General features: G+C 40.3%; 1 protein-coding gene across 1 annotated transcript; it reads left to right on the top strand.

The window, feature by feature from the left end:
* Window positions 1–43,869: 43,869 nt before the first annotated feature.
* Window positions 43,870–105,865, top strand: LOC126469825 (UPF0669 protein C6orf120 homolog). Its single transcript, XM_050097113.1, has 7 exons — window positions 43,870–44,051; window positions 53,150–53,263; window positions 74,811–75,001; window positions 75,135–75,251; window positions 85,965–86,142; window positions 102,217–102,309; window positions 102,405–105,865. Exons 2-6 carry the CDS (start codon window positions 53,231–53,233, stop codon window positions 102,292–102,294), a joined length of 597 nt encoding a protein of 198 aa, XP_049953070.1. The 5' UTR covers window positions 43,870–44,051; window positions 53,150–53,230; the 3' UTR covers window positions 102,295–102,309; window positions 102,405–105,865.
* Window positions 105,866–144,179: the final 38,314 nt, after the last annotated feature.

Raw genomic sequence — 144,179 nt, 5'->3', positions numbered from 1 at the left:
GCCTCATATGGTATGGCAAACTAGTATTCCAGCGAGAGGACACAAGGTGCACACTGTGCTGCAGTCTAACATCAGCCAATCGCCTGATGACGATAAAAGGGTCATTTGTGATGACAGGTTTGAAACTCTCCCACACTCACACTATTCACTTGTAGTGAGAGGATGGGTGGGGGACTACGACTGAGTGAGAGAGAGAGAATGAGTGAGTGAGAGAGAGAGAGAGAGAGAGAGAGAGAGAGAGAGAGAGATTGTAAAGTTGCACAAACAAATATATATCATCTAAATATTTATTTATTCATACACAGCGTATGTGTACTGTATACACGCGTCACTATATCTAGTCACCATGTGCGTCACGTAAACAGAATAGTTTTTGGCTTTCAACTGCCACTAGCTGTCTAAGACCAATTAGTTTTTTGGTGTATATAGCTCACAGTCCATCAGAATTATTGTTCAATCTATTGGGTCTCTGGAATTTAGTTGTAGTAAAAAAAATCTCTGCATTACTTTTTAGCGCAATTTATAAAAAAAATGTAAAATATTGTCATCCAGGGCTACTGGAAAATTGTAAAAATATTCTCAAACAGCGTTACTGTTGAGAGATTCTTTTTTTTCTATTATTAGTAATAGCGTGTAGATTCAGAGTCTAATTGTATCTCAAGCACAGATCTGTACCTCAAGAAATGAATTGTATCTCAAGAACTGAACTGTATCTCAAAAATCAAATTTGACGTGTGTAAATTGAATACATGAAGAAATTCGTTACCATATATCTTTGTTGTTACTTCACAAATTCCTACCCTCACAAATGTATGTAAAGGACGTGCAGGAAGCAAATGACATTAGTTTTTCTGAAGATGGAAAAAAATGGAAATGAGCGTTTGGCGTCATTGGCCGGGAAGCCCCTTAGGGACAGGTCTGGCCACCTTGGTGCAGGTCTTGTTAGATTCGACGCCACATTGGGCGACCTGCGCTCGGGATGGGGATGAAATGATGATGAAGACAGCACAACACCCAGTCGCTCAGCGGAGAAAATTCCCAACCCAGCTGGGAATCGAACCTGGGTCCGTAGGACGGCAATCTGTCATGCTGGCCACTCAGCTATCGGGGTGGACGTTTCTGAAGATGAGTGCTATGAAGAAGTTGAAGTTTAAGACGGAAGACAACAAAATACATAGAATTGTTGCATGGGATTACACCTATCGTGCAGCACGAATTGGCTTATGGGAGGAGGAGACGCATGACCATGTCTACTTCCAAAGACATATAGCAAACATGTCTAAAATTATATCTCCAGTGCTTGAAGAAAACCACAGACATAGTATCTGGCCAAATCTATATATTTTCAAAGGGGAGGAATAGGGTGAAATCAGTAAAAGGAAACATACACATATTGTGAGGTAAAAACAATGATTTTTTTCTCATCGAGCTTAAAAGTAATTTTACATTTTCATAAGCAGACAAAACAACACTATTTTCACACATCTTCTTCTGGGGTAGAACTCCAGGTCGTGAATAATGGAAAACTTGAACATCCATGAGATCTTCTTCTCCTCCTTTATGTAGATGATAGTATCCGTGTGGTCGAATAATCGAAGTGACGTTACCATATCTTTATAGGGTATGCCAGGATCACCCAGGAATTTTCATGGTCGAAACGTGTTAATCACTTTGCACTCCAACATGTTTTAGCACGCTTCAGATCCATGAAAAACTTTAGTGATGCAGTGTCTGCCGATAATGTCTCTATTTATCCAGAGAATTCCTTGTTCTCTATGAACGCAACGTCTTTAAGTATAAACTATTTATGCTCATCAGCATAGAAACCATGAGCGGCTCCTATGATGTTCACACCTTGAGATGCCATTGCGGAATGCTCTGAATATGGCAAAGCACCTGTTCATTTACACAGCTCGTTGCAAAATACCAATGAGAAGGTAGTAGTTAATCACACAGTCACTAGAGCATATGTTGCAATGTGTTTCAGGAGATTTGTTGAAGATTCAAACTCAATTCGTACATCTATAGGTCCAGAATTAATTATCTCGTTCTGTTTCGAGCAGTCTATTACGATGATTGGTAACAGCTCTTTGAATTCTGTGCTCTCAATAGACATCTATCCTCTTCATAGTATGAAGCACGGAACCTTACATACATGTCATACGCTAGACTGTACAGATTTTCATCCTACTGCAGGTGTATTTATTTATTTATTTACACGTCAAGTTCCGTAGGACCAAATTGAGGAGCAAATCTCCAAGGTCATGGAACGTGTCAGTAAATGAACTTACAACATAAAAGTAATAACAGATAAAAATAAATGTTCATGAACCTGCAAGAAAATCAGTCCATAAATTTAAGCAAACGCTATCAGCTATACAATGAGAATCAGTTTAATTTTTCAAGGAACTCCTCGACAGAATAGAAGGAGTGACCCATGAGGAAACTCTTCAGTTTCGATTTCAAAGCGCGTGGATTACTGCTAAGATTTTTGAATTCGAGTCGCAGCTTATTGAAAATGGATGCAGCAGTATACTGCACACCTTTTTGCACAAGAGTTAAGGAAGTCCGATCCAAATGGAGGTTTGATTTCTGCCGAGTATTAACCGAGTGAAAGCTGCTTATTGTTGGAAATAAACTAATATTGGTAACAAGAAACGACAATAAGGAATATACATATTGAGAGGCAAATGTAAAAATACCCAGACTCGTGAACAGAGGTCGACAAGAGGTTCGTGAACTCACACCACTTATTGCCCGAACCGCCCGTTTCTGAGCCAAAAATATCCTTCTAGAATGGGAAGAGTTACCCCAAAACGTAATACCATACGGCATAAGTGAATGAAAATAAGCAAAGTAGACTAATTTACGTGTCGAAGCATCACTCACTTTCGATACCGTTCGAATAGTGAAAATGGCAGTATTAAGTCTTTGAACAAGATCCTGAACGTGGGCTTTCCACGACAGCTTACTATCTATCTGAACACCTAGGAATTTGAACTGTTCAATTTCACTAATCATACGCCCATTCTGTGAGATTAAAACATCAGGTTTTGTTGAATTGTGTGTTAAAAACTGTAAAAACTGAGTCTTACTGTGATTTAACGTTAGTTTATTTTCTACAAGCCATGAACTGAAGTCATGTACTGCACTACTTGAAACCGAGTCAACGTTGCACACAACATCCTTTACTACCAAGCTAGTGTCATCAGCAAACAGAAATATTTTAGAGTTACCCATAATATTAGAGGGCATATCATTTATATAAATAAGGAACAGGAGCGGCCCCAACAGTGATCCCTGGGGCACCCCCCACTTGACAGTACCCCACTCAGATCCCACATCACAGCCGTTATCAACATTGTGAATAATGACCTTTTGCTGCCTGTTGCTAAAGTAAGAGGTGAACCAATTGTGAGCTACTCCCCTTATTCCGTAATGGTCCAACTTCTGGAGCAATATTGTGAGATCAACACAGTCAAATGCCTTTGTTAAATCAAAAAGTACGCCAAGCGTTCGAAACTTTTTGTTTAGCCCATCCAGTACCTCACAGAGAAAAGAGAATATAGCATTTTCAGTTGTCAAACGACTTCTAAAGCCGAACTGTACATTTGATAGCAAATCGTGTGATGTAAAATGATCAATTAACCTTACATACACAGCCTTTTCGATAACTTTTGCAAACACTGATGGCGTAGAAATAGGTCTAAAATTATCTACATCATCCCTTTCTCCCTTCTTATAAAGCGGCGTTACTACTGAGTACTTTAATCGCTCAGGAAACTGACCATTCCTAAAGGAAAAATTACAAATATGGCTAAATACAGGGCTAACATGTGCAACACAGTACTTTAATATTCTACTAGACACTCCATCATAACCACGAGAGTCCTTAGTCTTCAGTGATTTAATTATTGACTCAATCTCCCTCTTGGCTGTATCACAGAGGATTATTTCAGACGTCAATCTCAGAAAGGCATTTGCTAAGAAATTTATATGATTTCCTGTAGAAACTAAATTTTTATTTAATTCACCAGCAATGCTCAGAAAATGGTTGTTAAATACTGTACATATATCTGATTTATCAGTAACAGAAATATTATTACTGCAAACTGACTTTATATCATCAACCTTGTGCTGCTGACCAGACACTTCCTTCCCAACTGACCATATGGCTTTAATTTTATCCTGTGAATTAGCTATTCTATTTGCGTACCACATACTTTTTGCCTAGCTAATAACATTTTTAAGCACCTTACAACACTGTTTATAATGGGCTACTGTAGCTTGATTGTAACTACTTCTAACATTTTGATACAATTCCCGCTTTGTTCTACATGATATCCTTATCCCAGTAGTCAGCCAACCGGGCTGTCCATTACTGCTAGTACCCCGTTTAGAATGTTCAAATGGAAAGCAACTCTCAAAGAGCATGAGAAATGTGTTATGGAAAGCATTGTATTTATCATCTATATTATTGGCACTATAAACATCTTGCCACTCTTGTTCCTTGACAAGTTTTGAAAAACGCTCTATTGCTGTTGGATTAACTTTCCTACGTAGTTTGTAATTAAATACGACATTGGTTTGAGTACAAAAACCTTTTAGTGTTAAAATTTGTGCATCATGTTCTGAAAGGCCATTCACCCTTTTACTAACAGAATGCCCACCTAGAAATGAAGAATGAATAAAAATATTGTCTATGACTGTGCTACTGTTCCCCTGCACCCTAGTTGGAAAAAACACAGTTTGCATACGATCATATGACTTTAGGAGATCTACCAACATTCTTTTTCTTACACAGTCGTGTACAAAATTAATATTGAAGTCACCACATATAACTACATTCTGGTACTTCCTAGAAAGTGAATCAAGAACCCTCTCTAGCTTAAGCAAAAATGCTCTGAAGTCGGAGTTAGGGGACCTATAAACAACAGCAATTAGAAGTTTAGTTTCACTAAATTCAACTAATGCTGCACAACTTTCAAATATCTGTTCAGTGCAGTGTCGTGATACGTCTATGGACTCAAATGAAATACTGTTTTTTACGTACAGAGCCACTCCTCCACCTCGCAAGGAACTCCTTGAGAAACAGCCAGCTAATCTGTAGCCTGGTAAAGCAAGCCTCTGAATTATCAAATTATTTAAGTGGTGCTCTGATATACCAATAATTTCAGAGTTAACATCTATTAGCAGTTCACTAACTTTATCTCTAATACCTCTTATATTTTGATGAAATATGCTAATTCCTTCTCTACTTGGAAGCATTACATCCTCTCGAGGCGAGCCCTTAGTTAGAGGCACTTCCTTTAAGCAGGTACACCTGACTTCAGTCTAAAAAAGGTGCAGCTCTAACACCAACAACTACAGGAATTTTTCGATGAGTGATACCACTACCACCACCACCACCCACTACACTGTCACCTATAAGCTTAGCCAGCCTCCCCTTCCCGTACCTATTGAGGTGCAGGCCATGCCTAGTGAAACCCCATCTACTGATAGACCCAACTGGCACCACGGAGATGTGATCCATGCACCCCGCCATCAGTGCCCTCCCCAGCCCCACATTAACGCGCCTAACAGCCGCATTAAGATGAGGCCGATCATGACGCTGAAACAGTTGCACGAAATGCACATTAGTGCCACCAGTTGGAGTAGCTATCTTAACCAAGTCACCACTGACATCATATTCCCCATCCCTGTCGAGACTGTTCCCTGCTCCACCCAATATCACTACCTGATCCTCTTTCGCAAAATTCTTACATAACTCCCCTATGCTTTCAGTCACCTGAGCCAACCCTGCACTAGGCTTCACAATGCGGGTGACCTGGTACTCACTCCCCAACACTTCCTGCAACTGTTGGCCCACACCTCTACCGTGGGAACTACCTTGCAGCAGAACCTTCTTTCTGCTAGACTTTGCAACTAACCTAGGCCTCCTAATTGCTGAGGACTGCTGCAAGTTACCTACATCTACGGCTACACGAGGCTCCTCTCCACTCAACTCTGACAGTAGGTCGTATCTATTGCATGTATGCAAAGTAAAACTGTCTGAATACCTCCTCTTCCTAGCTACCTTCTTGCCAACTGACAGTTCCCATTTCCCACCACCCTTCACCCTCCTCAACCTACCAAGTTCCTCCTTTGCGCATTGCAACTGCACCTGAAGGGCACAGATCTTACGCTCCTGCTCCTCTGTTAACTTGTTTCTACTACAGATTCTATATTCCCAGGAGAGGATCTCCCTAAAATGACCACTGGCTTCCCCACTGCATTCCCCCCAATGAAAATACTTTGAATAAATCCCACACCGTAATCCACTACTCACAAACCTACGACAGAGCCCACACTTTTCACTCATGGTAAAATTTTACAGTTACTGAAAAAAACTATACGTCTACGTTACCAAAGTTCAGTTACACCAGTAGAACTATTTAAGAACTAACAATAATGGCCTCGAAATTCTCTGCCTACTAAGAAAGCAGCTACTTTTATTAATACTGCTACAACACAGCCGATACCAATACCAGCAAAACTTCACAAAATTATTAGCTAAAACCAAAAAATTAAAACGACCACTGTAACACTAACCGAAGTTAAAACACTAAATGAAAATTTTACTGAAATATTTCACTAGAAAGAATAATAAACGTCAATTGAAAACTAAAGCACGAAATTTACTAAACGACTTCAACACAGTGAAAACTCTATAAAACACAGCGAGTGAACGATCACAAAAGTTTATTAAGTCGTTATTTCGCCACAAACGGCACGCAACACCACTGAAATCTATTAAATTTAATAACTGTATTACAGAGCACGAATAAGTTTGTCAGCACTTAGCTTATAACCGCTACCTTCCTGCCAACTGCCAGTTCCCATTCCCCACCACCCTTCACCCTCCTCAACCTATCTAGTTCCTCCTTTGCGCATTGTAGAATTCAGAGTTCAGGTACACTCTGGCATTAGTTAACTTGCAATTATCAAATTTCGTGGAAAAATTTGCTATATTCCCTCTTCTATTGGTGTGAAATGCAAGTATGATTGACCTGGGGGTGTCCAGTTGAGCAGAGGTTTTAACAAACTCGTCTGTCTGTTTGTATTCGGTAGCACTGGGTACTCGAAAACCTCTCATGAATGGAACAAAAAAAAAAAATGGCTCTGAGCACTATGGGACTTAACTTCTGTGGTCATCAGTCCCCTAGAACTGAGAACTACTTAAACCTAACTAACCTAAGGACATCACACACATCCATGCCCGAGGCAGGATTCGAACCTGCGACCGTAGCAGTCGCGCGGTTCTGGACTGAGCGCCTTAACCGCGAGACCACCGCGGCCGGCATGAATGGAACGATAACGGTCGAAATACATCAGCATTCAGAACTTTTTAAGGCTTCAAATGCTGTTGATCCGATAATGTGATGTGGGACATTTTCCACATCATTTTATTATTCTCCTTTTGAGCTCCTTGAATGTATGAGTTGTAGTCGGTTGCATTCCGCAAAGTATCCCATAAACAATTTGAAAGGTATACACGCAGTAAACCACTTGTACTCTTCCACTGTTCTATCTACTGGGTCATCTATGAACCATCCAGCATTTTCTAAATCGTTCAAATCCGAGGGAGAAGCAGAGACATATGTTTTAAAAGTTGATGTTACGCTTACATTATGTGTACATTCAACCTCGACCCTGTTAAGTTAATATCGTACCTCATAAAACAGGAACGTTAAATCATTATGTGTAAGTTTTTATGCCACTATAGCAGTACCATGCCTTTTTGTAAATGATCCATCAAGATATATGAAGCTCTTGCATGGGAGAGTTAAAGCGTCTTGGTGTTGGATGACAATTATAATTTCATCATTCTTCTTAAATGTGGTTGATGCATAAGGTTTATGTGGGAAATATTCCTGGCATATAATACACTAGTTATATTCCACCAGGCTAGTTATAGTGAACGACATCATTGCGTGGCTTCAGACCCACTGATTTAAGAAACTTCTAGTTTGCACTTGTTATCAGCTTCCTCTTCTGCTGTAAAGTGCCACACTACACATTGTGCACTATGGTTTTATACCTCACACTCATCCTATCTTTTTGACAATACGGGGATACTGCGATCTCTGACTGGGTGAAAGCTCACTGCTGCCGCTTCCAGGCCAGCAAGTTAAACGCTCTCGACTCTGCCTTCATCAGGTCCTGGCTGGCTGAAGGCCGCCGCCGCTTCTGGATCTCTGCACGTTCAAAGTCGCTGCTGGTTCTGCTTTAGATGTAGCCATACAATGATTTCCTCTCCGAGAAAATCGACAAGTTGATTATCCTGATCGACAATACGCAGCTCCAGATAGTATAAAGCCTGAACTGTTACTGGGAGATAAATAGCGTTGGTAGGGGTCTCAATGACCTTATACCCTGTTCCCACTGATGGGAAGAATCTGTAAATTATATGAATCAATCTGTTGCTGGGATTAGAATTTGTTGCAATATTACAGTCGACACGGATTGTACTGACAGGGAGCACATCCATTGACTGGTTGGACCTGTACAATTTATTAAGATCCTTCTTCAAAACCTGTCGTTTTGTGAAACAGAGTAGCCTTCCTATTGATCCTTTCTGGTTAAGGTCAATCGTTGAACTGGTTGTCTTTACTTTAGGTTTAAGTGTAAGCCCTTCTCCAGACTGTTTTAAAAATTCGTTTAAATCGTCAATATGTATGCACCAGGTATTATTTCCACAATTTCTGTTCCACCATTAATTTCCAGATGAAGCTTCTGTGATACTCTGAATGCTGTTGTAAGTCTCCAGACTAATCAGCGCAATACTTCATTCACCGTTGCTTAAATCAATTGGTGGGAAGTAATTCAAGTAATTCACACTTGACACTGACGGTCGTTCTTATAAAGTCAGAGTATACGGCATTGCATCTGAGCCTCTACTGATGGGCAGATGCTTAATGCATCCCCTTATATATACAGGGTGAGTCACCCAACATTACCGCTGGATATATTTCGTAAACCACATCAAATACTGACGAATCAGTTCCACAGACCGAACGTGAGGAGAGGGGCTAGTGTAATTGGTTAATACAAACCATAAAAAAATGCACGGAAGTATGTCTTTTTAACACAAACCTACGTTTTTTTAAATGGAACCCCGTTAGTTTTTTTAGCACATCTGAACATATAAGCAAATACATAATCAGTGCCGTTTGCTGCATTGTAAAATGTTAATTACATCCGGAGATATTGTAACCTAAAGTACCACTCCTCCGCTGTTCGATCGTGTGTATCGGAGAGCACCGAATTACGTAGGGATCCAAAGGGAACGGTGATGGACCTTAGGTACAGAAGAGACTGGAACAGCACATTACGTCCACATGCTAACACCTTTTTGTTGGTTTTTTTCACTGACGCACATGTACATTACCATGAGGGGTGAGGTACACGTACACACGTGGTTTCCGTTTTCAATTACGGAGTGGAATAGAGTGTGTCCCGACATGTCAGGCCAATAGATGTCCAATGTGGCGGCCATCATTTGCTGCACACAATTGCAATCTCTGGCGTAATGAATGTCGTACACGCCGCACTACATCTGGTGTAATGTCGCCGCAGGCTGCCACAATACGTTGTTTCATATCCTCTGGGGTTGTAGGCACATCACGGTACACATGCTCCTTTAACGTACCCCACAGAAAGAAGCTCAGAGGTGTAAGATCAGGAGAACGGGCTGGCCAATTTATGCGTCCTCCATGTCCTACGAAACGCCCGTCGAACATCCTGCCAAGGGTCAGCCTAGTGTTAATTGTGAAATGTGCAGGTGCACCATCATGCTGATACCACATACGTCGACGCGTTTCCAGTGGGACATTTTCGAGCAACGTTGGCAGATCATTCTGCAGAAACGCGATGTATGTTGCAGCTGTTTGGGCCCCTGCAATGAAATGAGGACCAATGAGGTGGTCGCCAATGATTCCGCACCATACATTTACAGTCCACGGTCGCTGTCGCTCTACCTGTCTGAGCCAGCGAGGGTTGTCCACGGACCAGTAATGCATGTTCCCTAGATTCACTGCCCCGTGGTTTGTGAAACCCGCTTCATCGGTAAACAGGTAGAGCTGCAACGCATTCTCTGTTAATGTCCATTGACAGAATTGCAGTCGATGATTAAAGTCATCACCATGTAGTTGCTGATGTAGCGACACATGAAACGGGTGAAAGCGGTGACGATGCAGTATGCGCATGACACTACTTTGACTCAGTCCACCGGCCCGTGTACTCATGTGTGGGTTCATGGCAACAGCAGCTAACACACCAACTGCACCCGCTTCTCCTGTGACGGGCCTGTTACGGACCCGTTTGCGTGCTACGACCATATCTGTTGCATACAGTTGGCGGTAGATGTTTTGCAATGTGCGGCACGTTGGATGCTCTCTGTCCGGGTACCGTTCTGCATACACCTTGCAGGCTTCAGCTGCATTTCGTCGACACTCGCCATTGATGAGTATCATCTCCTCCTTTTCAGAGTCCGCATACACCATGGCCACAGTTCCTACAACACTACACTATCCCAGACGTCTGGTAACACGGTGTACTACAGTTGGTCTGCGTGCGGAGACGAATGCAGAATAACAATAGCAGCAAGCGCTACATGCGGTCACTGCGACAGCTAGACCAAACCACAACAGTGCACTACGGCCACACTCGTAAACACGGTCGTCATCGTAAACATGTCCCTGCAGATGCTGCTCGCCGATCGTGGCCCGTGTTTGTTACAACACGCAACTGAACGTCGGAGGTTTCAAGCGTCAACTTTAGGTTACAATATCTCCGGATGTAATTAACATTTTACAATGCAACAAACGGCACTGATTACGTATTTGTTTATATGTTCAGATGTGCTAACAAAACTAACGTGGTTCCATTTTTAAAAAACGTAGGTTTTTGTTAAAAAACATAATTCCGTGCATTTTTGTATGGTTCATATTAACCAATTACACTAGCCCCTCTCCTCACGTTCGGTCTGTAGAATCGGTTCGCCAGTATTTGATGTGGTTTACGAAATATATCCAGAGGTAAAGTTAGGTGACTCACCCTGTAAATGCTTCTCTGTAAATGTTAGGAGGAACATTATGCACACATGCTCGCATAAGTACGTATTAAAGTCTTGGTAGCGATGAAAATTGCAGAATACACGTCTTGTGTCTATGAAGTATCTTCATAACTCTTCTGGCGGCTGCAACTCCCCAAATGAGTCCAAATAGTAGATGTTATTTGTATTTTTCTTAATATACGCCACCCCGTGGGTTGCTGGTCCCCAGGCATCATCTAAATTCACAATTACACATTCTACAGATTTCCACGCAGTCTTCAGTAATGTATCCCACATAAATACACCACAGAATCTTGGAATGCTGAATTTTTTCCTGACAAACTTTAGCAGGCCTGTATTTGTAAGCGGTCTACCTGGTAAGATATCTAACAGGCTTGTTTTTTAATTTATGAAGAGACCTAGTCCATTCTTGTATGGCTTCAGGTACAGTCCTTTTCTGATGGCTGCTGCTTCCATCATGTGGTTATGTCTTCTTGCCTCCTCTAGTTGCTCCTGGGAGGTCTGTGCGTTCTTCACTGTTCTGGCGATAGCTTCAGCATCACCAGCCAGTGAACCCGTCGCTGAGAGACTTTCGAGGGCAGGAATGAGGTATGGGATAGTTCCACCTGATGCCTTAGGTATCGGCAGAACTCTGGGTGCTTTGACCAGTCCTTTATGCATCAGGGCAGTCTTAGGTGCATACATTGCTGTTAGGACACAGTTTTTAAACACCCCTGCCCTGGCTTCTTCTTCATCGTTAAGACAACTTCTTCTTAAGTGCATGATATGCAGCGTTCATAACTTGCTTGAAATTCACATCCAAGCCCAACTTAATTTTCCCACACATGATTTTATCAACTAAAAATGCTACAATGCGCTGTCCTATACCAATATCCTTTCCTGCATGTATTGCATTGGCTTCGTTAGCCAAAATTCGATTTGCAGCGTGACGTCCTGGGTGATCTTTATGTTTTTCATATACAGTGCCGTGTTCTAACCCGCCTCATCAAGGAGTTTAATCCCCTTATCACCACGGGCCAAAAATTTTTGAAGCTTTGTACCAGGTCCACAAAACTACCACCTCCTATAATGCATCTCTTATCACGCATGTTATGCTACTGTGCTGGTTGTATATTGTGCACCCCAAAATACCGCAAATAGTCAGTGTCAATCCAGCTGTTTTGCATTGCAGGGAAACCAAGCCATTTAACTAGTGCTCTGTTCCCTCGACATCTTATGACAGGCTGTACGAGAAACACTTGTGATTGTGAGCTCTTCTGAATTTCCTCAGTGTAAAAGCAACCTGAAAAAAACTGTTAGCAGGGCAAGTTTGGTACTTTTATGGCTTTAAGCTGGCATCACTGGGATGAGCCGTGATCAGCTGATGTATCAACATTGTTTTGTTTATAAGGTTGTATGAATCGTGCAAATTTTTACAAGTGGGTAGAGCAGTTCAAAAATTGTCATGACTCAGTGACTGATGAACACCATTCTGGTCGATCAGTTGCAGTTTCAACTCCCTCACTTGAAAGTCGGATTGATGACATTATTCGTGCCGACCGCCGTGTGACTGTGGAAATGATAGTTGATGAGGTTCAAGTTAGTACTGATACAGTTTGTAACATTATCTGTAACAAGCTGAAGTACTGTAAAACATGTGCAAGATGTGTCCCAAAGGAGTTGACGCAGCTACACAAGGAAACAAGGTTGAGAGTGTGCACAGAGCTAAAGGAACGTTATGACAGAGAAGGTGAGCACTTCCTCAACAAAATTTTAACTTGTGATGAAACTTGGGTTCACTATTATGAACCAGAATCAAAAAGACAAAGCATAAAGTGAAAGCACACAAACTCACCTGTCAAGAAAAAATTTGTTTGGTGCACTGAAGGAGGCATTACGTGGGAAGAGGTTCCAGGACAATGAGGACATGAAAAAGTTTGTGGGAAATTGGTTCGAACATGAAGATAAAGAGTTCTTTCCAGCTGGAATAAAAAAGGTTGTATCCCATTGGAACAAGTGCATGAATGTTCAGGTGGATTATGTTGAAAAGTAGAAACAGTATTGTTTTGTAAAAATAAACGCTTTTTTCTACAGACCAATTTGTCTCTTTAATTATTGAATGACCCTCATATTTACTAAGTAATAGCTGCTACACTGTAAATGAATACTTAAAATAATTATAGATTGTAACTCAATGTTCATAAACATTGTACATACTATGAAACAATTTTATGATATGATCAGAAAAGTAGAAATAAGTATAGGAGCTATAAAAACTGTAATAGGAATATTTATTTTAATAAGAAATATTGTACAAACATTTGACAGCATCTGCAGAGTGTATATTGTTCTGCGGATGAATAAATCACTCAATCAAACTGAATGATCACGACAGACAGCTCTTTTCGTCTTTTATACAGTGTGTAATGTCAAAATGGTGTCACATTTGCATGAAATCTTATGAACTGTAAATTACCCTTCATCCCTCTCTTATTCCACCATCACCATTGGCCATTTATTTAAACAATCCATGTTCCATTCGTTATGAATGTCTCCTTAGATATTATGAACATTTGCATTTTAAATGAGACATTGCAATGTCATCAAAACATATTCTACCCGTTCTGTAATGGTGCTTTATCAGTTCGTTCAGATTGGCTATGTTGTACGTTTTTACAGCATATATTTTGGAGCATTATGATTTGATTTTGGAATTACTGGGTTGAGAATGACTGTTTCACATTGTTGGCTGGTAATATATTAGGATGTGATTAGCTGTTTCATTCCAGTGACACATAAAATACTGAAATGTACTTGGAGGAGAGAGCTTAGCCTAGCACCATCTTTTTGGTTCCACCCGTCACAGTCAGAGTCTCCTCCTGACACAGTACGAGGAATGGCCAACATGCACATTTTCCCGAATCGGTATTGCGTTCTTAGTCACATATACACTCTGTAATGCACTGTCATGGTAGAGGGTACATCGTACCAGTATCATCGATTTTATGTCCTATTCCATTTGCATATTGAGCCAAGTAATAATGATTGACTACAGTATAAGACAAAAAAGTTGAAGCACCCAGAAAACACAAATCAGATGTCCATGTAACATCATACATGTGCACATCATTGGCAAATATGTAAATAATTAGAATTACAATTAGCTGTGATGCGTAGAATGGCCACAGCAGTGCATTAGTGTTCTTCATGTTTTCTATAGTTACCAGGCTAAGAAAGCATATGAAGTGCGTGAAGAATGCCAGATGAAAACTCGCTTTGAGGTACAAGGAGATGCCGTTTACTCATGTGCAAAGCATTATGAGCACCTAACAGAGTTTGAAATGAGCCTCATAGTGGGTCTCTGTTTGGCTGGCTGGAATAATGCATTATCCAGATTTATCGGGCAATCAGATGGACAGTGGCCCAGTGCTGGACTACATGAGAACAGACATACTCTTTGTCAAGGTTCTGGTCGACCACATCTGACCACTTCAAGAGAGGATCACCATATTACACACCAAACACACTATAACCTCTCCACATCTGCCCGTGCCACCTGAGAACAATGGACTCCCTGCGATATTCTGTATCATTCTCTGCCATTGGTGAGTGACTAGCGTCACCCAGTCTAGGAAATTACCTTCCCATACGTAGGCTGCCATTAACATCACAACAAAAATGCCTGCTGTTGGAGTGGTACCATCACCAGGAAGCATGGACTGCTGACTGCATTGTGTTCAGCAATGGTTTACTATTCTGCACTACCCTGGAAACCGTTATTAGTAAGAATGGCGGCGACCTGAGGAGAGGACCAATTCTTCCAATGTTTAGCAGAGGCACAGTGATGTTCCTCCTGGCATCATGGTATGGGGAACCGAGAGGTATGACTTAAATAGTCATGGCACAATAGTAAGCCATGGGCATCCTACACCCTCATGTGTTAGATCTCATGCGGCAGTATCAAGGTGCCTTTTGTTGCCTGAGAGGTCAACTTTGTCCCAGTGCCAGTATCCACAAACCAGTTACACTGTGTGTGTGTGTATGTGTAGTTTTAAGAGAGGAAAGGGGTACATCGAAAACATTTAAGTACACAGCCATATCATAGCGAGAAGTCGCATACATCGAATATGCAAATAACTAACAGATTCTCCAAATATGCCCGACAAGGTTTCGAGGGAACTATGTCATCTTTCTTCAGGGGAATCCCTTTAAGTTCCCTGAACATTTCAGTTACTCTTTTGTACGGGCTACATCAACGTGTTATGTTTCTAACAGGCCATCTCTGAATTCATTTGGTGTCTGTTGTCATGGCCACTTGATACAGACTTCAAACACTGGAACAATATTCTAGAACTGGTCGCAGTAGCATTTTGCATCCGATTTCCTTTACAGATGGATTACATTTTCCCAACAACCTTCTTCTGCTCGCATTTCTTAATATTGATTTTACATAATCACCCTGTTTCACGTACATAGCTTCTTAGTATTACCCTTAAATACCTATACAATGTGGCATGATTTACAGAGGATGTTCCACAATTCCTATTACAGAATCCTAGGGGTTGTAGAGGGGACTTAGTTGATAAAGTGTTGATAAGGAACCCATGTCTACAAATGTACCATTTGGATAAAAAATAATTTTGAAGATCAGCTCGCTTTCAAATCTCCTGCTTCATGGTGTCCACACAAACTGAGAAGAGGCACTTCGAAAGTCTTTCTTGTAATTATGGCAACTCATACCATTTTCCTATAACTACAAAACAGCTGCGAGAAGCTGGTATGTTCTCATTTATTGGGGGGGGGGGGGGGGGGGGGGATGACTGTGGTGCTCCACGAACGTACCGCACTCTCAATTTTCGTGAGGACTACCTTCGCCATGTAAAAGAGAACCTGATAATGAGTGCTCAAAACATTGCCCATGGAACGAGTTTTGTTGAGCACATGGATCAGAGTTCATTGTCTCTGCTGTGTGCATACCATGAACTGGGAGATTTAAAAGTAATCTGAAATTCAAACTTACTTTACATTCAAATGGTATAAGAGCTTTATCTACTCAGTTCTCTCTACAACCCATAAAACCATGTAATAGGAATTGTGAAACACCCTGCATCTTAATCAATAAACTTTTAACTATATATTGTTGATGTATTTCTCTTTCTTGTTGCCATTATTAGTGTTAAAGATTTGGGTCGTGTGATATCAAATACACTGCTGGCCACCGTAAATGCAACACCAAGAAAGACAGGAGGTAGCACAGCAAAATTTATTTTGTAGATAACATGTTGACCAAGTATCAAATGATTATGTTTACAGACGTCTGTGACATGTGGTTCCTGCCAGAATCAGTAGCCAGAGTAGCCGCCATTGTTGGAGATCACCGCTGCCACACGTCTCGGCATTGAGTCAAAGAGACGTTGGATGTGTTCCTGGGGTACAGCAGCCCAAGCAGCTTCCACACGTTGTCAAAGATCATCTGGTGTGGCAGCTGGGGATGTAACCTGGGTCACTCGTTGAGCAACCATGGACCACATGTTTTCTATCGGCGAAAGATCCAGAGAGCGAGCCGGCCAGGGAAGCAATTCAATGTGGTTATTGACGAAGAACCTTTGGACAATGCGTGCCACGTGTGGTCACGCATTATCCTGTTGAAATATGGCTGTGGCCGAGCCCTGAAGGTAAGGAAGGACAACTGGCTCCAGCACCTCGGATATGCAGCACCGGCTATTTAAAGTACCGGCAATGCGTACTAGAGGCGTGCGAGAGTAATATCCAATACCGCCCCATAGCGTAATACCCGGTGCAAGACCAGTGTGGCGGTGCATAACGCAGCTGTCCAGCATCCTCTCTCCACGGTGTCTCCACACTCGAATCCGACCACCGTGGTGCTGCAGGCAGAAGCGTGCCTCATCAGTACAGACAACGTCATTCCATTCTGCCGTCCACATCCATCTGTCATCACACCATTGGCGACAGAGACGTCTGTGGTTCTGCGTCAATGGTAGACGAAGCAATGGACGTCTTGCGGACAGACCACTCTGCTGTAAACGGCGTCGAATGGTACGCGCAGACACTGGATGATGCGTTACAGACACAATGTGCTGTGCTATGGTTCGGGATGTCACTGAGCGATCCGTCACTGCCATGCGCACAATTTGCCTATCAGCACGTGCAGTGGTGCACCGAGGTGAATGCGATCGACCACGTCGGTCCGTCGTACCCTCCTGCATCCAACGGTCATATATCCGCATTACAGTTGTTTGGTTTCGTCCAACACGACTAGCGATTTCTCTGTATGATAATCCACAATCTTGGTAAGCCACTATCCTTCCTCTGTTGAACTCGCATACTTGATCAAACGATGTTCGCTGTTGTCTACGAGGCATAACTGATCGTCTTGTGAAACAACCACAAGGTAAACACACGTGCCGAACGTACACTCGTCGAAATCGCCAAGCATTAAATGGCGCTATGAGGTGGCGCCACAGGCGCGCATGATGTGCGTCTGCGCTGAAATTCTAATCAGTTGCATATCTCATTGCTGCAAACCCATGGTGTAAATTTCACTTGATTCGGATGCTTCCTTAAGGGTGTTGCATTTACGGTGGCCAGCAGTGTATATCAATGATTGGGATTTGTGTTTCTCAACAATTTGTTTTAAGAGATCTTGCCAGTGCTGTTATTAGTATATCTACATTTACGCTTTGTGAGGAATTGCATAGTGCACGGTAGTGTAGGGTACTTTGCTCTAACATCAGTATCTTTTCTGTCCTATTCCGTGTGACTGAGGTTCTCTAAACTTTCCTGATAGGGTTTCATGAGCACAACATCCTCTTTCCTCCAAAGGTTCTCATTTAAGTTTCCTGAGCACCTCTGTTAAACTTCTGTATAGGCTATAGAGACCTGTTACATTTCCTTCAAAGTTTATGGTGAGGTCTACTTTAAAAGGATTGCAAATAGTTGCGTAGTTGTGTAGTGCTCTGGCATCTAATATCTGGTCTCCATGAAAGATTCCCTGCATTTTCCTAGTATCATTCTAGCAAATGTAGTCTTGCATACACATCTCCTGTTACTGATTTCTTATATTCGTTGCAGTTCATGTGAAGACCTCGGCTGTAAACGGTAGTAAGGGACAGTCGATGAGGAACAGAGTAAACATGGTATGTGATGTTCTTTATTCATATTAGTTGATAGTTCGACGATAAACTGAGAAATGGCGGCAGTTCTACCTCTAATTTCAGATTCTCACTAATCGCTGCTTAGCCATGATATGTGCATGTAAGCAGTGGTAAGTGTCAAAAACATGGCTGTTAGTACTGGTAACGTGTGTGGTGTTCATGTCAGGAAAATGCGTAGGGTCGATTTGTACAAATCTGAGGATGATGTGGATAATAACAACACAGATTAATATCCTGAATATGTTCTTGAATGCAAATGCAAATGGTTCAAATGGCTCTGAGCACTATGAGACTTAACTTATGAGGTCATCAGTCCCCTAGAACTTAGAACTACTTAAACCTAACTAACCTAAGGACAGCACACACACACCCATGCCTGAGGCAGGATTCGAACCTGCGACCGTAGTGGTCACGCAGTTCCAGACTGTAGCCCCTATAACCGCACGGCCACCCCAGCCAGCATGCAAATGCATTTCAGAAGTTGTTGTTAATCATGTAAATGTGAATAATTATTTAAGCAAGTAAACAATATTAAGTTGTGTTTCTTACCATTGTTTACATGAATTTACGTGGTAGTTTTATGACAGAAATGTCAAGCTTTATCCTTAACGTTATTCACAGATTCTAGTTAGGTGACAAAAAAATTAATTTCATATCCTGCTGACTTATAGATTACTTTTTGAGATTGTTATACTTTACTTTTGCAAAAACTGCTAATGCAAGTCTTGTCCTCATAAACTGAAACAATTTGGACCTTTTAAATTTGTACATTTGAGCTGTTTCATGGCGATGTTTTGCTAACTTTCCCAGGAAGTGAACACTGGTAAGTCGAAGCTAACCCATGTTCAATGTGCTCAGTTCACAAGTAAACGTTAGGTATCCACTGACACATTTATAATTATATGTTTTTGGAAAGTACTTCCAATTTTAAAAATATGTCATTACTCTAGAAATGTTTGAAAACAAAGACTTGTCTGAATTAAAATACACAATGAATGTGTGTCAAAAACACTACTTTTCTTTAGTAATCACTCTGTTCAAGATGGTCATATAGTTCCTACTGTGAATTACAATCCAAAGTAGATCTCAGAGTAGCAAGATCTTGTACACAGTACATGCAAAATATACTAACCGGAAACCTCAGTTAATAAATAAATCATATTTACAGACACAAATTACTGTCTTATCTAATTACATAAGACTTTCATGAGTAATTGTTACGTGTGCAAGAGTCACCTAGGGTAAACAAATTTAAATGACAGTAATCTGCAAAAAAGTTAGAATGTGATGCCAAATTACTATTCATGTTTTCATGTAAACAGTAATCTGCAATCTTCAGTCCAAAACAAACTATTCACAAAATATTCACAAACAAACTATTCAAAAATATCAGCTCACAGTATCCATGTGAAAATAATATGGTATAAGGTTTCTCCACATTCTGGCAATTGTACTGAAATCCATTCTCCATTAACTAATTTTCCTTTACAGTTACCATTTGTTATAACTGGGATTTGTTTCTACATAACTTTAACTTGATAATCAAATACAGGCAGCAACCACAACTTTTGGTTACCTACTTCATAGTTGATCACAATTACTCCATTATACTACATACACTGAGGTTACAAAAGTCATGGAGTACCTCCTAATATCATGTCAGATCTCCTTTCGCCCAGCGTAGTGCAGCAACTCGACATGGCATGGACTCAACTAGTCGTTGGAAGTCTCCTGCAGAAATATGGAGCCATGCTACCTCTATAGTCAGCGCTAATTGCGAAAGTGTTGCCACTGCAGGATTTAGTGCATGAACTGACTTATCGATTATGTCCCATAAATGTTCGATAGGATTCATGTCAGGCAATATAGGTGACCAGATAAACCGGTTGTGTTGTCTAGAATGTTCTTCAAACCAGCCGCGAAAATTGTGGCCTGGTGAGATGGCGCATTGTCCTCCAGAAAAATTCCATTGTTGTTTGGGAACTTCAGGTCTATAAATAGCTGCAAATGGTCTCCAACTAGCCGGAAATAACCAGGACCCCGACAGTTCCACGAAAACACAGTCCACACCTTTATGGAGCCACCGCCAGCTTCCACAGTGCCTTGTTGACAACTTGGGTCAATGGCTTCATGGGATCTGCACCACACTCGAACGGTACCATCAGCTCTTACCAACTGAACTCGGCACTCAGGTGACCAGGTCTTGATTTTCCAGTCGTCCAGGGTCCAACTGATATGGTCAATAGCCCACGAGAGGCATTGCAAACGATGTCGAACAGCTAGCAAAGTCACTCATGTCAGTCGTCTGCTGCTGTAGCTCATTGACGCCAAATTTTGCCGCACTGTCCTAACGGATACGTTCGTTGTACGCCTCACGTTGTTTTCTGCAGTTATTTCACACAGTGTTGCTTCTCTGTTGGCGTTGACAACTCTACGCAAACGCCCCTGCTCTCGGACGTTTAGTGAAGGCCAATGGCCACTGTGTTGTCTAAGGTGAGAGGTAATGCCTGAAATCTGGTATTCTCGGCACACTCTTGACCATGTGGATATCAGAATATTGAATTCCCTAACGGTTTGCGAAATGAAATGCCCCATGTATCTAGCTAAAACTACCATTCTGGCTTCAAAGTCTGTTAATTCCCGTCGTGAGGCCATAATCACGTTGGAAACCTTTTCACACGAATCAGTAGAACACAAATGACAGTCCCACCAATGCACTGCCCTATTATACTTTGTGTACGCTATACTAACGCCATATTTATATGTGCATGTCGCTATCCCATTACTTTTGTCATCTGTGTGTTTACTGTTATTTTACAAATTTTAAATTATGTATTTCAGCCGTGTCTCATTACAGAAGTTTCAGATCCATAGCTATCACATTACATTTCTTCTTGTAGTGACCATACCTTCAGTTACTCACATAGATTATTTATAAAATATGGCGTTTCAGTCTTCGATCGCTATTCTTTATTTGCAATTACCGGTTCCGGGCTAGCTGCCCATCTTCAGATCATATATTGTAGTTACAGAGTAAATTGTCCGTACAGAACACTCGGTTCGCTGCTATGACAGCGAACCAAGTGTTCTGTACGGACAAGTTACTCTGTAACTACAATATATGATCTGAAGATGGGCAGCTAGCCCGGAACCGGTAATTGCAAATAAAGAATAGCGATCGAAGGCTGAAACGCCATATTTTATTTACTGTACGATCGTGGAATTCCCATTGAGACAATCATGTCTAGTTTTGATAGATTATTTATACCTGTCTGTGTACATATATGTCACATACTCAATTAACACAACCTATTACATTTCTTGACTACATATCCCTCTCCCTGACAATCATCACCATATATCTCACAATAATTCAACACTTCTCATAATATCTTATAGTCTTCCTCAGTACAATCTTATCATAATCATTATCACAATAATTCATGAAGAATGCGTTTTCCTTATTTCCTGACAGTAAGCCTCAATACTTCAACTAGCAATTACCTAACAACACCATGAACACAGTACATCAATACGCACAGAAACATTGGCTTGCTGTTGATAAAATGTTCTAACACTTTTTCAACATTACATTTATCTGTATTAAGACAACAGTATACATTGTCTAGTCTTCCTCATATTTTCAGTTGGATATTTGCCAGACATGTCATCCATCATACATGTCTGTTATATGGTCAGTTGCCAAGTTATTTGTTCTGGCACTCCTGCAACCACTGTCAATACTTTGTGAACATTTCTGAATTCTCACAGTCTAGTACATGTACAGTTATGAGATTCTAGTCATTTTGGTGCTGTCATGTCCTTAATCTATAGGATAAATTTCATTGTAATCACGTATCTCTTCCTTGGTGTTGCAATACTCACAAACAGTAGTGTATTTATAATATGCTAACAGTTACGATAGTTCTTTACATTGTTTCACATATTTTTGAGAATTAATTCTAATAACTATTAGTGATTTTAAAAATTTTGTGTAACAACATGTATTTCAAATTTCTCCCTAGTTTCAATGAGATCTGAATACTTTACTTTTATTATAAATTGACATTTCTTCACTCCATAATTTTGATATTTTATATAATTAATGTTCCATAAGAACAGGGTGCCAACATTTGTCCATATTTGTGTGGCATTTGCTTAAATGCTCATAGGTATTAATACATTTGCTTTTTACCAAAACAACTGTTCTTCGTTAAAACAAAATAAAATTGTATTTTCTAACTGTGGCTAAGAGATTATTAGTATAGCATTTTTGGCTACATATAATATGAAAAATATATTTCAGATCTCAACCTAGACTAGTCCACACTAATTGTATAGTAATTACGATTGTTGCACATAATATTGTTCCTTTGTTTCACCAACTAACTCAGAAGTAACAACAAAATTACATATGCACAGAATGGCTATGTCACTAGTAAAATGAGACTGAGTACACTATTAATGTCCAACATATGAGTTAAATCTCACATTGTACGCTGCAGTCGTGGGATACCTCTTACTATGGCGCCGGACCTCCTTTTGCACAATATAGTGCAGCAGCTCGACATGGAATGAACTCAAAAAGTCGTTGGAAGATTCCTTCAGTAACACTGAGCCATGTTGCCCCAATAGCTGTCCATAACTGCGAAAGTGCTGCCGGTGTAGGATTTTGTGCATGACTTGGCCTCTCGATTATATCCCATAAATTTACAATGGGATTCATGTTAGGCGATCTGGGTGGCGAAATCATTTGCTCAAACTGTCCAGAATGTTCTTCAGATCAGCTGTAGCCAGTGACATGTCGCATTATCATCCATAAAACAAACCATCGTTGTTTCGGAACGTGAAGTCATGAGTGGCTGCAAATGATCTTCAAGTAGTTGAACATAACAAGGACCCAGCTCATTCCATTCAAACACAGTCCACACCACTGCAGAGCCACCGCCAGCTTGCACAGTGCCTTGTTGACAATCTGGATTCATGGCTACCTTCAGCTCTTGCCAACTGAAATCGGGACTCATCTGACTAGGCCATGGCTTTCCATTCGTCTAGGGTCCAACTGATATGGTGACAAGGCCAGGACAGGTGCTGCAAGCGATGTGGTGTTGTTAGGAAAGGAACTTTCGACTGTCGTCTACCCGCACAGCCCACTGACACCAAATCTGACTGCACTGTCATAACGGATATGTTCGTCGTACATAGCCACTCTGATTTCTGCGATTATTTCATACAGTGTTGCTTTTCTGTTAGCACTGACAACTCTACGCAAATGCCACTGCTCTCGTTTGTTAAGTGAAGGTCGTTAGCCACTGCATTGTCCATGGTGAGATGTAATGCCTGAAATTTGATATTCTCAGCACACTCTTGATCTTGTGGACGTCAGAATTTTGAAATTTCTGATAGTTTCCGCAATGGAATGTCCCCAGCATCTGGCTCCAACTGCAATTCCGCTTTCAAAGTCTGTTAATTCCAATTGTGCTGTCATAATCACGTCGGAAACCTTTTCACATGAATAATCTGAGTGCAAATGATAGCTCTGCAAATGCACTGCCCTTTAACACCTTATGTACATAATACTACCACCATCTGTATGTGTGTGTCTCTATCCCATAACTTTTATGTACATTTCCAGTTACACTACTGGCCATTAAAATTGCTACACCACGAAGATGACGTGCTACAGACGCGAAATTTAACTAACAGGAAGAAGATGCTGTGATATGCAAATGATTAGCTTTTCAGAGCATTCACAAAAGGTTGGCGCTTGTGGCGACACCTACAACGTGCTCACATGAGGAAAGTTTCCAACCGATTTCTCATACACAAACAGCAGTTGACCGGCGTTGCCTCGTGAAACGTTGTTGCGATGCCTCGTGTAAGGAGGAGAAATGCGTACCATCACGTTTCCGACTTTGGTAAAGGTCGGATTGTAGCCTATGACGATTGCGATTTATCGTATCGCGACATTACTGGTCGCGTTGGTCGAGATCCAATGACTGTTAGAATATGGAGTCGGTGGGTTCAGGAGGGTAACACGGAGCGCCGTGCTGGATCCCAACGGCCTCGCATCACTAGCAGTCAGGATGACAGGCATCTTATCCGCATGGCTGTAACGGATCGTGCAGCCACGTCTCGCTCCCTGAGTCAACAGATGGGGACGTTTGCAGGACAACAACCATCTACACGAACAGTTCGATGACGTTTTTCAGCAGCATGGACTATCAGCTCGGAGACCATGACTGCAGTTACCCTTGACGCAGCATCACAGACAGGAGCGCCTGGGATGTTGTACTCTATGACGAACCTGGGCGCACGGATGGTAAACCGTCATTTTTTCGGATGAATCCCGGTTCTGTTTACAGCATCATGATGGTCGCATCCGTGTTTGGTGACATCGCGGTGAACGCACATAGGAAGCGTGTATTCGTCATCGCCATACTGGCGTATCACCCGGCGTGATGGTATGGGGTGCCACTGGTTACACGTCTCGGTCAACTCTTGTTCGCATTGACGGCACTTTGAACAGTGGACGTTACATTTCGGATGTATTACGACCCGTAGCTCTACCCTTCATTCGATCCCTGAGAACCCCTACATTTCAGAAGGATAATCCACGACTACATGTTGCAGGTCCTGTACGGGCCTTTCTTGATACAGAAAATGTTCGACTGCTGCCCTGGCCAGCACATTCTCCTAATCTCTCACCAATTGAAAACGTCTGGTCAATGGTGGCCGAGCAACTTGCTCGTCACAATACGCCAATCACTACTCTTGATGAACTGCAGTATCGTGTTGAAGCTGCATGGGCAGCTCTACCTGTACACGCCATCCAAGCTCTGTTTGAGTCAATGCCCAGGCGTACAAAGGCTGTTATTACGGCCAGAGGTGGTTGTTCTGGGTACTGATTTCTCAGGATCTATGCACCCAAGTTGTGTGAAAATGTAATCACATGTCAGTTCTAGTATAATATATCTGTCCAATGAATGCCTGTTTATCATCTGCATTTCTTCTTGGTGTAGCAATTTTAATGACCAGTAGTGTATTTTGGGTATTATGGGCATTGAGTTTAGATCTTAAGCTAAAATTGTTTACATTTTCTTTAGCATAATTTCTTTAGATATACATGGCAGGCAGCGTCATTATCTTCAGTTCTTTAAAAAAATTTTTTTTGCAGTTTTGTCTTGGTACTAGACCTAATATACCTCCAACTGTTTTCATCTGCCACTCGGAGATGGTGCTTGAACTCGCAGACTTACCCCAAAGTAATACTCCTTACTGCAGTTGTGAATTAAATTACAACACTTTTACTAATAAATTGTCTCAGCTTGTGAAGCAGTAAGAGAGTATGATCAAGTTTGCCACATAGATAATTTGTATGCGTATTCCAAGTGAGTTTTTGATTCAAATGCAATCCCAGTAATTTAATGCTTTTCGTTTATTGTTTAAATGTCTTTAGGGTGAAGAAAACTACTTCAGTTTAATTTTATTTATAAGTAAAAGATTGACCCTGCCCCAGTCCCTGCTGATTTCAGTTACAACTTCGTTGTGTTCTAAGACATCTTGCTGATAGTCTCCATCTGTAATTCGTGTCATGCCATCAGCATACAGTACATTGTCACATGGCATGTAATTGGGAAGACATTAATATGCACAATGAAGGAAAGGCCCAAGCACTGAGCTGTGAGGGATTCCTCTCTTTATTTTCATGGGTGTTGACATTTGGTTGTCTGTGTTTACTAATTGTATCCTATTGCTTAATTATGACTCAGATACTTGTAATGGCTTATCTACAAGATCATAATCTTCCAGCTTTTTTATTATTAGGTTGTATGGCAGAGTCAATTAAATGTAACTGTGTTGCATTAGTGAGTTTCTTGTTCTCAAATTCTTCAGATATGTTACCGAGGAGACACTCTACAGCATTTGTTGTTGATAGCTGAGATCGTAAGCCAAACTGGCTATTACTCAGTAATTTATTGCTTTCAAAGTAACTGAAAATTTGCATATGTATACCGTTTTCTATGACTTTTGATATAATAGGAACTATTGATATGGGTCTATAATTTTTTAGCATTTCTCTTTCACCTTTCTTATAAATTGGGAGTGAAACTGTCATTTTCAAACAATCGAGGAATACACTTTCATCGAGAATACAATTTGTCAGATATGTTAGTAGCAGCACGGTTGCAAATGCTATTTCTTTAATACTACTGTTACTAACCCTATGGTTATCCTCTGTTTTTGATTTTTAAGTTCATTTGTAGATTTGATGCTGTTATTTGAGGTGATTTACGAGCAGAGAAGTTTTGGCAGCTGGTTTTTTGTTGCTTAAGCAGAGACACACCAGCTGAACAATTAATAGAATTATTTGTAGCATATGAAAAATGGGATCTAGTACCGTTTATAAGGGTTTCATTATGGGCATTACAATCTATCAGGAATGTGGTTTTTCCGTTGCCCATATTGATCTCACTTATTGTAATATTCCAAGCTGCTTGACAGGTGTTTTTTTAACCTGTGATATATTCATCATCTACTTTACATTTAGCGGATTTTATTTCATATGTGTAAAGCTTCTTAAGGGACATATAGTGTTGCCTGGCTTCCTCACTTTTACTGCAATAATTTTTGTGCATAATTTGCAGTATCCTTATTTGCTCAAGCTTCTCAGTGTACCACTCGTTAGAGTGCTGTGATTTCGGTCTGTTTTTTTTTTGGGGGGGGGGGGCATTTTTTATGACAAGTGGGCAGTGCCTAGCTATTAAATTTTTAATTATAGACAAAAACATAGAAAAAATTCATCAAGACTTTTTATCCCTCGTTAATGAAAGTGTTTATTCACGAAAATTTCTTAGAGGTGTGAAAATGCATCAAACTTGCGAATACTACCACATACTCTTCTGCTACAATGTGTTAATTTGAGATCTTCTATGACTGATACGCGCTTCTCTCTTCTAGTGTTAGCAAAAGATTTCCAGAGTTTAGTATCTTTCCCCTGACTAGTATCTTCCTTATATTCAGTGTTAAAGATAATTTGTTTCCTCATTCTAACAACGGCAATAATTCTTTCAATAGCCTCAAAGAATGCTTCCTTTCGCAGCTGATTTTATCAACCCAACAAATCCTCCATAGCAGTCTTGAACTGAAGTTATCAATCTAAGGTTAGCATCTGTATGTAATGCATACGCAGTCACGTTTTTGGAAGTTCCAGCAAGACTTGGGAGTAGAGCTTATAACCAGGATTTGGAGGTCAAATATTATATCTCTAGGTCTGTATTGTCTCTGAGGTATGTTATTCAGTGCCTTCCTGCTGACTAAAGAGGCTGTCATAAACAAAACAGAGATAAGTACAATACCTGTAATCCAACGTCCTGAGTGTAATGTTCCTAAATAGTTTGCATCATACACTAGCTTTCAGAAGCATTCGAACTTCCTTCAAAAAATAGTGTCCGAAATTTAGATTTGGTCGACGAACAAAACTGTTGAGACTCGTGAATCAGATATGGTGCATAGAACTGTATCGCAAGTAACAAAACGCTTGCAGCACCAGCTAGGTAACAGTTTGTTGTGGATTGGCAGGAGGGCCAACCCAGGAATCTAGAGGAAGCCGAAAGGTACGCGTTTTAGCTCACGCAGGCTGGCGTGAGGTCTGGAGCAGGACTGGGAAATTAGACTTTAGAAAAAAAACGGACGTAGCTGATGGAATACTTAACTTTAATCCATAAATGGTAAACGTCGGTCTGACGGTACATGCATCACAAGATCAATAGCAACTGATAATGGCGCCTTGCTAGGTCGTAGCAAATGACGCAGCTGAAGGCTATGCTAACTATCGTCTCGGCTAATGAGAGCGTATTTTATCAGTGAACCATCGCTAGCAAAGTCGGTTGTACAACTGGGGCGAGTGCTAGGAAGTCTCTCTACACCTGCCGTGTGGCGGCGCTCGGTCTGCAATCACTGATAGTGGCGACACGCGGGTCCGACGTATACTAACGGACCGCGGCCGATTTTAAGGCTACCACCTAGCAAGTGTGGTGTCTGGCGGTGACACCACACAGTTCATTGGTAGAACCCGACTGCTGCAAAGGAAAAGTAAACAACCCATTTAACAATCACACGCAAATGACAAAAAATAATACTAATACTATTCTGCTTGCTGACAGCCACGCCAGACGGATTGCAGGAATGCCTAGCTACCAGCAATATGTAAATATTATTAGCATTATGAAACCTGGAGCTGGATTGCGGGAAATCTTGAAGGACTACAGTAACAAAAACAGTGTATTACAAAATCAGTGTCTCGTGATTCTAGACAGTGCAAATGATGTGTACAAAAACGAACTCAGAATTGCAACCACAATTCTAAGAGACACATTGAGTAAAATAGATGATCAAAATGCTATTGTAATAGGCATACCACATAGGCATGACCTTATGGCGTTTTCTATTATAAACGAGGGGATCAAAAAGACCAATATGACTTACAGACAGATTTGTCAATCCAATCCAAATACTTCTATTCTCAGCATAGATGACCTGGAAGGAAAACACTTTACAGCACATGGCTTGCATCTGAATAAAAGAGGCAAACCATCACTCAGAGAATTAAAGTGTTTCTGGGAAGCATTCATCATAGAAATGAGAACTGTGACACTACTGCACTGCCATCAGAAAAACAGGCATATGCAGCATCGTACACAGCCAACGCCATCATAGGAGCGCAGAATTTCTTCTTTACATGCTGATCCAGAGGACGAGGAAGCTGTAACTGCATATCCATATGCACTCACAACAACAACAATAGCAGTAGAGCACGCTCAAGCACCATCAGCAGAAGAAGAAGAAACAACTGCAAGTTCATCTGCACTCACAGCAACAATAGCAGTAGAAGACACAGAAACACCACGAACAGAAGAAGAGGAAACAACTGCAAACGAAAGTGTAGTGTAACAAGCAGGTGAAAAATAGTGCCATCATCCAATATGAAGGATTTTTTACCGTCAGGCACGAAGAGGAGAACCCACAACGATAAGTAGAACTAAATGTTTAACAGTATTTCATCAAAATATACAATCCATGATGAATAAAGTTCAGAAACAAAAATTATAATTGCAAACACTGAACAGTGCCATTGTATTTTGTTTGTACAGATACCTAGTGGTAATATGAACATTTTTTCCTCAAAACTCAATCAGAGCTTGGATAAGGTATATAGTCCAAAAATTAACATTCTCATATGTAGGGACTTAAATATCAACATAATGAAATCAGATGATGTATTTGTAAGTACTAGAATATCCTCTGCAGCTGTGGAATAACATCACTCGCAAAATGTCCAACTACAGTGATTAAACATTTTCCTCAATAACAGAGTATGTAATTACAATGAAATGAACACCCTTAGCTGCTTACAGGCGTTGACATACGTCAAGGGGGACAGATGAAAATGTGTGCCCTGACCGGGACTCTTTTTTTTTACCGTATGTATTTATTTAAATACATTAACAACGATACATTTAAAAAAAGACATTTTATTCTATTAACCTATTATACTCCTAGTGTTGGTTAATATTACTGTCATTTTATATGTTTTCGTTTTTATATTTTCCTTTTTCGTTTTTTTTCTTATTGTTGTTCCTTAAACCCTTTTACATGGCCATTTGTCGTCTTTTTTTTTTTTGAGGGGGTAGACCTTGCAGGACAGGCATAACAGTTTATATTTGGCATCGATGCATTGATTTTGAATTTATGTTTCTGTATGTGATGCACTTGTGATGCCACAGGCACATTGTGTATTCTGGTTTGATCTCTTCCTCTAGTTACACTGTTAAGTGGGACAGTATGAAGGAAACGTCACCATGATAGGTGGAGCAGAAGTGGAAGAAACTTTTTTTACATATACTACAGAATATACCTAAATTGAATAAGAGAGAAAATTTTGTCATATTACATAAGAGAAGCAGAAAGGAGAGTGTGAGTAATCAATAGTATTTTATAGGCACAAAGTAAAGGAAATCATTTAAAAATATCTAATAATAATAATGAGTAGTTGGCACTTTCCACTAAGTAATGCTTGTCCCCGGGATCTCCTGCTTACATGGCAGACGCTCTATCCATCTGAGCCACCGAGGACACAGAGGATAGCGCGACTGCTGGGATTTATCTCTGGCACGCCTCCCGCGAAACCCACATTCTCAACGTATTGTCCCGCGCTACATTCGTAGTGCCCCGTCCATTACACTCATTACTCGCGGCGCGTTGCCGATTCCCGTAAGAGTTCGGGCACTGTTTGTGCATTGGCACAGAAGAAGAAGATGGTCAAGTGGCCGGTGAGCCTTAACTATATATTTACTAAGATGGTATCTGTTGTTTCGGACATGTCCGAAAGGACAGATACCATCAGTGACCAAGCAGCTCGTTAGAATGAAATTACAATGAAATGACGAGCTGCTCGGTCACCGATGGTATCTGTTCTTTCGAAACTGTCCGAAAGAACAGATACCATCTTAGTAAATATAACAGAATATGTATCAACAGACATAGAAAGAAAGCACTGCAGGTTACTTGTTCAAAATCTAGGCCTATCAGATCATCTCTGTCAGATATTAAAAGCAAATATTTACGCAGAAAAGTCTGCTAAAATTCATGCATACAAAACGGTCTTCTCAGAACCAAATCTATGTCAGTTCTCATTCCAGCTACAACATGAAAGGTGGGAGGAAGTGTATGCAGAAACAAATGTAAACAATACGTTTAATAAGTTCATGACAATATTTAAACTAAAATTTGAGGAAGCATTCCCCAGAACATTGCATTCAATTGGAGCATTAAGAAAGATATATGGGTGACCAGAGGTATCAAAAAATCGTCTGAAAGTCTACAGTATCTCACATCAATAAAAAATAACCAGACTGACCCAGCCTTTTCACAATTTTATAAAAATTACCGGAGAACTTATAGAAAGGTATTGGTAGCTGCAAAAAATCTTGCAAACAGTAAAATATTAATGAAGGCAAATAATAAAAGGAAAGATATCTGGAACATAATCAAACAGGAGACAGCAAATGTTGGACCAAAACACCTGGAAACACAGATTAAAAACGAAGATCGTCAAGTCAGCAACCCAAAGGAACTAGCAAACTTTGTGAATGAATACTTCAGCGCTATTACTACGAAACTGCAAGAGAAATTTCCAGACACATATGCTCTACACCACTAGGATCAGCCTGCACACTCAATGATGCTCTTTCCAACAACCGAGGAAGGGGTGTCACTGGTAATACACCAATTAAACAATAAAACATCCTCAGGGTTAGATGAGATCCCATTCAGTGTCCTTAAGAAATGTATACACAACGTAAAAAAAACCTTAACCGTATTAATTAAAGAGTCTTTCAAATCTGGCTGCTTTCCTGAATACTTGAAACAAACAAAAGTAATACTAATACTAAAAAGTGGTGATCCAGAAAATGTAGAAAACCATAGACCAATTTCTTTATTATCTTGCACTTCCAAAACAATATAAAAATAGACTAATGAAGTACTTAAATAAATACAACCTTCTATGTAATGAACAATCTGGTTTCAGGCCCACAAGAAGTACTTAGTCAGCTACAGCACACTTTGCTAAAGTTGTACTTGAAGCACTAGACAAGGGTGAGGATGCAAAAGGCATTTTTTTTTTGATCTGTCAAAGGCATTCAACACAGTTGACCACAGAATTTCACTAAACAATTCAGTAACATTAGGAATAAGGGGTATGGCACAGAATTTGTTTAAGTCATATTTGGAAAACTGGGCGAAAAAAGTCGAAATCTCGAATATTTCTAAGCGATTAGTAGTAAAACACGTATCAGATCCAAAGTATATTAATATAGGAGTCCCCCAGGGAAGTGTATTGGGCACAATCCTCTTTCTTATACATTGAAGCGCCAAAGAAACTTGTGTAGGCATGTGTATTTAAATACAGAGATGTGTAAACAGACAGAATACGATGCTGCGGTCGGCAACACCTATATAAGACAAGTATGTGGCACAGTTGTTAGGTCGGTTACTGCTGCTACAATGGCAGGTTGAAGTGAATTTGAACGCAGTGTTATCGTCGGGGCACGAGCGATGGGGCACAGCATCTCCAAGGATTTGAGGATTTTTCTGTACGACCATTTCATGAGTGTACCGCGAATATCAGGAATCCGGTAAAACATCAAATCTCCAACATTGAATCCGGAAAAAGATCTTGCAAGAACAGAACCAACGACAACTAAAGAGTATCGTTCAGCGTGACAGAAGTACAATCCTTACGCAAATTACTGCAGATTTCAATGTTGGACCATCAAGAAGTGTCAGGATGCAAACCATTCAATGAAACATCATCGATATTCGCTTTTGGAACCAAATGTCCACGGTGTACTATTGATGACTGTACAACACTAAACTTTACACCTCACCTATGCCTGTCAACACCGATATTGGACTGTTGATGATTGGAAACATGATGGATGGTCGAACGAGTCTCGTTTTAAATTGTATCAAGCAGATGGACGTATTCTAGAATTAAGACAACCTCACCACTCGATGGATCCTGCATGCCAACAGGGGACTGTTCAAGCTGGTGGAGGCTCTGTAATGGTGTGGGGCATGTGCAGTTGGAGTGATATGGGACCCCCTGTACATCTAGATATGACTCTGACAGGTAACTCGTACATAAGCATCCTTTCTGATCACCTGCATCCATTCGTGTCCATTGTGCAATCCGTCGGACTTGGGCAATTCCAGCTGGACAATGTGACACCCCACACGTCCAGAATTGCTGCAGAGTGGCTCCAGAAACACTCTTCTGAGTTTAAACACTTCCACTGGCCACGAAACTCCCCAGACATGAATATTATTGAGCATATCTGGGACGCCTTGCAACATGCTGTTCCTCGTACTCTTACGGATTTATGAACAACCCTGCAGGATTCATGGTTAGTTTGTTAGTTACGTGTTCCATTGATCAATAGCACAGAAAACCCGTTATGATGTGGAACGTGTCAAATGCTCAAGAAATGCACACATGAAACAAGGTTTTTTTACATTATAGAGTTATACCTAAATATTTCTATTATCTATCCCATTCTCTTAAATGGCACAAAATGCATATATTATATCTCCAGATTTATTTACTCATATTGAAGAATTCATGTATGGTATAGAAGGAGTTGTCAAGGAGGTATGATTAAAATTTGTTTTTGAAACTATTACTGCTTTCTGTCAGACATTTTATTTCATCTGGTAATTTATCAAAAAGTTTTATAGCAGCATATTTTACCCATTTCTGTGCCAAAGATAGATTAAGTAAGGGATAGTGTAGGTCTTTCTTTTTTCTGGTATTGTAATCATGAATGTCGCTCTTGATTTTAAACTGGTCCATGTTGTTGAGAAAACATTTCATTACTGAGTAAATGTACTGTGAAGCAGTTGCAAGAATTCCTAACCTTTTAAACAGATGCCTACAAGATGTGCGACTATGAAACCCACACATTATTCTAACTACTTTCTTTTGAGCAGTGAATACATTTTGCCTAAGTGTTGAGTTGCCCCAGAATATTATTCCATATGACATCAGATAGTGGAAGTATGCAAAGTATGTTGGTTTACTATTTTCTACATCCTCAAAATTGGCAGTTATTCTGATTGCAAAAGTTGCTGAACCTAGTCGCTTTAGGAGATCTAAAATATTGCTTTTCGAATTAAGATTCTCATCTATATGTACACCCAAAAACTTAGTATGCTCTACCCTGGCTACTGACTTCTTTTGATGTGTTAGGTTTGTTGAAGGAATTATACATTTTGCAGCAGAAAGTTGGATGAACTGTGTTTTTTCAAAGTTCAGAGCAAGTCCATTCGCAGAAAACCAATTAATAACTTTTCCAAATACCTTATTTGTATCATTTTCTATCGGACTTTCTTTTACTGGATTAATAATTATGCTTGTATCATCAGCAAACAGTGTCAGTTCAGCATCTTGTTTCACATAAGAACGGAGGTCATTCACATATATCAAGAACAGGAGGGGACCTATGATTGAACCTTGTGGAACACTTAATGTAATTTCACCCCAGTTAGATGTAGTGGGAAACTCCTTTGAATCACTTGAAGCATATAAAGAGCCTTTTTGCTTCCAGTTCTGTAGATATGACTTCCACCACTAATATGCTGTTCCATTTATACCATAGAATTGTAATTTCTCTAACATAACGTCATGATTCACACAATCAAATGCTTTGGATAAGTCACAGAATATTCCTACTGGTGACATTTTACTATTTAAAGACTCTATCACGTGGACAGTGAAATTTTATATTGCTGTCTCAGTGTGTGACGTATAACTATATATACACTCCTGGAAATGGAAAAAAGAACACATTGACACCGGTGTGTCAGACCCACCATACTTGCTCCGGACACTGCGAGAGGGCTGTACAAGCAATGATCACACGCACGGCACAGCGGACACACCAGGAACCGCGGTGTTGGCCGTCGAATGGCGCTAGCTGCGCAGCATTTGTGCACCGCCGCCGTCAGTGTCAGCTAGTTTGCCGTGGCATACGGAGCTCCATCGCAGTCTTTAACACTGGTAGCATGCCGCGACAGCGTGGACGTGAACCGTATGTGCAGTTGACGGACTTTGAGCGAGGGCGTATAGTGGGCATGCGGGAGGCCGGGTGGACGTACCGCCGAATTGCTCAACACATGGGGCGTGAGGTCTCCACAGTCCATCATTGTTGTCGCCAGTGGTCGGCGGAAGGTGCACGTGCCCGTCGACCTGGGACCGGACCGCAGCGACGCACGGATGCACGCCAAGACCGTAGGATCCTACGCAGTGCCGTAGGGGACCGCACCGCCACTTCCCAGCAAATTAGGGACACTGTTGCTCCTGGGGTATCGGCGAGGACCATTCGCAACCGTCTCCATGAAGCTGGGCTACGGTCCCGCACACCGTTAGGCCGTCTTCCGCTCACGCCCCAACATCGTGCAGCCCGCCTCCAGTGGTGTCGCGACAGGCGTGAATGGAGGGACGAATGGAGACGTGTCGTCTTCAGCGATGAGAGTCGCTTCTGCCTTGGTGCCAATGATGGTCGTATGCGTGTTTGGCGTCGTGCAGGTGAGCGCCACAATCAGGACTGCATACGACCGAGGCACACAGGGCCAACACCAGGCATCATGGTGTGGGGAGCGATCTCCTACACTGGCCGTACACCACTGGTGATCGTCGAGGGGACACTGAATAGTGCACGGTACACCCAAACCGTCATCGAACCCATCGTTCTACCATTCCTAGACCGGCAAGGGAACTTGCTGTTCCAACAGGACAATGCACGTCCGCATGTATCCCGTGCCACCCAACGTGCTCTAGAAGGTGTAAGTCAACTACCCAGGCCAGCAAGATCTCCGGATCTGTCCCCCATTGAGCATGTTTGGGACTGGATGAAGCGTCGTCTCACGCGGTCTGCACGTCCAGCACGAACGCTGGTCCAACTGAGGCGCCAGGTGGAAATGGCATGGCAAGCCGTTCCACAGGACTACATCCAGCATCTCTACGATCGTCTCCATGGGAGAATAGCAGCCTGCATTGCTGCGAAAGGTGGATATACACTGTACTAGTGCCGACATTGTGCATGCTCTGTTGCCTGTGTCTATGTGCCTGTGGTTCTGTCAGTGTGATCATGTGATGTATCTGACCCCAGGAATGTGTCAATAAAGTTTCCCCTTCCTGGGACAATGAATTCACGGTGATCTTATTTCAATTTCCAGGAGTGTATATACAGGGTCTGATGCGCTGATGCAGCCCTGTGGAATGGCCTATTGTATCACAGCCGTCCACAATACGAGCACTCTCCATACAGTGACGTGGTCAACGTTACCTTGTACAGCAGCAACTTCTCTGACGCTGACATTATGGTTATCGTCAACTGCACAAAGAATTGCCTCGTCCATTGCAGGTGTCCTAGTCGTTCTAGGTCTTCCCCAGTCGCGAGTCATAGGCTGGAATGTTCCGTGCTCCCTAAGACGCCGATCAATTGCTTTGAACGTCTTCCTGTCGGGATACCTTCGTTCTGGAAATCTGTCTCGATACAAACGTACCGCGCCACGGCTATTGGCCCGTGCTAATCCATACATCAAATGGGCATCTGCCAACTCCGCATTTGTAAACATTGCACTGACTGCAAAACCACGTTCGTGATGAACACTAACCTGTTGATACTACGTACTGATGTGCTTGATGCTAGTACTGTAGAGCAATGAGTCGCATGTCAACACAAGGCCCGAAGTCAACATTACCTTCCTTCAATTGGGCCAACTGGCGGTGAATCGAGGGAGTACAGTACATACTGACGAAGCTAAAATGAGCTCTAACATGGAAATTAAGCGTTTCCGGATACATGTCCACATAACATCTTTTCTTTATTTGTGTGTGATGAATGTTTCCTGAAACTTTGGCCGTACCTTTTTGTAACACCCTGTATATAAATTTTCTGTGCCTACAGTGTCACACAAGTTTTTATTTTTAAAGGGGATCATTTAAGACTATTTCCATGGGTTCGCCCTAAAATTTCTCCCTCATATCACAAAATTGTCGTCTGATGTAGTACAAACTGAAAAAATAAATTCCTTTTAAGGCACAGTTTCGTATATAATTTATATTCAAAACCTTACACCTGTGTCACAGAACACATCCTACATCAAGAATACTTTACACAAGTTTAAGGGAAGAAACGCTTCTGATAATTATTACAGTACTTAAAGAACATCAAAATATGAACAGGCTGAAATGAACAAACAGTACATGAGAGTATGTTAATCAATTCAACTGTAAAAATCTAAGGAGCATATTATTAGCAAAATCAGAAATATGAAAAAGTGAAATGCCAAAATGAGCACTTCTCAGTTGGGAGTAAATCAAAACAATCAGAATGGCTGATAGAGAGCAAAATAACATGAACCATAAACGAATAAGAGTTAAGCAACTAAGCAAATAAGAGAATAGGCAAAAGTGAGATGCCAACAAAATGAGAGCTGGCCAAAGTCCGTCGGCACTTATATACGGTTGCGCTCATGGCAGCACCTAGCGGCCCATATGCAACACGCGCGCTTGCGATCGCAATGCACTCTTAGCGCTCGCGGCGGCATCTAGCGGCCCTTAAACAAGTTGTGCGATTGTTGTCGCAGGTCGACCCTTAATCTATGATGTTACAAGTGGAACAGCATTTCTGAAATCCGAACTGTAATTTACTAAGTATCCCATTACTGTTGAGATGGCTAACCACTCTTGAGTACATTACTTTCTCAAAGATTTTTGAAAATGCTGTAAGCAAAGATACTGGCCGGTAATTATTGACATCTGTGGTTTCCCCCTTTTTGTAGAGAGGCCTGATAATGGCATATTTTAACCTGTCTGGGAAAATACCGTGAGTCAGTGATGCATTACGTATGTGACTCAAAAATCAGCTGTAATTGCTCCACATTGCTTTAATAACTTGTTAGAGATGTCATCTTCTCCAACAGAACATTTATTTTTCAAAGATTTAATAATTTTCCTTATTTCACAAGAGGCTGTTAGATGAAATTTAATCTGACTAAAATTTTTCAAAACTGCCTCTTCCATGTACTGCCTGGCTTTTTCTTTTGAATTATTCTCACCAATTTTTTCTTCTACACTTAAGAAGTGATTGTTTAATACATTGGCTAAGTGTGTACTGTTGGTTAAGATGGTCTCATTCTCTTTAACAGTAATACTACCTACCCCAGTGGTTACTTTTCCTGTCTCCCTTCTAACAATATTCCATATTGATTTTATTTTATTGCTGGACTTGTTAATTTCTTCTCTAACATACATATTTCTTGATTTCCTTAGAACTTTTCTCAGTATGTTGCAATAATTTTTATAGTGTAAAACTAATTCTGGATCTTTACTAGTTCTTGCTGTCCTATACAGTTTTCTTTTTCTTTCTGAAGACACTTTAATACCTGTAGTAATCCAAGGTTTCTTTGAAAAGTTTGTTGTGTTACATTTAGTAATTTTCTTTGGAAAACAATGTTCAAAAAGGGATATAAATTTATCAAGAAATATGCTACATTTATCATTAGCATTTGGCTCATTATATAAATCGTCCCAGTTTACATTTCCTAAACTTTCTCTGAAGTGATCTATAGATACCGGGGTGAGCACCCTCACTCTTTTACTTAATGGTTTCTGAAGTGTACGCCCTGTTAGGTTTTGTAAGTTAATCAGTTGTGCATCATAGTCAGGTAATCCATTTACCACAGGGAAAGCAAGTGTTTGTTCTACATCGACTTGCTGTACAAATACATTATCTATTAGAGTACTACAGTCCTGAGCTGTATGTGTAGGGAAATTGATCAGTGATTCTAAGTTATATGTTGTTAACAACACTTCTAGTTCAATTTTCCTATCAGAGTTGCTTAGAAAGTTAACATGGAAATCACCACAGATTAATAACTTCTTCTTTTTGTTTGACAGTCAGCATAATAAGGAGTCAAACTTTTTTATGAATAACTCCCAATCCCCTAGTGGAGACCTGTACACTGTTGCTAATATCAAAACAACATTTTCTAGCTGAAGTTCACATGCTCAAACCTCAAAGTGCAAATCAATACAAAATTTCCTTACTTCAACAGTTCTGTATTTATACCCTTGTTTTATGAAAATGGCAACTCCTCCTTTATCCATACTAGATCTACAAGTGTAAAATGCTACATTATACCCATTTATACTGCCATTTTCCATCCCCACAGTTACATGGTGCTCAGACAGACAAAGTATATCAATCCCATTCTTATTTTTGAGATCATCTAAACACATAATCAGCTCATCTACTTTATTTTTTATTCCCCTGATATTTTGGTGAAGTAAGTTGATACACTCCTTAGCTTTATCCCTATTTGCTGTGCATGAAGTTTCTTTTCTTCTATTTTCCTTGGTTGTTGTCTGTCTGGAATTTGGCTTTAACCTAAAAAACCTGTCTGCCTGGTCCCAATAACCACAGGGATCACCCCTTGTGTGACTGTGGCCCCCCTTATAGTATCTGCTAATAGAGAAGCTAACTTATCTTTCCCCTTCCTATTAAGGTGCAGGCCATGTGTAGTGTAACCCCACCTAGCAATAGCATCAACTGGAACAACACTCACGTGAAACTTTGCCAGTGTCTGGAGCATCCCATTCAGCTCAGTGTTAACATTAACACGCCTTACAGCAGTGTTTACCCAGGGGTGATCATGGCGTTGAAAGACCTCCACAAACCCCACATTCGTATGTCCAGTTTCTGCTCCTATTTCATCCAGGTCACTCCTAATACTATATCTTGGATTCATAGCCAGGCTGTTTCCTGCTCCCCCAACTATAATTACCTGATCTTCCTTCCCAAAGTCCTTGCATAGCTGACCTAAGTTTTCTGTCACTTGGTTTCACAAAATTTGTCACCTGGTATTCCGTCCCTAATTTCTCCTGAAGCTGTTGGGTCACACCCATCCCATGACCGCTACCTATAAGCAAAATTTTTCCTTTACTATTCCGGTTTGATCCCTACCTGTCTTTTTTCTTTAAGCTAGTATTCTGCTTCAACCTACATTCAACTACATCTGAATGAGGCCCTTCCTCCGCTACTTCAGATAGCCAGCCAAACTCATTGGCAAACTGAATTTCAGAAGTGTTATCAATTGTTTCGCTTTTTCGCCCTTTGCTTGCTACCTTTTCCCAGCGCCCAGAGTCTTTTTCCTCCCTTAGCTTACGTAATTCCAAATTCTCGATTCCTAATTCAGCCTTAAGGGCACAAATCTTTGCCTCCTGTTCCGCGATTTTTCTGTCCTATCTACATTACCTACACTGCCATGGAAGAGCCTCATTATCTACCCTCGTTTCCTCTCCGCTGCACTCGCCCCAATGAAACCACAACCTACAGTCTATACAGAACACCCCCCTTTCAAATTTCTACGGCAACCACCACACTTGTCACACATGGCTTGATAGTAAAACGTAACACAAAAGCAAAAAATAACTTCAACAACACAATAGTTTCGTAACCTGTACTAATACGTAACTGAACACTAATGTAAACATACTTATAAACTTGCTTCAGAAACTTTTAATTAACCACACAAATTGGGGATGAGAGACACGAATTAATTTAACTTTGAAGCACTAAGTCTAGTCAAAAACAAATATCTACGCTCATTCGAAATTTACGCCTAAGTATGTAGACAAACTCGCGACTGCCGGCCTTTACGAAATACTTCCTTTTCCATGTAATTACGTGTAGAAAAGCGAAACCTTCAATAGATAGATTAGATAAGAAGTAAATGCACTAGTCTAAAATATAATAGTAACTAAATTAGCTCTTATTTCAATGTTAATCGCTTAACTTAGTGAGAGCTTCGTGCACGCGCATCCGCTTGGATGCAGGGCTGCCAATGGTATGAGTTCCATCCAGCACTACTTCAGACATTAGTCGAGTCCATGCTGCGTCATGTTGCAGCACTTCAGAGTGCTCGCGAGGTCCCTTCACTATATTGGGCAGGTGTACCAGTTTCTTTGGCTCTTTAGTGTATATATAAATGATTTCCCACAGAGTGCCAGGTATGGAGAAAAAATACTATTTGCTGATTACAGCACTGTAGTGATTACAGACAAAAATCGAACCCAGTGGAAAAAGAGAATGAAGCTCTCAGAGACGTCCACAACTGGTCATTAAGTAATAAAGCTGCATTCCGTCTATAGGCCACAATTGACCCATTGGGACTATCCGACCGCCATGTCATCCTCAGCTGAGGATGCGGATAGGAGAGACGTGTGGTCAGCACACCGCTCTCTGGATCGTTATGATGGTGTTCTTCGAGCGGAGCCACTACTATTCGGTAGAGCAGCTCCTCAGTTGGCATCACGAGGCTGAGAGCACCCTGCATTAAGGAACAGAGTAACTTTAAATGTGTAAACACAAATTGTATAAACTTCTGACAAAATAAAAAAGCCTAGTGATACTATATTAAAAGTAAATAATGCTATACTAGGTTGTGCAACTGATACCAAATTCTTGGGGATAATGTAGATTGTCAGTTGAAATGGACAGAACATGTGAGAATTTTGGCAAAGAAACTATCCTCAGCATGTTATGCCCTGTGAATCCTTGTATCTATGTACATGCCTCAAGGTAGTTAACTTTGGATATATGGATTCAGTCCTCAGTTATGGGATAATGTTTTGGGAAATAAGTTTTCAAGTCAAAAGGTCAAAATAGACTATTATACTATGGAATAAAATTGTACAACAGACTGCCACAAGAAATGAAAGATGCAAATGACCCCCACACTTTTAGCCAAAGCTTAAAAAAATATTTACTAAATAATAGCTACTACATGGTAAATGAATATTTAAAATAATTATAGATCATAACTTAATGTTCATAAATATTGCACTATATAACAATTTTGTGGTACGATTATAAAAGTAGAACAAAGTGAAGTACTGTAAGAGAAATGTTTATATTAGTAAGAAATATTGAACAAACGTCTGATGGCATCCATACAATGTCTGTTGTACTATGGGTGAATGAATAAATCAGTAAATCAATAAATCCACATGAAGTATGATTGCTTTTGAGGTGTCCAAGGATTATGCTGTTTTCTATGTACATGATCGTGACAGGATCTCTCCAGCTGACTGCAAATCGCCTTTTAAATGTTAGCATTCAGTTGTTGCAGAGAGGTGACTTAAAATGTTTCATTTGTATAATATTGTAGTATGTATTAATTCTCTGTGTCTGTCCTGACGTAATTGGAAATACCATACTTCACGCTGATTTAGTACAGTAGGAAATTTGTATCCTGGTATTTTACCCCTGCTACGCAGCTGACAGCAGTCTTCTGTGCAAGTTTTCTGCAGTACGATTACATCGACTGAGTGTATCTGTTCATCTTACTGCTGCCTTCAATGTTAAGTAGGTAGATAGTTAACTAAGGGCAAAAGTGTTCGGTTGGAAGGACGTGAGCCTTTAAAAGGACCGTTTGAGTCCTCAGTTGTGTTTGCTTCTTGATTGCCGTTGCAGAGGTCCCTAGGCTGCAGCACAGTGGTATCTAAACATTGTTACGCTATTGACAACACCCAAAGTATACATACGGCCTATGTTGAAGTTAAAACCACGAACAATGAGCAAACTGCCACCCACTTTTCTTTCTTTCTTCTTTTCTAGTGCATGGAATGCATAAATTTTATTAATCTTATTTCTGAAACTTTCTTATCAGACATTGCGTGAAATGCAAGAATCAGATGATTAATACTAAATAAGGTGAGACTCAGAAAAAAAAGAATTAAACAAGGTTACACTTGTAGGGACTATCAATCAATCAGATCATCATTTACTTGTAACTCCATTTTCTGATTTCCATTGTATGTTTTACTGGTCTCAGTCTTAAAATATTCTCGATAGGTCTTACCTTCTTCTTAAAATGCCTTATTTATCCCCGTAACTGTACCGGTAGTTTTAAATTTCCTCGATCTGAAGTACAGTTTGGTCGTAGTTTTGCATGACGTTATTAAGTCATTTGCAAGGCAAGGCTAACGCACAATTAATTTACTCTCATTGCGGTTATACGACGAGACTTCAAAAATTAAGTTACACAATCATGTCGTCCCGCTCTAAGACCACTGCGCGACAGAGTGGCGCATTGTACATCTTCTGGTTTACCTGCAGACACAGTTGTGCTACAGTGTGGATATCATGTGCATGCGTGTGAAATGATGAAACAACTGGAGACTTTCGGTACTCCATAGTTGAAGTACGCGTGACAGTACGTTTCTTGGGGGCAAAATGTCTAAATTGTACACAGATTCACCATTACATTCCAGTGGTATGGGGACCAAACGCAATGTCGCGTCCAGCGTGGTGCCAACAATTTCACCAAGGCCGCAACAAACATGAGTGTTGCTGATCGGGAAGGACGGCCATCTATATCGACTACAGAGCAGATTTCTGGGCAACGGAGGAACTGATTCGTAGCTATCACAAATTATCAAACTATGACAACATTAACACAGCGGTTCCCGAATAGCTCCATGACAAAAGAGCGGATTTTTATCGTCGAGTAATTGAATGATTTGTAGAACGCTCCAACCGTTGTGTTCACAGACTTGGTGACTGCCTGGGATAAAATATTGTCATGTATCTGTGTCACTTTAAAGTGTAGTGCAGCTTCACTAAAATTACTTGACCTGCCGTAGTGATATGTATTTTACTTTTTAAAGACCTCCTCGTGTTTTAGGATAACAATTTCCATTGTAACTTTAGCTACAATGAAAACCTCAGTAGGCCTATACATATTTCTGTGGCGGAGTAATTCCATTTATTTTCAGCTATGATGTGAAGTTGTAATGGGGGAACGAGTAGCTCCTTTACTCATTCACATTTCCGTCACTGACTCATATTCATTAAAAAAAAACGCGTTCTCTTATTACACGGTTGTAATTCAGCCATAGGAAAATGTACTTGGTGTTGTCTCTGTTTACAGTCAACAATTGCCTAATGATATCTTTGATAACAGCTGTCCGTCAACATTGTGCCTATACAACTTGTAGGATTGAAGTGCGATAAAACCGAATGATTGTTGTCCTTCCTCAAGCTGCAAAGTAATAAAGAAATGTTTTATATAAATACGCCAGTGCAGTGATCAACTGGTGTCAGTCAGCATCTTGAGGCGACACGACAGAAAGAAACGTTTATGTAGAGGTATTGTTTCAGTATTTGCTGCTTTCTGCTTGTTTTGCTGTTTATAAGGAACAATAGTCTGTATACATTTTCTTTACATTAAATTTGTGTGGAAGTGTTCGTAACCACATTAGGGAACCAAATTTCTTGTATGAGTGGACATGCTTCACTTCCAGCGTAATAATATTTGTAAACTGTTTGTTGAAATTGAACCATGAACATGAAGTACGTTCGGCGAGAAATGTACAATATACTATTCTCGAAGCCGAAAAGAAGTTGACAGATTTATTATTGGAGATTCAGACGGCAAAGAATAAGAGTGAGGAGGAGCAAACCAAATTTATGTTTTGACCTTATGATTCAGTATAAATTAAGGACGACAGAAAGTTTTGCATATAACGCTAACACGTGAAAGCAGGAGTTCGAAAAGGCGTTGCAGTTCCAATACATGTAAAATGAGACGCAAAAGTTGTAGTGTGATATACCGCATTTTGACATGCGATTATTCTTGTACGACACATGTCAAAAAATGCTACCAATTTGTACGATAAATGAAGTCTTACACATATCGCAATTGTGAAGAGTGTTATTTTCAGTAGTACGTTATAAAATACCAGCTAAATCATCAGAATAATAGACATCAGAACTTTGAAGGAGAAATGTGTTTGAGCAGTGTGAAATACCTTACATTAAAGTAATATATTATGAATATTCTAAAGCTGATTGGCTCTGGAAGTTTACTAGTGCAGAACAAATTGGAAACTAAATTCATTACTGGTTTGAATACATGTCTGTTTATGCAGATTAAATGCTTGAAGTTTTGTAGAACTAAATTAGTTTCACTTTTGTGAAATGTAATGGATTGTAAGATATTGTGTTCCAACCTCTCTGTAAACACAGTGAATTCAGAAAAGTGTTTAACTGGTTTCATCAACAATACAATTCAGCATGATTTATTTTTTCCTTTTCAGTTCAGGTGTCGTAGGAGTCAACATCTTGATTGACACTCATTTGTAGTGTTGCCCTAAGTGTAGGTTAGGTTGGAAGATGACTGTTTAAGAGTTGGTGAAGACAATGAACATGAATGCAAAATAGCAGTTGTGATAACATGCTGATCTTAAGTATTTGATGTCTGTGTTCGCACCATATTTGTTGCCAATTTTGGTATAAAAACTAATAGTGCACTGTATATTCAGAAATTTTGTAGTATTTAATAGATTAATCTCCAGCAAGTATTTTGGCATATGTTGCGTACTTATATTATACATCAACTATGAAAACTCAAGAGAAAAGGGGGGGGGGGGGGGGGCACTACATATATGTTGCTACCTTTTTATTAAATGAAACTTTAATGACATGTCATTCCTTGAGAAAAGTCTTTTACTTGTGTATCACTGTAGGAAACATTTTAACGGAGGCAGTTGTGGGTATTAGAATGAAATGTCAAACTCTTCAGCAAAAACTTTCTGGAACTAGGAATGAAGAGGAATGAGTTGTACGTGAAAGCAATGAATGATTTATTGAGGCATGCTCTTATGGCTCAATTGGAGGAGCACTGCTCATGAAATTCCTGTAACCACATTGATTCAGCGTACTCTTTTAACATGTTGCAAAAGCTTAATTCACGTGAATGTGTTGTTTAAATTTAAAGCCGACATGACACAGTTGTTCTGTCTTGATGAGAAATGTTTTTTATTGGCTCGCTTCTTACATGTTTTGGCGACTGGCCAGCTTCAGAGGACTGCAAAATAACAAGAATAAACTATCAAAACAAATATGCAGATATAATAATGTGTTGTTGCTATTACACAATAATATCAGGAAACAGTTACACAGTTTACCTGCATGATTATTTTCTGACACTCTCTTGTTGTACACCCCTTTGAAGATGGCCAGTGGCCAAAATGGGATATTCAACAACAAAAAAAGGGGGGGGGGGTGCCCAGGTCAAAACAATTGCAGTTGGTAAGTGCAGTCATGACTGGTACATCTCATGTTGCTTTTATGCAATGGATTTGTAAATTTCAAAGCACTCACTATTTGTAGAGTTTCATTTAGTACTATTGTAGTCTGTATAAACTTCAGTGAAAATGAGGATCTTGTAAAGCTGTAGTTTTCCTTTGTTGTTGAAATTAAATATATCTCTCGAAACATGTTCTTAGAAAGGAAAGGAAAGCTCCTAATTACTTAGTATGTGGGTTGCAGTTTAAGTAAAAGAAAGCAAAATGTGTTGCTCCACATACATATTTACGACAAGCTGCCTATGATATCCAAAGTATTGCTTTATGTGACATGTTTTGTAATTTATTGTGCGACAAGACAGTACCTTGCCAGTTATTTAAGAAATGTTGAGAATTGAACAGAAAAGTTGTAAAATATCACAGCGTGAGACAACTTGTTTGATGAGTCACTTTCTCACATTTATATAAATGGTATGTAAACCAAATAATTTAATATTCAACTGGAGAAGATTAAAATGAAGTGTGGAGGCCAGATAAATTGCTTTATTATTTCAAACACTCTCTCTTTAATGCATGTTGCTTACATTGTTGCATTAATCAGTCAATCAATTAGCTGCTGTCTACCTACTATTGAATGGGAAGTTAGTAACTTCCCAATGTATGTTTAGCATGTATGGTATTTCAAAGTGGAGTTACTTGGCTGGTGGAAACTTTTGTTTAGTCTACCGCCTAAGTTGGTCCAGTAATGAAGCTACATCCTGTGAGCTGTATGCTTGAAACAGTGGTGCACAGGTGAGCACAGGGTGTGAACATTGGATATTCAATGTTAATGTGTGCTTGGCTGGTGGAAATTCTTTTATTACTCATATAGTTTCACATACATTTTGTACTTCTTAAAAAAATCAAGATGTGTAGAGTTACAAGCAGCCATAATATATTTACCAACTTTTAAACATTGAGTATAAAAAGTGTCTGAATATATGATTGGTTCAGGCTTCTAATATTTTCCTATGGTACATGCAGATGGAAGGCCTAACATAGCCTGCAGTCAAATCTGATGTTGGTTGATGTATTGGTTGGATTGCGGAGTCCAAATTACTCTGAGTTACACAATAAATGGAGAAAAACAGACTTAGATCAAGTAAAGTGACAGGCAAGACTAGTTATTCAAGGATGACTTGTAAACTGTTGAGAGTGAGTTTTAATTGCTTTCAGAGTTTGGTAAATCTCTAGATAAAACTGGTGTACTAGAACTTGGGCCTCACCAGAGTGCACTCTAAACAGAAAATTGTTATGAATTATTATTTTTTTCATACGTGCTCTCTAAATTCCGATAAACAACATATCGAGATTGAAATTTGCCAGATGATGACCTAACTATATCGATGTTACAATTTTGAACCGGCAATTTTTTGTAAATAAATTATCCATTATTTGTAAGAAAAGTGTCTGCAGCCCATACATGTTAATTTAAAGGGCGTTATCTGTCACCTATGGCTGTCTGTCTTTATTAGGCACTTATTACAGTTTCAACATTCACACCATTGCAGCTCACAATCAATTTGTGCCATTACTTTTTTTGTGAGAGTCCCATAAATGTTGAAATCATGATATCACTTGATAGAGAAAGAGAGGCATAAGTGGAACATAATATCCTCCAAATAAATAAACTATGGTATATATTGGCATAGATGTTGAAGGAAGGGGTTGCAAAGCCTTGTAGCTGAAACACAGCCTATTAGAGTTGGTTTCATATGGTTAATATTGCACATACAGGTATTTTTCTAAACTGGATAATTTACTGACTCCCTGTTGCTTGAACGGGCAGTGTATACAAACTTGAGATATATATATCTCTTTGCCGTGGTGTCTGGGGTACCTTGTCACGGTCCACGTGGCTCCCCCTGTCGGAGGTTCGAGTCCTCCCTCGGGCATGGGTGTGTGTGTGTTCTCCTTAGTGTAAGTTAGTTTAAGTTAGATTAAGTAGTGTGTAAGCTCAACAGTTTGGTCCCATAGAACTTACCACAAATTTCCAAACCCCCTTTTTTCCCAGTGCCTGTAAGTTGGGTTTAGGGTTTGATGATTCATAACTTTAGCGCACATTTCATTTATGGCAGGTTTGGAGACATTATCTGTTTATGTTGGTTTGGACTTGATAGCCTTTTTTTATGTACACAATAAAACTGAAAATTGCTCACAGGTAACTAAAACAAGGAACTCAAAAGGTTCATATTGTTCAAGTAAACAGCATTCAAATGCTAGGCATTCTTGCAGTTACCCTGCCATTTGATAAATCTCTGTTATGATTTGGTTTGATATGCCTAGTTTCATCATTTGGTCTTGGTTAATCTCTTTTAATTTCTGAGCATATAGGACCTTAGACCCACTGGCAGTGCTCAGAAATGTTGACTAAATAGAAAGACAGCAGTGTAACAAAAATTCACTACCATTCTACTGCATTGATCTCTTTAAACTTATGAGCAACTTCTGAAAGTGGATTCACCAGTTGACAACAACAGTTGGCCAACTGAGTGATATTACATTTAAAAAGGTTGTGAAAAAATATGCACCTAGATCTTTTAAAAATTTCTATTCTAAGTGTCTGTGTGGCCTCTCCCAAATGGTCTAGTAAATGGCAGTATTTTTTTATATAAATAAAATGATACAAAATAGTTAACAAAAGTGTCTTCCTAGTGTATCTTCGTTTGGATATATATTTTAGGCCTCATCATCTGCATAGTAAGCATGCTTTATAACTTAAATGAAGGCTTTCTGATTCACTAAGTTGTTCTTAACTTTTTGAAATTATTTATTTTTTGTGAACTGTTGTCCTTATATTTTTCTGAAAACATTTTTCCTTTAAACATTCATTGGCAGACTGGACTTGTATGCTAGACTGAATGGCTACCTTTTTGTGGCATTGTTAGTTTGGTTGAGCCACCTGAGTTTGTGATTTCAGATTACTCAGGAAAATGACTTTGAAAAAATTTTCATTCATTGAGCACAACCTGTATCCACATGCTCTACTTCAGTCTGTTACTGATTGTGGGACATAATAGATATTTGAAAATATGATGTGACATTGGCAAAATTTCATGCTCAGGATAAGTCTGCAATTCATTACGTTTATGATAGGAAACTGTCTGCCTCGTTTACACTTTTAAACTTAAGTAAAGCTTTTTATTCTATATCAGATGAGAATGTTACAAATAAAGCTAGAATACTATGGAACTGTAGATAAACCACTAAATTTAATTAAATATTGCCTAAGCAACAGGTGACAATTACTGTTTGTGAACAAGGGAGGGTTGGACCCACAGACTCTCATGGGATGAACATATCGAATATCTGTTTGATGAATTAACATTTGTGAATTTTCTTCTGTGTAAGCTAAAATATTTTATTAAAAATTTACTAGTTCTTTATTACAATATGCTCTGTCAGTCAGAACTGCAATATGGAGTACTGTTATGGGGAAATTTTAGGTACAAACTGTATTTTCAAATGACAGAAAAAACAACCAAATGTACTCAAGAACTGAGTCCTAGATGATCCTGTAAGAAACTTTCATTCAGCTCAATATAATGACACTCCAAAGTCTCTATATGCATAATTGTTTAATATATTTCAAAGAAAATATATGCCAAGTGGTGGCAGGAGAAAACTCATATAAAAAGCTTAAGAACATGTGAAAGCTTTCGGATCCAGTGACTCCTCCTGGCAGAAGGGTTGGAGTGGAAGAAAGAATGGTGAAGGAAAAGGACTGGTGAGATTTAGGAAATGGGGAGAGGTACAGAAAAGTCGCCTTGTACCCCGGGTGAGGGGAGAATTATCGGAGAGTAATGCTTTAAAATAATATGTATTTTACTAAAAAGTACATATACGTGTGTAACTTCAATTTATGAAGCCAGTCATATGGTAAACATGCTGAAAGGTTAAAAAAATAAACACCTAAGGACTTCATCCTATCAGAAACTTGTTATTAAACGGCTGTGTAATCCCCTGACTCTGGTAAGATGTTTTTTGAGGTGCTGTTACATATGTATGTACTCAATATAATGAAAGGCCATGAATTATGAATCATCAAATACTAATTACTGTTTGTTTATTGATATCACATATTGAGTAGGTGTTAATTATTGTTAAATAGTGTATATATCTCACAGTTCTAATCATTTTTCAGACAAACATTACACATTGAGAGACATCACACTTTTAAGTTAAAAATGAAGAAGAATCTAAACCTTTATACGCCTTTCCTGTCTATATTTTGATCAAAGTTAATTGGTAGAATGTGTATTATAATACTATGGACACAACTCTGTAAGCATTGTTCCATTGTAGTTTCTGTGGTAGATAAGTAAATGATAAAAAGGCATTTCCATTCTTCTCTACCAACATCAGTGATGCAGAAATAAAACTACACTTAACTAATCTTAAACCTGGCTTTCTTGTTATCATCAGATCTTAACTGACAGATAAGGCAGAAGTGATAGCGCTTATTTTTGTTTCTTGAATTAGTAGACTACAGGAAAGGATAGCTAAGTGAGATGGCTCAGTAATTGGCACTGGGCCTATTTGGGGGCCAAATGAAGTGGCACAGCAGTTAAAATAATGGATTTAGATTGAGGAGTAGTGATATTCAGTTTTCCTCTGGCTATCCTGGTTTAGGTTTTCCATATTTTTTGTAAAAATTACTTCAGCTGAATGTTTTTCGGGAGTGTGTCATTTTAGTTTTACAGAAGTTCCCAAATGGCTGTCACAAAAATGGACTTCTGACACACGCAGATATTGTGTTCACTGTTATGTGGTGGTCTGGGAGGTAGAAGATAAGTGTAATGTTGCTCTTTGTTAGCCAGGAGGAGGGTGCCAAGGTGTTAAATGGACCTAACTACAAAAAGAGTTACCTGAAAGGCAGACAATCAGGAAATAAGAGAAACAATAAAAATTGAAAGAGACATAGTTCCTAGATTTGTAGGTGAATTCCTAGACAAAATCAAGCAACTTCACATGTTTTATACAGGTGATAGTTGGAAGAGAAACAAAGCTGCTGCACATTATATGTCACTGAATGCACAGTCAAGTCACTGACTGCTTTGGCATCTCTGTTATTGCATGGCTACAGATGTGTTATTGGAAAGGACTGCGTTCAGTTACATTAAAAGAGTTCCATTAGACAGGTGCACAGATACTGGCATGCAGTTTGTGTTGCCACAGGTGCCTCATTGTAGGGATACAGTGGTTCATAAGTGACAAGATATGAGGATGGTGGGTTCCAGAGCAGTACTGATGAATAGGAGAATATGGTGCACCTGGGATGACATTGTATTTATGATATCCAGGACAGTCAGGGAGATCTTGTGAAGGGCTCCTACCACTCAACAGAATGATTAACTCCTCTACTAATAAACATCCTACACAAATGAGGAGTCCAAAGATGATCCACTGAATCATAGAATCAACAACAACTGTGAACACACTGCTAGTGTGTCTTCCCAAGCCCAGAGAGTGAAGAAAGCAGTTTAATTGAGAATGTGTGTAGTAGTGAGAAATACACCTGTATAAGATTAAGCAGGTTAATTATAGAAATAAATGATGCCATTAGTGGAGGAAGAAGAGTAGAGATTATAGCTGTGCCAGCAGTAGTAGTGGCAGTAGTACTACTACTAAGTAGTAACTGTATTTTGTTATAGAAGTCTGTTGCAAACAGCCATTATAGCTACAAACAAAAGTGTTAACATTACATACATGGTTATACGGCCTATTTTATTTCCTAGACAACGTCATAATAGCGAAGTTAACTCAATAGCCCAAATCTTTCTCAGTACTGTTGCTTCAAAGGTACCCTCAGTACTCAACAAAGTGCAGCAGTGTGTGTTGCAGGGATTTTGAGGCTCTTTTTCATTACTACACCAACCATTTTGTTACTACTTGACTATATGATTGCTTTGCATTCAGTGATAGGCACATACACTGCAACAGTTCAATGAAACTGGACAGCTAAAAAACTAGCATACATTGGTTGTGTGGAAAAAATCATGAAGGCTGATTCAAACTGGTTAGGGATGTGCTTCAGTGATTTTGTTGAGAATGCAAATAAATGTTTAATTAATCTTTTGGCAACTGGATTTTTTTATTTGACATCCATAATAATATGAAATTACAATGAAATCCAGACCATTAGCTGCTTACAGGCATTGATAAATATCAACGGGGACAGTTGAAAATGTGTGCCCCGACCAGGACTTGAACCCGAGGTCACAGAGCATAGTGTGACTGCAGGGACTTATCTCTGGCATGCTCCCCGTGAGACCCACATTTCCAACTTACTATCCACATACTGTTCTTTCAGAACCATCTTCATATAAATAAGGCTTACAAGCCAATGATCTTCTTCAGTGCAGATGCACTCACATTGCTCAAACTCGTACAGGAATCGGTAGATTGACTGCTGCAAGTAATGAGTATAGTGGGCAGAGGCACTACAAATGTAGTGTGTGGACAGTAAGTTGGAAATGTGGGTCCCATGGTGAGCGTGCAAGAGATAAGTCCCTGCAGTTGCACTATCCTCTGTGTCCTCGATGGCTTAGTCAGATAGTGTGTCTGCCATGTAACCAGGAGATCCCAGGTTCGAGTCCCAGTCGGGGCGCACATTTTCAACTGTCCCCCTTGATATTTATCAATGCCTGTAAGCAGCTAATGGTCTGGATTTCCTTGTAATTTCATTCTTCGGACATGTTCAAAAGAACAGATGCCATCTTCTCCCGGTCGTAATGATGGTATTCTTTACTGGAGCCGCTACTATTTGGTCGAGTAGCTCCTCAATTGGCATCACGAGGCTGAGGGCACCCCGAAAAATGGCAACAGCGCATGGGGGCCTGGATGGTCACCCATTCAAGTGCCGACCATGCTTGACAGCGCTTAACTTCGGTGATCTCACGGGAACCGGTGTATCCACCGTGGCAAGGCTGTTGCCCACCATCTTCATATATATGCATAATAATATGTCACACAGCTCTGTAATGTTAATGTTAGACCCTCTCAAGTAAGGTATCAATGATTCAACATGCATTATTTGTTAGTGCAAACTAGCCATGTAACAGACTAAAAATATTTGCTTGTAAATAATTAAAGATGCAGATTTTCAAACATTTTTAGGTTCTGGTGCTGAAGGAGCTCCGCAGGATCCATCACCATCTCATAACATATAGATGCAAGGTCGGTTGACGATGTGTTTTTATGAGGAAGGATATACTATGGGCTTCAGGAAGTGTGAGTAAAAGACACAGGACCATGTACTAAGAATTATGATGTATGACTAATGTATTGACATGAAAATTGGAAAAACCATAAATGAATCATCAGAACAGGATAAAACAGAAATTGCAAAGGAAAGTAGGGTGCCCAAATGATTAAAAACACAGAGAAACTATTTAGCTGTGAGTTCCACACCATTCTGTTAACTGTTACCCAAGACATGAACTCCTTATGTTATCATACCTTGTGGCAACATGGTGTGTTCAAAGACTATTAAGTAGCCCAAGAGAATGTGATCTGTAGTGTCAGTTTGCAAACTGATTTCCGGCCATTGTTAAAGTATCTGTTGGTTCTAACTCTGCTATTCAAATACATTAAGGATTTGTGTTTAATAATATGAATTCATTCAGAAACTACTACAGCATTTATGTATCAAGTGTAGATTGTACTGGTTGTTATCTATCTCGTTTCTTAGATAACTGAAAAATTGTGGAATCTTACGTGGTATATTGTGGTAGGACCACACTCTCACCACGTGTTTTTGAATGAGAATAATACAACTAGTTTCAGCACAATTTCAGCAAGACTTATTTTTTAGTACCTGTTGAAAGATTACACACTGCAGATCTCGTTTGTCTAGGGGGTTCTCGAAGTTTTGTCTGCAAAATAATCATTCCAACAAGCATGGCCTGGGGTTTCTTCTTGTTTGAAATAAACACCACCGTATCTGAAATACTTTCAGCTAAAAATTATATTTATTTGTACTTTTTGTTAGTAACTACACCATTCTCACTATGACCATTGATACTCTAAATCCATTATACTGCACTTGTCACATAAACACGTCCATCTCCCTCCAATACTGACAAAGAAGTGGTGGGCAATCCAACATGTGCCCGGAAGTTGCAGACATTCCTGCATTCTAGATTCTTTGGTTTACTGACCTTAATAAACCCCAAAGATACGTATAAATAAATATGTATATAAATATACAGCATTTAACATCTTAAACAAGTCCATTATTTATCATAAAAGAAAATATTCATAATTAAATAAATTAAACACATTTTCTGACAACATAATGAAATTACCTGAACTCTCTACTGCGGGCATCATACTTTTCACATGTGAGAAACTTTATTTCCGACGATTGATTACATTACAATATTGAAACTATTGTATTGAAATATGTAAACTATTCTAACTATTCTGCATGTCCCATTTAAAGTCGGCTTCTAGAAGACCTAAAAATTATGAGTGATAAACCCCAGATTTTCTCATCTAAGTTGAGTGGATTCATGGTGACACATTCCTTTTATTATTCCCACAATTTCTTCACAGTAGTTTCCATCCTTTAGTTGTAATGCATTGTTTAGTCATATACTCTATTGTAAATATATTGTGTTCATGTTTTTTTAACATTATTTATTCATTTACTATATCTGCTTTCTGGGTCATCCCATACTAAGTGGTCCAGGAAAAAAAATACCTGGTTGCTTGACCATCTCAGAAAAATTTGATATTTACTGTGTGGTGGCCCTAATCCTAATGTTTAATGGACTCAAAAGACCTTTTTTGTTTAAAAAAAATGTTTATCACTTAGAAATAACAGTTATAATATATTTTAATAGCTCAAAGTTATTGGCCACAAATTTTGAAAAATCAATTTTGGAACCAAATTAAAGTAACTAATGATTATTTGTTGAGACAATCCTCTCCTGAAAGTTTCAGCAGGCTAAAAGACAGCATATGGAAGTCTGTGCAGGCTGACAGACAAGCCTATACAACTCTGTGTGTCGTCTTCCCCTTTCCACCAACAGCTGTCTACTGGCACTCAGTTAAATATAAGGTACTGAAGTGTGCAGTGCAGTTGAAAAATGGAGTCTCATTGGCAGTCTCATTAACGAAGCTTGTTATGAAAGTATGTATGGGGTGTTTGCGGAAGACATTACTTTAACTGTAGATTACAGTGAAAAATAAAACGTCTTGTTTGACTTAAGAGTTGACTCAGAGGTTAAGTCAACTTGCAAGCACCATGAAATGAAGTACTCAAATATATTTCACCACCTTTTTGGCCAGGCATGCTTGGACCCTTTTAAGAAACGTAGGAAGCCTACAACAAAAGGTCTGAGAGAAATAATGTTTGCTCATTGTTGTAAAAATAAAAGTGCATTTATCATTATAATACCAGGACAATCATTGCGTTCAACATCTTATTGTAAGAGGTTTGTAATTAACAAAGAAAGGGATAGTGATATTTCAGGTAAAGAATTTTGTGACTTACCAGAAACTGTAAGAAACAGTAGATTCAGCTTGTGAAATTCTAAATATATCACATGCCAGTAAAATTAGAAAACTAAGTGAAGAACAAAGACATTTTGTCTTTAATGGAAGAACAGAGAAAGTGGCAGCTACAGTCAAAAACAATTTGGAAGTTTCATTTCAAAAGCAGATTTGTACTAAATGTGATGGAAGTTCTAAAAATTCACTGAAGAAATATGATGATTTGATAGAAAAGCTGAAACCTAAATTTCGTATTTCAAACAAAGAGGATAAAATTATCAGTTTGCTGCCAAATTCTTACAGTTTAGCAAAAGTTAGTGACTAATTTAATGTGTCACAGTGTTTGGTTAAATTAACAAGACATTTAGTGAAAGAAGAGGGAATTCTACCTGCATTACGGAAGGAAAATGCAACTAATTTGATAGATGGGAACATGATCAAAAAAGGTATTAGGTTTTATGAAGATGACAATAACAATTGTTTGATGCCTGCAAAAAAGATTGTGTTTCTGTGAAAGAAAATGGTACTAAGGTTCAAAAATAAAAAGGTTAATATTGTGCAATTTAAATGGACTATTTGCCATGGGAAGAATGTGTGTGAGCCATCAGGGGTACAACAAAGCAAACTGTCACAAAAGCTAATCTGTTGTGGACCTATGAGAATGAGATCTTGACACCTCAAAACTGTTTAAATTCTGTAAAGAACAGGTAAAAAATTATCTACGCTTTTGTAAAATGTGAAGAAATATGAGAACTCTATGCCAGTGCCTTGGAGGAATGATTCAACACTTGTCATTGTTTTATACCCCAGTCACACAACTTCCTCAAGTGCAAGTTCACATCAACACCTGCCACCGAACTTCACTAATTCCCACTATATCTGACTTTAACCTACCTATTTCCCTTTTTAAATTTTCTAACTTACCTGCCCAATTAAGTGATCTGACATTCCACGCTCCGATCCGTAGAATGCCAATTTTCTTTCTCCTGATAACAATGTCCTCCTGAGTATTCCCCGCCTGTAGATCCAAATGGGGGACTATTTTACCTCCGGAATATTGTACCCAAGAGAACGCCATCATCATTTATCCATACAGTAAAGCTGCATGCCCTCGGGAAAAATTACGGCCCTAGTTTCCCCTTGCTTTCAGCTGTTCGCAGTACCAGCACAGCAAGGCCGTTTTGGTTAGTGTTACAAGGCCAGATCAGCCAATCATCCAGACTGTTGCCCCTGCAACTACTGAAAAGGCTGCTGCCCCTCTTCAGGAACCACACGTTTGTCTGGCCTCTCAACAGATACCCCTCCGTTGTGGTTGCACCTACGGTACGGCTATCTGTATCGCTGAGGTACGCAAGCCTCCCCACCAACGGCAAGGTCCATGGTTCATGGGGGGGCAGTCAAATCTAAAGGCTGTAAATTCAACTAAATACCTAGGAATTACTATTACGAACAACTTAAGTTGGAAGGAACACACAGAAAATGTTGTGGAGAAGGCTAACCAAAGTCTCCATTTTATTGGCAGAACACTTAGAAAATGTGACAGATTTACTAAGGAGACTGCGTACACTATGCTTCTCCGGCCTCTTTTAGAATACTGCTGTGCAGTGTGGGATCCATACCAGATAGGACTGACAGAGTACATCGAAAAAGTTCAAAGAAGGGCAGCACATTTTGTGTTATTGCGAAATATGGGAGAGAGAGTCACTGAAATGATACAGGGTTTAGGCTGGACATCATTAAAATAAAGGCGTTTTTCTTTGTGACAGAATCTTCTCACGAAATTCCAATCACCAACTTTCTCCTCTGAATGCGAAAATATTTTGTTGACACTGACCTACATAGGGAGAAACGATCACTACGATAAAATAAGGGAAATCAGAGCTCGTACGGAAAGATATAGTTATTCGTTCCTCCCACCCGCTATACAAAAATGGTTTAAATGACTCTGAGCACTATGGGACTCAACTGCTGAGGTCATTAGTCCCCTAGAACTTAGAACTAGTTAAACCTAACTAACCTAAGGACATCACAAACATCCATGCCCGAGGCAGGATTCGAACCTGCGACTGTAGCGGTTCCAGACTGCAGCGCCTTTAACCGCACGGCCACTTCGGCCGGCCCGCTATACAAGATTGGAATAATAGAAAATTGTGAAGGTGGTTCAATGAACCCTCTGCCAGGCACTTAAATGTGATTTGCAGAGTACCCATGTAGATTATATATGTACCCCATTTGTCTGTTTCTCAGTCCTCGTTCGGCTATGAAAATTTAGAGAAAAAGCCATTGTGTAATTTCTAGGGAGCTTTGTTTTCAGTCTACTCAAAAGTTGAGCAAAAAGTAGTTCTTTTAGATTACATAGTACAGAACTGCATTGTAGGATATACATTTGTAGGAACACTTTTGTCTTGCTTTGATTCCAGGATTCGCTCCCTGGTATTTGTCATAAATGTTTTGACACACCCTGTATGTCAGGATCATTGTACACGCTTGAGTGCAGTGATAAATTTTAGTTGACACTCAGTTCCAGCTCCTGATAAGCCATTTTTAAACCTTTTTTTAAAATAATTGTATCTCTAATATATAGTATTAATATTCAGCTATTGTATACAGATACTAGTTACCATGCTATGCTATTATTATAGAAGTATGCTTTAGGAGGATAGGACAGTTGGTTGGCTGTGGTGTTGAAGAAGGACCCATCCCAACATTTACCTGAAATGATTTTGGTGATGTCAAATCAGGTTGGTCGGACAGATTAAACTCCGTTCTCCCGAATATGAGGGCCAATGTCAAAACAGTTGAACTGCTCCATTCAATAGGTTCCTACTGCATAATGTTCTTTGACTCACATATAGTTTGCTTCAGATAACTTATGATTGATGTAAAACACTGTTTTGTTCTTCATCAGTGCACACAGTAAGGGGTCACTTTGGTGGCTTCTGGACCATGAACATGTTGCTGTGCCCCTTGCACTAACTGCGGCCTGTTAGGAAATCTGACTCCAGGCTCGCAAACATGTGAGTTATACTCAGTGCACATTGTCATATACTCACCACAGTCCACCTGAAAGTTGAGTCAGCACCCCCCTATGATGAGTGAGATGTACTGTCGTGCACTTTAGAATTTGACACATGATTTTCTTGTAAAAACATTACATCGTGATGAAGTATTGTAATGTGATAGGTTGTTGGAGTTACCACTTTCGTAATTAACTACTACTCTGAGTCATCTTTAATTGTTTAGTTGCACTGCTTATGAAGCACTTTTAGCAGCCTTTTTAAACATACATATTTTAGTAATCTTTTTCATTTCCTTGGTAAATTTGTTGTACAATTTTTTCCCTGATAGGAAATACTGATTTTAATTTTTTGTTTGTTTTTCCCTTGGTAAATGTAGGTCCAAATCGGCTCTTGTTCCATGAACTATTAGTGAAATACTTGGTAATTTTTTCCCTGATTTGCACAGTAGATTGGTTGATGTACTCACTTTATGCAGTAATGATACCTAGTTTCTTTTTTTTTTTTTTTTTTTTTTTAAAAAAAATAGTTCCTTACAATTAGCCCAGCTACTACTATTTATTGTTCTACATCTCTACATCTACATCTACATCCATACTCTTCAGGCCACCTGACGGTGTGTGGCGGAGGGTACTTTGAGTACCTCTATCGGTTCTCCCCTCTATTCCAGTTTCGCATTGTTCATGGAAAGAAAGATTGTCGGTATGCCTCTGTGTGGGCTCTAATCTCTCTGATTTTATCCTCTTGGTCTCTTCACGAGATATACCTAGAAGGGAGCAACATACTGCTTGACTCCTCGGTGAAGGTATGTTCTGGATCTTCTCTATCTCTTCTATCAACCCTATCTGGTACGGATCCCACACTGGTGAGCAATATTCTGTAACCTACTTCCTTTGTTTTCGGATCTTATGGCCCTTCTGTGCAGTTTAAAAATTGTGTCCATGTTTTGTGTCTTTGATCCCCAGAAAAGAATACCATAGGCAAGAATTCATATAATGTAATTGAATAGAAATCACTACTAGAAAAGATGTAGGAACAGTACACCACCATAAGACACTTACTGTTATGAGGTAATGATAGAACCTTAAGAATGTAATGTACTGATATTCTTTCTTTGTCAGTTCACTCCGTGTTAACTGACAATCAATATTCATCCCTAAAAACTTTGTTTGTTACACAATCTGTGTATTTATCACCTATGTTTGATGCAACAGACTTCTTTTCCTTCTTTATGCTGAAGTGCATATTGCTTTTCTTTATGTTCAATGTTAATTTGTTATGTATTGATCAATCATAAACATTCTTGAGGATATCATTTGCTTTCACTAATAGCAGTTCTGCTGTTTTAACAGTGGCTGTGATATTTTTGCCATCATCAAAGAAAACTTTTTTTTGCATGTCTTTACACTGTCTGAATTAACTGACTCATTTATTATGTTTATTAATGGAGCTTGTATGCTGTCCTTGCATGCATTAAGAACAGCGACTGGAACCTCATCTATGCATGCTGACTTCTTATTTTTGATTTCTGCATTGTCTTTGTGACTTCATGATCTGTTGTGGGGAAACATCATCGTTGTGTACATCTTTGTGGATGCTGCAAGTGTTTTGGAAAGATTTTGCAGCAACTTATCTGCGGTAGCAGAGAAATATTCATCTACAGAATTTGTGAATTTCTGAGGATTTTCTGTTTACCCCCATCTTTGGTTTGTATGTTGTTATACTTCTGCCTGCCTTCTCAAGTTTCATCTTTTATGACATCCCATCAACTTTGCTTTTATTTTCTCCATTATATATATTATTTTATCATTGAATAATTTTTATACAGCAAGTAGTACCTTCCTGTACCTTTTTTAAAACCTGTGATAGTAATCTAGAAACTGTGGATTAGTGTACTGCTATTGTAAAGAACTGAGAAATTTAAGTGCATGGAAGAACTTTCTAATACCTGCCATTATCCATCTGTTTTCCTTTAGCTGCTACTGTTGATGTGGCTACTTTTGGAAATATCTTCTCAAAAACTAATTTAAACGATTTGCAGAAGTTAGAGAACTTAGCATCTTCATTGTTTTACATATACACTTCATTGCAGGTTTGATTTGGTAATGTCCTAGAGAAAGTATGTAAGCCTACTTTATGTTTTATGAGAATAATGAATGAATGGGGTTTTTAGCACATACATATTGTTACAATATTTGCCAATCAGGTTTATGGCAAACATGTTTTTAGACAGTTTACACACTAAGGAATATATGTATATGCATGTCCCACTTGAAGTTGTCCTGGATTGTGATGTGTTCATTTTTCCTTTTTACCATGTCATTTCCCATGGATAATTTCATAGCAATTTCTGTTAGTTCTCTGGTGTTAAATTCGATTGCTTCAGTCGTTGAAGCTCTTGCTTTTAGGTGGCTTTCATTGAAATGGTTGATTATTTCATTAGTAACACTGTTGTATGGCACCTCCAGACTGTCAGAGGCTTTATGTTTGCACACAGTTGATATAACATCTGCATACGGTATCGCTTTAGAGCTAGGATAACTGTACTTTATATCATTAACATAAATCAAGAAAAAAGATGCCACAACATGGAACCATGAGGCACTCCATATTTGATATTAGTAATTCTGGATTTGAATGACCCACTGTTTGTTTTAAACAACACACATTGTTTCCTGTTGCTCATATATGATTCTATCAACTCGTAGCCAGTTCCTCTAATACCCAGATCCAACAGCTTGTCAAATAATACGGCAGTGATGACACAATTAAAAGTTTTTTCAAGATCAAGGAAGACTCCAGTAACATACTCCTTGTTCTCTACAGCAATTATTATTTCATCTGTTAACTGTACTGCAGCTACTGAAGTTGACTTTTTTTTTCGTAAAGCCATTCTGATTTTCAGATATTGGGTTGTGTTGATGGTGCAACATCTTTAGTCTAGTATAAATAACTTTCTCATTTACCATAATGATGCAGATAAGATTGAGTTGGGTCTATCTTTTTTTGTAAATAATGGTCCATCTTTTTTGCACAGTATATGAATTCCTTAGGAAAATTTTTTGTCAGCAATATGTATCGTTTTGCATTCCAAAAAAAGAGCATATGTCCACAGTAGTATTGATTATTATACAAAAACTTTTCATGATCTATTGGTCAGGGAATTTGAGCTATCGACAGTACTTCACTGGATTTATATTTATAACAGTCATCACGGACAAAATATGTATGAGAAACAGGCGGTCAGTAAGGGAGCTGGGAGGATTAAAGAAAGATTGTTGTAATATGGTAGATCATGGGAAATATGGGTCACCCTAATGCTGTCATACTTACTGTCTATGCACCAGTTTAATGTGCTGATTAGCAACCCATCATAGCTTGCCGATTTTGAATCTTTCAGTGACCTGCACTACGTATTTTATCTCCTTGCTGTTAGTTGGGGCCAAGTATATGCTTTGTTTAACTGGAATGCCCATATATCTATACTGGAGATTGTTGAAGTGATCATTGATGTATTTTCCAACATAAGAAAAGAACTTGTTAAAAACATTTGCAATCTGATATTGACATTTGATCAACTTTGTAGTCAATGGTAAGATAACAAGCTAATTTGCCCTTACAATCCGTAAAGCTGTTTATAACTTTCTAAATGGCTATGCCAGTGTTACTCAAGTTTCTTAACATTGTGGCTATGCATTTACTCTTAGTTTCTAATAGTAGATCTTTGAAATAATCATAATAGTTCAGTTCTATCTGTAGTTTGTGATTATTGCTATCCTTTAGCATTGCACATTGGAAAAGTCAGTTTTTCTCTTGCTGTTTCTGCTTCATGATTTATCTTGTTTTGTATTTTTTTTTTGCAGTCATTTACTAGTAAGGTGTATTCTGAGCATGAGACATTGAAGCAGTAATAAAAGTGATGCAAATTCACTGAAAGTAATGCAGTTATTTTCATACCATTGTATGCCTTTTAGCATACTGTTGAGATTTTCAACATTGTTATCAAGGTTGATTCTTTTTCTTACATCAGTTTTTCTTTTTGTTGCTGACACGATTTTCAGCTTTCATCAGTACCTGAACAACTGAGTGGTCAGAAACAGCAAGCTTCAGAACAGATGGGTTATATGCAAATTTTGTACGAATGCTCTTGTAGAATGTAAATACTTATGGATTAATGAAGACCACTCACCAAAAGTCGGTGGTGTCGGGTGACATGGGGAGAGGGAGAGGGAGGCGGGAGGCAGGGTGAGGCATTGGGGATGGGTGGCTAGCAGCTTTGAGGGAGGCAGCCAGTTTGCTGGCTAGGAATTTGGATGCAAGGGGTGGCAGATATATAGACTGGCACATCTGTAGCGACCAGTGGGAAGTAGCTTATGCAGAAGGCAATGGAGATGTGATTAGGAGGGGGTGACAGACATTGGAAGGGGAAACTGTTGGGTGGAGAGTGCAGGGGCAGTGAGTTACCTGAGATTGAGGCCAGAACGATTACAGGAGGGGAGGATGTGTTGTAAAGGTAACTCTGATCTGCCTATGATGAACTTTTTTCTTGTCAAAAGCTGGCAGTGGCCATTCAGCCTGGTGGACAGCTGGTTGGTAATTGTATCAGTATAAAAAACTGTGCAATGTTTGCAGCAGAGGTGGTATATGATAATGCTGCTTTCACAGATGGCTTGACCTTTGGTGGTGTAGGATAAGCCTGTGACAGGACTAGATTAGAAGGTGCGGGGTGGGTGCATTGGGTAAGTCTTCCACTTTGGTCTGCCGTAGGAATATGACCCAAAGTGCTGGGAGTGGTAGTGGCATAGGGATGAATTAGGATGTTGTGTAGATTCGATGGGCTATGGTACACCACTTGAGGAGGGGTGAGAAGGATCTTGGATGTCCATCATTTCAGGGAGGAGATACATATCAGGGCAGGATTGTATGTAAAGTGAGACATGCTAACTTTAACATTGTCAATGTATGATTTCCTGCTGTTTACCTCTCTAGTGGTCTTATATATTATGGAAGTTAAGTTAAGCTGACTTAGTATTAGCATTAGTTTATTGTGCAACAAGGAGTCCTACCCCATCACCACTCTTCTCTGTTTTGCTGAAGGCAGAGCAGAAGATCTTGGAGAGTGGCTGACAAACACTAATTAGCTCATTTGTATACCAGTGTTCACTTACAACTAAAACATCAGGGTCATCAGTCCCTGCTGCAATGGTATCCAAGTCATTGTGCTTGTTGTTAAGACTTTGGAAGTTTTGTTGAATTAATTTGAATCTACATTTGGAGTGCTGAACACTGGTTGGAGGTGTCGCTCTATCAATTTGTCCAGCTTACATTTTAGGTCTGCCTGTTCCCCATTCTGATGAGTACTGCGTGCATTTTGTTTCTGAACATCATTTATGGTGTTAGTGGCTGTTATATACTCATTGCCACTTTAGTCTTGTACCGTAGGAATCAAGGGAGAGGATGTTGTTTGATGACCGGTATCTTCTTTCTACAAGACAGCTGCACACACATATTAACAGGGTTCTTTATTTAAGTAAACAGGTAGCTGCCTCCTACTTAACTTTAACAGCATCTATGTGTTGTGGTACAAGCTCTTCAGTATTAGTCCACGTTAGCCTCCCTGCTGGTGAAGTAATAGTCCCGCTGTGCGCTGAATGACAGACGCCAAACTGGAGTGCAGGTTGGTGTGTCAGTGACTGAGCTATTAACTGAGTGACTGTGCTAGTGACTGAGACATGAGCTAGTAACTGAGACTGAGCCCTTCAGTCTGGGGCCGCAATTTAAATACTTGTGGTCAAAAGGGCGTTGGCAATGTGTTGCTTGTGAATCTGTCTTTGGCGTCTTCCCTGATAGGTGTGCTTGATCCAGCACATACTATCGATCTTCTTGCTACATCTTTACCGACCAGTGTGCTGGTGACAGCTTACTCCAGCACAGTGGCAACAAGGTTATTCATTGTATCTTTAGAGCTTTTTTTGCAGTAGATGTGACTGTGGTGTTTTGGCTTGCTGCAGAGTGGTTTGCCTTGGGTTTCATACATTTGTTATCAATATCAAGTGTACTGCACTCACTTGCATTATCTATATGATTTACACTGTTTTTGACCTTGGGTACCAAGTTTTGGTTAGTTAAGAGACTGAGATTTATCAGATGTAAAACTGTTACTGGGAATGATTTGTTTTTAGTAATTGAATGGTATTATGGAACCACTTACAAGGGGAGGCCGCCAATTGTGAAATTCAGATTCGATTCATACTGCGCGTAATAAAAGCTCATGGCCAGAGGTGTAATGTGGCAAAGCACCAAGATGCACTTCTTAGCCATTGTAGAGAAAATCGACAGTTAAAAGAAACCGTTGCGGTGAAATACTCCCTACGATCAATAATTTTCTGCAGCGTCGTGGCTCAGCGGTAAGCGCTCGGGTTTGTAATCCGAAGGTCGCAGGATCGAATCTCGCGCCATGCAACCGTTTTTTTTTTTTTGTGTTTGTTTTTGTAATTATTATATATATATATATATATATATATATATATATATATATATATATATATATATATATATTATATATATATATAAAATTCCCGGCAACAATTATGCATATAATAAGATGTAGAAAGTCGTTTGTCGTGGAAAAACTGGCGACTTCGAACTTCATTATGTTTTCCGCAAACAAAGTTGTATTTCACAAATGCTATTAATTATCTTCATAATGTTATCCACGTATAGTTAACGGAAGACGTAGAAACGATATTCCGGAACGAATACGTATAGCGTAAGTCAAACGTTCCAATTAGAATAGAGACACCACGAACACAAATTTGCTGTGGCAGGTATTAAATATAAACTCCGTTACTCGCTCGTTACACTTGAACGACAGATGTTGAATGGGCCGAAACGAGCCGCCGCATAACAGCGTAGTTGCGTGCTAACTTCGAAAGAAGGTAGATGCGGTCCCTAGCGCAACTTATAACATCGTCAAAAATCAGTGCGGACGGGAGAGCTTTGGTACACCCTGTTTAAAAAAAAAGGGAAAAATGGAGGCGGTACAATTGGAGAGCGATCCGCCTTCACCAACATGCATAAGCAATTCAATTACAAAAAACTAATAATAAAAAAAAGTTGCATGGCGCGAGATTCGATCCGGCGACCTTCGGATTATGAACCTGAGCGCTTTCCGCTGTGCCACGACGCTGTAGAAAATCATTAATCGTAGAGAGCATTTCACCGCAACGGTTTCTTTTAACTGTCGATTTTCTCTACAACGACTGAGAAGTGCATCTTGGTGCTTTGCCACATTACACCTCTGGCCATGAGCTTTTATTATGCGCAGTATGAATCGAATCTGAATTTCACAATTGGCGGCCTCCCCTTGTTAGTACTTTTTCATTCTTCATGGTTCCTAATATGAAATTATAGATTTCTCTTCTGCCATCAGTGTTTAAGTAAAATCCATTTTCTTTTGTTACATCCTCTGTAAAATTCACTTTTCTTTTTTACTACTGCAATATTTGGAAATTCTGAATACAGTTTATAGATCTCAATTATACTACTTCTTTGTTTGTGCATTACCAGTTTGGAAGGTCATGTCCAGTTGGCACACCAGCTAAAAACACTTACGTGGACAATTCAGTCTGACAGTAATCATCAGAAAGATCAAGATCTCTTATAAATACTTCACAGATTTCCCTATCAGTATCTTTAAGCATGTGGTACAATAGTGATGCTGAAATTTTTAATACCCTAGTGGCAATATTTATCATTTTTGCCATGCCAAAAGTGCTCAAAATTTTGAGGAAGTTATTACCAATTTCACTCTCAGCTTCTGTGTTAATATTGTCTCCACATATTATTATATTAGTTTTTGGGGGCTGAGACTATTTCCAGGACTTCAGTTAATTTGTTCCAAAAAGTGTCGGTATTACCAATAGGTGAGCAGTACATGCAACAGTGTGTGCCAATGGGTGCCAATTCAGGATATTTATTTACACTAATTGTGATCAGGTATTCACTAGCTTTCAAATGTCATCTCTCATATAAATACATGATACCCCACTCTTTAAGGTAGTTCTACAGTAGCACCTTGAATATTTGTGTGATGATAGTATAACCCTACCACTACTATTGTAATTTAGTATACTTTTACCTAAATAACAGAAAACCCTGTATCTATGTTGCCACATATAACCCTCTTACTAAATTTAATTTAGTTTTCAAATAGAGTACACTATGGGAGGATAGCCCTGTTAATAGGAAAAGCTAATCAGTAGAGTTACCCTTTCTACAGGATTTGACCGTGTGTTGTGTCTAATGGATAAGTAAATCAGACTATTCAATTCTTTTCCTAAGATCTTACCCAGCAGTTAGAAAGAAAAGCAGTGTGAATAGTATTATATTGAAGCTAGGACAATTCAGTTCCAAGTTGATTTAGTGGTTTAAAATATGTACTAACAGTCGCCAGCCTATCCAGGCACTGAAATAGTGAAGTATTGGAAAAGCAGAAGTATGAATTCTGCCTACTTTTTTGCTACTGTTTAAGTTGCTTCTTCAAATAAATATTACCCCACGTAAACAATATTGGTGTAGATACTGGAATTATTTGACTACTACACCCTTATACATTACATTTTTAAAAGAGAAAAAGATAACTTCAAGGAAGCTAAAAAATTTTTGGCCAGGGGGTATCTATAGAAAAGCGCTTTCTATAACCAACCAACTTAAATACTAAAATACTTGGATACTAAAGCACACACTTTTTATACTGAACATTTCACTTTGAGAAAACCTCTTTCTTACTGGAATTTATTTTCAAAAGCTATTACTTTCACTGTTTACACAAAAACAATTTAAATGATGCCTCTTTATATTAACTGATATGAAACTTCCTGGCAGATTAAAACTGTGTGCCGGACCGAGACTCAAACTCGGGACCTTTGCCTTTCGCGGGCAAGTGCTCTACCAACTGAGCTACCCAAGCACGACTCACGCCCCATCCTCACAGCGCACACTCTGCTGCAGAGTGAAAATCTCATTCTGAGAACATCCCCCAGGCTGTGACTAAGCCATGTCTCTGCAATATCCTTTCTTTCAGGAGTGCTAGTTCTGCAAGGTTCGCAAAAGAGCTTCTGTAAAGTTTGGAAGGTAGGAGATGAGGTACTGGCAGAAGTAAAGCTGTGAGGACGGGGCGTGAGTTGTGCTTGGGTAGCTCAGTTGGTAGTGCACTTGCCCGCGAAAGGCAAAGGTCCCGAATTCAAGTCTTGGTCCGGCACACAGTTTTAATCTGCCAGGAAGTTTCAGATAGCACCTACTCGTTTCAGATCTATTGTAAAAATTTTCTGTGTGTAGATTTATGTCATATCACTGTACTGTTTTTCTTGAATTCCAAGTGAAAGGCACTTCTCAATTTTAATAACACTATATCTTTGCAAGGCCTCATAATTAATAAACAAGTATGTTTGCCGTAATTAGGAAACTTTTAAATTATAACCCTCAAAACTTGGGGCATCCATACATGCCCCAGCAAAGGAGTCTTTTGGTGCTGGCAGAGCTTATGTGGATATGCACAGTATGTGTCTTAGCAGTTACCTTAAAATCTTATATTTATTGTTAACTTACAGTCTGCCACAAGCCAAAATGACATTAAAAAAAAAAAAGTTTCTGTGCTCTGGCTTCTTTTAGTGAGAGAAGATATACACAATCCAGTCACACTAATTTGACCATTGCAGAGTGGTAGTTGATCAGAGGAGGCAAGGGAGGCCAGACTTCTTACTTTTCTGTGGTGGTGGTGGTAGTAGTAGTAGTAGTAGTAGTAGTTGTTGTTGTTGCTGTTGCTGTTGCTGAGAAGGGAGTGGGGGGTACAAACTGTCTTAGCCGTGGTGCCACCCCCCTAGGTTTCTCTTACGTTAGTTGTACTGTGTACAGTGAATATGTGAAAATGGATGAAGCCCAACCTTGTACATGTACTGATGTAATGCTTTCGAGCGAGGACATCATTACTTCCTTTCAGGGGCTTTCATTTTCAACTAGATGTGAAACTGAACCACATGAAATTTCGAAGAAAGGACGTCCAATACAGCAATGCACTTTCTCAGAAAGCGGACGTAGATAAAAACCCATGCATTCCAAAGTTCAGGGCATGAGCAAGTGGTTACGATCCAGCCCTAGAAAATAAAAATCATTCTGCTGGCCCTGTTTGCTCTTATGCGGGAAAAAACTGTATATTCTGCTGAGGTTTTCAACAATCTGAAGAACCTGGCTGGAGGTTTAGCTAGACATGCTTCTTCTAAAATAATCTAAGTAGTTTTTTTTTCGTATAAAGAACTGTCCAAACAGGTGTTTAGTCTTTCAGAACTACTTAATGAACATCACACAGTGATGAAAATTGGACACAATAATGAAGTGAAAACTAACAGACACATCGTGAAAATTCTAATTGACGTCACGTGTCTTTTGTGCAGGCAGGTGCTAGCTTTCAGAGAATACAATGATGATGAGGAGGAGTTAGAAGACTCCCTGAATCCTGCAAATTTCAGAGCTATTTTTGAACTTGGGCTATAGTCTGTCTGTAAACTGAAGAGCGAGCAAGCGAGTCCCCACTCTGCCTACCCTGCTACGTCACAGGGCGCTTCTACAGGCTGTTTCACAACGTAGTACCGGCCCTGCGGCGGTGCGCGCTTCATATCTGTGGCGACGCCGCGTACAGATACGTCCCGGCTGTGTTTATTTTTAGACAAATGCATTAAGAGTATAAGGAAAACAAAAGACGATAGCTTCTTCGAAACAAAACATTATAGAGTAAATAATATTAACATAAGAACGGAAGTCAGTATTCTACTACAAACATAGAACCGAATGCCTCTTCATGTGAATGTATGTTCCTCTATTCGTAAGACGAACCAGATATAGTGCAATCAACCTGTAGAATTTAAGGCTTGTTCTTACTAAAATGTAGAAGTTTTCTTTAAAGGGTCTGCATTGGAACTTAACAATTCTTGCAACACGAAGAGTGTTTAAAAAGTAAGCAGAAATTTATAATTCCGTGTTTTGTATTAGTTCGGTTTGCACTGCTTTTTTTGCCACTCTCTTCGTAAACATGTCTGAAAAGTATCTGTGCAATGTTTTGCATATTGGGTATTTACCCAGTTCTCAGTTGTCAAATGGTTCAAATGGCTCTGAGCACTATGGGACTCAACATCTTAGGTCATAAGTCCCATAGAACTTAGAACCACTTAAACCTAACTAACCTAAGGACATCACACACACCCATGCCCGAGGCAGGATTCGAACCTGCGACCGTAGCAGTCCCGCGGTTCCGAACTGCAGCGCCAGAACCGCTAGACCACCGCGGCCGGCTCTCAGTTGTCAAAAAAGTTATATGTGTTTTGGTAGCATCAACTATTATTTGTTTTGTATAAAAATAGATTAGAGAATCTGTACTAAATTTTGTTATAAGAATGGAATAAAGTGTATCAAATTTTTAGGAATGTTAAATATTGCTTTTGGTGAGTCTCTTATGAGTAAACCCAGAACACACAAGTGGTATAAACATTTCAAAGCAAGCCTTAAAGGACAGCAGTTTTACAAGAATGGGTGAGATTAAAAATGCAGTCAAAAGGCCTATGAACTATCCCGAGGAAATAATTCCTAAAGTGTTTTGGGAATTGGAAAAAGCACTGGCATAAGTGTATAGCATGTACTGGGGAATATTTTGAATAGGATAACATTGTTGTAGATTAACAAGTAAAGTTCTTACCAAAAAATAAAAATTAATATGTGAACGCACCTTGTATGTCAAGCTTTTTACATAGAAGTCCAGAATCGGTATACGTGTCTCGAAAGAAATTTCAGTAGTGTTTAGATTAGCTATTGCACACATGTTTTAAGCAATATTCCTTAGAATCATGTGAATAGTAACCGAGATAGAGTTTTAGTGACAGAGTATATTCAAATGCTGCTGTTCTCTAGGCATTAAATGTATTACGTGATTGAATCACGTTCTGCTAGCGAAACATTAATTGATTTTACCATGAAGCTCTCAAGTTATTCCTGGTTTTGTACAACAAGTGATAATGGTATTTATTGCTTTGGACAACATTTGACTGTATTTATCTTGGAAAATCTTTTACTACCATGTACTACATTTCTACCAAAAGAAATTTCATAGTGTATGAGCAGAGTCAGGCTTGAAAGAACACACAACATATTTTTCAAAAAAATATTCATTGCCTGTTTACATACATCGTATTTTAGAGGTCATCATCAACATTGTCACTATCATTACTGTCGTCGTCGTCGTCGTCCTCGTCGTCATCACTTTCTAAATTAATAACTATAGCGTCTATTATGTCTTCCATAACCCCATCCTTAACCCAATATTCTCTTTCAAGTTTCTCCACATGGAGGCAGTATGCACTCCAGTCATCTTGACTTATCGTTTCAAAACCTGTAACAATTGGGACAAGTTTTTGTATACGCTCTCTTTCGGTTACGGCAAAATTTAGTTCGGAATAAAACATGGAAGCTCAGAAAATGTCTACATACCTTCTTTCACCAACTGCAGCAACTTCGTCATGCAAATATCTCCAAGAATATTTCTTCCTCTGACGAAATTCTTGAGCTTTGCCCACGCCATTTCAATTGGATTTAAGTCACAGTTGTATGGTGGAAGTCGCAGCACAGTGTGTCCATGGGCTTCAAGTATTTTATTAATTTCAAATACTTTGTCTTCCGGCTTATGTTGTTTAATTAAATCAAATAATTTTGTTTTTCTCATTGTCAACTCAGCTTCCACCTTATTTTTTAATAACCATTCAATCATTTCGCTTTTATTCGAGGACCTAGTTGGAGCTTTGTTGTGTTCCTTGTTGTGATATGAAGCGTTGTCCATAACAATAACACAGTTCGGTGGCAGATTCGGAATCACTTTATTCGATATCCAATTAGAAAAATTTTCGTAGTTCATTTGCCCATGGTAGTCTCCTGTTGCACAACCCGCTTTATAAACCAACTGTGAGTTGGGTAAGAACCCATCTTTTGATCCAATATTCACCACTATAATCCTATTGCTTCCGCTAACATTGTCCATAATGCCCTCAACGCCAGGGCCCTGCCAACATTTTCTGTAAGTAATGTTATTGTCCACCCAAGTTTCATCAATATAAAAGAATTTTCTGCCTAGCTCCCTTAATTTCCTCACTTGGATCAGATACTTACATCGCCAGTCAATTATATCCGTTCTTTCTACGAGAATCTTTCGTTTACTTACTTACAGATCTTTTCCAGGTAAATCCCATTTCACGCAATGTCTTGTGTAAAACATCTTTCTGCCAAGGAAAATGTATTTTTTGTTTCACGGCATTAAGCAATTTCCGTAATGTCGGCACTATTTTTTGGTTTATGTAAAAGTCCTCCATCGTTTGTCGAATGACTGATTTTGTGAAACTGTCTATGACGATGGGTTTCCTCCCTAAATTATCAGTTTTCCTTCGCGGCGATTCCAGTAAACCATGCGGCTTGTTTTCACGTTCCTTCCTTATGCGTCCTATAGTGGCGAGGCTGACGTTTGCATAAACTGCAGCCCTTTGATTGGGGCTGTTAATGTTAACCAACAGTTCTTTTTGTGTTGCCTCCTTAACACACGCTGTAATAACGTTAGAGACGATCGAACGCTCGTTACTCCGCAAATACCTCCTCTTCTTCGTATTCCGCACATTTTCTTGCAATGCAGGGCGATTATCCATCACTTCGGGATACTGAAGTATATCAGTGAGTACACAAAGTCAACTGACTGACGCTGGCAACAAAGATTCCACAAACAGAAACGACGTATATCAGTATATCACTGCACGCTGAACTACACCGCTAGACGGGTAACAGGGCAACTGATTTTGGGTGGCCCTGTAGGCCAGTGGCAGCGTTCTTCCGGGAAAGGCCACTTCCCCCACCAAAGGCGCTGCTCGCTCTTCAGTTTACAGACAGACTATAAACAGAAATGAAGATTTGAAAGTACACTGGAAGAAAACGGGCTATTTCCGGTGATTTTAAAAAACTATACAGAACAGACTAATTGAATATATAAATCAAGAGATTTGTGAACATATACATTCAAGTTTGGATAAAACATCATTTTATGCCTGCATTGTGAACAAAGTAACAAATGTTTCAGACAAATCACAACGTTCTGTTGTTGTGAGGCTAGTGGACTCCAACAGCGACATTAAAAAACATTTTCATGATTTTAGTGAAGCTAGAACGGAGGCTGCTTTATTCCCTGTGCTCAGTGGTGTGTCTCAGAATTACAATAGGAAAAACAAACTGTTGGCCATACAAACAGATGTACTTTGAGGTATTGGATTATATTGTAACACAGCTGGAAATAAGATCTTCACTTTGTGAAACTGCTCTTCCTTAATTAGGCAATAGTACTCAGTTCACATTTACAGTCAGCATTTCCCTGTATAATCAGACGGACATGGAAAACTGTGCAGCCATTGTCGTACCATGGAAACAGAGTAATCTATCTGATGCCCAAAAAGGCGTGATAATTGGCTTTTGGTCCAAGGATGGAAGCATTTCTGAAATGGCTAAGTCTGTAAACTGTTAGAATGTCGCCATGGTTAAAGTATACTGCGGATGGCAAAATGGCACTATCCAAACCCACCTCCACGGCAACTGTGGTGCACCACGGCCGATAGATGTCAGGGACAAATGACGGCTGCGGAGAAGTATATGGACAAATAGAAATGCAAATGTTGAGCAACTGATCACCCAGATGAACCAAGTGGCTACCAACAGTGTCATCTCAGCGACTGTCCTGTTGGTTCATATAGACCTCTGCAGTAGGCACCTGTTTCATGCACACATGCTGACTGCGAACTGACTGCCCAGATGAACAGTGCCTCCTCAGCGACAGTTAATGTTCTTTATATGGGTCTCAGCAGCAGATACCTGCTTCATGCACCCATGTTGAATGCTATTCATCATCAATGGAGGCTAGAATTTGCATGCCAGTACTGCTACTGGATGTCCCATGAGCAGCGATGGGTGGCCATTTCAGATGAACCATGTTTTATTCTGCATTAGACAGCTGTTGGTGTGTATGGTGTGAAATGTCTGAAAGCAAACAGCCTGCAACAGTTGTCGGAAGGGTCTAGGCCGGGGGAGGATGTTTTATGGCCTGGGGAATGATTTTGTGGCATTCTCTGGGTGATTTTGTCATTTTGGAAGGCAAAGTGTATCAACACAAATACGCATCTATCCTTGGGGACCGTGTCCACCCTTACATGAAGTTTGGTTTCCCTCAGCACAGTGACGTGTACTGCAGGACAATGCAACACATCGCACAGATGCAGCATATGTGCTCGGTTCGAAGAAGGTACGAGTTGACCGTACTCCCATAGCCACCAGCTCCCTGGATTTAAACCCAGTCAAGAATCTTTGTGACCACCTCGATTGGGCTGTTCACGCTACAGATACGCGACCGAGAAACATTGTGGAATTAACCACAGCACTGGAGTTAGCGTGGCTCTGCATCCCAGTCAGTACCTTCCACAATTTCATTGACTCTCTTCCTGCACAATGTCACATTAGCGTGACCGGAAAGTATAGTGCACTGTGGTTTATGTGGGCGTATGTTTGTTCTTTTTTAAAATTTGAGCTTTGTCATCTAAGAAAGTAACAATCCCTCTGTCTTTCTTAACTAATGAACAGTCACAGCAGATATTATGTATGACCATGTTGCAATTTTGTGCACTTTGGTTGGAAAATACATAATCTAAATCAGCTTCTTTAAATCCAGATATATTGCTGATCATATATGTTTTTCCACAAATACCACTTAGAGAATTAATACTGGAAGCCCTACACCTGGCTCTAACTTCAGACTTTCACCCCCTTCCCTTTTTAATAAATTAAACTTAGTACACTTACGCAATCAAATAGCAAAAAATTATATCTCAGGAAATATCCATTGTCTTGATCATCAACAAACTTTACTGTACCTTAACTTTACAACATATTCCAGAATATTTCCATTATCAGGTTTGTGGTACAAAGTAAAGTTTGTTGGCAATAAGTTAAATGATTTATTTAGTGCTCCAGATAAATTGATCACATACTTCTTACCTGACTTTATCACAAGTGACCAAGAAATTCCAATTAAATTTAATATCTTGTAAATTTAGACACTCGTGTACAGCATTCACATGTGTATGTAAGGTTTGTGATGTCTGAAATTTTTTTCTGAACAAAGACATTCTTTTTTCTTGCAGGAAGTGGTGTACAGATGTTTCTTCAGTGCTTCAAACATGTTATGTAAAATTGCACTAATGCTATTAATTTTCACTGGAAAATGTGCAGCAGAGCATTTGCTACACATGTCGGTTGAAGAAGTAACAGCTCACAATTACACATACTACAGTCTTTCTTATGAAGGATACATCAGACTTTATCTGTACTCCCTGTGAGTATACAATTTTTAGAAAAAAGTTAGTTGTAACACTAGTCCATAGCAAATCTGAAGCTACTAATAGTTAGACTAATTTGTTTCAAGGGAGAGTTTTAGATGAAATTTTTGCATTTTGAATATATTTCAGAAGTGGCGATGCTGATCTGTATGTATCACAGTATGTTTCAAAGCCAACATATGATCCAGGACTGAACTGTGCTCAGTCAACAACATGTGGGGTGGATGTCGTAGATATTCCAAGAAGGTTTGTATTTAATGTAATTTCTAAGACACTTCTTTGAAGATGTCTTTTCATTTATTAGTATTATAATTATTGTTGCTGTTGTTGTCAAATGCAAGTTAACTATAACCTGATGTGTAAAGCATCACATCACTTGCTCTTAACAGTCCTGGATGTGACATCACTTTCTAACCTTTTTGTCAGTAACTTTTTAATCAGTCATCATATTATTTGAGAGAAAACAATTGAGAAATTTTAATTTGGATAAGGTTGTTTTGTGTAGTCATAAAAGGTGCTTGTTTTTTCCATAAAAAAAAATAGTGTGACAAAACTGACCTGGATATCATAGTTACATCCTTGGTTGAAATGAGTATGGGATGGTGTTTGCTCAAAGATTTGCAGAATGCCATATTTTGAATGAAATTAACACACATTTTATTCCTTTCAAAGTTTGTTCATAAAGTACAGTGAACAGTTTATAAATTCCAAACAAATTATCAGTGCAAATACCCCGATTAGAGCCCACAATACACAGTAACTATCCAATGGTGAAGTTAATTGTTCTCTCATGGCACCGTAAAGCACGGTTCACATTTACATGAAGTCAACTCAGTTTGTGTTGTCCTGCAGTAATTTGTTAGAGTACCATACACTGTAGCAGTTCAATTAAGTCAGTCCCTAATGACCAACGCAATGTCCAAGGATACCTCAGTTCGATGTCAACATTCCACACTTAAATTATATTTAAAATGTCCATTAATTTAATTTATAGGGTTCACTCAAAAATGATTAAACATTAGAATTCTTGAGTTTTGCATTGACCCGTGCTCATATTTTCATGTACAGAGCATCCATAATTGTGACACGAGTCAACACTGAGAGTGCACCTGACTTAGATGATGTTTGTTTAGTTTCAAACTGCGAACTGGCAATTTGGATGAGATCCAAATACATTAGATGGCTGGAAGAACAAACTGTTATTTTTAAAGCTGCATAGTGCTTTAAAATTGGCTAGGTTGGATTTTAGTGTTTTTGTAAACTACAAGTACTAATGTGATTTTGTTTGTTGGTTAGACATTTAGAAAATATGTGGTCGCTATTGTCCATACACTATGTTTTTAGGAATGAGTGCTGTTTCGCCAATCATGGTAAATTATTTGATATTATTAATTAGTGAATTAATTAACTAATGCTGTAAGTCATTCTATGCAGAAAATTTAAGGCAACAAAAGTATGTTGTCAAAGTTCAGAAACTAGTAGTGCTTCTTACAAAATCTGTGCTGGAAAATGAGTCTACCTGTGATCTTTGATATTAATTATTGCAGAGGATAACTGTTTTTAAGTAATTTAAAATTCTTAACAGGGAAACTAAAATGCTTAACTTTCAGATGGTGTAGATCGCCCTTCCCAAATATAAATTTATCTTGTAGGTTTTTGCATCTATTGAACTGTAGTGCTAACTTTAAGTAATTGTAACTTTTAATTAACAGAGCATGAATGAGAACTAATTACACAAATGAAATCAGAATACTTGAAATTGGAATCTGAGTAACAAATTTAAATGAAAATAGGTCAATACAGCATTTTGAGATTTTAAAGTAAGTACTACTTGTCAGCAAGTAATATAAAAATTGGCAAAAAAATTGATTATTTATGAGATTAGAAAACTATAACAGATGCTAAGAATCCACCTGCTACGTCACAAACCGAACACGTCACATACATTTCATATTATGGTGTTTCAGTTTATGATTATGAATTATGAACGTAGTTTCTGTAGCAAAATTTTAAATTATCATGACTCTGAAATACTTGATAAATTAAATTTGTGACAGTTTATTTTTTTATGTTTTACAACAAATATTCAACACATTTAGTGAATCTTTATGCTAGTGCTGTTGACAGCACATGCAATATATGATGTTTGTCACTACATACTTTCAAAGGATTCTGAATAATTTTCACATACTTTTTCTTGCACTGAGCCAATTGGAATGCATTTGTATTCAAATTGTTCATAATGTCAAAGGTCTTGCAAACACTGACATATTTCATTGTCTTAAAGATTAGTTTCCTTGTTGGTTTACAACTGGCAAGGTTTTAGGCTTTCAGGTAAGAAAATCCATCTACATAAAAAGTACACTAGTGTTTTTTTTTTTTTTTAAATGTACTGTTGTAAATTTTTGTTTTGAGTTGTTCTTTCAAGGTGATCAGGTGATTAAAAAATTTTAGGACACTAGTAAAAAAGTGGTACATGCAGTGTACCTTATGGTGCTTTTGAGAGGAGTGGGTTTTGGCTGGCAGGTGGTGGAGTGATAGAAGTTTTTGAACATAACAGGAAAATGAACACCGACTTATGCAAGGATGTGGTGTCTAGATATGAACAGATGGAGGAGAAGAAATTTTATCTCTGAAACTTCAATGAGTGTGGTATTTTCAATTCAAATAGGTCTGAAGCTGATCATAAAAGTTGTGTTATTTATTAGCAGTAAAATGATTTGTGTACATTTTTACACGCCAAATTAGGAATATATCTCTTCGTTTAAGTAGACATGAGAAGGGTGTGATGTTTTCCCAATAGATGTAGTTGGCTGAAATAAAATCAATCACCTATGTTCAGTGTAATTTTCTGTTTGATCATAGTAGGTCTTTCTCATCTTGTGAAGGTATCCTATGCTGGATGAAAACCAGAGAAAGAAACAGAAACTACAGACTGCACAGAATAGCAGTGAATGTTTGTAGAAATCCGCACATGTAACAAGATGATAGCTTAATATTCAGAAAATCACAGTTTGTGCTATCATATATAAAATTGTGTAAAGGATAGTCATAAAGTTTTAATCACCACATTGAAAAATAGAGTTGCACAATAAATTATTTGTTTGTTTGATGGTACATGTCTGCAATGCTGGTACGGGTCGAAGTCCCCACGCCACAGTACTGTAGCAGTCTCTTCCCTCAGTAAAATATGAAGTGGGTCCTTTTTAATTAAGATGGCAAATCCTACCCAAATTCAGATGTTAGTCTCTTGCAAACAATTTGGTGATGCACCTGTTACCATCACACCCCATAAGAACCTCAACTTGGTACAGGGATTGATTTTTCACTGGGACCTAATGCCACAAGCAGACGAATAACTATGCAAACTCTTGGAGGAGCAAGCGATCCACTTCGTATATCGTGTACAGGCCTGCTGGACAACAGGGCGTGTGTGCGATTTGCGAGAGCCCCCACGTGCAGCAGTGCATCTGCAGAGGGCACCTCAGAATTTTGTGTGTGTGTGTGTGTGTGTGTGTGTGTGTGTGTGTGAGAGAGAGAGAGAGAGAGAGAGAGAGAGAGAGAGAGAGATAGAATCACCATCAGAGCCCGCCATGGGCCCCAGTCTATTTAAAGCCGTCAGAAGCTTCTTGGCTGAACTGTTTATCGCCCATGTTTCACATCCATACAAGGCTTCACTCGAGACATATATGTTCAGAAAAGACTTTCTAACACTTAAATTTGTATTTGATGTTAATATGAGGGTTGGAACTTTAATAGTGGCAACTATTTATTCACAACCGATACGAAAGAGTTACATGTTTGCACTTGTCCTTCAAAGTAGTCACCTGCGTTGTGTAGAACGCGTTGCCAGTGATGTGGAAGGTGTAGTATGCCATTAACAGAGCCTGTTCTGTTAATGTTGCGAATGAAGGGGTCTAAAGTTAATGGTGATTCTCGTGAACAACTGTGATGGTGTTATCCTAATGCATTACGTTCTTCCACGGCAGACCGTCAATGCACAGTATTACTTTTTGTTTTTGGAGCACTACCTGCGACCAGCTTTGCTAAAGAAGCAGCGGCACTTTCTGCGCAACCCACGCATCATTTTTCACGACAATGTGCGGGTGCATACAGTGCAAGCTGTGGCTGCTCTGTTTGGTCGATGGGACTGGGAAGTACTGTACCGTCCACCATACTCCCTGGACTTAAGTACTTGTGACTTTGATTTGATTCTGAAGATGAAGGAATCACTTCGTAGCATTCGCTTCAGACCTGTTCCAGAGATTCGACAGGCAGTAGACCACTCCGTCACCATCAGCAGGACAGGCTCTGCTAACGGTATACTATGCCTTCCACATCGCTGGCAATGGGTTCTACACAACGCTGGTGACTACTTTGAAGGACAGTAACAGGTGCAAACACGTAACTCTTTTGTATCGATTGAGAATAAATAGTTGCCACTATTTAAGTTCCAACCCTCGTAAATTTGTCTTCTTCAGAAATACTTCCTTGCCATTGGCAGTCTACATTTCATATCCTCTACTTTGGTAATCATCAGCTATTTTACTGTCAAAATGATATAACTCATCTACTACTTTTAGTGTCTCATTTCCTCTTCTAATTTCCTCAGTGTCACCTGATTTTAATTCTACTACATTCCATTACTGTTCTTTTTCTTTTGTTGATGTTTATCTTATATTCACATTTGTAGACCCTGTCCATTCCATGCTCATCCAAGTCCTGTCTCTGACAGAATTACAATGTCATCGGCAGACATCAAAGTTTTTATTTCTTCTCTCCGAACTTTAATTCCTACTCCATATTGTTCTTTGGTTTTCTTTACTGCTTGCTCAATATACAAATTGTATAACATGGGGGGTAGGTTACAACTCTGTCTCACTCCCTTCTCAACCACTGCTTCCATTTAATGCCCTTCGACTGTTGCAACTACTGTGTGATTTCTTTACTAGTTGTATGTAACCTTTGGCTCCTGTATTTTAAGCCTGCTGCTTTCAGATTATCAAAGAGTGTATTCCAGTAGACATTGTGAAAAGCTTTCTCCAAATCTACTAAATCTGTAAACATAGGTTTGCCTTTCCTTAACCTGTCTTGTAAGATAAGTCGTATGCATAGTATTGCCTTACGTGTTCCTACATTTCTCCAGAATCCAAACTAATCTTCCCTGAGGTGGGCTTCTAACAGTTTTTCCATTCTTCTGTAGATGATTCGTGTTAGTATTTTACAACCATGGCTTATGAAACTGATAGTTTGGTTGTATTCACACCTGCCAGCACTTGCTTTCTTTGGAATTGGAATTATTACATTCTTCTTGAAGAAGTCTCATACAACTTGTACACCAAGTGAAATAGTTTTGTTATGGTTGGTTGTCCCAAGTATATCAAGAATTCTGAAGAAATGTCGTCTACTCCACGGGCATTATTTCGACTTAGGTCTTTCAGTGCTCTATCAAATGCTGCTCACAGTATTATATCTCCCATCTCATCATCTACATCCTTTTGCCTGTCTGTAATATTGGCTTCAAGTCGATTTCACTTGTATAGACCCTCTAAATACTCCTTCCACCTTTCAGTTTTCCTTTCTTTGCTTAGGACTGGTTTTCCATGTGAGCTCTTGATATTCCTGCTGCTGCTTTTCTTTTCTCCAAAAATTTCTTTAATTATCCTGTAGGCTGTATCTGCCTTTCTCCTGGATATATATACCCTTATATATCCTTACATTTTTCCTCTAGCCAGTTTCTACTGTGCTGTTTCTTTTTGCCCATTTGATCCTCTGCTGCCTTCACTATTTCATCTCTCAAAGCTATCCATTTGTCTTTTACTGCATTCCTCTCTCTGGCTTCAGTCAACAGTTGCACAATGCTCCCTCCAGAAAACTCAACATCATCTGGTTCTTTCAACTTATCCAGGTCTCATCTCCTTTATTTTCCATCTTTTTGCAATTTCTTCAGTTTTAATTTACATTTCATAACCAATAAATTGAGGCCAGTGTCCACATCCGTCCCTGGAAACGCCTTACAATTGAAAATCTGGTTTTGAAATCTATGTCTTACCGTTTTTTAATCAGTCTGAAACCTTTCTGTTTCTCCACGTCTCTTTCATGTATACAACCTTCTTTCATGATTCTTAAACCAAGTATTAGTAATGATTAAATTGTGCTTTGTGCAAAATTCTGCCAAGTGGCTTCCTTTTTCATTCCTTTCCTCCAGTCCATATTCACCTACTATTTTTCCTTCTCTTCCTTTTCCTACTACCGAAATCCCATCCTCCTCCATCACAATCAAATTTTCCTCTTCCTTAACTATCTGAATAATTTCTTCTATCTCATCATACTTTTTCAGTCTCTTTGGCATCTGCAAAGCTGGGTGACAAATAAACTTGTACTACTGTGATGAGTTGTGGCTTCATGTCTGTCTTGGCTATGATAATGCATTAGCTGTGCTGCTCATAGTAGTTAACCTGCATTTCTTGTTTCTTATTCATTATTAGACATACTACTGCATTGCCCCTATCTGATATTTTATTTATAACTCTATACTTCCCTGACCAGGAATCCTGTTCAGCCTGCCTTCAAATCTCACTAATCTCAACCATCTCTAACTTCAATCTATCCATTTCCATTTTTGAATTTAATAGCCCACCTACTCGATTAAGAGCTCTTTCCATGCTCTGACCCATACAGAAAGTAAGTTTTATTTTTCCTGATGATCACATACTCCGGAGTAATCCCCACCCAGAAATCCCAATACCTTTGGAATATTTTATGCAAGATGTTGTCATCATCATCATCATCATCATCATCTAACCATTCAGTAGAGCTGCATACCCTCAGGGAAAATAACAGCTGTAGTTTCTCCTTGTTTCCAGTAATTTGCAGTACCAGCACAGCAAGGCCATGTTGGTTGACACTACAAGGCCAGATCTGTTAATGATCCAGACTGTTACCCCTGCAACTGCTGAAAAGGCCGTGCCCTTTTTCAGGAACCACACATTTGTTTGGCCTCTCAACAGCTACCCCTCCATGAAATGTATTCACAGTTATGAATATGAAAAAGCTGCACCTGTATAATGGAATGATGACATTGAAAATTTGTGCTGGTCTGGGACTCAAACCTAGATTTCCCTCTTGTCATGAGCGGTCTCCTTAACCGCACCTGTATCCGTGCACACTTCACGGTCAGACCCATACTTCCATATGCCATCGTCCATTTGTACACTCATACATTCATTATGTATATTCTCATACATAGGAGACATTTTTTAATTGAAAGTTGCCTGCCCGGTGTTGGTGGATAAATACAAACATACGCGTACTGCAATATTGCATTTATTCACCTATACTGGGCAAGTCACTTCCAGTTTAAAAAATGTATCCTCTGTATGGGAATATACATAATGAATGCATGAGTGAAGGTTGTAAACACATGAACAATGACATATGGAAGTTTGGGTCTGGCTGTGAAGCATGCTCCGATAGCCGAAGTGATAAGGTGACAACTCTCGACAAGTGGAAAATCCAGTTTCGTGTCCCCGTCTGGCACAAATTTTCAATGTCGTCATTCCGTTACATAGCTGTAGGTTGTCCATATTCACAACTGTGAATACATTATGTGTGTGTCTCATAACAGCAGTAGTCACTGCAGTGACTGTTCCTTGCACTGCAATATCATAGGTACCTCTCCATTGTGGTTACATCTATGATATGGCTATCTGTATTGTTGAGGCACACAAACCATCCCACCACAGTGAGATCTGTGATTCATGAGGGATCATTTATTTACACTGTGAAAAGTAATGGGCGTATAACACTCCCTTGGGGTACACCCAAAGTCACTTTTACACCTGAAGACTTCTCTCCATTGAAAATAACATGCTGTGTTCTGTTTGCCAGAAACTCTTCAATCCAGTCACACAGTTAGTCCGATATTCTATAGACTCATATTTTGTTCATTACGGGCAGTGCAGAACTGTGCTGAATGCTTTATGGAAGTCAAGGAACGTGGCATCTATGTAGGCATGAATATCTACCACCTTCTGCATCTTGGGGACCAACAGAATGAGCTGGTTTTCATGCGGCATTGTTTTTGCAGCCCATGTTGACTCCTTTCGAGGAGGTTTTTGGTCTCCAGAAATGTCACAATCTTTGAACATAAAATATTTTCCAAAATTCTAAAACACACACATTAGAGAAGCAGGCCAATAGCTTTGTGCATCTGTTTCATGATCCTTCTTGAAAACAGAAATGACTATTACTTTTTTTTCAATCAACAGGAACACTTCACTCCTCCAGGCACCTACCATACTCTGCTGCTAGAGGAGGGGCAAGTTCTTTCACATACTCTTTGTAGAATCATACCTGGTATCCCCTGAGGTAAAGTAACCTTATCTCTGTTGTGCAATTTCTATTACTTTATTATCCCATGGTCATTTATTTCAATATAAGTAATTTTGTTGTGTGATGATTTAGAGGAGGAACTACAGTGCAATCTTCTTCTGTGAAACAGTTTTGGAAAAAAAGTATTTAGTATTCAGCCATTTCTGTGACATCTTCTGTTGCAGTGCAATTGTGGTCACAAGGTCGTTGTCAGATGGCTTTGGTCCATTTACTGACTTAGCATAAGACAAAAACTTCTTAGGATCTTCTGTCAAGTCGGTAGACAGAATTTTACTTTTGACTTTGTTAAATGCTCAGTGTCATGGTTGTCTCAAGACATTGCAACAGCTATTTGGGATCATTGAAGGGCCCTGTTACAAACTCTGATCTACATCCAGTCTTACCATAAAATCATAAAAAAGTTGTTGCACAGAAATGCTCCCATTCCAGCTCTGTAGCTGTCTAACTCAGGTTAATAGTTTAATAACTGGACTGGTGGCTCATGCCAGTACACCAAGCAAGCTGAAACTAGCATGACTTACTAACAGTGGATGACGCTACACTCCACCTACTAGGAAATGAAACAATCAGCAGCACCTACCAGGTCCACATATGCACATCTGAGAACCACTTTATGAATTGTGACAGCACTAAAGAAAGGGGGAAGGCAGAGTGAAAGCTCGTTCCATTGCTCCACAGAACAACAGGAATGTTTGCATCAGTCCATGTGATATCACACATTTTCCCCCCCTCTAATGCATGACCATGGAAAATGCCAGCACTTTACAATGACATATTCTGGCCGTGTATCTAAGCTGGAATGCAATTCCGATGTAATAGATAAACAGGATGTCTGAGGATTAACTCATACATTATGTTTACTGCTTTTTGTCTGTTAATTTCTTAGGCCTGCCAGAGAAAATATTGGGTTTAGCGTTCTCTTGATTGATGGTAATCCCCATATAATAAAAATAGAGGAGCTCGTGTAATGCAAGCCCTGTTGTAACTGTGTGATCAAGAATGTATTTTCATACAGTTAAGTGTCAATTGATGGTTTGTAGACGCTTTTAAACTTATTGTAATGTTTGGAAGTATTAGATGGCATATATGAATGACACTGAAGGTTTGAGTTGGTTCAGGAGGCATGTTTAGGTGTTATAATCATTGAAGGCAGCTGTCTCAGGTAAACAGGATATTGTGGGCCGTATCCTGGTCTGGCACAAATTTTGAATTGCTATGATAGATTTATAACGTGAGTGTGTTGGTGAATTAATTTCTTCACATTCAGTGTGTTCTTGATTGGAAAGATATTAGATTTAAAGTGAGTATTAATGACCTTTATTTTTACAAGGTGGTGTTCCACAGCCATAATGTATTTAATAAAGAAAATGTTTGTATACATCTTCAGTTGCTGTATAAACTTTATTGAAATGTGCTACTAGTTTCAGTCTATATAGACCATCTTCTGGCACTGGACAAGTAGACTGTATTGCAAATTTGCTGTATGATCGGGTGGTAATTGAGCTTTCTAGAAGTGGAGGTTCCAGTAAATATGCAATGTGATGACTCACAGACAAGTGGAATATGTTTTTTACCAATGAAATTATGAAATTTCTGCAACAGTTGTGATGTAAATGTAATAAGATTAACATGAATAGGTCTCACAAGAAGTGTATATGCTGCCTTTCCAGTGGGAGTACAGATGTCTGCAGTTATCAAAAGTGTGTTATTGACATGTAATATAAATTCAGATGCTTGCCTTTTTAAGTCTATGTTAAGGCAAATATGTTTAATACAGCAGAAATCAAAAACACTTTTTGTCCAATGCCAGAAGATGGTCTACGTAAACCAAAACTAGTGGCCCATTTCAGTAAAGCATGTAGAGCAGCTGATGGTATATATAAACATGCCCTTTGTTAAAGATGATATTTAGTAGTAGTATTGCCAGTCTTCAGGGGCAGCTAAGTTGTTCTGCTTCCTCGCTTCCTCGACTCTCGTGAGTGGCATTCTCACTTGTCTTTCAATTGTAATGAAGCCAGGTGCAGTGTAATCACATTTGATTAAATTGTCACATATTTCAGATGTTTGTGTCTCTACAAGGAAAGTACATTTTCACATTGTGTATGGTTTATTTTGTCAAGAATTTTCTGTTGGAGGCTCTCAGGAATAGAACAGCTACTTATAAGAATATCTTCAGCACAAGTCTGCATGAAAAGATTTGTTGGAGGATTGAGTCATATGCCATTCTGTCATCTTACTCCAATAATCATCAGTAGTGTCTACAATTATAATCACATCTGTCACCTGCAATGTGGAGAAGCTATGTTGTCATAGAACTTACATTTTCAGTCATAATTATCTTTTATGTCCCCTAAATAATCGATGTCTGCATAAAAAAATAATTTTGGAATAAATGCAATTTACTTCACAACTCTGACATTATCATCATTAAAATTTCTTTATGTTATATGTAATTACTGATAGTCATAAAGACTACTAGATGCCTCAACATTAATGGTCATCAACCTTTTGGAGAAGTTTCGTCTACAACTTTATATGTATTCTGAAATTCTATTTTTGCCTAAGTTTCAGGCGACCTGTTGGGATTGGAGTCTATGGCCATCCGTCACATGAAAGAAGTGAATATCGTCTTGAAGCATACTATATTGATGATGAACATGATAGTGGAGATGTAGATATCCGTTCCTCAGGCACTGTGGAGACTGGGAGCACTGGTGTACCAAAGAAAAAGAAAGCTTCTGATGTAAGAAAAGTGGTTGTTAAACGCCTGTAATCTTTTAATTACTAAGTATAGAAAAATTGCCTTCTGTGAAGTAATGAAATGACTTGGGTGGACTAGAAACATGACCCCAATTTACCATGTAAAATAGATGTTGAACAGCAGATGGGAATAAGATGCTGAAAATTGTAGCCCAGAATTATGTTGCTCCTTTCAGAAAACACACACACACACACACACACACACACAATGCTTCGATGTTCTGAGTATTTTAGTACTAATTTTGTGATGTAAACTTCCTTTTATGTGAATTTTTACATTCTTGATAAGCTAAAGATTACTCTGTTCCATTAGTTGATTGCTTGGGGTTGAGTTATACATTCAACATGTTTTCCACTTTTCAGTATCCATTATTTTCCGTTTGAATCTGTATTTGACTTTTTGGGTGAATAGGTTTTGATTGTCTATTTCAGCATTAGCAAATATCTATATTTGCTACCCCTCAAACAGTACTCTAATATCAACAGCATTTTGAGAGACAGATCAAACTTTGGTGAAAATTTGTTGCAGTTATGTTACTTTCAGAAATTCTTTGTTATATCTTAACAAGCTTTATACATTGATGTTATAAGCAATGGACCACAAACTCATATAAACAATGATGCAACAAATTGGCTGCATTAATTTGGAAGAAAATACCAAAGCATGTGCCTCAAGTAGTTTCAGGAAACTGCAGAAAACCTCAATAACAATCAACAAATAGAAATTTGAATCCCACCCTTTTTAAAACAGTGTATAGGGTGTAATCACTGTATCATCTTGCTCACTCAGTAAAGTGGCTCTTTTTTTTTTTAAAAAGGTAATGTTTACACCTACATTTTTGTATATATAAGTATGCTGTAAGCCACAGTAAAATAGTGCATGACTATGAAATTACTCCATACTAATATTAATGACTGTCCTATTGCATATGTGTTTTGAGCAGTGGACAAAGGACTGTCTCTAAGCTTCCATATGTACTCTGATCTCTCTTATCTTATTACTCCCCTACAGATACACCACACTTTCACAGAACTCTCCCAACAAATATAAGTCTTCTATTCTTTTTCCATACCACTGATTTCACATATTGACTCACAGCATTGTCTTAAACAATGTGGCAGACTCCATTAGTTTGCTGCTGTTACTTACCTTAAAGAAACTTATTTATTCACAAATAGCCAACATGGATTCAGAAAATATCATTATTGTGAAAAGCAGCTAGCTCTTTATCCTCACGAAGTAATGAGTGCTATTGACTGGGGATGTCAAAACGATTCCATAATTTTAGACTTCGAGAAGGCCTTTGACACCCTCACAGTTTATTGTAATTGACAGAAAGTCATTCAGTAAAACACAAGTAATATCTGGCATTACCCAAGGACATATTATAGGCCCTTTGCAGTTCCTGATCAAGGTAAATGATACAGGAGGCAATTGAGCAGCCCTCGTAGATTGTTTTCAGATCATGCTGCCATTTACCATCTTGTAAAACCCTGAAATGATCAAAACCAATTGAAAAATTATTTGGACAGGATATCTGTGTGGTGGAAAAAGTGTCAATTGTCTCGAATTAATGAAAAGTGTTAACTAAAGAGACTGCCTACATTATGTTTGTCTGTCCTCTTCTGGAATATCGCTGTGCTGTGTAGGATACACATGAGATAGGATTTGTGGAGGACTTGGGGGAAAACTTTAAAGAAGGGTAGCTCACTTTGTATTATCATGAATTGGGGGAGAGATTGCAACATATGTGATACATGAATGAGGTGGCAATCATTGAAACAAAGGCATTTTTTGTTGCAGCCGGATCTTCTCATGATATTTCAATCACCAACTTTCTCCTCTGAATGCGAAAAAATTGTGTTGCTGTCCACCAAATGATCATCATAGTAAAATAGTAGAAATCGGAGCTCGCACATTATAATTTAAATGTTCATTCTTCCTGCATGCCGTTCGAGTGGGGAACGGCGGAGAAATAGCTTGAAGGTGGTTTGATGAACCCTCTACCAGGTACTTAATTGTGAATTGCAGAGTAATCATATAGCTGTAAATGCAGACATAGATTTACTCTAATCGATTATTATCATGTTCTTTCTCTTTGTTATGGGCATTATCTTGTATTTACACTTTTAAAGAGAGTTGACATTCAGTACACTAAGTGGAAATACTGTTAAAGTCATTCTTCATTTCATTATGAGCATCTAGTGATGATACTCTTTTTTTACATTGACTGAACAATCTGAGTGCATGTTTGTTGAGAACATCCGCAGTGTTATTACTTTTTCTCCAGGCACACTCAGTGTTACTTTCATTTCTGTTGAACAGTTGGTTGTTGTTGTTGTGGTCTTCAGTCCTGAGACTGGTTTGATGCAGCTCTCAGTGCTAATCTATCCTGTGCAAGCTTCTTCATCTCCCAGTACGTACTGCAGCCTACATCCTTCTGAATCTGCTTAGTGTATTCATCTCTTGGTCTTCCTCTACGATTTTTACCCTCCATGCTGCCCTCCAATACTAAATTGGTGATCCCTTGATGCCTCAGAACATGTCCTACCAACCGATCCCTTCTTCTAGTCATGTTGTGCCAGTCTAACTGGGTCCTATTAGTGAAAAAGTCTTTGGGTGTCATATTTGTTAAGCTGCTCTAAATGATCAAATCTTGGTTCTCATTCAACAGTGTGGATTACCTTTTCAAAATACAAGAAGACAATATATCCCCCTTCATCTGTATCTACCATTTGCAAGGTAATGTTTGTGAAAAAAAGTGTACTGTCTTATGGCTCAAATTTTTCCAGGTTCCATGCTGATACTTTGAGAAAAGTTCTTCCAGAGACATCATAAAGTTCAAGCTTAAAATATGCTCTAGGAGGAGCCTTCAACAACAGTCAATGTCCCATCTGACACAGTCAAAAGCCTTCTCAAGATCAATGAACACAACATACACCCTCCCTTTCTTCTCCATGTGCCTCTTCCCTATCACTCTCAGTATCCCAGTGGCATCTCTAGTTCCCACTCCTTGCCTGAAACCAAATTGTTCATCTCCTGTTACGCAATTCAGCTTTCCATATAGCCTTCTGTTGAGCGTCCTCAGCAAGACTTTGGCTGCATGCGATATCAGGCTCACTGTTCTATGTTCCTCACATTTTTTGTTGTTCTTTTTTTTCTATAGGTATTAAGATACTTTCTGTAAAGTCCTTTGGCCATTTTCCTGTCTTGTATATTTGATTAGACAATTCAATCAACTCCATTTTCCCTTCTTTCTCCAATGACTTTAACAGTTCTGCAGGAATCTCATCAATTCCCATTGCCTTTCCATTTAAATAAAGAATGTAATAATTCAGCTTTCTGTCTGTTGTCTTAACTTTCAGCACCCGACTGATCCATGAGAGAGACAACATAAAAAATTTTGATTAATTCATAATTTTTACGTGGGATCAGCACTCCCGAAGGATTTTCTGACAGAACTGTTTACACTATCTGACTATATAAGTTGTTGTAATCTTCATAATAGCTCTTCTTATTGATGCGCGGGTTAGCATTAACTTTCCTCCAAGTTTCCCTACATTCTTTTATGTAGTGAAAAGATAAGTCTCTGTTTTTGAAACATTCTCTGAATGTTTGTTTTGCAAATAAAAATGCCTTCTCTTGCTGCACTATATTTTATTTTCCCAGACACATTTCTATGAGGGTCATTCAATAATTAGACAAATTGGTCTGGAGGAAAAGCATTTATTTTTACAAAACAATACTTTTTCTACTTTTCAACATAATCCCCTTGAACATTCACGCACTTGTTCCAACAGGCTACAAGCTTTTTTATTGCAACTGCAAAGAACTCTTTATCTTGATGTTTGAACCAATTACCCACAAACTTTTTCATGTCCTCATTGTCCAGGAACCTCTTCCCACGTAATGCCTCCTTCAATGCACCAAACAAATGGAAATCACTAGGTGCTAAATCAAGACTGCAAGGGGGATGAGGCAGTACTTCCCAGCCCATTTTGTTGATGGTTTCATGGATTAGTTGAGCAATATGAGGACGTGCGTTGTCTTGCCGGAGAGTCACACCTCTCGTCTGAAATCCACAACATCTCTCTCTCAGGGCTGGCTTCACCTTGTTTAAAAGCAAATCTGAGTAGTATTGGCTGTTCATTGTACACTGCTTTTCGAGATAATCACTGGACCTTAAGCATTCCAAAACACCGTCAACATGACTTTTCCTGCTGATGCTTTGGTTTTGAATTTTTTCTTGACAGGTGAGTTGGTGTGCTTTTACTCCATGCTTTGTCTTTTTGATTCTGGTTCATAATAGTGAACCCAAGTTTCACCACAAGTTAAAATTTTGTTGAGGAAGTGCTCACCTTTTGCCATAACATCCCTGTAGCTCTGTTCACACTCTCAACCTTGTTTCCTTGTGTAGCTACGTCAACTCCTTTGGGACCCACCTTGCACATGTTTTACAGTACTTTAGCTTGTTACAGATAATGTTATGAACTGTACCAGTACTAACTTGAACCTTATCAACTATCATTTCCACAGTCACATGGCGGATTGGCAGTTGGCACGAATAATGTCATCAATTTGACTTTCAAGTGAGGGAGTTGAAACTGCAACTAGTCGACCAGAACATTGTTCGTCAGTCACTGAGTCGTGACCATTTTTGAACTTGGAAAAATTTGCATGATTCATACAACCTTCACCATTAATTTTAGACATTCTACAGTATATATTCACTGGTTTCTTGCCTTCAGCAAGTATAAAACGAATAACAGAATGTTGTTCAACTAATGTAGATGTTTCAAGCGGACTCCCTATCTTGAAATGTATTTTTGAGGTTGTAAACAAAACAATGTTGATATATCAGCTGATCAGGGCTAATCCCAGTGATGCCAACTTAAAGCCATAAAAGTACCAAATTGCCCTTCTAACAGTTTTTCCCCAGACCAGTTTGTCTCTTTAATCATTGAATGACCCTCGTATAATGATACACTTTAGTTTTGATATGTATTATTCATAGATTGCAAAACATTTCAAGTCTCATTTTTACGTAAATAAGTGACTACTTATGGTTCTTCCTGTCTTCAGTTGGCATCGGTTTTTCCTCTCATCTGGTCACATGGAGGTCACACTACCGATCTATAAGCATGTGTTTTGTGTTTTGAACATTTTTCTTCCCACTTTTCATTTTTTTTTGTACTTGTTGTTTTGATGCAGTACCAGTATTCTATCCCAATGTAGACATAGCACTAATATAGACAGAACTACTTGGAGTTCTCTGTGTCTCACATCCTGTTTGGTTTGTTTATGTACATGTACATGTTGCCAACCTAATGAAGTATATGCTGCAAACAAACGTATATTCATTACTTTTATGTCTCTCTCTCTCTCTCTCTCTCGCACGGGCGTGTGTGTGTGTGTGTGTGTGTGTGTGTGTGTGTGTGTGTGAGAGAGAGAGAGAGAGAGAGAGAGCGCATATACATGCATTGATTTTTATTTATTTTTTTTTTTTTTAATTTGAGTTTTGGTTTAAGTGTTTTGTGGAGAGGTTCATGGACAAGTGAATGGAAGGGGGGTTTGGAGGTGATGGTATTATTAGTATAATGATAATAGTCCTCTGTTGTATTCTTACTCTATTATTTTATCTGGTAGTGTAGATAGTGAGTTGTTGATGTATGTACTTGATCATTCAACAGGGTTTTCAGTTCTACTTTAGTTTTCTGTATGTGATAATTTTCTTGCAGGATTAGGAGATTGTTGAGTCTAATTATTTTCATGTCTTTTTCTTCTCTAGTGGTTGGTTTGTGATTGTGTTCTCTTAGGTGTTCTGCAAGTGTGTAGTGGTTTGTCCCATGTTTTCAGACACTCATGTGTTCTTTGTATCTGACATCAAATGTTCTGCCTGATTATTCTATGTATCTGCCATCACACGTGTTACGCTGTAATTGATATATACACAAAAACTGCTGTTCAGAGAATGGAAACAGTTCATAGAAGAAAGTCTAGTCAGTTCAAAAAACTTCAATCACAACACAATGGCTCTACATACAATCAACAGAAACACACACTCAAATTCTACCCAATATTACCGAACCTTGCAGACACACAAATAAACAGTAAATAAAGACAACTGTTGGAGAAAGGATTAAAATACAATTAAATTCAGAAATAGATGAAGGTTACATAGAAAATCTAATTATAGACACAGAAAGTGTATTGACAAGGGAAGATAAGAGAGAAAACAGCAGTGTCAATGTTGGATTAACTAGAGAACTAATTAAAAAAAGAGAAATCCATCATATAAGAACCAATATGACAACACAACAAATCAAAAACAACACAAACACAGAAACTATAACACTTAAAAAACTAAAACTTCAGAATCGTAATGTCATCATTTCAAAAGGAGACAAGGGGAACACAGTAGTGCTTATATACGGAGAACAATACACTGAAAACAACAAGAATTCATCTCACGAAATAAGGTTACAAAACAGAAATAAGACCCAACAAACATTCCAAACAAAAAATATCACTCTGTAAAATATAGACATCACATTGGATAACACAGATAAAAGAAAGCTGACACAGATTAGTCCCACTGCATCTGTCCTGCGAAGCAACCAAAGATCCAAAAACCAGGTCTTCCTGTGAGACTGATAGTGGATTCCAGAAAATCCCCCACTTACAAGCTTGCAGGATACATTTTAAAATTACTGGCTGAAATTTCAAAGTACAAGAAGACAGAACCATTAAAAATACAACGAGTAAAAGATATAAAAATCCCAGACCCAGCAACACTCCTCTCATTTGATATAGAAAGCATACATTCCGATATACCAGTACCAGATTCAATAGCAATTATAAGTAAGAACCTGAAAACTCATAGCCAACCCCCTGATGAACAGATTAAGGAAATACATTAATAAAGCTCATAACAGAACAAAATTACTTCCAATTCAATAATGAATTTTATTTACAAGAAGAAGGATTACCAATGTGATCCCCAGTGTCAGGTGCCTTAGCAACTACTTTTATAAACCACATTGAACAGATAATTGTCTCAAAAATAATAGCAAAAGAATACAACATACTATACTGGTTCAGGTATATGAATGACATTCTCTGCTTATTAGATGAACCATGAACAAAAATTGAAAAATTACATACTGACATCAACAAGGTATATAAAAATATAAAATGCACAATGTAAAGAGAACAGAATAACCAAATTGACTTTCTGGATATAACAATAAAAAAACAATAAACATATGTCTGAAATTTACTGTAAACCCACAGCAACTGACATTATCATCCCCCAATCCCCGAACCACCCACACTCACAAAAACAAGCAGCACTTCAACACATGCTCCATAGACTCAACACAGTCCCACTCAACAAAGAAAACTACCAAAAAGAACTGGATATAATACTGCAGATAGCCCAAAACACTGGCTACACTAGTAACAGTTACAAAGCTTAAACAACAAATTTAAAAGTAAGATAAAAGCGGAAAACACAAAACCATTGACAGCATCACAACAGAACCAAACAAAATCACAGTCACTCAGTACCATAATACTACACAAAATAATCAGGAAAACATAAGAGAAAACACAAGATAGCGTACAATGATGTACAAACACAAACTCACTCATAAAATCACCAACATTTTCAAAAGACAGGAATAAACATAGCATACACAACAAACAATTCTAACCAAAAGTACATCCCAGAATGGACAGAAAACAAAGATCTATACCAGGAAGCAGGTATATATCAATTACAGTGTAACACTTGTGATGGCACGTACATAGAACAAACAGATAGAACATTTTATGTCAGATACAAGGAACACATGAGAGCTTGGAAGTGTGTGACAAACCACTCCACATTTGCAGAACACCTAAGAGAACACAGTCACAAACCAACCACCAGAGAAGAAGAAGACATAAAAATAATTAGACTCAACAATTAAAGACACCACCTAATACTGCAAGAAAATTGTCACATACAGAAAACCAAAGCAGAAAATAAAACCCTGTTTGAATGATCAAGTACATACACCAACAACTCATTGTTTATACTAATAGGTAAAATATTAGAGTAAGACTACAGCAGAATACTATAATAATAATAATAATAATAATAATAATAATCATCATCATCATCATCATCATCTCCCGGCCCCCCTTCTACTCACTTGTCCATGAACCTCTCCACAAAACATTTAAATAAAACTCAGATAAAAAAAAAAAACAATGGATGCGTGCGTGCGCGCGCGTGTGCGCTCACACACACACACACACACACACACACACACACACACACACAGAGAGAGAGAGAGAGAGAGAGAGAGAGAGAGAGAGAGAACAGTAATGAATAGACGTTTGTTTGCAGCATATACTTTGTTAGGTTGGCAACATGTACATGTACATGAACAAACCAAACAGGATGAGATACACAGTGAACTCAAAGTAGTTCTGTCTATATTAGTGTTACGTCTGTATTGGGATAGAAGACTGATAGTACATTAAAACAACAAGTGCAAACAAAATGAAAAGTGGGAAGAAAAATGTTCAAAACACTAAAAACATGTTTTGAAAATAGATCAGTAGTGCGACCTTCACGTGACTAGATGGGAGGAAACACCAATGCTAACTAAAAACAGGAAGAACCGTAAGCAGTCACTTATTTACATAAAAAGTAAACTTTTTTATAATTTACGAATAATACATATCAAAACAAAAGTGTATGATAATTGAATCATTATAGATTCCACTGATGATGCCTTAAAGTGAAAAAAGCCGCAATGCGTCTGGGAAAATAAAATACAGTGCAGCAAGAGAAGGTGATTTTATTTACAAAAGAAATACTTCGGTGCGTGCTGCAGAGGATGGCTACAGAAACAAATTCGTTAGTCTCTGAATGGTTCCATTAAACCATTCTTTGCCATTTTCATTACCTTAATTGAAACATATTTAGAGCACTGTTTATGATTTGAAGGAAATGTGACAAACTGATGTACATTAGTCAGATTTGCTCCCAGTATTGTCAGTTTATGTATTTTTACATAGTGACTTTCTATCATTTCTAGCAAATATAAATACTGTCCTAGATTTCTTGGTGATTCTTTCCAGTTTAATAGCATCCCCGCTTCTTTGTTGACAGTCTCAGGAACTTGGTTCTGTTTGTAGTTAGGTGGTCTAAGATATTTACTTTGCATCTGGACTATCTGTTAATAAGCCAGCTTAACTTTCATGTTGAGTATGCAATCATGACATGAAACTCTTAGAACCATTTGAGTTGTTATAATTTTATAATGATGAAACACAAAGTAAACACACAGTCAGACCACCTGTTTCCTACCTGAATGAGAGAAATTGGTCCAGAGAAATTAGTCCAACCTCATGTATCAGATATCCACCAGAAGTAAGTTAACCTTTCAGTTTTGAGTGAATCTTAGAAGTAAACCATAATGCAGGCAACCAACACAAAAGCCAAATGGTTACGAATCAGAATGCCAAATCTTAAACAAATATTACAGAAAACACAAAAAATATACAGGGTAGTTGTAGTTAAACTTTCGCTACTTGGTAGACCCCCATGAATGGTGAGTGATCATAGGACAGTGAACCTTTAGAGAAACATTTTAAGCACTGTGGAAGAGAGATACTGAATAAGCCATTGAAAGAAACACAATTTAGTTTCCACATGAGAGGCTAACATTTGTTAATTGCATGCCGTACTTACATTCTAGAGCAAAGATGTTGCTCACTGTTTTTATGTCAATAGGTTGGACAGTAGGCTGTATTGCCTGCAAAAATTGATGATTCCACAGCTAGTTTGGCAACTCATATTTATTGCAGTCTTACCAATGAAAAAAAAGTTCCACATAAGAAACTGGTAGCAGATGAGATTGTCCTTCATTGATATGAATGTAGCAACACCAAGAGTGTGTTGTGTACTGGATCTTGACACAGGTCATGATGTAATCACTGCTGCAGAACTATGCTGTAGTACCAGGTCCCAAACAGAGTGATGATGGCTTCTAGGGCAGCGTAACAGAGTGCTGCAGTGTAGTGCATATGTATAGTTGGCTGTGCTCCAATGAATGGAATGCTGTAGGTGACCAGAGAGAATGGCCTGAAGTGAAGCTGTGACTGCAACTGTCCTCTGGAGCATACGCCATGGCTAAGTACACCATGGTACAGAAATACATGAGAGGTTTCAGGGCTCATGTGATCTGTGGACGTTTAGATAGACCGAGATAGTGTGTGATAGCAGTGCCACCACTGTTGCTGTGCACACTGTCTGTATGCGATGGTAGCGGTCCCTGGTGATGATCCTGTAAACAAAATGTTTACAATCAGCACCGAATACAAACACAGGAAGTATTGGCGAGACACATAACTGTTTGTTTCTGGACGAGGAGTGCCTGCAGGAGTGAGGAGCAGCAATCCACAGGGTGTAGCATTGTGCCAGAACAGGAGTAGCAGGGGCCCAACCATGGCTGTACTCCATCCTTCCCCGTAGATGGCACAGCCTTCCTAAGAGAGGCCTGTGCTAGGCAGTGCGAGGATAGTTTCATCATCGTGGAAGGGTAGCTGGTCCACCTAAGCCAGCAGGAGAGACACCGCCATGACTTGTGACAGAACTTCCTTCACAGCAGCCCTGGGAGCACTGAAGGAGACTACTAGACTGTTGGTGGCCAGGTTGGGGCAGCCAGGTAAGGTAGTTGGGTCGGAGCAATGCTCGATGAGAGCCTGTGGAAGGCCCATACTTGCCAGAGGGCCACCTGTTGAAAGAGAGAAGCAGACGATAAGGCATGGTGCAAGACAACATGAGGAAATATGACGGAACATGATGTGATAGTCAGGGGACACAAGGAAACAAGCGAAATCACTAGTGGTGCATGTGCGTGAGGCAGAATGGGGGACTGCATGTAGGCATATTGTTGCGCACCAGAGCACTCAGTTGTGCCCGAAGAGATGTGGAGACTGACTACAGCAGCAGCAGAGACAGTGCCATTGAGAGGCAAGGCGGCGGAGACAGGGCCGGGCGCCGGCAGGCCGGCGACAAGAGACGTTGATTCGGTGGTCACATGGCTAGTGGCAGTAGCTATGGGGCCGGTTGTGGTGGGGACAGGAGGGTCAGCTGTAACACGAGCCAAACTGGGAGGAGAGGCGGCAGCCACTGCACCAGATGCGGAGATGGTGGAGAAAGACACCAATTGAAAAACAAGCAAAGGAGCATGGGTGAGAAGAGAGGGGCTTTGAGGATCAGGTGATATGTGGACATAAGATAGTCTGTAACAACAGCACCACCATTGTTGCTGCACGTGCTCATTGAGCTTCAATTAGTACCAAATACAAGCACAGGAAGTACTGGCGAGAAGCATAACCGTTTGTCTCCGAAGGAGGAGCGCTTGCAGGAGTTACGAGCAGTAACCCGCAGTGTGTAACATCGTGCCAAGGAATAGCAGCCATGTGTATACTACAGTTGTGACCACCATTTGGATCCACGACAGCCTGGAACCACACTAAAGACTGCTCTACTGCTGCCGAAAACATCTCAGGTGGGATTTTGGCTACCTCCTTCACTATACTCATCTTCAACCTTCGATGTGTGTTACTGACCTGCTGATAAAATGTATTCTTCAGGCGACCCCACAGGCAGAAGTCACACAGCTTCAAATCTGGTGATATTAGAGGCCACACAGTTTGGAATGATTGGCCAATGATGTGGTTTTCTCCAAATGTGTTACAGAGTAACTTTTGATAAAACAGCTTTGTGAGTAAAGCCGTGATCATCTTGTCCAGACCCATGTTGACTGCAACTGTATTGCACACTGATGCTTGTTTCAACCCTACGTCACTTTACCAGAACCAGCATTTAATGGCAATTCATGACAGTACCTCTACTAACAACTCAAATTCTGCAGTGCACAGTCTGAACACCATTCCAATACCTCTCTTCCACTTACTGAATAAGCACCAATTCCAGCCTTCCTTCAACCCATCTACATTGTGAATGGTAGTGTGATGTACATATTCAAATGCAGAGGTCTTTCATAGTGAATACATTGTAACAAGCACAAGATTTCCTGGTGATATTCTGCAGGGAGAAACTAGTGACGGAAAATCAGTCTGCAATACAAAGTAAACTGATATTGACATCAACTTCAGACAAATTAAGAAACCTGAACCACTTAATTTAGTCTAAATTGCCCATTTGCCTAGAGTAAAAGGATTTAAAATGCTGTAAATTATGCAATTACATGTGGTGGTATGTGCCAGAATGTCCTGTTTTTTGGGAGATTTTAGTAAAAGAGTGAGAGGTATGATGTTTAATCAGAAAATTTAAATGGGAGAAGTAAATGATACAAGAAATATATATCAACACATGGAAAAAAACTAATGACACCATATGCATGTATCAGTAGTCAAAAGTTACTTGAAGATTAACTAGTACATGTGTTGTACAAGAATAGGGACTGATCATAATTATTGTACCCATTCTCTCTCTCTCTCTCTCTCTCTCTCTCTCTCTCTCTCTCTCTCTCTCTCTCTCTCTCTCCCTCTCTCCCTCTCTCCCTCTCCCCCCCCCCTCTCTCCCCCCCTCTCCCCCCCTCTCCAGAATGGAGAGTAAACAGACGTCGGCTGAGCACTGCTGTTGCTAACCTGGGGACTCTTGAGCTAGTTGTTAATCAGTGCCATCAGCCAGTACCCTGTTTCCATAAACTCTGGATGTGCAGCAGCCACTTTTTGGACAATTCTTGAACTCTTGTGTCTCACACAGGACAGAATTTTTTGGCTTTAATTAACTGTATCATGAGGATGGTACATGCTGCTTGTTAATAAACCTCAACGCAGTTTCAACAGAAAACCTAAAAGGTCCTGTGCAGAACCACTACACCATGCCAGAACCAACAAATCCCTTAAGTAACATACCTTTGCCATAAAGACTTCCATTGGAGGAAAGACAGAAGAAAAGAAAGAGAAAAAAATCTCCTCTAAGATAACTCCTATACCAGACAAGGATACCCATTGAGAAACTGAAAGATGTTGTGCAGAGAAGACTTTTGTGCAGATGTGTCCAGGAGAAACATTTTAAAGTTTATAATGCATCTGTGTGAAGTGGTTACAACTACAAAAAGAATAACCTTAAGGAGGAGAGAGGTAGAGCAAGAGTACCTACTTTTCTAAATAATGCTAATTACTCCTGTGTACACCATTCCAGTGTCACTCTATGTACATCATAAGATAACTGTAACATCATTGAAGAAACAATACCAATTATGGACTCTGTCTCAGTTTGCCCATAGTGCACACAACCACAGCATAATGTTGTTGCTTGTTACATCTCTCTGTGTTGGAAAGCAGTTCTTGAGTCAAGGCTGAAGTTCATGAACATGGACAGTATTTCAAAATCAACCATTTTGGCTGTGTGTATGGGTGCATTATCATCTTGGAATATGGCAGTGTTCGGCAGCAATATGCTGCTCATAGTAAGTACTTCTTTGTCAAGGATGTTGAGACATTAATTCACAATAATCCAACAAGTGAGGGTAATGATAGGACCAGCTGAATACCGCAACATAGCAACCCAAATCGTAATGGAATCTCCCCCATACTTGACTGTTGGAAACGAAGAGGCCAGACCACAGGCTTCTTTATGGGTTCTCCATGGATAAACCCGGCCGTTTGAAGAAAACAGTGTAAACAAAGATCCATTGGGTCGTACCACATTCTTCCAGTCATCAAGTGTCCAGGTTTTATGATCGTGGTACCACTTCTTTTACAGTTTTGCGTTGGCTTCCATTATTAAAGATTTCACAATTGCCGCCCTTTCATGAATGTTAGCCTTATGGAGCTCCCACCATCCTGTTTTTGTTGACACAGTATTACTCAAATGAGTGTCGAGTTCTGCAGACGCTTTTGCTATAGTAGTTTTACACCATCTGGTCAACAATTATTTGTAATGCTCAATGATATTTGTCAGCTAACTTTGGCTTTCACCCCCACAATGCCTCTTCACAAATGTTGTTTTACCACGTTTAATGTATGCTGTTATACCATGGATACTGTCACTGGGGAAACATCAAACAATTCATCAGTTTTTGTCACGGATGCTCCCACTAACCACACGTCAATGAGTTGCCCTTTTTGGAAGTCTGAGAGATTACACATTTCACTGACTGCTTGTGTTAATTGTTGCATAACAAAGTGTATAATACACTGGAAGATAATGTCCAAGATGTGGTGTGTCATCCGTGCACTGCAGCCACATCACATTATTTACATGTTTGCACTGGTGCCAACTTGCAGCAAGATGTAGGATATTGCATTTTGTTCATACTATTTTGTCCCTCTCCACTCCCCTCATGTAAATTTTACTCTAACAAGAAGCCTGATCCAACATTATAATTCAGAACTGTCCCTTTAAATTTCAGGTACACACCCAATGTAAATATAACATTCTTCTTTTGTAAATATTGTTCACTGTTGCGCAAATGAGATAGAGTGCATTTAAATAAGGCATTACTCATATATTGTGAAGATGACAACAGTTTTAAATGTTTGGAATCTTTTATTGTTGGTTTTAATAAGAGAGCACAGTTTAGATTTCTACATAACTTCTTGATAAAAATACATTTTCGTGAAAGCCAATTACTTATTTCGACATTCTGAAAGCAAAAGGTATGTGGTGGATTAACTTTAATCTTATGAGAAATGCAATCACAATATTTCATCTCCAATTTAAATATTAACAACACATTTGGCCCAAACACATTTTGAACACCAATGTTCACAATAATATCTCACTTTCCCTTAGAGACCAATGCAAGAAGCCTGTATTCTTATCACTATGCCAAAAATGGTGAGTAGTGTACAACAAGTACACCTAAGGATCACTAATGTATATATTAATGAAAATAATCAGTTTTTGAAAATGTAATGTAATTGGATGGATAAAAATCTACTCACCAAGCAGCGGCAAGAGAACACACACATAATGGTATTTAAATTTGCAAGCTTTCAGAGCAGGTGGCTCCGTCTTCTAGCAGAAGGGTTGAAGGAGAATCCTTCTGCCAGGAGGAGAAGCCACTGGCACCAAAAGCTTGCAAATTTAAGTACCATTCCATGAAGTGTTCCCCTGCCGACAATTGATGAGTAGATCTTTTATCTATCTAATTAAATCATATAACAGAGCTCCAATTATTACTCTACTTCTCAAGGGCTTAGAACTGATGCACTCAATCTTCATGAATGTTCTCTTTCCTCATTAATAATTTATGTTTTTCACCATTTTTCTCCCCATATATCTTAAATTGTTGCCAATCAATGATTTTCAGGTGAATATGATGATGTATATTAGCCTCATAGGTCATTAAGTTGTATACACAATTCACTTGGTGTTCTCCAAATGGAGACACACAAGGCAAGTGATCACAGAGGCAGTCACCTCAAGTCTTTGCCAGCTTCTTCCCACACCACACAAAACCTGCACATGACTACTGCACATGCTGATGATGTCATAAACAGTGTACATCTTGCTGATTATAAGACACGAGACGTGCATTCGTGATGACTGCTGTGCAACTCCCCGTCTTGCCACCAAGATTCAGTTTTATTTGCGGTTTCTCTATAAATCGCTTGAGGCAAATGCCGGAATGGTTCCCTCCGTACTCCATCTGTGATAATCTTGTCATGTATGGGACATTAAACTCGAATCTTCTTTCCTTCTGAACATGGGATGGAGTACACACTTCATCTCCATGGACCTATTCATCAGTAATGATTTCTCAAAGAAAAACAGTTCTTTGCTTGCTTACATTTAGTTCAAGTGCCATACACAACACCCAGATACAAAATCATATCCAAGTAGTTTCAGTGCTATAGTTTCAGAAGTTGCTTCCAGGTAAATATTGGGGAGGTCTCATCTTGGAATAGAAAATGTTCTTTTGTGATTTATTTTAAAAGCAAAAAATCAAATAAATAATTGTCTGTTGATGTAGTGTAGGATTTTGACAGTGAAGTGTGTTATTTCTGTTTCAGGACACAACTGACGAAAGTGTGATATGGTCATTCGTATTTTACATTTTTGAAGTTGCGTTTGATATAATGTTTATTTGACGAATTTGATATTTGGTGAGAAACATATATTTTAAATTATGTCTTTGAATGTTTTTACAACTATAGCTTTGAACTAAATTACAACTGATCTGATGTGTTTATTTTTGCAGCATTTGTAATGTTCCTGAGAGTCCAGGACAGTGAAGTGAATGAAACAAAGTATTTCATTAGTGAATTCAGGACTTCTTCTTCCAGAAACATCAGTCATTGGTGTTAAAAGGTGATGCTAGTGTGCTGTGAATAATGAGCTTTCCTGTGATGAATTATTACATTATCCTGTGACAGAATGTGTCTGATGATTTTTATACTTCGTCCATTTAGATGACTTTCCACTAAATAATTGTGCTTGAAATTAATATTTCAAGCATTTGAACATTAATTCCCTCAACTGTTTAATTGTAAGACATAATGGCTTGACTGAGTATTGTGTGGAATTACACTGCACTGGTGTAGCTATACTGTGTTATTGTCTGGATAGTACAATAAATAGTGGCCAGTATCAAATACTGCGGCAACAGCTGAAATTATGTGCAGTGTGGTAATCGTGTATAGTTAATGCTTTAAGATGATTTAATGTACAACTCATGTCTTCAAAGTGTGATATTCTGAAATGTGGCACAGTCACTACATTTCAATATGTTTTTTGTCAAACATTATTTACGTTGTGCTGATGGGCAGTTAATACTCCACCCGTTTTATGTGCCATTCGAGAGAAAGGTATTTGAGTCAACGTACCTGACAGATTAAAACTATGCACTAATGTGTAACATGTGCATAGTCTGTTTCTCTTGGAAATATTAATAATATATCTATGTAATCAACAGTCTCTCTTCGGTGTTTAGAAAAATAGTTTGTAAGTATTAGTAGAGTGAAGCTTTGAATTAAAGTAAGTGGGATGCTCTGAAGGATGCTCTGAAGAATCAGACGAAAGAGGCTTCCCTGCAATAGGCAAATATTAGGGTTTGAAGTATGATTCACCATGTACCTTTAATCTGCCAAAAAATTTAATTTCAACATACAATCCCTCCACTGTAGTGTCAGGTACATTAATGACATTAAAATATTTTGCATGCCAGAGAGAACTATTGTGCTTAGATTATTGTTATAAGTTTCTGGTAGGATGGTTATTCTTCCTCTTTCAGACTTCCCAGATTTTTGTTGTATGAGTTGGTATTTCTGTACCAAAAACACTATTGTTTATCACTGTCAATCTATTGAACTACTGATCTAGCCAGTTAGTTCACCTAAGTCAGTCACAAAGGGCTGTTCTCTGCTTTACGCTTCAACAGTCTACAGTCTAAAACTACGAAGTGCTGATGTCAAGTGAATATTCTTATATACTGAATTTTCTTGATTCAGAATCTCTTTCTTCAGAATATGGCATTTCATTTCTATATTGCTTCATGTAAATATTTTTTCTTAGTTGTTTCAATGTATTTAAATGGAGAGAGTAATAACTGTGTGTCACAGGTCTGTAATTGAAGACAGTGTAATTTATGTTTCTACCTACATGGCAACGTCTCTTTTTTACTAACAAGGGAACCTCCCCATCGCACCCCCCTCAGATTTAGTTATAAGTTGGCACAGTAGATAGGCCTTGAAAAAGTGAACGCAGATCAATTGAGAAAACAGGAAGAAGTTGTGTGGAACCATGAAAAAATTGGCAAAATATACAAACTGAGTAGTCCATGTGCATCATAGGCAATATTTAGGATACTATGCGTGCAGGAGCGCCGTGGTCCCGTGGTTAGCGTGAGCAGTTGTAGAACGAGAGGTCCTTGGTTCAAGTCTTCCCTTGAGCAAAAAATTTAATTTTTTATTTTCAGTTTATGTGACAAACTCTTACGTTTTCATCACTTTTTTGGGAGTGATTATCACATCCACAAGAAAACCTAAATCGGGCAAGGTAGAAGAATATTTTTACCCATTCGCCAAGTGTGCAAGTTAGGTGGATCGACAACATATTCCTGTTATGTAACGCACACGCCGTCACCAGTGTCGTATAGAATACATCAGACGTGTTTTCCTGTGGAGGAATCGGTTGACCTATGACATTGCAATCAAATGTTTTCGGTTCCCATTGGAGAGGCGCGTCCTTTTGTCTACTAATCGCACGGTTTTGCAGTGCGGTCGCAAAACACAGACACTAAACTTATTACAGTGAACAGAGACGTCAATGAACGAACGGACAGATCATAACTTTGCAAAAATAAAGTAAGTAAACTTTTCGCTCGAGGGCAGACTTGAACCAAGGACCTCTCGCTCCGCAGCTGCTCACGCTAACCACAGGACCACGGCGCTCTTGTGCCCACGTCGTCCTTGATGTTGCATATGCTACCCATGGACTACTCAGTTTGTATATTCTAGTTTTCTTTGGTTCCTACTAGCTTTTGGATGCTTATCATTGTTGCTATACATATAAGATGACATAATATTCTCTACGGTATGTGATTCCTTTTGTGTATGTGATCTGCCCTAAGTTTAGAAGCTGTGTTTTATTATTGAGACACAAAATTGACTTTCTCATCCAGTATATCTCGTGTGTCCATTGACTATGGAACTGGAAATACTGGTGTCGCATTATGTGTCTCTCTCTCTCTGTCCTATTTTTATGAATCACGCATTCTAAGTTATCATTGTCCTATGGAGCACTTGAAATGCTGGTGGTGTTAAGAATATTCACAAACACCAAAAGCATAAGATCCTTTGGGTACTTTCCAAAGTACATTCCCAAAACAAAATCAATACTCTTATCTGTGGACTGTGTTGCTGTCATTGACAAAATGGTGGATGTCAGTGGCTTCTTGCTTTATTATTTACTTACAGTGAGTATCATTTGCACTCTGTTCTTTGGTAATGTTTAGTTGCCTATTTCATTCAGATACTGTTGTAATGGGTTGGCTGATCACTCAGCATTATCTGTCCATTTCATCAAGTGGGTTGAAATAGTGAAAGTATTTGTTAATGTATTATGTTATGAAAACTAGCCCTAATATCATTACAGCAATGGAAAGCCCTTTTTGAAATGTAAATAATGGTCAAAGGTCAGTCCAAAGATAGTGGTGGTCTGTTCTTTTGATCGCTATTGTCCGTGATACCAAAAATGGTTGTTATTTCTTTAAGATTGAGTAGAAGTGTAGTTCTAACATACTGTTGTTTAAACTGAATGTGTCTATGGCATGTTATGTATGTATTCTCAATTGAAATATCAATATTTATTGTGTTACTCCTCATATGAAGCCTGCTTTATGACACACATGAATGAGATCTTGTGTTAAATATTTTTTTTTATTATTAAGGTTAGCATAGCATGATATAAACTGACTGAACAGTTGTATAGGACCAATCTCATATGACAGAACTAGGGTGGGCAGTGTCATCTGATTAAAAAACCTATATTTTTTGTAGGCAGTCAATTTCTCTTCCCTGTGAGATGTTTGTAGTTGTCATCCAAAATGACATTAAAAACCTTGTCTTCCTTGTACTATGAAATTTGTGAAATACTGTGCTATGGTTTTTTATTTGTAATTTAGTCTGATAAGCACAAATGTTAATAAAATATTTGTAATTATTTGTATGTTCATTTTCATGTATTTATGATTAAAAAATCAGTGCTGTTTTGTTTGTGTTAACAGTTAACATAACCAAGACAGATATTACTTGCAGTCTATGCATGTTGGAATTGGCATTTTAAGGGCTGTATTTGTCGTGTAGTGAAAACCCATGCATGTTATGTGTAGTGAAAAATGTGAAAGTGATAAAACTCATTGTGTTTGGTACTCAGAAAAATGACAGTCGAGGAATGCCATTTTTTTCTATGTGAATGATATAGGAAGATAGTTAGCAACAACTGGTCTTGTGTGTGTTGAGCAGACATACTGAAGCTACTTCCCAATTTGTAGTTTATTTAGTATTTTTATTTTCCTATTTGACATTTGGATTAGTACTGCAACCTGAAACAGGTGGCAGCACATAGTTGAGACATTTAATTGATTCATAAGACTTTATGATTTTTGTACCACTGTATTCAGTATTATCTTATTATTGTAGTTAGAGTAGGATTGATATAAAATGTGTATAGATGCTGGTAAAATTGGTAACGGTCCATAAACAACTGGAAATCCAGTCAATTACACTCATCTAGCAGTATATTTTTTGACATTGAATTCCAGCTGTTTTAGAGAAACTGACATATTGAGTGAACTGTAACAGTATCTAATGCTCTGAAGTAGTGAGTTTAAAATTCATGTTTGAATATTCAGATTTAAGTTGCATGAGCTTTGTAGTACACACCATAATCAATTTTCCATGGTGTCTTCAATTCCCTAACTTGTTCCAAAAAAATATGCAGCCCCATGACTTGTAGAATTCAGTATACATGTGGGCACTGCTCCTGCATATGATTTTCAATTATCCAATACCCCTGCACGGTGTCTAGGGTTAGGTTAGATCCATGGCCATTCCTTGCGTGACCGAGCGAGGTGGCGCAGTGGTTCGACACTGGACTCGCATTCGGGAGGACGACTGTTCAATCCTGCGTCCGACCATCCTGATTTAGGTTTTCCACAATTTCCCTAAATCGCTCCAGGCAAATACCGGGATGGTTCCTTTCACAAGGCACAGCCGACTTCCTTCCCCGTCCTTCCCTAATCCGATGAGACCGATGACCTCGCTGTCTGGTTTCCTTCCCCAAACAACCCAACCCCATTCCTTGCGAGTAGTAGGAGTCTTTTTGTTTGGTCACGTTTTTACTTTGGTATTTTGACTATTGTTTGGACATCTGAAGGTTTTCGCTCTTTTCATTTTTGAATACCTTTTTCCCCTCACCATTTTTGACTTTTTAAATTCTTGTATGCATTTTGGGTTTGACCTCCAATTTCCAAATTTTACAGAAGTGCGGGCTATTTGGGGAAAAACACTTTATTGTGGTTCATTAACTTTCAACTGTGCCCTATGATCTTTTGTACCTACCAATCAAGTGGATCTATCTTTCCCCCCTGACACCTCAGGGACCACACTGCTGATGATTGAGCTGTAACCTCCCTGTGTCAGGAAGTAGGTACCTAACCACTTTGAGGGCAATGGCTACTGTGTCAGGTGGCACTCATGAGGAGAGCCTCCAATTTGAGTGAGTGGCATGGGGGCAGATGATCTTCAATGAAATGGATCAGACTTAATGGCGACCATGCCAACATGACCACCTCACCACCTCACCAGTCAAGAACAGTGACCTTAATGCAGAGATTTACAATTCTATGGCATTTCCGTCTTCAACTATGAATCAACCCGCCATGCTCCTGTACACGTGAGCCCACATGGCTGCACCAGGGCCGTAACACTGAGAGGGCCGGGAGCGGGGGTGGGAGGGTGACGAAATCAGCAAGTGGAGCAAGGCCTGACTCCCATTGCCAACAGAAGGACATCATTGACCACGGAGAGCCTCTGGTACAGGTGGCACCAGGGGCTGAAGTCGGTCCGCATCTGATGAGTAATATAGGACGGCCAACTGTGGACCACGTAGCGGAGAACCTGCCTCAAGATAGGGTCTCGGCGTGTAGCCATGGCAATATGAGCAGCCATAAGAGGCAGACCGACCAGTGCATCCAGGTGAGCGGAATCAATGTGAAAGCAGAGGACCTTCTGTTGGTCGAACGCAGGATCACGGCCTGTTGGGATACGTGACGAAGCATCCGTGTTAGCATGGTGGGTGGTGGGCTTATACTGGATAAGGGTAATTCCATAAAAGGAACGCCCAATGCTGGAGATGTGCAGCCGTCCTCTCTGGAAGGTGAGAGTGGGGTCTGAAAAGCATAACTAGGGGTTTATGGTCGTCAGGAGGGTGAACTTTGCCCCAAAGAGATAGATGTGAAATTTTTTGATGGCGAACACTACTGCGAGGGCCTACTTTTCAATCTGGCGGTAGTTCTATTGTGCGGGGATTAACGTCTTAGATGCATAAGCGATGGGCTGTTCTGAGCCATTGGTATCCCAGTGTGTGAGATCTGTCCCAATGCTGTATGCCGACACATCAGCTGCCACAACCAAGGCGTGGTCCGGAGAGAAGGGAATAAGGCAATGGGCGGACTTCAGCATCGACTTTAAACGGAGAAAAGCCTGGTCACAGGCAGGAGTCCTATCGAAAGTCACCCGTTTGTGACACAAGTGATTGAGGGGTTGAGCAACGGAGGCAGTTTGTGGTAAGAACTTTAAGTAATAAGAAACCTTGCCCAAAAACTCCTGGAGTTCAGATAAGTCCTTGGGATGAGGAAGGGCCTCAATGGCCACGACATGGCAATCCAAAGGGTGAATGCCATCTTTGCTAAGCCAGTGGCTTAAGTATTCCACTTCCGGTTGAAAAAAAGCAGCACTTGTCCAGCTGACAGTGTAAACCTGCAGATTGCAGAGCGTGAAATAAGGTGCTGAGGTTGTGCAAATGTTCCTGGCGGGAACGCTCGGTGACCAAGATGTCATCCAGATAATTCACGCAGGCTGGGATAGGCTGCATGAGCTGTTCCAGGAACCGCTGGAAAATTGCCGGCGCCGAAGAGACACCAAATGGAAGGCACTTGTACTTGTATAATCCAAAAGGTGTGTTGATAACCATGGTGTTCTGGGAATCGGCATCCAAGGGTAACTGGTGGTATGCCTCAGCCAGGTCGATCTTAGAAAAGTACTCCCCCCCCCGAGCAAGCTTGGCGAGAAGGTCTTCCTGTCAGGGAATGTGGTAAGTGTCCACTAAGGACTCAGCATTGACAGTAGTGCCGAAGTCCCCACACAGCCAAAGGGACCCCATTGGGTTTCTGTATGACCACCAATGGTGTCGCCCAAACACTAAATGTCACAGGCTCTAGGACACCAGCAGCCTGGATACGATCAAGTTCTGCTTGACTGCTGGCTGTAGGTCTCTAGAAGAGCGTAGCATTCCAAAAGATTGGAAAAGGGCACAGGTCATCCCCGTTTTCAACAAGGTACGTCAAACAGATTTGCAGAACTATAGACCTATATCTCTAATGTTAATCAGTTGTAGAATTTTGGAACACGTATTATGTTCAAGTATAATGACTTTTCTGGAGACTAGAAATATACTCTGTAGGAATCAGCATGGGTTTCGAAAAAGACGATCGTGTGAAACCCAGCTCGCGTTATTCGTCCACGAGACTCAGAGGGCCATAGACTCAGGTTCCCAGGTAGATACTGTGTTTCTTGACTTCTACAAGGCGTTTGATACAGTTCCCCACAGTCGTTTAATGAACAAAGTAAGAGCATATGGACTATCAGACCAATTGTGTGATTGGATTGAAGAGTTCCTAGATAACAGAATGCAATGGTGAGAAGTCTTTTGAAGTAAGAGTGATTTCAGGTGTGCCGCAGGGGAGTGTCATAGGACTGTTGCTATTCACAATATATATAAATGACCTTGTGGGTAACATCGGAAGTTCACTGAGGCGTTTTGCGGATGATGCTGTAGTATGTCGAGAGGTTGTAACAATGGAAAATTGTACTAAAATGCAGGAGGATCTGCAGCGAATTGACGCATGGTGCAGGGAATGGCAATTGAATCTCAATGTAGACAAGTGTAATGTGCTGCGAATACATAGAAAGAAAGATCCCTTATCATTTAGCTACAATATAGCAGGTCAGCAACTGGAAGCAGTTAATTCCATAAATTATCTGGGAGTAGGCATTACGAGTGATTTAAAATGGAATGACCATATAAAATTAATTGTCGGTAAAGTAGATGCCAGACTGAGATTCATTGGAAGAATCCTAAGGAAATGCAATCCAAAAACAAAGGAAGTAGGTTACAGTACACTTGTTCGCCCACTGCTTGAATACTGCTCACCGGTGTGGGTATATGTCGCAATATTAATCAGGAAGACGGTGGCCCCAGTGTTGATCTGAAGACTGACAGCCTCAGTAAAAAGGCAGAGCATGAGGAAGAGCTTCCGTGCTGATGGGTCCTCCAACAGGACGACCAATTGCAGGGCATGTACAGTATCCTAAGGCCCAGGAGGAGCAGGATGAGAGCAAGTTGAGAGACTACGACAAACAGATCGGATGCGGCCCTCCTTCCTACACAGCGTGCAAGTTTTACAGCAGTGGGGTCAATGAGCTTGAGAGTGTGTGGTAAAGCACTGTGGGCAAAACGGAAGTGGGCCGCGCGACTGGTGACGCATGGCGACTGGAGGCTCTGATGCCGTAGAGACATTGGAAAAAGAGGAGTCCTGATGGCACTGGCCTCTGTTGGCCGGGCCTTGTCTATGTCATGAGGGCGGAACCCGCAGAGACACATCAATCGCTGCCACTTGCGGCCGCACCTTGAGACGCTCATTAGCCACCTGAGCAATTTCAAATGCGTGGGCAATGCGGAGAATCTCTTCCAATGACGGATTATCGAGTTTCAATGCCGCAGTTCTGACCTCAGGATCGGGAGCCAGCTGAACCACCACATCCCAGATCAGGGAGTCCGTATACAATGCCTTACACTGCTGATTGGTGCATGTAAAATCGCATCGATGGGGTGAGACCCTGCAAGCCCATGACCTAGGAATGATATGATTGACCATGCTGTTTAATTGTACTGGTGGAATTATGGCCGAGAGATGACCACATGGTAGCGCTGTGAAAAATAGTTTGTCAGCAAAAGGCATATCTCCTGGAGAGAGAGAGCCACAGGATCAGACAAGGGTGCCAACTTGTGGAGAAGAAAGAATGTGTCTGGGGAGGCCCAAGACAAAAACAACGACTGCTGCAAGGGGTCATCTGTGACTTGGAAAGCTGTGAAATGTTGTTTCAGCCAATGTAAGTACGTTTCCCAGTCTTCTTTAGGGTCACTAAATGGTGGGAATGATGACAGACGTGAGAAAGCATTGGACACCCGAGGACTTGGAAGCTGTTGTGTCCCTGGCATCCACTTTTGTAGGATGTCTAACTGGATCTGCTGCTGCTGCATGAGCTGTTGTTCCTGAAGACAGATCAACTTAGCCTCCATGCTAACAATGACTACGGTTTACCTAGTCGCCAAAATGTTGTAACTGCGACAGGAATGGTCACGGGGTTGCTGCAAATGAAAATTTGGCAGAACCGAACGGGAGCAGCCCCCGAACAAACAAGACGGATGAACGGGAATGGAAGGACAAGCACAATGACAGACAACTGAGCAAGACACCAAGATCAATAATGAAGTATTAAGCAATGGGGTCACAAGAGATAACCTCATGAAATCAAAACAATGTCCACTTGTAAATGAGAAGTAAACACATGCAACGTAAACATGATGTCTGTAAGTGAGATATCAACTGACTCAATGCGAATACCAGACTGCCTCACTGAGTGAGAGGCAGCCACCTAATACATGACAGGGTATGTCACTATTGGCCGATGGGACCACATGCTCCACAGTGGTGCCCTCACATTAGACTCGGGCCAGGAGTGCGTGCAGCCACGGCTTACGATGCGACTGTTGCAGAGACCTCTAGTGGTCATTGAGCTCAATGCCGTCAGCTGCAGCTTCGAAACCCGCAGTGCTCTGTACCAGAGAACTTATGCACACTGATGCATGGATCACACAGTTAGGTGGACTATGACCTGGTAACGAAGTAATCACCTCCTTCATTTCCACTCGCCTCTTTGTTGAAGCTGACACCAACAATCCAGCAATGGAATTGTAATGGCTACTATCGCCATCTGACCAAACTGTCATTTAGTGGCTACTTACCACATAATTGGCATAGCACTTCCGGAAATATGGCTTATGGCAACACACTTCCTAGCGCAAAAAAACTACAAGCTGTACTGCACCAACCGCGTTAACGTTGAAAGAGCGTCCAGTTGGGTCTGCACCCTCATACACTCTGGTACTTTCAATGAGCAGTTGCTCCTTACCACTGCACTGAGGTCATGGCTGTTAGTGTTTGCCTGTCAGTGTGGATGACAATATGTAATGTTTATCCACTTGCAGATGGACCTTTCCAGTATCATGAGGTGTTAGAGTTAGTGGAGCAGCCTCCTCCCCCATTCCTCTTACTAGGAGACTTTAATGCTCATAATCCTCTGTGGGGCGGTGACACCATGTCTTACAGAGGCCGCATACTAGAACACTTTCTTTCAGTATTGGACATCTGCCTACTCAACACTGCAGCTACAAGACATTTCAGTGCAGCCCACAGAACATGCTCAGCTACTGATCTCACAGTTTGTAGCCCTGGTATCTTACCACTTATCCAGTGGTGCATTCATTGCAATCTTTGTAACATTGACCATTTTCCTATCATCCTCTCCCTGTGCACTCACAGACATCTGGAATATGGTCCACGTTGGTCGCTTGCACGTTGGTCCTTGTGGGGCATGGACCACTTAATTCTGAGATTTTAGAAAATGCTGATTTTTATCCTGCTAGGACTATTCTTGAGGCTGTGGGAATTGGAATGGCAGGCTACTATGACCCAAAACAAGTTGAGAGCAGTTAAAGGGTCCACTAAGGTGTGGCATACATCTTCCCAGGCCTCTCGAAAAGATGCCATTGTGTTGTGCCCACTATGCATCAGCCACATGAGAGGCGACCACATGTTTCTTCTGCATTGGGAGGACCCTCCTCACTGCAACTGCATTAGTCTGCTGACAACAGTGAATGTTGTTGTTCAGTGTTCCCTGCTGGCCGATCTGTGGCACGCTCTCTGCTTGCCTACCTCGCTACCTCAGAGCTTGTGAATGATTAGACAGCCACTACCAAAGTGTTGCATTTCCTGAGAGAGAGCAGATTTTACACTAGCACATTTTACACTAAATTATAATACTCCTCCACTTTCGGTGGGTGGCAACGGCCTTGCCGCAGTGGATACACCGGTTCCCGTGACATCACCGAAGTTAAGCGCTGTCGGGTGTGGCCGGCACTTGGATGGGTGACCATCCAGCCGCCATGCGCTGTTGCCATTTTTCGGGATGCACTCAGCCTTGTGATGCCAATTGAGGAGCTACTCGACCAAATAGTAGCGGCTCCGGTCAAAGAAAACCATCATAACGACCGGGAGAGCGGTGTGCTGAACACACACCCCTCCTATCTGCATCCTCAACTGAGGATGACACGGCGGTCGGATGGCCCCGATGGGCCACTTGTGGCCTGAAGACGGAGTGCTTTTTTTTTTTTTAGTGCCACTTTCGGTGGACCAGTAGTTTAGTACCTTTAAACACATAATCGCCATGATCACCACCAATACCATCTTACTGTTTCTTATTTGCTATTTTTTTCGCAGTGAAGCATATTATAGCATGAGGGGGGTGATTATTGTCATCTTTATAAACATTGTATACTAAAATTTCTTTCTCTCACCTGCTGTAGTGTACATTCTGAGTAACATGGAGTTACAGTGTCCCTATTTTCTCACTAATGCAGCTTGAGACAACGAGGCTCTCCACTGATGATATCAGAAAAAATGTGTCTTATGAATGTGGATATAAGCATTCACTTTAACATAACCACTGCTAAGTGTTCCAGCATTGATCTAGCGTAATTCTCTCCAGACCTCGCACATGCAGCTCAGTGGAAAGTGGTGGAGGACCTGCAGTCAAAAATAGTGACCACATTCCAGTCTACACAGCTGTATGAAAAAAGTGAAGCACCCAGAACGCATGGTCAGATGTCAATTAACTTCGTACACATATATTCCATCAGAGAGTATGTAAATGATTAGAGTTCCAATTCTCTGTGACAGATAGAACAGCCACCTGAGAGCATTAGTGGTGTTTGTGTTTAGTGTTGTTACCAGGGGTATGTAAGGAGCATGAAAAATGTCAGATGTTGAATGATCACTATGAAGGACATGGAGATGCTGTGTACTCATGTGAGACACCATTATCAGCACCTGACAGAGTTTGAAAGGTGCCTCATTGTGTCTCCATTTGTCTGGTTAGTCGAATCATGCAATGTCTAGATTCGGAAGCATTTTGATGTGACACTGGACAGATATTAAACTGCATGGGAACATGAGGGCAGACATACTTGTCATCAAAGTTCTGGTTGACCAAGTCTGAGCCCTAAGAAGGAGGGCACTAAGAAGGAGCATAGTTGCATAGTGCACCAAGCACATCATAACCCTTCACATCTACACCTGCAATCTGAGAACAAGTACTAGACTCTCAGTTGCTATGTCATCGTGCACCAATGGTCAGAGACTAGCAGCAGTCGAACTGAGAGAGATACCATCCCATTCATGGACTACTGTTAGTACCTCAATACAAATGGGTGCATTTGGAGTGGCACCATGACTAGGAAGCATGAACTGCTGATAAAAGGCATCGCATTGTGTTATTACTGAATCACAGATCCTAACTACCCCAAATGACCATTGTTGGTGAGTATGACAGTGACCTGGAAAAGGGCTATTCTGTGAATGTTTTTTTGGAGGTGTGTAGTAGTGTTACTCCTGTTGTCATGGTGTGGGGAACCAGTGGGTATGAGTTCAGGTCATGGCTGGTTGTGATTGAGGTGACTCAGATTGCACACTGGTACATCACGGACATTCTGCGTCCTTGTGTTACTTTTCATGTATCAATCATGCGGCCATTTTTCAAAAGGACAATACTCCTCCACATGACGCATCTGTCTATGAACTGACTGCATGAAGTTGAAGTATCCCCATGGCCAATGAAATCCCCAGGATATCAAGTACCAGTTACAACAGTTACGGGCCAACATGCCTCAGAAGAAGATACAATGGTTTTATGACACCCTTCCTAAGCAAATCATTGCATGATTCCAGGCCAGAGTGGATGCAGCATCATACCGATATATGGGCCTCGTACTGTCAAGTGCTTTGTAAATCTGACTCGGTTTTGTAATCACTGAAGCATTATCACACACCAGTGCAACCTGTGAAGTTTCATTTCGTTTCCTCCTCACCTTCTGGGTGAATCTTTTTTTTTTTTTTTTTTTTTTTTTTTTTTTTTTTTTTTTTTTTTTTTTTTTTTTTTTTTTTGCCAGACAGTGTATGTGCATGTAACTGATTAAGCAGTTCAAGGAAGAAAACCATCCACATGGTTGCTCACAAAGGAGACATGCACACTGTACACCCAATTTGCTGTTTTGTGAAGACAGAGAGCACACCCCTATCATGACCCATCATGCTGCAGAAGTATTTATGCCAAAGTCTTCAGGGCAACTTAGAAGACTGGCAGTCCATAATAAGTGGTGAGTGTCACTCTGAAGTTGGTGACAGAGGTTCTAATGAGAGTCTTGCGACCTTTGGACAGAGGAAAAGAGATCAGGGCATAGGTCATGAACATTGTCAACTGTTCCACCAGACAATGCATGTTTGGGAAATCATAAGAAGGGTTTCAAGATGTGTTGCCTTGCTAATGTCATAATGAAGAGTTGTAGCCTTCTGACAGGCAAAGGAGACGTAATCCATATGCTGGCAGAGCATTTTGCTCCAGTGACCATTAGTGCCAGCCAGGATATGGCTTTCCACACTAGCTTCAATTATATCCTTAATAAAGTTAGCAACAGCCCCTTCTCATGTGGGATCTGTATGACACAACACGTCACCAAGTCATTGCAAAATCCATTAGAGAACGTTTATCCATGCATGGGGCTTCTGGGGACATCTACCTTTTCTTTCCCCCTGTGGTTATTCCTCACCTCATACCTCATGTGTCAGATATTCGGTGACAGCCTGCCAATTCATTTCATACAAGAGACTGGTCTTCCTCAAGGTAGTGATTCAAGTTCGATCCTGTTTTTAATACCTATGGATAGTATTACTTCCAGTATAAAGGGTTTTGATAAGGGTTCTAGTTGTGTATGCCTTTTCAGTTATTAGTTTTTTTCCAGCCCTGAAGCAGTACACACCACCTGCAGATGTCAAGTAGGAGGCTGGGGAAACAAGCACAAACACTGACTTTAAATTACCAGAAAATTTCATATGTGATCTTTCTAACTTTACCCTCTTGCGAGTTTAATCTTCCTGATCTGAAAATGAGGAATCTGATTTGAAAGAATGAAGGTCTGGTGTGGTATGGGAGACTCATTTTTAATGAGAACCTTACGTGGCTGCCATTTGGTCCCCCAAAGTGCTTAATATTGTAACATGCATAGAATTTGATACATGGGGAACAGTCTGATTCTGCCTGTTCCAGGTTTACAGAGCCTTTATGTGATCTCAACTTGATTATCAGTGCACTTAGATGAATCTGCTAGATAATCATAGCTGCAGGTATGGAAAGCAGTCCAACATGAACTAAGCTAGCTTCAGGGATGGTTAGGACTATCCCCATTCCCGTCCTCTGCACCAAGGCTGGTGAGCAGCTACTTCACCTAATGGTGTGATAGGCATTCAAAATACACTCCATATGCCAGGTCCTCCACACCATTCTATTGCTTGCTCACCCTTGAAACAACTTTAAATAGTTGTTGGTGAACAATGGGGTCTTTTGGTATTTGTGCAAAGTGTACTGGTACTCTTTTAGACTTATGTGTGACCAGCATTACTGTTTTGATTCAAGTTTGGAGTAAATCACCACCTTGGCTTCTTATGAAATAGAGAACTGTATTATTGTTGTTGTTGTTGTTGTTGTTGTGGTCTTCAGTCCTGAGACTGGTTTGATGCAGCTCTCCATGCTACTCTATCCTGTGCAAGCTTCTTCATCTCCCAGTACCTACTGCAGCCTACATCCTTCTGAATCTGCTTAGTGTATTCATCTCTTGGTCGCCCTCTAAGATTTTTACCCTCCATGCTGCCCTCCAATACTAAATTGCTGATCCCTCGATGTCTTGGAACATGTCGTACCAACCGATCCCTTCTTCTAGTCAAGTCGTGCCACAAGCTCCTCTTCTCCCCAATTCTATTCAATATCTCCTCATTTGTTATGTGATGTACCCATCTAATCTTCAGCATTCTTCTGTAGCACCACATTTCGAAAGCTTCTATTCTCTTCTTGTCTAAACTATTTATCGTCCACGTTTCACTTCCATACATGGCTACACTCCATACAAATACTTTCAGAAACGACTTCCTGACACTTAAATCTACACTCGATGTTAACAAATTTTTCTTCTTCAGAAACGCTTTCCTTGCCATTGCCAGTCTACATTTTATTTCCTCTCTACTTCGACCATCATCAGTTATTTTACTCCCAAAATAGCAAAACTCCTTTACTGCTTTAAGTATCTCATTTCCTAATCTAATTCCCTCAACATCACCTGACTTAATTCGACTACATTCCATTAGCCTAGTTTTACTTTTGTTGATGTTCATCTTATACCCTCCTTTCAAGACACTGTCCATTCCGTTCAACTGCTCTTCCAAGTCCTTTGCTGTCTCTGACAGAATTACAATGTCATCGGTGAACCTCAAAGTTTTTATTTCTTCTCCATGGATTTTAATTCCTACTCCAAACTTTTCTTTTGTTTCCTTTATTGCTTGCTCAATATACAGATTGAATAACATCGAGGATAGGATACAACCCTGTCTCACTCCCTTCCCAACCATTGCTTCCCTTTCATGTCCCTTGACTCTTATAACTGCCATCTGGTTTCTGTACAAATTGTAAATAGCCTTTCGCTCCCTGTATTTTACCCCTGCCACCTTCAGAATTTGAAAGAGAGTATTCCAGTTAACATTGTCAAAAGCTTTCTCTAAGTCTACAAATGCTAGAAACATAGGTTTGCCTTTTCTTAATCTTTCTTCTAAGATAAGTCGTAAGGTTAGTATTGCCTCACGTGTTCCAACCTTTCTACGGAATCCAAACTGACCTTCCCCGAGGTCCGCTTCTACCAGTTTTTCCATTCGTCTGTAAAGAATTCGCGTTAGTATTTTGCAGCTGTGACTTATTAAACTGATAGTTCGGTCATTTTCACATCTGTCAACACCTGCTTTCTTTGGGATTGGAATTATTATATTCTTCTTGAAGTCTGAGGGTATTTCGCCTGTCTCATACATCTTGCTCACCAGATGGTAGAGTTTTGTCATGACTGGCTCACCCAAGGCCATCAGTAGATCTAATGGAATGTTGTCTACTCCCGGGGCCTTGTTTCGACTCAGGTCTTTCAGTGCTCTGTCAAACTCTTCACGCAGTATCTTATCTCCCATTTCGTCTTCATCTACATCCTCTTCCATTTCCATAATATTGTCCTCAAGCACATCGCCCTTGTATAAACCCTCTATATACTCCTTCCACCTTTCTGCCTTCCTCTTCTTTGCTTAGAACTGGGTTGCCATCTGAGTTCTTGATATTCATACAAGTGGTTCTCTTCTCTCCCAAAGGTCTCTTTAATTTTCCTGTAGGCAGTATCTATCTTACCCCTAGTGAGACAAGCCTCTACATCCTTACATTTGTCCTCTAGCCACCCCTGCTTAGCCATTTTGCACTTCCTGTCGATCTCATTTTTTGAGACGTTTGTATTCCTTTTTGCCTGCTTCATTTACTGCATTTTTATATTTTCTCCTTTCATCAATTAAACTCAATATTTCTTCTGTTACCCAGGGATTTCTACTAGCCCTCGTCTTTTTACCTACTTGTTCCTCTGCTGCCTTCACTACTTCATCCCTCGAAGCTACCCATTCTTCTTCTACTGTATTTCTTTCCCCATTCCTGTCAATTGTTCCCTTATGCTCTCCCTGAAACTCTCTACAACCTCTGGATCTTTCAGTTTATCCAGGTCCCATCTCCTTAAATTCCCACCTTTTTGCAGTTTCTTCAGTTTTAATCTACAGTTCATAACCAATAGATTGTGATCCGAGTCCACATCTGCCCATGGAAATGTCTTACAATTTAAAACCTGGTTCCTAAATCTCTGTCTTACCATTATATAATCTATCTGATAGCTTTTAGTATCTCCAGGGTTCTTCCATGTATACAACCTTCTTTCATGATTCTTAAACCAAGTGTTAGCTATGATTAAGTTATGCTCTGCGCAAAATTCTACCAGACGGCTTCCTCTTTCATTTCTTAGCCCCAATCCATATTCACCTACTATGTTTCCTTCTCTCCCTTTTCCTACGCTTGAATTCCATTCTCCCATGACTATTAAATTTTCGTCCTCCCTTCACTATTTGAATAATTTCTTTTATCTCCTCATACATTTAATCAATTTCTTTGTCATCTGCAGAGCTAGTTGGCATATAAACTTGTACTACTGTAGTAGGCGTGGGCTTCGTGTCTATCTTGGCCACAATAATGCGTTCACTATGCTGTTTGTAGTAGCTTACCCGTACTCCTGTTTTTTTGTGCATTATTAAACCTACTGCTGCATTACTGCTATTTGATTTTGTATTTATAACCCTGTATTCACCTGACCAAAAGTCTTGTTCCTCCTGCCACCGAACTTCACTAATTTCCACTATATCTAACTTTAACCTATCCATTTCCCTTTTTAAATTTTCTAACCTACCTGCCCGATTAAGGGACCTGACATTCCACGCTCCGATCCATAGAACGCCAGTTTTCTTTCTCCTGATAACGACATCCTCTTGAGTAGTCCCCGCCCGGAGATCCGAATGGGGGACTATTTTACCTCCGGAATATTTTACCCAAGAGGACGCCATCATCATTTAATCATACAGTAAAGCTGCATGCCCTCGGGAAAAATTACGGCTGTAGTTTCCCCTTGCTTTCAGCCGTTCGCAGTGCCACAACAGCAAGGCTGTTTTGGTTAATGTTACAAGGCCAGATCAGTCAATCATCCAGACTGTTGCCCCTGCAACTACTGAAAAGGCTGCTGCCTCTCTTCAGGAACCACACGTTTGTCTGGCCTCTCAACAGATATCCCTCCATTGTGGTTGCTCCTACGGTACGGCTATCTCCATCGATGAGGCTCGCAAGCATCCCCACCAACGCCAAGGTCCGTGGTTCATGGGGGGGATTGTATTATTAGGAAAAGAAAAACACTTAAAATGTGATTTTTTGGATCTTTGCTGTGCTGCATTCTAGAGGAGCACTATAAAAATATTGTATAATATACAGGTGGGCGAAAGTAGGGTAATTCTCTTGGCTGCTCAGTGTTTTTCCTGGCCATGTCTTCAGGATCCATATACCAGCCATATTGTCAGAGTATTATGTTGAGTTGTACATGATATTTAAGGCACTGGAGCCAATGGAGCATTATTGGGAGAATTAGTTTCTCATGTGCTCTTATTCCCTTAATATTCTTCAGGCTCTGCATTCTGGTCCTAGTGGAGCAATTGGGACCAACTGACCACTGTGTCATCCTCTGTCCATGATGTCATTGGATGCAGTATGGAGGGCGTGGGGTCAGCACACTGTTCTCCTAGTCGTTATTGTCTTTTTTGACCTTGCAGCCGCTACTTATCACTCAAGTAGCTTCTCAGTTGGCGTCACGAAGCTGAGAGCACCCCATTCCAGTCCTTCAACCAAGGAAAAGTCCTTAGCAGTATCAGGAATCGAACCCACATCCTCAAAATAGCAGTTAGACACACTGTTCACTTAGATATGTAGGAGAACTAGTTTTCTTGAGGCCTTCCAGCAAATTGAGCCGACTGAGAAACTGGTGCAGAACATCTGGGACACTTACCCCCAGCCACAACAGTAGGGAGAGGAGGCTACATTCTGCAGTTGTCACTTTAAACTTCTGCTGTAGTAAAGTTAGTACTATATTTCCTTTCCTCTGCTGTGTTTCTTTATACCCTGGAACTCTGTCCTCCGGGCCACTTTTATATGCCTCACCCTGTACTAGTCGGTGGTCACACATGATGATCTGTGACTGCGCTCTAAGTTGACTACAAAAAAGAACAGCCACTGTCACCCTCCTGGAGTTAAATAGTGGTATTTACTGATGAGTTCAGCATGTCATTAGACACTGATTAGGATTTAAAAAATACCACTTCCAAATTTTGCGCATTTGGGAGGAAACATGTAAATTTGTGCAGGCTCCTGCAGAGAATGGTAGGGGAGGGGTAGAAGGGTCATTAAAAGAATACCTGTCTGTTGTGATTCGTGCCAGATTAATCTTGATATCTTGTATTGGGGTCACAGCAACAGCCTCTGTCTACACAGACAGATCACAGTACAGGATCCATTTCTATAGATCCAGCTGTAGCTGCTCTGAGGCACAGCAGCTTGCAGTTCTCTGACCTGGGTAGATACTTGACACGAGTGAAACTTTCAGTGTAGAGGATGGTGCAATTGTCGAAGTGGATTCCATAGATACTGAAATCTCAGGGGTCCCAAGTTGGCTGGTAATCCTGAAGAAAGAATCGTTTTTGATAACAGATATAAAGCCTTCCTTCAACTTAAATGGAGTACGTCCAGCAACCATGGGCACCCGTAATACAGCTCAGACTTTGCATCATCTGATGCTCATAGATGTAAGTCCAGACACAGGCACCTGCACTGTACTGAATGTGGTGCCACTGATCTGGAACCTGCAGTGCACATAGTAAATGAGCGTCATCTGATGCTACCACACAGAGGATTTTATGGATGAACTGATAAGTACAAAAGAATATCAACACCATCTCTGTTCTACATCTGCATCGTTACTCTGCAATTCACACTTAAGTGCCTGGCAGAGGGTTCATCGAACCACTTTCATACTACTTCTCTACTATTCCACTCTCGAATGGCACGTGGGAAAAAGGAACACCTAAATCTTTCCCTTCGAGCTCTGATTTCTCTTATTTTATGATGATGATCATTTCTCCTTACGTAGGTGGGTGTCAACAAACTATTTTCGCCTTTGTTTCAGTGACTGCCACCCCAACTCGCGTATCATATCAGTGACATTCTCACCCCTATTGCGTGATAACACGAAACGAGCTGCCCTTCTTTGCACTTTTTCGATGTCCTCCTTCAATCCTACCTGGTAAGGATCCCATACCACGCAGCAATATTCCAGCAGAGGACGGACAAGTGTAATGTAGGCTGTCTCTTTAGTGGGTTTGTCGCATCTTCTAAGTGTTCTGCCAACAAAGTGCAGTCTTTGTTTCGCCTTCCCCACAATATTATCTATGTGGTCTTTCCAATTTAAGTTGCTCGTAATTGTAATTCCTAGGTATTTAGTCGAATTGACAGCCCTTAGATTTGTGCGATTTATCGTATACCCAAAATTTATCGGATTTCTTTTAGTACCCATGTGGATGACTTCGCACTTTTCTTTGTTTAGTGCTAATTGCCACTTTTCACACCACACAAAAATTTTCTCTAGATAATTTTGTAATTGGAATGGATCGTCTGATGATTTTACTAGGCGGAAAATTACAGTGTCATCTGCAAACAATCTGAGGGGGCTGCTCAGATTATCACCTAGATCATTTATATAAATCAGGAACAGCAGAGGGCCTATGACACTACCTTGCGAAATGCCAGGTATCACTTCTGTTCTACTCGATGATTTACCATCTATTACTACAAACTGTGACCTCTCTGAGAGGAAATCACGAATCTAGTCACACAACTGAGACGATACTCCATAGGCACGCAATTTGATTAATAGTCGCTTGTGAGGAACGGTATCAAAAGCCTTCTGGAAATCTAGGAATATGGAATCGATCTGAGAGCCCTTGTTGACAGCACTCATTACTTAATGGGAATAAAGAGCTAGCCGTATTGCACTAGAACGATATTTTCTGAATCTGTATTGGTTATGTATCAAAAAGTAATTTTCTTCAAGGTAATACATAATGTTCGAGTACAGTATATGCTCCAATATCCTACTGCAAATTGAGGTCAGTGATACTCTAGAACATCTTTGTACATACGACTTGAACTTTTGAATTGTCTCCACTCCCTCAGCATTTGATTGAGAGGAAACTGAAGGCATAAGGTCATGTTCAGTGTTATTCTGCTCACAAAAGCGGAAAACTGCTTAGTTATTAACTATGCAACAATGTAGTGTTCTACCGTATCTTCCTTCGCCGTCGGCGTTGTCGTGGTTACCGTGAGACACCGTTATACCAAGAGGAAAGGCGCGTCGATCTTAGAGCATGAGATATGATGACCTTAAGCCATTGACAACACACAACGGTCACGGTAGCACCTGATTCCAGAATAGCTGCAGTAGTTAAGATGTACGAACTATCCCCTGTTGACCAGGTCCCCAAAACTTAACTCGTAACGAGATCCCTTCAAAGCAAATTGTCATAACGATCGTCTATAAGGGCTTCGTACAACGAGAATGGACCTTGCCGTTGGTGGGGAGGCTTGCGTGCCTCAGCGATACAGATGGCCGTACCGTAGGTGCAACCACAACGGAGGGGTATCTGTTGAGAGGCCAGACAAACATGTGGTTCCTGAAGAGGGGCAGCAGCCTTTTCAGTAGTTGCAGGGGCAACAGTCTGGATGATTGACTGATCTGGCCTTGTAACATTAACCAAAACGGCCTTGCTGTGCTGGTACTGCGAACGGCTGAAAGCAAGGGGAAACTACAGCCGTAATTTTTCCCGAGGACATGCAGCTTTACTGTATGATTAAATGATGATGGCGTCCTCTTGGGTAAAATATTCCGGAGGTAAAATAGTCCCCCATTCGGATCTCCGGGCGGGGACTACTCAAGAGGACGTCGTTATCAGGAGAAAGAAAACTGGCATTCTACGGATCGGAGCGTGGAATGTCAGATCCCTTAATCGGGCAGGTCGGTTAGAAAATTTAAAAAGGGAAATGGATAGGTTAAAGTTAGATATAGTGGGAATTAGTGAAGTTCGGTGGCAGGAGGAACAAGTCTTTTGGTCAGGTGATTACAGGGTTATAAATACAAAATCAAATAGGGGTAATGCAGGAGTAGGTTTAATAATGAATAAAAAAATAGGAGTGCGGGTTAGCTACTACAAACAGCATAGTGAACGCATTATTGTGGCCAAGATAGACACAAAGCCCATGCCTACTACAGTAGTACAAGTTTATATGCCAACTAGCTCTGCAGATGATGAAGAAATTGATGAAATGTATGACGAGATAAAAGAAATTATTCAGGTAGTGAAGGGAGACGAAAATTTAATAGTCATGGGTGACTGGAATTCGTCAGTAGGAAAAGGGAGAGAAGGAAACATAGTAGGTGAATATGGATTGGGGGGAAGAAATGAAAGAGGAAGCCGCCGTGTAGAATTTTGCACAGAGCATAACTTAATCATAGCTAACACTTGGTTCAAGAATCATAAAAGAAGGTTGTATACCTGGAAGAATCCTGGAGATACTAATAGGTATCAGATAGATTATATAATGCTAAGACAGAGATTTAGGAACCAGGTTTTAAATTGTAAGACATTTCCAGGGGCAGATGTGGATTCTAACCACAATCCATTGGTTATGAACTGCAGATTGAAACTGAAGAAACTGCAAAAAGGTGGGAATTTAAGGAGATGAGACCTGGATAAGCTGAAAGAACCAGAGGTTGTAGAGTGTTTCAGGGAGAGCATAAGGGAACAATTGACAGGAAAGGGGGAAAGAAATACAGTAGAAGAAGAATGGGTAGCTTTGAGGGATGAAGTAGTGAAGGCAGCAGACGATCAAGTAGGTAAAAAGACGAGGGCTAATAGAAATCCTTGGGTAACAGAAGAAATATTGAGTTTAATTGATGAAAGGAGAAAATATAAAAATGCAGTAAATGAAGCAGGCAAAAAGGAATACAAACGTCTCAAAAATGAGATCGACAGAAAGTGAAAAATGGCTAAGCAGGGATGGCTAGAGGACAAATGTAAGGATGTAGAGGCTTGTCTCACTAGGGGTAAGATAGATACTGCCTACAGGAAAATTAAAGAGACCTTTGGAGAGAAGAGAACCACTTGTATGAATATCAAGAGCTCAGATGGCAACCCAGTTCTAAGCAAAGAAGGGAAGGCAGATACGATACTGCGTGAAGAGTTTGACAGAGCACTGAAAGACCTGAGTGGAAACAAGGCCCCGGGAGTAGACAACATTCCATTAGAACTAGTGATGGCCTTGGGAGAGCCAGTCATGACAAAACTCTACCATCTGGTGAGCAAGATGTATGAGACAGGCGAAATACCCACAGACTTCAAGAAGAATATAATAATTCCAATACCAAAGAAAGCAGGTGTTGACAGATGTGAAAATGACCGAACTATCAGTTTAATAAGTCACAGCTGCAAAATACTAACGCGAATTCTTTATAGACGAATGGAAAAACTGGTAGAAGCGGTCCTCGGGGAAGATCAGTTTGGATTCCGTAGAAATGTTGGAACACGTGAGGCAATACTAACCTTACGACTTATCTTAGAAGAAAGATTACGAAAAGGCAAACCTACGTTTCTAGCATTTGTAGACTTAGAGAAAGCTTTTGACAACGTTAACTGGAATACTCTCTTTCAAATTCTGAAGGTGGCAGGGGTAAAATACAGGGAGCGAAAGGCTATTTACAATTTGTACAGAAACCAGATGGCAGTTATAAGAGTCGAGGGGCATGAAAGGGAAGCAGTGGTTGGGAAAGGAGTGAGACAGGGTTGTAGCCTCTCCCCGATGTTATTCAATCTGTATATTGAGCAAGCAGTAAAGGAAACAAAAGAAAAATTCGGAGTAGGTATTAAAATTCATGGAGAAGAAGTAAAAACTTTGAGGTTCGCCGATGACATTGTAATTCTGTCAGAGACAGCAAAAGACTTGGAAGAGCAGTTGAACGGAATGGACAGTGTCTTGAAAGGAGGATATAAGATGAACATCAACAAAAGCAAAACGAGGATAATGGAATGTAGTCAAATTAAATCGGGTGATGCTGAGGGGATTAGATTAGGAAATGAGACACTTAAAGTAGTAAAGGAGTTTTGCTATTTAGGGAGTAAAATAACTGATGATGGTCGAAGTAGAGAGGATATAAAATGTAGACTGGCAATGGCAAGGAAATCGTTTCTGAAGAAGAGAAATTTGTTAACATCGAGTATAGATTTAAGTGTCAGGAAGTCGTTTCTGAAAGTATTTGTATGGAGTGTAGCCATGTATGGAAGTGAAACATGGACGATAACCAGTTTGGACAAGAAGAGAATAGAAGTTTTCGAAATGTGGTGCTACAGAAGAATGCTGAAGATAAGGTGGGTAGATCACGTAACTAATGAGGAGGTATTGAATAGGATTGGGGAGAAGAGAAGTTTGTGGCACAACTTGACTAGAAGAAGGGATCGGTTGGTAGGACATGTTTTGAGGCATCAAGGGATCAGCAATTTAGTATTGGAGGGCAGCATGAAGGGTAAAAATCTTAGAGGGCGACCAAGAGATGAATACACTAAGCAGATTCAGAAGGATGTAGGCTGCAGTAGGTACTGGGAGATGAAGAAGCTTGCACAGGATAGAGTAGCATGGAGAGCTGCATCAAACCAGTCTCAGGACTGAAGACCACAACAACAACAACAACAACAACAGATACGACCAAACTGTCTTGTCTCTTCTGCTTTATTTAACATAACTTCGTTCACAGTTTCATTTCGCATTCACCACTCATTCACCGAAACCCTTTGATGAGCAGTTTTGATTGCTTAACACCAACAGTCAATGATAATGATACAGCTTTTCTCCTTTTTATAAATTGAAGCCCGCTCTCCGTGATATAATAATAATAAAAAAAAAAAACGGTCTCAATACCGCGTCCCTCGTGAGATGCGAATAGACTTATCCCGGAATTGACCGCCCTGTAGGTGTACTCAATTTAATGACCACACTTCACTGTTCGCTATTTCGCGTAACTGAATGTCCATTTGTTAGTCTGATTATACACTGTAGCTATTTAAAATTCGCCCCTATATTTTTCACAACGCACAATTAGCACTTCGTTACTTGTTTTCTTTTTTTTTTTTCTTCTAAGAGTAAACGGAAAAAAAGACGCCGTGTCGTCGGCTTAGTCGATATAAAGCAAAACACCTTAATATGACCAATTTTACCTCTTCTTATAGGATCGGCTACCTTACTCATTAATTTATTACATATTATTTCCAATAACGCTAAACAGGTATCGCCGTTATATTTTAATTGTATTCAATAGCATGTTACTACTATTATGACCGACCAAATCGTAACAAATCGCGCGGCGTGCGTTTTTAACGATAACTTTACGCTATTCAAGTTCCGTTACAGCTGTCTTGACTCGTAATGTTACAGTGTGATGGGCTGTTGATGGCAAATAAATTTGTTAAAGCTGCGAATTTGGCCTCGTCTGTGATGGTCTGTTTCTATAATATATGGGAAACTGGAAAGGACGTTCACAACAACAAGGGACATCTCTTCACAAACGAGCTGCTATAGTGTATGTGAAGGTCTTCATAGCCCTTGCTTGGATAGATCACATAAAAAAGACTGGGGAGATTGTCAACAACACCTGGTCATTACGCATGAATGTGAGGCAGTCCTCCCATGCAGACCACTCCTCAGAGACTGTAACTTGGTAGTGCAAAAACATGGCCCATAAGAGCAGGATATGAGTACGCAAAGCACTGCATATTCAGTGCCGAGGAGCAAAATCTCATTATCCAGGACCAGCTGATAGTGAAGTGAACAGTAAGTGCAGTGGAACAGATCAGACCTTGCTGAGAGATACTCAAACCAACCATGCTGGACAAAGTGTGAGATACACTGATGGATAGGAAGAGGTGGGAGGGGGGGGGGGGGGGGGGAGGGTTGAGAGGTCCCTCACTGTAGCCAATGCAACAACACATCTGGTCTACATACATACTTTGTAAGCCAATGTATGATGCAGGGTGGAGAATATCTTGTACCACTACTTGACATTTCACTTCCTGTTCCACTCACAAACGGAGTGAGAGAAAAACGACAGTCTATATGCCTCCGTACAAGCCCTAATTCCTCTTATCTTGAATTTGTGGTCATTACACAAAATGTACAATGGCGACAGTAGAATCGTTCTGCAAATGCTCGTTATCTAAATTTTCTGTATAGTGTTGTGCTGAAATGATTTCTGTTTGAGTTCAGAAAGCATCTCCATAATACTCACATGTAGATTGAACCAACTGGTAACAAATATAGCAGCCGATCTCTGAATTTCTTCAACGTTTTCCTTTAATCTGATGTGGCTGAAATCCCAAACAGTTTAACAGTACTTAAAAATGGGTCACATTAGTGCTCTATTTGTTGTCACCTTTATAGATGAGACGTTTCCTTAAAATTCTTTCAATAAATCAAAGTTGACCATTTGTCTTCCCTACTGCTGCGCTCATTCTGTTTCATATTGCTTCGCAACAGTACCCCTAGATATTAATCAAGGTGTGTGTGTCAAGCAGCACACCACTAATACTGAATTCGAACGTTACAAGATTGTTTTTCCTATCCGTCAAATGATTTATGCATATATCGAATAAGAGTGGCCGTATCGCTATTCCCCGGGGCAGAATTGGCAATACCTGTGTCCCTGACGAATGTTTGCCATCAATGTACTGTGTTCTATTACACAAGAAATCTTTGAGCCACTCACACATGTTGGAACCTTTTCCACGTGCTTGGGCCTTCTTTAACAGTCCGCCAGGGGCACCATTTTAGATGCTTTCAGGAAATCTAGGAAAATGGAATCTGCCTTTTGCCCTTCATCGATTGTTTGCCGAATATCATGAGAAAAGGGCAAGCTAAGTTTTGCATTACCCAGCTCAAGGAATTTATTATATTCAGACTCAGAATATGTTCAAGAATTCTGCAGCAAACTGATGTTAAGAATATTGGTCTGTAATTTTGCAGGTCTGTTCTTTTACCCTTCTTATGTACATGAGTCATTGCACTTCTTTCACATTAAATTCATTCTCAGTAAGGGGCCAATGCCATAGAACACTCCCTGTAAAACTGTATTGGGATTACAATCCTGACCTGGCAGTTTATTTGTTTCCATCTCTTTCAGTTGCTTCTCTACCCCCAGGGATTCCTATTACAATGCCATCAAACCGAGAATCTGTGCGACAGTCAAATAATAGTTTGTTTGTATGATCCTTCTGCAGGCATGATTTCTTAAATGCAAAATTTATAACTTTAGCTTTCCTTTTGCTGAGATGTAGTGCCACACAAGAGTAGTCGATGAGTGACAGGACAGAAGCTTTCTACCCACATAGTGGTAGTACAGTACTAGGCTCCTATACTGCCTGGTATATCTTTGCCTAGAACTGGAAAAAATCCTCCCGTGGGAATAACAAACCAGTTACAGGCCTAGAGGCAACTGGGGTACTGCATATGCATGTTCATGTTAGTTTGGGAAGGACTTTGCCGAGCAAGGTTGCATGTGTTTAGCACAGTGCACTCGCAATCAGGAGGATGATTGTTCAAATGTGTCCAGCGATCCAAATTTAGGTTTTTCATGATCTCCCTAAATTGCTTTAGGCAAATGCCTAGGTGTTTACTTTGAAATTGCATAGCTGATTTCCTTTGACATCCATGAATTGTTCTGAGTGTGTGCTCCATGGCTAAAGACCTTGATGACGATGGGATGTTAAAGCCCAATCTTCATTCCTTGCTTTGGGAACGATTTCGTAACGGCATCCACTAATAAGGAGGGGGACAAGCAAAACTGTCAATGAGACACATTTTCTGGCAGTTCTGTGGTGGTGACAAAGCTGCTCTCGATGGCTTATGATGTGTTACCAAATGGAGTATTGTGCCGTATGAGCAGAATTTAGTTTTTGAACGGCATATACAAGGTTATTCATAAGTACCTCCTGGGCTTCAGAGGCTACTGCACAGAAACTACAAGACAAACAGAAAAATTACAAGTATTAGTGAATAGAGGAGCTTTCCAAGTTTCGAGTCACATTATGTGCCATGGCGTAGTTGCAGATTGTACCAACAGGGAACAGACGTGTCAGAACATGCAGACTAATCATCCACCTCATACTGTCAATCGAATTAGTTCGCACCTGCAGATAGGCAATCCGAAGAATAAATTCCCAAAGCTGGCTGCTGTCGCGTTTTTCTCGGCTCAGCAGTAGCGAGTTCAATAATCTGCACATACTGTACATATTTACGTTTTCCGCGTCACAAACTGTGTCCATATTGAGCACCTGTAATGCGAGTTAAAACGTGGAGAGATGTTCTATTCACTGTTGTGTGTATTGTCTGTGTCTTGTAGTTTTCGTGTAGTCGTTTTCTGAAACACTGGAGGTACTTATGAACGACTTGGATAAGCATTTTACGCAAAATATAAGCAGACAGTCAGGGCGCAAGTTTTAATTTCTTTCAGCTCTTGAAAAACTCGGACCCAAGCAGGTGAGCTCAAGAATTTTACTCCATTTTTCTCCAGTCCAGTTGGAGGAGGGTATGTAACATAAGCCACAAACTGGTTAAAGAGCTCTTTATAATTAACATTTGGAAGGAAAATCTTTTAAATTGGTAGGCTTAGAAATTTCATCAATTGTCTATAGATGCTACTGAGTTGGCATATTGGTGTCTTTACTCAGAACAAACACAAGACATTCTATACTAGGCTTGGGGAGGGATGCTGATGCACCGATATCAACAGGACTACTCAGAAAGTAGGTACAGATTTGAGACCTTTTTTGCCTCCAAACTACAAAAGACGGAAACACAATTCTGACTTTCCCAGAAAGAGAAAAGTTCAAATTTTTATGCATTCAACTTGAGCATCATTGTTGCATGACAAATGTCAAATGAATGCCTTTGCTAGAAAAAAACGGACAAATTAGGAGGAAGCTCAAATGCATTGTTATGAGGTGTGGCTATAAAATAACAGAATTATTGCTGTAAAAAAAATTCTTTCAAAAACATACATATTTATTGTTTCCCTCAGTATATTCCCCTCTTCTATCCCTACAACGCTCCATGCGAATTTTCTATTGATGAACACAGTGCTTGAAGTCTTCCTCTACGAGCTCCTTGATGTCATGTGCCACTTGTTCGTTCACTGCTTCAATAGTCTGAAGTCTTGTTCCTTTTAATGCAGATTTGAGCTTGGGGAATAGAGAAAGGTCGCATGGTGCTAGGTTACGCGAGTAAGGTGAGTGATCCAACACTGGGATGCTGTATCTCGCTATAAACCTCTTAACAGACAATGCGGTTTGAGCCGGTGCATTGTCTTAACGCAGAAACCATGACTGGGACTTCCACAAATCGTTTCTTTTTTTCTTATTTTCTCACGGAAATGATCAAGAACTTCAAGGTAGTAATGCTGATTAATAGTTTGACCCCTCAGGAACCAAGTGAATATACAATTCCATCAATATCGAAAACAAGAATCATCAACGCTTTGAATTTTTATTTGTTCATTCGAGCTTTTTCACACACTGTGAACCGAGCCCTTCCAGAGCATGGACTGGCGCTTAGTATCTAGATCGAACATGAAAAAGCAACACGTGTCACATGTTATCACTCTTTCCAAGAAACTAGGATCATTTTCAATGGTATTCAAAGTGTCAGTACAAACATTATCACAAGCTTCTTTTTGTTCGATCGTGAGAATTTTCGGCTCCAGGTTTGCACACACTTCTCTCATGTCAAATTACACTACTGGCCATTAAAATTGCTACACCAAGAAGAAATTCAGATGACAAGCGGGTATTCATCGTACAAGTATATTGTACTAGGACTGACATGTGATTACATTTTCACGCAATTTGGGTGCATAGATCCTGAGAAATCAGTACCCGGAACAACCACCGCTAGCCGCAGTAACGGTCTTGATACGCCTGGGCATCAAGTCAAACAGAGCTCGGATGGCGTGTACAGGTACAGCTGCCCATGCAGCTTCAACACGATACCACAGTTGATCAACAGTAGTGACTGGCGTATTGTGACGAGCCAGTTGCTCGTCCACCATTGACCAGACGTTTCCAATTGGTGAGAGATCTGGAGAATGTGCTGGCCAGGGCAGCAGTCGAACATTTTCTGTATCCAGAAAGGCCCGTACAGGACCTGCAACATGCGGTCGTGCATTATCCTCCTGAAATGTAGGGTTTCGCAGGGACCAAATGAAGGGTGGAGCCACGAGTTGTAACACATCTGAAATGTAACGTCCACTGTTGAAAGTGCCGTCAGTGCGAACAAGAGGTAACCGAGACGTGTAACCATAGGCACCCCATACCGTCACGCCGGGTGATACGCCAGTATGGCGATGATGAAATACACGCTTCCAATTTGCGTTCACCGCGGTTTCGCCAAACACGGATGCGACCATCATAATGCTGTAAACAGAACCTGGATTCATCCGAAAAAATGAAGTTTTGCCATTCGTGCACCCAGGTTCGTCGTTGAGTACACCATTGCAGGCGTTCCTGTCTGTGATGCAGCGTCAAGGGTAACCGCAGCCATGGTCTCCGAGCTGATAGTCCATGCTACTGCAAACGTCGGCGAACTGTTCATGCAGATGGTTGTTGTCTTGCAAACGTCCCCATCTGTTGACTCAGGGATCGAGACGAGGCTGCACGATCCGTTACAGCCATGCGGATAAGATGCTTGTCATCTCGACTGCTAGTGATACGAGGCCGTTGGGATCCAGCACGGCGTTCCGTATTACCCTCCTGAACCCACCGATTCCATATTCTGCTAACAGTAATTGGATCTCGACCAACGCGAGCAGCATTGTCGCGATACGATAAACCGCAATCGCGATAGGCTACAGTCCGACCTTTATCAAAGTCGGAAACGTGATGGTACGCATTTCTGCTCCTTACACAAGGCATCACAACAACGTTACACCAAGCAACGGCGGTCAAATTGTGTTTGTGTATGAGAAATCAGTTGGAAACTTTCCTCATGTCAGCACGTTGTAGGTGTCACCACCGGCGCCAACCTTGTGTGAATGCTCTGAAAAGTTAATCATTTGCATACCACAGGATCTTCTTCCTGTCGGTTAAATTTCGCATCTGTAGCACGACATCTTCGTGGTGTACCAATTTTAATGGCCAGTAGCGTAGTTACGCAAAATTTTCCTTACGCATTCTTCGTCAGTACCTACAGTTTCAGCAATCGATCGAATACTCAGCCGACGGTCAGATCGAATCAAATTACCTACTTTCTCGATATTTTCTTCCGTTTTTGATGTTGAAAGGCGTCCTGGCCATGAGTCATCTTCAACGTCTCCTCGGCCATATTGGAAACACTTGAACCACTCAAAAACTCGTGATGTGATAAACAGTCTTCGCCATACACTTCTTTTACTGAAAGATTGGTTTAGCAGTTTTTCAAAGTTTAATGTGAAACTTCACGACAATTTGTTTCCCAATTACAACACTTACCATTTTCCAGCGAAACAGAATAACAGCCCTTGCACAAAGGAATGTCACGACGACACTAAATTGTCTACAGAGAACATAGATGCCGCATTTGACTGAGAAGGCTTCATGCTTCACAGCTATTGATCGTTCATCTTTGGTGCATGCGTGTTTACTCTGTGACAGCACCAGTCCCGTAATTTGATAGCCATACCATGTAAAACAACTAGGTAGCCAATCAAGATATTCTGATACGTTATGGAAAAATATAGGTTCTAAAGCCAACTGTAATGTAAGTACTACTTCAACGATGTGAAACTCGGTGACATGCACTACTCAAGAGTTGCTTACAGTAGTTTACAGACAATGAACTTTACGATACATTTTCAAGTACAGGACTATCCAAAAAGACGGAACAGATATCAAACATTTATTGCTTCCAACTAAAAAAGATGGAAACACAATTCCAACGCTCCTGGAAAGAGAAAAATTCAAATTTTTATGCATTCAGTGTGAGCACCATGTGTTACATGTCAAATATCAAAACAGTGGCTTATTTCCTGCCACACACGAAGCAGCTGCTATCTCGTTATCGAATTCACAGCTTCAACAATGCGATTCCGCAGACTTTCAAGCGTACGAGGCATAGGGGGCATAAAAATACAGTCTTTTACATAAACCCACACATAAAAGCCACAAAGTGTGAGGTCTCGAGACCCTGGAGGCCACTGGCGATGAATTTCACCTTCTGCTCCTCCTGTTCCAATCCAATGTCCTGGAATGATGTAATTCAGGTAAAGTCAGGGTTGGATAGAGAATGTCACTGCCGATTGTAAGTACTGATTATTTTTGTAACAGAATTATTGGGAGTCTCACAGCCCAACCAGGGATACCAGATGAATATGCTACATGGATCTTCCAGCAGAGGTCACCACTTCGAGGCCATGGCAGGGCAAAAGTTGTGTACACACTAAGTCCCTCCCCGGACTTAGTGCCACGGTGTGGCTAGCCACACTAAATCATGTCCAGCAGCATGGCTGACTCCTGCCCAAGTGGCAGCAGGTCGCTTCCCGACCACACCAGCCACCATCCACCACTGCCAGATGGGCATCACAGTGCAGAGGGCATCGCTCACTGTGACACCACTGGAACGTGCCCGCAGCTATAGAAGCATCAAGTTTGCACACTGCTGGTGCAGGGTCCGTGCAGCCAGCTAACGTAATGAGACCATCAACACGGTGTAATACTGTGTCAGCAATGTGCGCTATGAGTGCAGCCAGCCCAGCAGAATTCAATGGGCAGCCAGCTACTTGGCCAGTATATCAAGCAGCACACATGCATCAATAAAAACTTGTTACATTTCCAGCTGCCTCCTCTGGAGCCACATGGGCTCCCTGCTCACCTCCAACACCTGCTCACACCATCCTGGTTCCTAGCCATTCCACCCTGCACCAGGAGGCTCTATAAACTTCATATAAGAGTGTTCGCACACAGTAATATCAAGTTTCAGGATGTTATGGCTACAAGAATGTGTCAGCAATTTCGGGTTTCCTTCATGTTATGAATGCACCATTCTTTCTAGATACTATTGTAAAGTACAATCATAAGAATGATTACGTGTGATAGCAATCTTCTCCAGCAGTGAAATTACTTCCGTTGTATGGAAAAATCTCACTGAGTGTGTAGAACCAATGCTGTTATGACTTACACTGCACTCCACATGACAGCTTAGAATTGTCAGCAAATCGAGCATGTTAGCGAAGCAGTGCTACAGTGGGCTCTTCTAGGTGTCCAGACGTGTGTGGCATCGCATGTTCACACAATTCCCATAAATTGAAGGTGCAGAGCTCATGTCCAGTAGTGGCCCAAATGCTTTAAGATCAGCCAAGTTTGCTGGCTACGTCGATGCGGTTTCTTCAGCAGGGTCGCTAACAATTTATAGCCTCTTCAGTGTAAGCTAGCATTTTGTCCCCAATGATCTCGATACACACAGCACATTAAACTCCAGTCCTCCTCATGAGCAGAAAGCGATATATGTTTGAGCTGGCATTTCATTTCCTGTATATATTTTTTGAAGTTATGAAATGACTGAAATGATTTCATTCAAATGAGGTGTATTCTCAGTAGTGCCCAATTCTATAAGCAGTCTTAATCATTCAACTATTGTGTTTGGATTGTTATAACTATATATGTATTTTGCAGGGATCGATTGTTCATTTTTTATATTCAATATCAATAATTCTATTGATAAGACCATCCTCTAATATCAGTTTAATAATGCGTTTGTATTTCACACCATTTGAGCTTTTTGTTCTTCCATTGGTTTTCTTATATTCATCAGTCATGCATAATATTTGATCAATCGTTTCTATTTCTTTCTGTGAAAGCTTGTCAAATTTGAAGTCTTTAAGAGTATTCGATTCAGTAAACCTGGCATTCTTTCATATTCTTTATGCCCAACCTTTATCAAATAGTTGTTAAATTTACAGGTTGTGGACCCAACATACATGGTTTTTCCCAGGTAGCCTTTCATACTTCAGTGATAGCATCATCATGTTCCTCACTGTAATCATCCTCTTCTCCTCCTCTAATATCTCCACCTTCTGATTTCATAAATACATTGTTTTCTTTGTCGTTAATGTCTTCATCTTCTTCATCATGTTCACCTTTGCTTGTATTCCTCCTCCTCCTCCTCCTCCTCCTCCTCCCCCCCTCACCCTCTTTCTCTTCGTCTTCCTTCCCTTTCAGAAGAATTGCCCTTCCTGAACCAAACTCTCTAGATTATGTGACTGAAGTTGGAGGGAGAAAAAGGAAAGGAAAGGAAAGGGGAGGAACTAGTGATGTCAGCTTCATCAGGACTTTATGCGGAACCAGCAGCGACAAATGGAAATGTATGCCTGACTGGGACTCGTACCCGGGATCTCCTGCTTACTAGCTGCATTAACCACTGTGCCAGCCATACACAATGTGTATCACAAATGCCCACACTATCTCAGTATGCTCCCTGGCTGACCCACATTTCCACCCAGCGCTACCTATTGGCAGTCCCTGTCCATGTCCTTCATGCTCCCTAATTTTAAATTCCTTTTAGAGGTCGAACTGAAGGTTGTGGATTTATTGCCCCTCGAGGTGAATCAATTATATGTATGCGTGGTGTGTGTTCTTTTCGATAATCAGTTACAGATAAACATCAAACAAAGTTGTGTAAAATTGCTCCCTGTTACAGCAAAACTGCAAGAAGCTGCCTCATGTTACAGGAAAAGTGTGACAAGCTCTTGTGATAATACAGCTGCTGCATCCCAATCAGTTTATATTTAATTGTTTGTACTACCAAAACGTTGAATTCCTGGTTAAATATGTGTACTGGCTCTAATTTGAGCTGGGTGCACTCTAGAAATAATTCCAGTTACATTCCACTCAGGTTACATTTAAGTGTATGCGCTATCAGGACGTTCTAAACTTCCCAAATTGCCCCATTAATCGTCATCTTATTGCAAAATTGTAACAAATTACCCCTACATTATCATGCTGCAGCGAAATTGTAACGAATTTCCCTGTGCATAGTCATACTATAGCAACACTGTTACAAATTGCGCCATGCATCGTTGTATGCTTTTTGAAGTTCCTATGTCACTGTTCTTGTTGACACTATTCTCTAGAAGCGTATTAAGCCTAGCCATCAGCTTGATGGTATAGATCTTGTCCTACTGCTTTTGTTGACACCATGCTCTAGGAGCATATGAAGACTGGCTATCAGCTTCAAGATATATATCAGTCACAGTCTTCTTTAAATAAACTACTTAGTCATCCTATATTACACGTTGCAAGTGTATGTTATCATAACACTTGATGCAATATCACCAGAGATTTGCGAAGATTACCTCCTATTGCACTGATGATTTGCTCTCATTCAAGCTACAGGACCAATTCTGAGCCCAACAGGTAATCAGAATTTACGCTCCAGTGAAGAGGTCAACAGTAGTCAAGTGTTGGATGAAAGCGTGAGAAGCTGTACCAGAAAACCTCTCTCTTAGACTTCCGTTTCATGACCATACATATACAATTACATATTGATAATAGTCAGATTTCCGAGTTCTTTGCATAAAGCTATACAATACCAGTGAAAGTATAGAGGAAAAATAACAAAATTCCATAAATTTGTAGTAAAATTTAGTGTATACACTCTTGGAAATGGAAAAAAGAACACATTGACACCGGTGTGTCAGACCCACCATACTTGCTCCGGACACTGCGAGAGGGCTGTACAAGCAATGATCACACGCACGGCACAGCGGACACACCAGGAACCGCGGTGTTGGCCGTCGAATGGCGCTAGCTGCGCAGCATTTGTGCACCGCCGCCGTCAGTGTCAGCCAGTTTGCCGTGGCATACGGAGCTCCATCACAGTCTTTAACACTGGTAGCATGCCGCGACAGCGTGGACGTGAACCGTATGTGCAGTTGACGGACTTTGAGCGAGGGCGTATAGTGGGCATGCGGGAGGCCGGGTGGACGTACCGCCGAATTGCTCAACACGTGGGGCGTGAGGTCTCCACAGTACATCGATGTTGTCGCCAGTGGTCGGCGGAAGGTGCACGTGCCCGTCGACCTGGGACCGGACCGCAGCGACGCACGGATGCACGCCAAGACCGTAGGATCCTACGCAGTGCCGTAGGGGACCGCACCGCCACTTCCCAGCAAATTAGGGACACTGTTTCTCCTGGGGTATCGGCGAGGACCATTCGCAACCGTCTCCATGAAGCTGGGCTACGGTCCCGCACACCGTTAGGCCGTCTTCCGCTCACGCCCCAACATCGTGCAGCCCGCCTCCTGTGGTGTCGCGACAGGCGTGAATGGAGGGACGAATGGAGACGTGTCGTCTTCAGCGATGAGAGTCGCTTCTGCCTTGGTGCCAATGATGGTCGTATGCGTGTTTGGCGCCGTGCAGGTGAGCGCCACAATCAGGACTGCATACGACCGAGGCACACAGGGCCAACACCCGGCATCATGGTGTGGGGAGCGATCTCCTACACTGGCCGTACACCACTGGTGATCGTCGAGGGGACACTGAATAGTGCACGGTACATCCAAACCGTCATCGAACCCATCGTTCTACCATTCCTAGACCGGCAAGGGAACTTGCTGTTCCAACAGGACAATGCACGTCCGCATGTATCCCGTGCCACCCAACGTGCTCTAGAAGGTGTAAGTCAACTACCCTGGCCAGCAAGATCTCCGGATCTGTCCCCCATTGAGCATGTTTGGGACTGGATGAAGCGTCGTCTCACGCGGTCTGCACGTCCAGCACGAACGCTGGTCCAACTGAGGCGCCAGGTGGAAATGGCATGGCAAGCCGTTCCACAGGACTACATCCAGCATCTCTACGATCGTCTCCATGGGAGAATAGCAGCCTGCATTGCTGCGAAAGGTGGATATACACTGTACTAGTGCCGACATTGTGCATGCTCTGTTGCCTGTGTCTATGTGCCTGTGGTTCTGTCAGTGTGATCATGTGATGTATCTGACCCCAGGAATGTGTCAATAAAGTTTCCCCTTCCTGGGACAATGAATTCACGGTGTTCTTATTTCAATTTCCAGGAGTGTATATGCGCTGTACTACATACGACCATTTCGTTTGGAGTAGTTGTAGTCAATCCTACAGGCAATGTCTTTTATCCAGCCTCATGCTCGCACCTCTTCTTGATTGATGTCTTTCAGCAGGATAGCTTCTTTGGTTCAGGGTCCAAATCACGCTACAGTGTTTTGAGCATGCAAATAGCACTTATTGACAATAGTATAAAACTCGTGCGTTCGGAAAAAAACAGAACACCTTGAACGACTAGAGGTAGGATGTTCATATTCACACTCCATGTACATTAGTACGTTTTGCAGAAATGATTAGCATTTCAGTCACCTTGGTTCAGCATGTGTCCTGTTGCCTACTAGGCACAGGATGCGCTATGGACACTGATAACTTGTTCCACGCGTGATGGCATCAACACATATAAGGTGCCAATAGCGTCCTGTGGTTTAGCCATCCATGTAGCATTCACCTGGCATTGGCTCAGAGTGCTGCATCCATAGTTTCACCATAACCCACACGATTTCGATTGGCGACAAGTCTGGTGTTCTGGCGGGACAGGGCAAGAAGCTGACATCCTGTGACACGAAGAAGGCATGTGTTCGTGTAGCGACATGTGGTCGTGCAGTGTCTTGCTGAAAAATGGTGTCTACGTTGTTGTACAGAAAGGGAATGGCTACAGGTCGCAGAATGTTATTCATGTAGGTTACAATGGTCACAGTGCCCTGGACATGCACCAACTGTGATTTATGGTTGTACCCAATAGCATCCAACACCATAAGACCTCGAGTTGGCACTGTACATCCTGTGCGAATGCAGTCACTGTGATGCCGCTCCTCTTTCTGTGGTGAACTAAAATGCGGCCATCATTTTCAAATAAGCAGAACCTGGATTCGTCTGAAAACACTATCTGATGCCATTCCTGTCCCCAGTGACGCCGTTCAATACACCATTGCCATCTAGCATGTTTCTACACCTTCGTCAAAGGTAGGAGTTTAACAAACTGAATTCCACAAGGCCGCCAGCAGCGTAGCAGAGTTGCCTGCTGCGGCTGCCGGCGGCCACATGGAAGTCAATGTGTTAATGTACCATCTGCACTAAGATAATTAGAGATAAAATGCTTTACCATAGTGATGATGGTATAAATCAGTAGTGACTTTGTTGAAGGAATCACATCAACATAGCCATCAAACTCGTCTGATCTGAACCCATGTGGGACGCTATTGAACGTCAGCTCGGCACCTGCAAATTACGAGAGTTGGGAAAACCCAATGCTGTATACCTTCCGAAACCTGGAAGAATTTACTGTAGGACCACTCTGTTAGCATGCTCGATCTCCTGGCAACCCTAAGACATCATGTGAAGTGCAGTGTAAATCATAACAGCAGTAATTCCACACTATGAGTGGGATTTTTCCATACAATGAAGATATTTTCATTGATGAGGAAGGTAACTCTTACAGGTAATCATTCTTACTACGACACTTCACCATGATATCTAGGAGGTGAATTTGTAACATGAAGCGAGCTTGACATTGCTGAGAAATTATTGTAGCCATAACATACTTCCTGGCAGATTAAAACTGTGTGCCCGACCGAGACTCGAACTCGGGACCTTTGCCTTTCGCGGGCAAGTGCTCCACCAACTGAGCCACCGAAGCACGACTCACGCCCGGTCTCACAGCTTTACTTCTGCCAGTATCTCGTCTCCTACCTTCCAAACTTTACAGAAGCTCTCCTGCGAAGGTAGGAGACGAGATACTGGCAGAAGTAAAGCTGTGAGACCGGGCGTGAGTCGTGCTTCGGTGGCTCAGTTGGTGGAGCACTTGCCCGCGAAAGGCAAAGGTCCCGAGTTCGAGTCTCGGTCGGGCACACAGTTTTAATCTGCCAGGAAGTTTCATATCAGCGCACACTCCGCTGCAGAGTGAAAATCTCATTCTGGAATCTTATATGGAGTTAAATTACGTGTTCCCTGTGAAGTAACTCCGTCTATGTTCTACATCTACCTCTACATAGGTACTCCGAAAGCCACAGTATGGTGCGTGGCGGAGGGTACCATGTACCACTACTGGTCATTTCCTTTCCTGTTCCACTCACAAGCAGAGTGAGAGCTGGCTGTCTACATGCCTCTGTATGAGCCATAACTTCTCGTGTCTTATCTTCTTGGTCCTTACGAGCATTGTATGTTGGCGGCAGCTTCAAATGCTGGTTCTCTTAGTTTTCTCAGTGGTATTTCTCGAAAAGATCGTCTGTCAACTTCCCTCCTGGGATTTCCATTTGAGATCCCGAAACATCTCCATAACATGTGTTGTTTGAACATACCAGTAATAGATCTAGCAGCCTGTCTCTGAACTGCTTTGATGTCTCCCTTCAATCTTAACTGAACAGATCCCAAACATTCAAGCAGGTCGCACGAGAATCGTATATGTGGTCTCCTATGCAGATGAACCACACTTTCCCAAAATTCTCCCAATAAACCAAAGTCGACCGTTCGCCTTCCCTACAACAGTTCTCACATGCTCGTTGCATTTAATACAGAGTTGCAAAGTTTCGCCCAGATATTTAAACGATTTGACTGTGTGAAGCAGGACCCTACTAATGCTGTATCCGAACGCTACAAGTTTGTTCTTCCTATTCATCCTTATAAACTGTAAGCTGGCAACGGCCTTGCACCTTACATGAGTCCATTTAACGTGACGCTTTAGGTTTTGTTGGAGTAATACTCTAAATTACGGTGTAGGAAATCTATGTGGAAACGCATCGGCACGCGAGAATTCCGCGATTTTGAAATTATAAGATTTTGCGGAAAGGCAGTACGCGAGACAGAGCTCGGATTTCGTCCCCGCCTAGCCGCCGAAGGCCACAGCCTAACGGTATGAATGGTGAACTGGGGGATTTCTGTAATCCGTTTAGAGAGGCCACAGCGGTCGCCAACCTCTGAAGAACGTACGGCTGCAGGTGTTCAAGTGTTTACCAAAACAGAGCAGAGGATAGCTGGACGGGCTTTCCTGTGCGTGCTCTCGCCTATGTCCCACTAATTTTACGTCTTAGAGTAACTCATGTGGAGCAGGCCAGGAGTTCCGAATAACAAACTTTCAATGCAAGAATCTGTGTTCGCTACGACGGGGAATCTTGCCGGTAAAATCTCGAGTGGTCTCTTGGGAGAAAACTTCCAGTAAACGTGTTATTGCCCACAGCTGTGGTTCTTCCCAGCCGGCGAGGGCGGAGTTTACTTGTGAAATTTTGTAGAAATAAAAGAATGGTAAGAAAGATTTCTGTTCCCAGGCCGTACATTGGTCGGCACTGGCAAACTGGGTATTTTGAGAGCTTCTAGTGATGTGATTCGCTCGGTAAAAGTTGAGGGGAGAAAACAAAGGTGAAGAGCGATCTTGCTGGACTCTCGGTAAAGGTCTTCCGTTCTGGGCTCTCGTACTGAGAGGACGTTAGCCAAGTCGTCTCCCGTCTTGGTCTTTCGTTCTGAGTGGACGTTAGCCGCGCCAGCTCTTTGCTGCCGGGAAGATCGTTGCAAATAGAGAAGTTCATGGACACAGCGGTCTGTTGTCCGAGTAGTGTAGGAGTGTACTTTCCGAGACGCCACACGCCAACCGCACAGCCGCGCTGTCGCCGTCGGAGATCGCCGCTCCAACAGGAACATTACGGTGAGATCGCTCCCGCTTCGGCCTGTGTTAGGAGTAACGTTAAATAGTTGGACCATGTGCAATTGCTGTTTCCACAGAGGTTTCACGGTACTTTGGGGTGTAGTGGTTCTTCGTATTTTACGTTTTGTGTCGATGTCAGCCGGTCAGTCAAGTTATAAGAGATCGCGTTTTGGACCAATTTTCACACAGTTCACTGCCAATGCCAGTCAGGAGGATAATTTGTAAATTGTTCATTGTGTTTTATTCAGCATTGATCTGAAGCCGGTCGCAGGTTCGAATCCTGCCTCAGGCATGGATGTGTGTGATGTCCTTAGGTTAGTTAGGTTTAATTAGTTCTAAGTTCTAGGCGACTGATGACCTCAGAAGTTAAGTCACATAGTGCTCAGAGCCATTTGAACCATTTTTGATCTGAAGGTTATAATAAAATTATTGTGATTCAGTAGAGCCTTTACTTTCAGTAGTTGATCCTGAATTCACCCTTTTGCTTTATTTTATTTTTGTGTATGTGTCTGATGTCATTGAACGCCCTAAGTGTTCGTGATCGTTCATGTTTGGAAGTAAAAATAGGTGTGATTTATCGTCAACACTACCACCGCAGATTAATTAGGTGTGACAGGACCACATTTAAATCTAGCGTTATCCATTTTTGCGTACAGTTCCACTCCCAATTTCTCTGTAAGTTGTTTGTCAGGGGCGAACACACGCAAAAAACGGACAAGCAACGGGAGGGGTGTTACAAAACTCGTATTTTTCCACATTTAGAGCTAGCTGTCATTCATCACACCAACTACAAATTTTATCTAAGTCGTCCTGTACACTGTGTGATCAAAAGCACCCTGACACTCCGAAAAACATACGTTTTTCATATTAGGTGCATTGTGCTACCAGCTACTGCCAGGTACTGCGTATCAGCGACCTCAGTGGTCATTAGACATCGTGAGAGAGCAGAACTGGGCACTCCGCGGAACTCATGGACGTCGGACGTGGTCAGGTGATTGGGTGTCACTTGTGTCATACGTCTGTACGCCAGATTTCCACACTCCTAAACATCCCTAGGTCCACTGTTTCTGATGTGATAGTGAAGTGCACAAAAGCGTACAGGTCGACCTCGTCTGCCGACTGATAGAGACCGCCGACAGTAGATTAGGGTCGTAATGTGTAACACGCACAGAAATTCCAAACTACATCAGGATCCACTGCAAGTACTATGACAGTTAGGCGGGAGGTGAGAAAACTTGGATTTCATGGTCGAGCGGCTGCTCATAAGCCACACATTACGCCGGTAAATGCCAAACAATGCCTCGCTTGGTGTAAGGAGCTTAACCATTGGACGATTGAACAACGTACAAACGTTGTGTGGAGTGATGAATCATGGTACACAATATGGCGCCGGCCGATGTGGCCGAGAGGTTCTCGGCGCTTCAGCCTGGAACCGCGCGACCGCTACGGTCGCAGGTTCGAATCCTGCCTCGGACATGAATATGTGTGATGTCCTTAGGTTAGTTACGTTTAAGTAATTCTAGGGGACTGATGCCCTTAGA

Source organism: Schistocerca serialis, chromosome 3 (genome assembly GCF_023864345.2).
Source record: "Schistocerca serialis cubense isolate TAMUIC-IGC-003099 chromosome 3, iqSchSeri2.2, whole genome shotgun sequence".
Classification (NCBI taxonomy): Eukaryota; Metazoa; Arthropoda; class Insecta; order Orthoptera; family Acrididae; genus Schistocerca; species Schistocerca serialis.
The sequence above is the reverse complement of the archived record's forward strand: the minus strand, read 5'-3'. Positions and strand labels throughout refer to the sequence as shown.

Bases quoted from the DNA above. Each gene is read 5' to 3' on its own strand.
- LOC126469825 (XM_050097113.1), top strand. From the start codon at position 53,231: ATGAGGAAGGATATACTATGGGCTTCAGGAAGT. The intron at 53,264-74,810 runs GTGAGTAAAAGA...TTTTTCTTGCAG, and splicing joins TACTATGGGCTTCAGGAAGT to GAAGTGGTGTACAGATGTTT. The intron at 75,252-85,964 runs GTTTGTATTTAA...TTTTTGCCTAAG, and splicing joins GTCGTAGATATTCCAAGAAG to TTTCAGGCGACCTGTTGGGA.